Source organism: Chiloscyllium punctatum, chromosome 40, assembly GCF_047496795.1.
Source record: "Chiloscyllium punctatum isolate Juve2018m chromosome 40, sChiPun1.3, whole genome shotgun sequence".
NCBI lineage: Eukaryota > Metazoa > Chordata > Chondrichthyes > Orectolobiformes > Hemiscylliidae > Chiloscyllium > Chiloscyllium punctatum.
The window spans coordinates 40,461,054-40,597,639 of NC_092778.1; the positions used below are offsets into that span (position 1 = coordinate 40,461,054).

At 40.3% G+C, this 136,586-nt stretch overlaps 2 protein-coding genes across 2 annotated transcripts; both read left to right on the forward strand.

Annotated features, from left to right (window-relative positions):
* The first annotated feature begins 22,498 nt into the window (after positions 1 to 22,498).
* On the forward strand, positions 22,499 to 81,677 carry arhgdig (Rho GDP dissociation inhibitor (GDI) gamma). The gene is made up of 6 exons (XM_072559613.1): positions 22,499 to 22,853; positions 33,188 to 33,364; positions 44,452 to 44,535; positions 76,759 to 76,835; positions 77,936 to 77,999; positions 79,976 to 81,677. The coding sequence occupies exons 1-6, from the start codon at positions 22,781 to 22,783 to the stop codon at positions 80,173 to 80,175; spliced, it is 675 nt and encodes a 224-aa protein (XP_072415714.1). The 5' UTR covers positions 22,499 to 22,780; the 3' UTR covers positions 80,176 to 81,677.
* An 18,514-nt stretch (positions 81,678 to 100,191) lies between these two features.
* LOC140464797 (protein disulfide-isomerase A2-like) lies at positions 100,192 to 130,438 on the forward strand. Its single transcript, XM_072560283.1, has 11 exons — positions 100,192 to 100,396; positions 102,057 to 102,263; positions 110,416 to 110,549; positions 110,679 to 110,816; positions 115,939 to 116,055; positions 118,543 to 118,668; positions 119,203 to 119,397; positions 119,725 to 119,845; positions 128,476 to 128,657; positions 130,131 to 130,235; positions 130,340 to 130,438. Exons 1-11 carry the CDS (start codon positions 100,192 to 100,194, stop codon positions 130,436 to 130,438), a joined length of 1,629 nt encoding a protein of 542 aa, XP_072416384.1.
* The last annotated feature ends 6,148 nt before the right edge of the window (positions 130,439 to 136,586 follow it).

Genomic DNA, 136,586 nt, shown 5'->3' on the forward strand with positions numbered 1-136,586 from the left:
CCACCTGCCAGCACCCGGCCCATATCCCTCCAAACCCTTCCTATTCATATACCCATCCAAATGCCTCTTAAATGTTGCAATTGTACCAGCCTCCACCACATCCTCTGGCAGCTCATTCCACACACGTACCACCCTCTGCGTGAAAATGTTGCCTCTTAGGTCTTTTTTATATCGTTTCCCTCTTACCCTAAACCTATGCCCTCTAGTTCTGGACTTCCCGACCCCAGGGAACAGACTTTGTCTATTTATCCTATCCATGTCCCTCATAATTTTGTAAACCTCTATAAGGTCACCCCTCAGCCTCCGACACTCCAGGGAAAACAGCCTCAGTCTGTTCAGCCTCTCCCTGTAGCTCAGATCCTCCAACCCTGGCAACATCCTTGTAAATCTTTTCTGAACCCTTTCAAGTTTCACAACATCTTTCTGATAGGAAGGAGACCAAAATTGCACGCAATATTCCAATAGTGGCCTAACCAATGTCCTGTACAGCTGCAACATGTCCTCCCAACTCCTGTACTCAATACTCTGACCAATAAAGGAAAGCATACCAAATGCCTTCTTCACTATCCTATCTACCTGTGACTCCACTTTCAAGGAGCTATGAACCTGCACTCCAAGGTCTCTTTGTTCAGCAACACTCCCTAGGACCTTACCATTAAGTGTATAAGTCCTGCTAAGATTTGCTTTCCCAAAATGCAGCACCTCACATTTATCTGAATTAAACTCCATCTGCCACTTCTCAGCCCATTGGCCCATCTGGTCCAGATCCTGTTGTAATCTGAGGTGGCCCTTTTCGTTGTCCACTACACCTCCAATTTTGGTGTTATCTGCAAACTTACTAACTGTACCTCTTATGCTCGTATCAAATCATTTATGTAAATGACAAAAAGTAGAGGGCCCAGCACCGATCCTTGTGGCACTCCACTGGTCACAGGCCTCCAGTCTGAAAAACAACCCTCCACCACCATCCTCTGTCTTCTACCTTTGAGCCAGTTCTGTATCCAATTGGCTAGTTCTCCCTTTTTTCCATGAGATCTAACCTTGCTAATCAGTCTCCCATGGGGAACCTTGTCGAATGCCTTACTGAAGTCCATATAGATCACATCTACTGCTCTGCCCTCATCAATCTTCTTTGTTACTTCTTCACAAAACTCAATCAAGTTTGTGAGACATGATTTCCCACGCACAAAGCCATGTTGATTTCCTCCATAATAATTCTGATTTGTGTCTAAATCACTTCCTAACAATGTGAATTTCTATGTAGTTTTCTGTCAATAAAACAAAACAGTATAGCATCATTGGAAACAGATGTCTCTGAGAGAATGGCTATGTTAACTTGAAAGGCCCTGGTTGGATAACATGGTATGGAACATTTATAATAGATGGATACTGTGGTAGCTGGAACTCAGGACCAGGGCTATATCACCATATACCTCAACCATTGTGTAATGTGCATTGGACCAGTGGCTGCCAGCTGTTCATACACATTAACACAAGAGGTACAAACTTCGATTGGCATTTTATTTTGTATCGTCTTATTTCTTGCAATAGATCTTATTTCTTTTCTCTAGGTGTACAACAGTGGCAATCTCAGCAGGCCGCAGTAACAAAAATTAACTGCATCATTAACTACCTTCTAATCTGTGTCTATAGACAGCGGCAATCAAATCTCAATTTGTTTGAACATTAGTGCCTCAGGAAGCAATGTTTCATCAGAGCGGTCGTGGCCAAGTTTTACTTGATGCTTCAAGTAAGCTTCCAGTCATGCTTACCATAGTAATAGCATTGCCAAGAGCAAGAATAACAAACAGCAGGGCAACTTTGATCTTGGGTTTCAGTTCCCTACTTGAGTAATTAAAAATACTGCAGATTTTTCACTTCACTCCAGTTTCTCTATTTAAGTACTTGTTTGTAATGGTCAGATTATATGGTCCCATAGTGGCAGGTTCGAGGATTGAGCAGGGAGCATAAAATCCAACCAGCACTATGCTAACTACCTGCTTTATGCTACGCTTTATACAAACCCTGCTGTGAGCCAGTCTTAGAAAGTTCTCCTTTGTATACTTGGGCTCTGGGTGTCTATGTACACACTCTTATAGGCTACTCTATTTTAATATGTTACTACAATCCTTGGTCTCTCACATTTCTAGTTTGTCCCCATCCTAGGCTGCTGCCTTTCATCTTCTTGTCTCTTGTCCAGGCTTTCTGATTTGGTGTCAAAATTGACCGTGTGTCAAGTTCTGTTGCTTACTTCTATAGCATGGTGTTTTTCCGTCTTAACCTTCTTATGCTCCAGAGACATTATGTTTGGCGTAAAATTGTACCTTAAGAAAAGTATTTCTGTTTTTCATGTAGTTCCCCTGGTGAATATTCATTGTTTAATAGTGTCGATCTGTAGCTGAGTAGTACCAATTCCTAGTCTCGTTCTTAGAAATTAATAGCTTTCTGATTTTCACTGCCCTCTCTGCTTCTCCATTTGACTAAGGAAGAAGTGAGTAAAATTACAAAGGGATATTAATCGATAAAGTGAATGGGCAAAATTGTGGCAGATGGAGCTTAATGTAAGTAAGTGTGAGGTTATCCATTCTGGGCTGCAAAAGGATAGATCAGGGTCCTCTTTCAATGGTATGAAGTTCAATGCAGTGATGTCCAAAGAGACTTGGAGATTCAAGTACATAGATCTTTAACATGTCATGAACAGGTGCAGAAAATAATCAAAATGAGCTAATGGAGTGTTGGTCTTCATATCTAGAGGATTGGAGTACAATGATCCAGAACATATTCTGCAGTTGTACAAAACTCTGGTTAGACACCACTTGGAGTACTATGAGCAGATCTGGGGACCACACCTCAGGAAAGATATATTGACCTAAGAGGTACAACATAGGTTTACAAGAATGACACACAAACAGAAATTGCTGGAGAAATTCAGCAGCCCTGGCAGAATCTGTGGGATTCTGTAAAGTTAAAATTTTGAGTCCAGTGACTCTTAAACAGACCTGATACCTGGACTTCAGATTATGAGGAGAGATTATGCAAATTAGGCATGTTTTCTCTGGGGTGATCTGATTAAACTATTCAAGGTAGTAACAGGAAAAGACAGGACAGATAAAGATAAATCATTTCCTCTGGTTGGGGATTCCAGAACTAGGGGACATAATCTGGTGAGTTAGGGCCAGACAATTCAGGAGATATGTTCAGAAGCATTTCTACACTCAGAGGGTGTTTGAAACTCTGTTCCACCGATGACAGTGGATGCATGATCAGTTGTTAATTTTAAATCTGAGATAGATAAACTTTTCTTATGTAAAGGTGTTAAGGAATATGGGCCCTATATGGTGTTAGGCCACAGAACAACCATGATCGCATTGAATGGTGGAACAGGCTTAGACCATAAGACCATAAGATATAGGAGTGGAAGTAAGGCCATTCGGCCCATCGAGTCCACTCTGCCATTCAATCATGGCCAATGGGCATTTCAACTCCACTTACCCGCATTCTCCCTGTAGCCCTTAATTCCTTGTGACATCAAGAATTTATCAATCTCTGCCTTGAAGACATTTAGCGTCCCGGCCTCCACTGCACTCTGCGGCAATGAATTCCACAGGCCCACCACTCTCTGGCTGAAGAAATGTCTCCGCATTTCTGTTCTGAATTGACCCCCACTAATTCTAAGGCTGTGTCCACGGGTCCTAGTCTCCTCGCCTAACGGAAACAATTTCCTAGCGTCCACCCTTTCCAAGCCATGTATTATCTTGTAAGTTTCTATTAGATCTCCCCTTAATCTTCTAAACTGCAATGAATACAATCCTAGGATCCTCAGCCGTTCCTCGTATGTTAGACCTACCATTCCAGGGATCATCTGTGTGAATCTCCGCTGGACATGCTCCAGTGCCAGTATGTCCTTCCTGAGGTGTGGGGACCAAAACTGGACACAGTACTCCAAATGGGGCCTAACCGGAGCTTTATAAAGTCTCAGTAGCACAACGGTGCTTTTATATTCCTCTTGAGATAAATGACAACATTGCATTCATTTTCTTAATCACGGATTCAAGCTGCATGTTTACCTTTAGAGAATCCTCGACTAGCACTCCCAGATCCCTTTGTACTTTGGCTTTATGAATTTTCTCACCATTTAGAAAGTAGTCCATGCTTGTATTCTTTTTTCCAAAGTGCAAGACCTCTCATTTGCTCACATTGAATTCCATCAGCCATTTCCTGGACCACTCTCCCAAACTGTCTAGATCCTTTTGCAGCCTCCCCACTTCCTCAGTACTACCTGCCTGTCCACCTAACTTCATATCATCGGCAAACTTCACTAGAATGCCCCCAGTCTCTTCATCCAGATCATTAATATATAATGTGAACAGCTGCGGCCCCGACACTGAACCCTGTGGGACACCGCTTGTCACCGGCTGCCATTCCGAGAAAGAACCTTTTATCCCAACTCTCTGCCTTCTGTCAGACAGCCAATCCTCAATCCATACTAGTAGCTCACCTCGAATCCCATGGGCCCTCACCTTGCTCAACAGCCTGCCGTGTGGTACCTTATCAAAGGCCTTTTGGAAGTCTAGATAGACCACATCCATTGGGTTTCCCTGGTCTAACCTACTTGTCACCTATTCAAAGAATTCCAACAGGTTTGTCAGGCACGACCTCCCCTTACTAAATCCATGTTGACTTGTTCTAATCTGACCCTGCTCTTCCAAGAATTTAGAAACCTCATCCTTAATGATGGATTCTAGAATTTTACCAACAACTGAGGTTAGGCTAATTGGCCTATAATTTTCCATCTTTTGTCTTGATCCTTTCTTGAACAAGGGGGTTACAAAGTGATCTTCCAATCATCCAGGACATTCCCTGACTCCAGTGACTTTTGAAAAATCTTTAACCAACGCCTCCACTATTTCCTCAACCACCTCCCTCAGAACTCTAGGATGTAGCCCATCGGGACCAGGAGATTTATCAATTTTAAGACCTTTTAGCTTTTCGAGCACTATCTCTTTTGTAATGGCAACCATACTCAACTCAGCCCCCTGACTCCCTTTAATTGTTGGGATATTACTCATGTCTTCCACTGTGAAGACTGATGCAAAGTACTTATTAAGTTCTCCAGCGATTTCCTTATCTCCCATCACTCGGCTTCCAGCATCAGTTTGAAGTGGCCCAATGTCTACTTTTGCCTGTCATTTGTTTCTTATGTATTGAAAGAAACTTTTACTATAATTTCTAATATTACTGGCTAGACTACCTTCATATTTGAGCCTCTCCTTTCTTATTTCTCCCTTTGTTATCCTCTGTTTGTTTTTGTAGCCTTCCCAATCTTCTGATTTCCCAGTGCTCTTGGCCACTTTATAGGATCTCTCTTTTTCTTTAATACATTTCCTGACTTCCTTTGTCAGCCATGGCTGTCTAATCCCTCCCTGGATAATCTTTCTTTTCTTAGGGATGAACCTCTGTACAGTGTCTTCAATTATACCCACAAACTCCTGCCATTTTTGCTCTACTGTCTTCTCCGCTAGGCTCTGCTTCCAGTCTATTTTCGTCAGTTCCTCTCTCATGCCCTCATAATTACCTTTATTTAACTGTAACACCATTACATCTGAGGGCTTGAGGAGCTGAATGGCCTACTCCTGTTCCTATGTTGTCACCGGATTGATACTTGTGTCTACTGTGATACTTGTGTCTACTGTGAATTTCTTAAAATTCTCATTCACAAACTGAGGTTTGTTATTCTTGTGTTGCAAGAACTTGCTTCAATGCATTAATCACTGGCTCTGCTGCAATTGTATAAGATCTTGAAACTCGATTCCTTTGTCATGTATAGTGGTCTACCAGGATTAAATAAGCCTTCCCTCTGATGTTGAACAGAGGGAATCTAATGCTAGCCTCTCCCAGCCTTTTCTCGAAATGTTGACACCATCAATGACTCTGCTGGCACTTTCCTGTTGATGGCACAAGTCATCAAGATAACATTTTTTATTTCCTTTGAAATACAGGCATTTTTTGTTCATTAATGGAATGTGGGTATCACTAGATAGGTGAGGATGCTGCCTGAACTGCTGTGCTCTTCCAGCACCACTAATCCAGTAGGTGAGGATTTATTGCCCATCCCCAGTTGCTCAGAGGTGCAGTTAAGAATCAATTACATTGCTACAGATCTGGAGTCACATGTAGATCAGGTAAGGATGGCAGATTTTCTTCCCGAAAAGGCATGAGTGATCAAGTAAGGTTTTTACAGCAACTGAAAATAGTTTCATGGCTGCCTCTGCCATTTCATGACTGACAATAAGCTGTTTTTATTCCAGTTTTGTTTTATTGAACTCAAATTTCACCAGCTGCCATGATGGTAGTGTGAATTATAGGGGTTTCCTTGTTCCATCATTTTGCATCTCAATGAGAACTGCTCCTAGTCCCATCAACCTTCCTGCCATACTTAACATTTTAAGTAATTCTGGGTTTTAGTAAGCAAATGCATTTGAAGAGAATTGCTTCTACTTAGTTTGCAGCTTTTCAGAAGAACGTTTCATGACTCCAATATAGTTGCTGGCCTTTCTTCAAAAGCTCCCTATGGGTTGAGTAAGACTGTGTAAATTAGTGGTGGACCTTCCCACTTGGTGCATAACGTCTAAAGATTGTACTCTGGTGCTCGGTGTTCATTTATGGCACTTATTTTTCTGAAATCCACAGTGATACCTTATTATTGCTTTGCATGGTCTAAACGTACATGGTTGTTATCCCTTGAGAATTAATATTTCTTGTTGCGTGTAAAGGCTGCATTCTGTAATGCTCTGAGCAGCATTTTGATTCTGCGTTAGTGTTTCTTTTTTGTCTAATCATGCACGAGGATATCATCCATGTGATAAATAGTTCCTTGCTTTCTTACAAGAATTCTTGACGTTGCTCACTAAAAGATTTCAGGTGCTGACAAAATTCTGAAAGGAGACTGATTAAAATCAAATTGTTCGCATGATACGACGCTGTCAGCAATCTTGACTTGCAGCGGTGGGATATCTACTAAAATCTACTGTTTGCATCTTATTTAGTAAAAATAAGATTCTTCTGATTAACTTGACAAAGCTGTCATAGACTGATGAAATTATGTGGTCTTCTGTTTGTACTTCTTTCTTCAACAGAGTGACTACTTTCTTCCAAGCTTTGTCTTATGAGAACGTCATCTGATATAGGCCCTGCAGTGTATAAAGATGAGCCATTCCTCCACATGCAGGTTCTGTTGTGCTGTTACTGCTGATTCCAAAGCCCCCCTTTCTGGTCTCATTGTGAGCTTTCCATGTTTTGAATTTCAGTGACAATGGTAATATTGCTACTGGAGCTGCCATCCTTCTGGATGACTGCATCACACTGACATACGTGAGTACCTGAAATTTTACTTTCTTCACTCAAAGTCTTCCAGTTAACTGGGGTCTTTCTGATGTGCTGTTTTGATTTCAAAGTTTTCCGAGGCTATCTCCTGCCTTTCAGAATATTTATGCAATGTTTTTTGTGAACTCTGCTGCTTGCCTAGTCAGATGTTTCTCCATTGTATCTCTCGATGTGGCAGCCTGCATATACTCTCTTAGGGGTTGCTGACTTTATCAGGTTAAAACTGTTTTTGATCTCAAGCATCTTCAGTTCATCCTTATCCTTGTTCTAGCATAAGGTTTTCCACTCTCTTCAATACTGCCACACTGTTTATTTACATATATCCATTACAGCTTACTGAATAATTTCTGTACTATCAAATCTGAGAATACTTTCTCTTTGCATCTTCTTATCTCTCTGTTTTGCTCTGTTTGTTGATGTCAGAGTAATATCATCAGTTACATTATCATTGTTTGATATAACATTATATTGACCATCCTCCCAACTACCTTGTTCCCAATTATGCAGGGGATGGGGCTTGAACAGCATCGGTAGCCTGGCCACTATTGGACCTACTGAGGATCCTACATTACAAATCAATTGCTAAAGGGGCTTAATTCACCACTCCAGGTATTATTATAAATGAGGCATAGAGGGGGGTCTATTCTAGCCAAGAAGTTCAACAGCTTTAATGGCATGTACTATAATCAGGAGGGGACTTCCATTGTGGGACACTGGGCCCATCAGAAGTGCCCTCTATCCCAGCTCATCCCCTGCTTGTTTGTGGGGTCCTTACAGCTTGAAATGATCTCTTGTTAAGTAAACAATATGAGATTATTGCATTACTACAACTAATTCCAGGTTGTAAGAAAATGACCTCCAGATACTGTAAGAAGCTGCATGTGTCTCGAACAAATGCTACCCTTCCTCTGATCAAGTTCCCATGAATCCATCAGTGAGTAATTCTCACTGCATTTACTTAAATATTAACTGTTTCAGACTCATACATCACCCTCATTTAACCTTTCTCCTTTCAGTCTCTTGAACCCATCTATCAAACCCCTTGTTGGGGCCTACCAACCAGACCTAAGTAGACTCTAGATTTATCTGTTAGTCCATGCTCCTCAGCAGGCTGGTTTGTCTGTAGATCCATTTCAACAGAATTTTATCAATATACATTATCTTTGTATGCGTTGAACAGTCTAGTAACTTCTTTCTTGCTTCTGTAACAGTTAATTGCCTCTGTTGTAACATGTGCCAGTAAAATTCACTAATCTCATGAACTACTTTGCTGGTAACAGCATATATAAGGTTCCAAGTTTCAAAATATTAGATTAGATTAGATTCCCTACAGTGTGGAAACAGGCCCTTCGGCCCAACAACCACACGAACCCTCCGAAGAATAACCTATGGAGTCATAGGTTTGCTTGTGGAATTTTGTTTTACAAATAAAACAGAGTTAAAAAAGATTTGAATTCTATCAGCAGCTTTAATCAGCATTGCGGGGTGGGGTCGTGAGGGTGGAAATGGCCTAATGGTATTATCACTGATCTGTTAGTCTAGAGATCTAGATAATGTTTCTGGGACCCATATTCAAATCCTACCATAGCAGAAGGTGGAATTTGAAGTTCAATAAAAATAAATCTGGAACAAAATATCTAATGATTACCATGAATCCATTCTAAATTGTTAGAAAAACCCATCTGGTAAACTACGCCCTTTAGGGAAGGAAACTGCCAGCCTTACCTGGTCTGGCCTATATCTGACTCCAGACTCACAGCAATATGGTTGACTCTTAACTGCTCACAAGGAAATTAGAAATGGGCAATAAATGCTGTATTGCCATTGAATAAGTGAAAAAAAAATTAGTTTTGATATAAAATCCCAACTAGTTAAATTTTCTGGTCCCTACTAATTTATAAATGACATACACATAGTCAACTATTAATATCAAAAATTGCAATTTCTTTAGTTTAGATTATTTTGTTGAACTTTGATAGACAGTTGAATCCATTTGTATAAGTTTCCAATAAAAATGTGTTGCATTCAATTCAAAATGTGTGGAACTTGGAAACCCTCTGCCTCATTCATTCAAGCCTCACTTAGTGTGACTTGGGAGGTAGGAACTCTGTGATTACGGCAAACAGGGCATCAATCAGATTGAAGGATTCTCCTTGATGCACATGGAGTCAAAATCAGGAAGTAAGTTAAATAATTAATGAAATTTAAAGTTATACGCAGAGAGCACATTAAGGAGAGGGGAAGTAGGATGGGATTAAGATAAAGATAAAATAAGCAAAAAATGTGAAGAAAAGTACTTTAGTTTTTAGTTTTCGGTAAAACCTCCAAACATGATTAAAGTTGAAGGAATTAAAGTCCAGAGAGGTTGTTTGATTATGGTCAAAGCTACACCATTAAAATGAGCATATACTTGAATGAGCCAGGCCTAACATAATTATATGTGTTTCAATGCCAAATGTCTTGCTAAGTTACAAGTGTGGAGAGGGTTCTGCAAGGGCAGGGCAACTTGTACAGCAAATTCCTAATATGTGTGTTTCATTGCACATGTATGGATGCACCAAGTTGCTTCAGCCACAAAATCAAAGAGCTAAATCATTTTTTTTAACTAAAACCATTTTGCATCAAGTATTTTGGAGGGTTTTCCACAGCAATGTTTGGTCAGTTCTCTCACAGTATCTTACCAAACATTGGCACATTAACTACCTATCCTTGTGGTCTTCCTCTCATCTGGCCCCATCATACCATGAAACATTCCCAGAATAACTCGTCACTCAGCAGATATCTGCCAAAAAACTAGCACCCTTACACTTTAAGAAGCTGCCGTACTCCTGAAGGAGCACTGGGATTCTGAAGCTGCCCTGCTCTGTCATTCTGAACATTCCAGACAAGGGGAAGATAGCATTATGATTCTCCAGCAGGTACCTGAATGTCCTCATGGATAGAGTGTTGCCACCACAGCTAGGCAGACTGGACCATGGTCACCAACCAGATCAGTGCAGTAACCATAGTCTGGAGGAGTGGCCAACAGTGCCTTAAGAAGGTCAATGATCTTCTCTGGTGCACCAAGGTAAGTGCTAAAGTCTACTTCACCAACTCATATTCACTGTATCTCTGCTATGCACCCACCTCTGACCCTGCTCTGCCACTCACATTATTGCCTACAACATCTGCCCTTACTCACTCTTAATTGCCCCCCTTCCCCACTTCCACAACTCCTACAACCCTGCAAACTCACTGTGCTGCCTCCTCACAACTTCAGAACACCTCCATACCTTTCTCCCACCTGCACCATCGCTAACAGCTGTTTGATCCACTTTTATCTCACTCAATTCCTTCCTTTCTCTCATTCCAGGAGAAGACAGCCCATTATAAGCCAGAGACAGCCCTTAGGGTCTAACAGTGCTGTATGTTAGGCCCTCACCCTATAAGGTGAAGAAACAGGGATTGCTTTTGCGGGGATGCTACTTCATTCTGCTACTCTCACATTAACCCCACTGTCTGTGTCATCTATTACACACTGCATCTAACCACTGGCTGTGACACCTTCTCTCTTTTATCTTGCAGGTTAAGCCAATATATTTACCACCATCATGGCAAATATAAAGACTGGAACATTCTGTTCTCACATGGACATTTTCTTGGGAAATCCTCTGTGAAAAATGGAAAAACATGCAATAGAGTTATAAACCAAGGGAATCCTCTATTACAACCATAAAATTGTGGGCATCTTACATTAAATCCACCAAGACAGAGAAAACCCTTAAACAGCGCAGCATAGCATAAGAGAACTGACATGACAGTCAAATAAAATCCTTAAAGAGGAAATGTCTAATCACATTCGGAAGTCATAACATCAGCATTGATATTGCTAGGAAGGTTTAGTTTTAGAGATGAACCAAATAGAACACAAAATCGGACATCCCAGAGAAAATAATTCTTGAGATATAGAACACATTTTCAAATGGATCCTATATATATATATAAAATGACAGTATAGGAGATGTTATTGCTCACCAAGGTGTAAAGGAAGAAACAAATGCGTTTGAAGGGGCACCAAAAATCTTTGGCAATTATGTCAGCTTTAGAACTAATATATTTCTTGAAAAAGCAAGATTAAACTGAAGAATACACATCCAGGGGAACTCATAGTCTATCTCATCAATGATATCTACAGTCTCGGGGAGAGATGTGACTATGATGTCTTGAAATCAGAATTCAAATGAAATCGAATTATTGTAAATATTACAGATGCATCTTTGTCAAATTTATTATAGTTCAAAGAATCGCTCGAGAGAAAGCTATTCAGATGGGGGAGTGAAGCAAAGGGTCAGAAGCAACACATTCAATCCAAAAGGGTGAAGATCAAACTTATATCAAAACGTCATATGAATACATTCAGTTCTACGGTGCATAAAAATTATTTAACTACAAAAGACATATGTAATAAGACAATGCAATGCTAAGGACATGCATCAGACACTAAAAGTCCTTGCCAATAGTGTGGAGCAAAGAAATTCACAGACACAAACAATGGTCAACTTTTGAAATGGAATGCCTTTATTGTGTAACATTCAATCACTTGCAGAAAATGTGCTGAAGCATGATCTAGCTGCAGACAAGCAAAAGATCAAAGAACTATCTCTTTGAAGTAAATGAACTAGAACAGTTCAACAATAGAAGGTAAATGCAAGATTTTCTAAGATAAATCAGTGGTCCAGGTAGAATATTTTGGAAAGCTGATGTTTACCAATGGACATCTCATGCATTTCAATTAATGTGAGAGCAAGCATCGCAGTATTATTGGATATCAAATCTTGGTTGACAAATTACTGTTCATAGGAGAAAGTGAGGACTGCAGATGCTGGAGATCAGAGCTTAAAAATGTGTTGCTGGAAAAGCGCAGCAGGTCAGGCAGCATCAAAGAATCAGGAGAATCGACATTTCGGGCATAAGCCCTTCTTCAGGAATGAGGAGGGTGTGCCAAGCAGGCTAAGATAAAAGGTAGGGAGGAGGGACTTGGGGGAGGGGTGTTGGGAATACGATAAATGGAAGGAGGTTAAGATGAGGGTGATATACCGGAGAGGGGGTGGGGGCGGAGAGGTCGGGAAGAAGATTGCAGGTTAAGAAGGCGGTGCTGAGTCTGAGGGTTGGGACTGAGATAAAGTAGGGGGAGGGGAAATGAGAAAGCTGGAGAAATCTGCATTCATCCCTTGTGATTGGTGGGTTCCTAGGCAGAAGATGAGGCGCTCTTCCTCCAGGCATCGTGTTGCCATGGTCTGACGATGGAGGAGGCCAAAGACCTGCATATCCTTGGCAGAATGGGAGGGGGAGTTAGTGTTCAGCCACGGGGCGGTTGGGTTGGTTGGTGCGGGTGTCCCAGAGGTGTTCTCTGAAACGTTCCGCAAGTAGGCGGCCTGTCTCCCCAATGTAGAGGAGGCCACATCGGGTGCAGCGGATGCAGTAAATGATGTGCGTGGAGGTGCAGGTGAATTTGTGGTGGATATGGAAGGATCCCTTGGGGCCTTGGAGGGAAGTGACGGGGGAGGTGTGGGCGCAAGTTTTGCATTTCTTGCGGTTGCAAGGGAAGGTGCCGGGAGTGGAGGTTGGGTTGTTGGGGGGTGTGGATCTGACGAGGGAGTCGTGGAGGGAGTATTCCCAATTCCCAATTCCTTCTCCTTCGCCTTCGCCGCATCTGCTCCCAGGAGGACCAATTCCAATACTGAACAACCCAGATGGCCTCCTTCTTCAAAGTCCGCAATTTCACCTCAAACGTGTTTGACGATGCTCTCCACTGCATCTCCTCTACTTCTTGCTCCTCCGCTCTTGAACCCCGCCCCTCCAATCACCACCAGGACAGAACCCCACTGGTCCTCACCTACCACCCCACCAACCTCCAGATATACTGTATCATCCTTCGTCATTTCCGTCACCTCCAAACAGACCCCATCACCAAGGATATATTTCCCTCCCCGCCCCTATCAGCGTTCCAGAAAGACCACTCCCTCTGCAACTCCCTTGTCAGATACACACCCCCCAACAACCCAACCTCCACTCCCGGCACCTTCCCTTGCAACTGCAAGAAATGCAAAACTTGCGCCCACACCTCCCCCCTCACTTCCCTCCAAGGCCCCAAGGGATCCTTCCATATCCGCCACAAATTCACCTGCACCTCCACACACATCATTTACTGCATCCGCTGCACCCGATGTGGCCTCCTATACATTGGGGAGACAGGCTGCCTACTTGCGGAATGTTTCAGAGAACGCCTCTGGGACACCCGCACCAACCAACCCAACCGCCTCGTGGCTGAACACTAACTCCCCCTTCCATTCTGCCAAGGATATGCAGGTCTTTGGCCTCCTCCATCGTCAGACCATGGCAACACGACGCCTGGAGGAAGAGCGCCTCATCTTCTGCCTAGGAACCCTCCAATCACAAGGGATGAATGCAGATTTCTCCAGCTTTCTCATTTCCCCTCCCCCTACCTTTTCTCAGTCCCAACCCTCAGACTCAGCACCGCCTTCTTGACCTGCAATCTTCTTCCCGACCTTTCCGCCTCCACCCCCTCTCCGGCCTATCACCCTCACCTTAATCTCCTTCCATCTATCGTATTCCCAACACCCCTCCCCCAAGTCCCTCCCTCCCTGCATGGCACACTCTCCTCATTCCTGAAGAAGGGCTTATGCCCAAAACGTCGATTTTCCTGTTCCTTTGATGCTGCCTGCCTTGCTGCGCTTTTCCAGCAACACATTTTTAAGCAAATTACTGTTCATAGACAAGTGATGTTTAATTATATGGCTCAGGGATAATTGCATGTAATACTAAAGATAAGCAACAAGCAACTCTCCAATATAGGGTACACCAAACATTAGGATAGCTATATGTACTTCATAACCAGTAATTTACAATTGAAAGTTACATACTGACCTTAATCATATTCAAAAGCTGGAAAGGGTTTAACAAAAAAGAATTTCAAGGAACAATTGACAGATGATTTTATAGGGTGGTGTAAGCTCATGATGGAATCTAATGAAAATGCAAAATCCTCTGAGATTAATTGCATTGAAATGGGAAATTTGTTGAATGCTATGAATGAGTTGGAAAGCTGTAACCATACTCGTTTGGCAGAAATGTTTTCCATTGCTATGAGAACTGAAGAGAATTCTGATTTTAAGTGCCAAGAAACTTCAAAAAGAAAAGGAAGCAAACAGGCAGCAACAGAACAGTATGTCCCACTCAAAGCAACTGAAGAATCGACAACTGAATTGAGTCAGATTACAGCATAGCACGGTGAACAAATAAGCATTATGATTCTGAGTTGACTGGGAAGAGATAAGTTCAGGTCGAATATCCGAGGTCCTTACTTTCCAAGGCAGAATCCTCCCTGCATTGGATTTCATGTCAAGCAAGAAGGAATCTTCAGTTAATGCAATTTAAGAACCGAACAAATTAGTTTCGCCAATAGTTCAAGCACAGTAGCTGAACAAGGAAGTCCAAACTAATCAATCAGTTGAAGAACAATGTCGACTGACTTCTGCACTGATCTGTAGGCCAGTTTGGAGCAAAACTCCACTCATACAAATTGAATATGTAGAATCATGAGGTGGAAAAAAAACACTAACAAGAGAGGAGCAATGTCTAAAGATTCAAGATACTAGAAAGAAATATACCTGCTGTAACAGGGCTGGCATCCTCCATGAAAGAAATATGAGAGACTAAATGTCCACCAGTTCAAAAGAAGACATTAGATTTCAAACGACAATAAAGACGATCCCAAGACAATGATTTTCTACCCAAAAAATTAACATTTTCCAAGTCTGAAGAGAAGTCCAGGAGGAATAGTAAAATCTCTGGATCATTTGTATTTATAAAGTCAAAGACTTGGGAGGATGTGGAGTAGTGGTAAATGTGATTATATTTAAAAAGGTATAACAATAATAGTTAACTGAAAAGGTTTGGGCAGAGAAGTTGTGTATGGGTCTGGAAGTTTTAATTCATGATCAGATGTATTCATTACCATCCTCTGATGACATAATGAGGACTTGGTGAAATAGTAAAGTAGGTCTTATGCGAGAGAGATTTAAACTTTCTTTCTTTCACCAGCCTTTGTAGTAATGTAGGTCCTTTTCTTACAACATGCAAATATTTCCAGAGATACAATTAACTCCATAGAACATAGAACATAGAAGAATACAGCGCAGTACAGGCCCTTCGGCCCTCGATGTTGCACCGATCAAAGCCCACCTAACCTACACTAACCCACTATCCTCCATATACCTATCCAATGCCCGCTTAAATACCCATAAAGAGGGAGAGTCCACTACTGCTACTGGCAGGGCATTCCATGAAATTACGACTCGCTGAGTGAAGAACCTACCCCTAACATCAGTCCTATATCTACCCCCCCTTAATTTAAAGCTATGCCCCCTTGTAACATCTTCTTCACTACACGAGATTATTATTGTTAGACCAGAAAGTGGTTATTGCTAGACCATCTCGTGCACTCTAGACTGTGTAAGACACTACAGAAGCACATGTTTAGAAGATATGGATAGCTGCACACAAAAAAATGGAGTAATCTTTCTCCTTGACGTTTGTCCTGCAAGTCTGCTCCGTGATGCTCCAGCTCAGTTCTTCACTGACAAGTGTTCCCTACTTGGCAACTATTCCAATCATTGTGCATACTGTTATGATCCCAACTGATGTCATTACCATCCAAGTCAGATCCTAGACAGAAACCTGGCTTAATAGAGTGTGTTTCGATTTATTTTGGTTTTAACTTAGTGGTCTCTCACTGAAACATAAGCACACAATGCAGACCAGGCAATATTTCTTCTGGCTTATGGATGTGGTGTATTTCAAAACTAATGAATTGTTACAATAAATAAAGAACTATGGATGCTGGAAATCAGAAACAAGAACAGAAAAAAACTGGAGAAACTCAGCAGGTCAGAACTGAAGAAAGTTCCCTGCACGTGAAATGTTGACTCTGCTTCCTCTCCACAGATGATGCAGACCTGCTGAGTTTTTCAAACTATTTCTGAATTGTTACAATGCTGGTTTTAAAGATTGGCCAAGCATTGTATGCAATGATTAAAATGAGCACACGTTATAATATTTATTGCATTACAGTTTAATGACAACAGCGCAACTGTTTGAGCAACTAGAGTTTAGACATAATAAGATTAGCTGTTTTGGAAGTATATTCACTCCTTTAAAGCAGAAAGTGTTCCTAATGATTAGAGCCTGATTTTGATGGCAAAATGCACGGAACAATTTGCAATAATTACAAGAAATCTACTTATTGGTGTGCCTTAGTCTAGATTTACACTCTTTAGGTCTTTCAGGCTGTTTTGAGTTAGTTTCCTAGAGGAGGTTCCTCACTTTACGTCTTTAGTTGTGAGTTAGACTGTCAGTTTACATTCATTCCCATCCAAAACCGTCTTGCATTGACACAAAAATGGTTATACAAATACAGCATTAGTGACACAATGTTGAATTATTTATTTCACTTATTTTAAGCTGTCTTTCCTTTCAGATTCCTTTGCATTGTACAGATGACAAGCTCCCATGAGTCTGCCAATTCCAATAGAGAACTGGTTACTGCGAATTGTGAATTTGCTTTCCATTCTTCTCTCTTCATTATCTTCCACTCTTGATATAGTTTGCAGGTGGTGGGGTGATGGGAGAAGGTTGATTGTGGGTACAGAGAGCCAATTTGTAGTGAAACATGCCAATGATCCAAAGGCGATTGGCTGCAACTTATAAAAATAACTTAGTCTTAAAAGAGGTTTCATTTTTGAAAAATTTGTTCTGTAACACTGAATATTGTGAGACTTTGGAAAATTAACCCAAACAAACTTTGAAAAATCAAAGTAGTAGCCATTTCATAAAACGGAGGAAGTGCTTGTTCAGAAGGGTCTCAGTTTAGAGGCTGGGCACAAGTGACAAAGTCGGTGCCAGGTTTGGTTTTAATGAAGGACGAAGCTTGCTGACCTGGCCAAAGTTGCTAATATAAGACTCCCAACTCTTTATTCTGTTACTCTCCTGGGTCCTGTCACCTATAGCCCCACTCCTTTCAAAACATGCCTCTCCACTTGGCCTTCACTCTCCTCCTATCACTGTAACATATTTCACTCCACCTCTTTTTATTCTGTACTGGTTACCACCCTCATGATTACTGTATTTATTTTGTCACAGCTCTCCCACATTTATCTTGACATGCAAGTCCTCAAAACACTAAAACAGTCCTTATTATCTTATAGGAGAAGATACTGCAAGGAGTAGATACAGCGGAGTAGAGAGGTACACATGAGGACAGACCGCATACTTCCATGTTTTTTTCGCAAAAAGAGGAGGAGACATTAGGCATTGCAAATAGGGGTCAGATCAGGTCCAGGACAGCTAGCAAAGCTGAATGATGATTCCTGCCATCTTTCCCTCAATGTCACTGAGTCAAAATCCTGGACTCCCCTTCCCAAAGGCACTGATCCCTAGTCCAGATAAACTGCAGCAGTTTGAGAAGGCAGCTCAACTTTATCTTCTCAAGGGCAGTTAACAATGTGATGTCAGTGATACTCACACATCATGAAAAAAGTGAAAATGGCGAAGATCAGAGTGCATTAATGTGTTGGGATGTAAGGACCTTGAAGGGAGGAGTTTATTTTGGCTCATTTGAAAGTGGAAGGATGATGTAAGTAAATTTCTGCTTGATGATTTTTCTGCCTTACATCTAGTGTGTTTGCTGTCATCCTGATCTTCTTGTTTTTCTACACCAGGTATATGTCTTAGGACTGATCACTTTCTCGGGTAAAGGGTTAACAAGCAACTTGGTATGGACCTGGATTGGAAGACATCTCCAGATTGTCAAGATGCTTAAGTCACCTGTACAAACTAAGAGCCTTTGGTCTAGGATTAAGGGCTGTATCATCACCTTAATTGTTTAGAACCCTGATGCAGACTCCAGTTGATCCTGCAACATGGAAGAGAGCTCATTGGTTATCACCATTATGAAGGAGATGTGTCTCTAGTACACCTACTCAGACTTATAACGAATTCCAGTTCCTGAATATATGCATTATGAGGCATTTCCTTTTTTTTTAATCCTTTCATGTAACATCTCCATGTCTTTTCCTTTCTGGTGCTACTCTGGTTAATTTTATTCTCCAGTAGCAGACCCAGCAATACACTGTGTTTAAAAACAATCATCCTGAGGAATCTCAGATACCTTGAGAAAGTTTTAAGAGTCAAAGGAGACAAAAAGACTCAAAGGCCCACTAGCCACATCTGACCAGAAACTGAACATAATTGTTGTTTCTATAGCCTGTTTCTACCTCATATGATGGGTAGACTTTAGAATTAGACAACTTGACATGGAACCAAATTGCGAAAGGGTTGATACCTATTTTGCACTGAAGAGTGGTTGCAACAAGATTGAATTTCACCCCTATTAACTTTGAAGTTCCGTTTACTATATTGTCTTTATATAAGTCACAAGGTGTTTGCCATTTTAACATTGGTGTGATTGGATATGCATACATTCCAATAGCTACAGCTGCCAAATTCATTAATTCACTGTAAACAAAATACCTGCATTCCATCAGCAAATACAGTACGGTGAACCTTTCTGCCAATGTCAAACTTAATAATTGTGATTTTTTATGCTATCATAATGGAGAACTTAATGTAAAATGATAAGTAACCATTTAAAATATTGATTATAATTTATGGTATCATTTCAATGTCAGCATTTATATAGTTGTTAACAAGTAGACCTGTTTAGATCAAGCATGTCACATGTCATGGTGAAATACTGGGCAGAAAATAAATATTAGCTAGTACGGTCAATATTATTAACATGGTAATCAGGAAAGGAAGCTGTGTGAACCAGTGTTGAATGGGGAGGAAATCCAGAAAGGAAGTATGAGAGAAGTCTCATTGATGAGTTGAGCTTGAAGTGGATAGGGAGGGGAAGATGATTGAGAAATTTCAGAAGAAGGGTCTGTGTTTAAATTGTTAGGGAATTCATTGTTGGGTGAAGAGGGGATGGGAAACTGGAGACTGGGGTCAAAGGACAGAGAGGGAACAATGCAATACATGGGGGTTCTGACATAGTAGGGAAACTATGGGTAAAATCAGAAATGCTGAAGAACCACCTGAGGCTGAGAATGCAGATTTCCAATTAAACTTGAAGCTGCGGCCTCAATATTTTTTGTCCCATTCTTGTTGATCAGTCATCCACATTGATAGCTTGTCTGATGCAAGGGATGGAAATTAATAACAGGAGGCCATAACGGGCAGCACGGTGGCACAGTGGTTAGCACTGCTGCCTCACAGCGCCAGAGACCTGGGTTCAATTCCCGCCTCAGGCGACTGACTGTGTGGAGTTTGCACATTCTCCCCGTGTCTGCGTGGGTTTCCTCCGGGTGCTCCAGTTTCCGCCCACAGTCCAAAGATGTGCAGGTCAGGTGAATTGGCCATGCTAAATTGCCCGTAGTGTTAGGTAAGGGGTAGATGTAGGGGTATGGGTGGGTTGCGCTTCGGTGGGGCAGTGTGGACTTGTTGGGCCGAAGAGCCTGTTTCCACACTGTAAGTAATCTAATCTAATCTAATATAACTAGGAGACTTGACGATGATTCCCCAACAATGACAATGGATTTTTGGGAGAGGTTGGCAAATGATGTTTGAGGAGGAGGCTGAAATGGAAGGGGAGGAGGGAGGTTGTGATTTGAAGGGAAGATGACAAAAGTTGGCCATCAGAAGTGGAGAATTTGAAAGTTTTCTTCAAAGCCAGTGGGACCATTCTTATTGACCTTGATTCATAGAAGCAGAGGCAAAGATATGAGAGTGTTATGGTGCATTTCTTTCAAGATCAAGCCTGTTCTGTGATGCTGGCTGCTCCTCCATCCCTTTCACTGCTGAGATTCCTGACCCCTGAAAGAAGCTTCTCTAATAACAGTGAATTTTAAGTCAAGCTCCTGATTACAGTACGTCAGCACAAGTTAAATATGTTAATGAAGTGACTTGCCCCATTTCAAGAGAGTAATAGTTGTTTGGTCTCTTAGGCGAGTATGTATATTCAGACTTTGGTGAGAGATCAAACACCACTACTCTCTTGAAAAACCTGAGGCCCTGCTTGATAGACAACTCTGACTCTCTGGCCTTTGCTAATAATTTTATAATTTTTAAAAAAGCATTTGTGCCAAGTCAGCTATTGAAAGTTTAAAGGGTTTGGATGATCAACACTTTTATTATCTTATATTAAGAAGGAGTTCCTTTTAAAACATAATAGAGAGTCATCAATAATTTATTAAAAGAGTTTCAAAATGAATTTAACTGTCAATATGGGGCTGTTTAATGATATAAAGTGTATTATGGATGAATAGATGTAAATTTCCTGGCCTGGCACAGGAGATGTCAGGGTTATGGGAAATGATTGGAAGGGCAAGGCTAGATAGGGGGTCATGAGGCATCATAGATAGGGTGAGTGATGGGCATAGCCTGATAAAACAGGCCATGGAGCTTGTTTGCAGGACATACATTTTACACAGGAAGTTTGATGGACTATGTAAATTATGAGGAGAGCAGGAGGTGGGATGGATGGGTTTTGTGGAGAGCTTAGGGGCTAAGGGTGCTGAATGAGTGCATGGGATGGATTCTACAAGGCCCTTCTGTTTTTATTGTTAATGTGAGGAAGTTGAACTAGTTTAGCCTTTTAAATATCTGCCCTTGATTGTCTCTGAACCTGATTGCAGCCAGCAGTAACTCCTCAGTGATGAAAGTCTCGCCTTGCCTGAATTAGGCAGGCTGACCCAGGAATACCCAACTGCCACTACTTGTCTCGAGGGTGAAATTTGGACCTTAAATCTTTAGTCCTGTTCACTGACTCTCTCTCTCACACCCATCAGTGGGAGGCAGGGATGTTAACTAGTGAAGGTAATATCAAAGCCTGGGAGGGAGCCTGTTGTATTGCTGGATGAATGGGGACATGTTTGATTCTGCTCAGTTCTGTGAACAAAATGTGTGCACCTCACTATATAACACATGTAAATCGTCCATTTTCACAGAACCTTCTCAATTGAGAGGGCCAACTGCTTAGAAACTGCTACAAAACTGCCAGTAGTCTGCTTCTGATTAGCAAGAAGAAATACATTAGGAGCAGAATGATGTCACTTTTTCCGTCCTGTGAGATGGAAATCCCAGCCCTCACATCCTACTTCATCAAGTGGCTCGAAAGAGCTCTGATTAGAAACCAAACCGAAGCAAGTGAGCTTGAATGATCGATAGCCATAATCATGCAATTTTCAACCTTGTTGAGCCCAGGCTTGTGTGTAACTGCTTAAGTCATGTTGCTGATGTAGTCCACAAAAAAGCTGCTGGTATTGTAATTATAATGTAAAGAAATCATCATTGACATGTGCATAATGCGATGTCCGCTCGCTGGGAGAAGCTAATTCAAAATGTTCTGCATTCTTGTTTATGGTTGAGCCTATAAATTATGCAGAATATACTTTCAAATATCATTTCACTTGTAGCAGATTTGTCATGCTTAGAGGGGCTTTAATACATCTGGCAGCAAAATGCTTACAATAGTATTTTGGTGCATGAAAATTTAATGTGGTTTTTAAAAGTGTATGCATTACTATTTTTAATCGTATGCAGTTGTGACCAGGTGATGCATTGTAATGGAGAGGGGAGATAATGAGAAAATGAAAACAATGGTCTCAGTATATTTGTAAGGATTGACTTTGGCATAAACAAGAGCAAGTTATCCTTAGTTTCATTAAATCACCCTAATAACAATTTTACACTTACTTTTTATGTGAAAGATTAAAATATAAGGCAGAGTTCAGGAAATGGGGGAGCATAGATTAAAGACATAAGATTTCTTAATTTTTCTGTGGGGAGAGGACTATTGCATTGCTCCTTTAACACTGCTGGAGCGGATATATTATTGTTTTCTCCCAGGTAGCGTAGCAGGGTTGTACAAACCTCAGGATTACAAACACCAGTCAGTGAATTGGGAGCATTACATATTCTCTCTACATGGGGAAGCATTGTGTTTGTATTCAAGTGTGCGCTGCATGTGGTGGGAGGGAGATGAGATCATAGACATCTGCGAGATAATGACTGATGGGAGTTGAGAGCAGCATAGCATTAGGGCAGCTAGCAAATCAATAGCGTCTGCAGACGAATAGGATTTTTACATTACAGTTCCATTGCAGTCAATGTGTAGCATGTGAAATTTCTCATATCCAGGATTACTTTTCTTTTTAGATATTTTTCTCTTCATATACTTTATGGGGGCAGTGTAAAAAACATTTTGCTCTGGTTGTTTTTTTTTATTGTGTCCGTTTTTGAGTGAGACAGCATCCACACTGCTTGGAGACAGATTACCATGCTGGGTTTGGATGTATGTGAGTTTGGCAGCCAGCTCCTGGAACTTATGTGGTTGACAGTATGCTACAAAGGTGAGGCAAGAGTTTTTAAATTACTGTTCTGTGCTGTTAAAATTTCAAACCCAGAAGCCCATCCTTTGTTTGAAGAGCTATACCGTGGATTTCCTGTAAGAGCAAAGCCTGCACTCTTCACTGCTGACTGAGCAGATTCTCCTTAATGTCTCTGTTAAATATTCCAGTTCTTTTCACATTTCTGATCAGATGGCTTATTAATTTAGCCCTTGGCGTAAAGTTGTATTATACCAATGTTACTTTGTGATGTAATGTGCTATATATATGTGTAAATTAACATTGGTAAACCACACCCATATGCATCTTGCAGAGGAGAAATAACTTTCTGTTTCTCAGCATTACATCCAATATTTGAGATAATGTATTGAATAAGGCTCAAGAAATATATCTGGTGACCAGCTACAGTCATGTGATGGGCTACTATGATGACAGCTCAAGAATTATGCTTAATCCCAATTCCATTTACTTTAGTAAAGCTCAATATTTCTAACTCTGTGTGTATCTGTGAAAACAAAACTACTGAATTTTATGAGAGTCCTTTTTTCTTAGCAGTTTGAAATCTGATCCATTTAGAACCTTGTTTAACCTATCAGATTCATTTAAGACAAAAAAGCTATGTTTTGAAACCTAATGATAATCTTGAATACTGAAAATTCTTATGTCATGGCTTTCTCCAAATGAACCAAGCTGATTGGCGATTGCACTCACATTACCTGGGGCATGTGAAGTCTCTGGAACATAAAATATCACCATGATGCAGTTGTAATGAAGTAGTTTAACAATGAGAAGTATTTTTCATCAGTAATGTAGATTTATACTTAAAGGTGATAATGTTTGTTGTAAGCTACCAAAGAAAATGATGCAACAAGACATTTGAGGTACAACATTATAGCTGCATGTCCCTCCAAAAGTGTCTATTCTGATTAACATATGGTGCAGTTTAAGGCAGGGCTATCACATGTGTAGCTACAGGCTTTCAGTGTGTCGATTTCATGGTTGGAACAATGAGGGTTAAATCACAGGAACACAAAATTGTCACAGTGCAAAAGAAGACTATTCAGCCCATCATTTTGAGGATTCAATAGGAAAATTAATCTGCAAGTTAACTCCTCAAAATTATTCTTCCTAGACTGAGAATTCTGCACCATTTTGTTTTCTAACTGTTCAGTTATAAGAATACGGTTGTCTTAAAAGTGATGCCCCATTTGCTGCTGTTGATTCTGAGGCACTATACACTTTGACTGTTTCAAATCAGAATCTAAGTTAGAATTTAAACATTGTAACACTCTGTTTATCCTGCTTAGCTGAAATCTTAGTATTGCACCCGATAAGAGATATCTCTGCTCACACGGCCTGGGTAAAGCTTCTCCCAATGTTTGAATTATCTGAGTATTTCAGCTAATTGTAGGTGAATTTAAAATGTCTATCAGAGATCTACGTAGACCCTTGATCAGCTGGCTGCAGTGAATGTGTTGAACTAATGCTTCATGTGTGGTCTGAAACTTGCCCCCTCACATTTTGTTTCACACTGGATTCAAGTCTTTACTGTGGCTGCTTTACTCTGCTCCTCAAATTGTAGGCAAAATTAAATCTGTTTTAAAGTCTGAGGGAGCAATACACTTTTCAGTGTTTTCCACATCTCAGGATTTTGATAACAATGACATCTCTCCGGGAAAATAATCAATGCTTTTACAAAGGAAAGATAATTGGGAATGCCATCACTGGGATTATTCCCTGCAGAGACACAGAGAAGAAAGAGAACACTCAAAGAGAGATTTAATTACCCTCCTTATAACTCCTCTTATGTTAGAATTATGCAGTACATAAGTTGATTTGACAGAAGAAAATACTTGCATTTATATAGTACCTTTCAAAACGACCATGTGTCCCAAAGGACTTTGCAGCTATGAAGTAATCTTTTGTGAAGTGTAATTACATTGTAATATAGGAAATACAAAATGTCGAATTGTGTACAGCAAGGTCCTGTCATGAACAGAACTGATATCTTCCTTGGGCATGATTAGTATGTTTGTATGTAAGAAGGGTTTTCTTACTATCAGAGTGTGGATCCCAATTAAAATCATTATAATTTTAACAATTGTAATTAGCTCAGTCTCTTTTGTTACAGACCTATAGTTTCTTAGATGGTTTTGAAGCTTGACAGATGAAGTCAGGGCCTTAAAAGATTCCCACCAGGTTCCCAGATGTTTTATAGTCAGGAGAGATTGAGGAGAGTAAATGAAAACAGTTGACCCAGTTCAACTAATTTCTCCTCATAGGACAGTCCTGCCATCCCCTGCATCAACTCAGTGAACCTCTGTTGTACTCTCCCTAAGACAAGTAAATCCTTTCTTAGGAAGACTGAAACTCCTTGAAATATTTTAGATGTGGTCTCACCAAGGTCCTACATAATTGCAGTAAGACATTCCTTCTGAACTCAAATCCTCTTGCAATGAAAGCCAATATATCATCTTCCTTTTTAATTGTTGACTGCACATACCTGTTCATTTTCATTGCCTGGTGTACAAGGACACCCAGATCCCTTAGTATATCCACATCTTTCAATATACCACCATTTAAATAATACCCTTAAATAAAATACAAGCTACTGCTTTTCACACTGAAGTAAATAACTTCACAATTACTTGCATTATACTGCCTTTGCCATGTGCTTGCCCACTCACTCAACTTGGCTGAATCACCTTGAAGCCCTTTGCATCCTTCTCACAACTCACATCAAACCATAGCCCCCCCGCCCCCCCAACCCCCAAGCCTTGTGTCATCAGCAAACTTGGAGATGTTGCATTTTGTTTCCACATCCAGGTCATTTAACAAGCATGAATATCCAAACACTGATCCTTGCACCATCCCACTAGTCATTGGCTGCCACTCAGAAAAAGATCCATTTGTTCACAATCTCCATTTCCTGTCTGTTAACCAATTCTTGATCTATCCCAGTTTATTCTACGCAATCCTATGACCTTTAATTTTGCCCACAAATCTCTTATGAAGGACCATATTAAAAACTTTCTGAAAATCCAAATACACCCCATCCACTGGTTCTCGGTGATCTATTCTGCTAGTTACATTCTCAAAAAAAACCTCTAGTAGATTTGTTAAGCATGATTTCTCTTTCATAAGCCCTTACTAACTTTTTCTCATCCCATTAATGTTTTCCAAATTTTCTGTTGTTATGTCTTTTATAATAGATTGTGGCTTTTCCACTACATGTTGTGCTAACTGATCTGCAATGTCTGTGTGTTTTCTCTTTCCCATTTTAAATAGTGGATTTACATTTGCCATTCTCCAATCTGTATGACCTGAACAATCCTCCTTTGTCCTACTGCCTTTATTATAGACTGGATGATGCCCATTGACCCATTGACTGGTTCCCCATTGTCTATCCCTTCCCCTCAGCTATCCTGAAACAGACAGGTGCTTAAATCTTTACTCCTTTAAATATTCCACCTCTCCCTTAACACATATAATTGGCCCAATGTAGAGGAGGATGTGACTCCAGCCCTCTCTACCCTGCTCTAGTACACCAGAATTGACACACCATCTGATGTTGTCATTTTCAGGCCCCCACCACCACCTCAATATGCATCTTTCAGGGGAGGGAGCACAAAGAAATTTGACCCTAGTTAACTAACATGATGCAATAAGCAAATTCGGATTCCCATGGGTGCTGTCTGAAGTATCAGGTCTGTCAAGGGAATGGAAACACATCTGGTTTTCTCTTTTGTGAAGTGCAAATTAACAGCAACTGCCTGGGTTTTCTCTGTAGTCAGTGACAGAGACATCAGAGGAGGCAAAATTACTTGTAAAAAGAGTCATTAATGACATTTTATTTAAATAAAATAAAAGGATTTGATAATCGATGACCCATAATATTGCAAGAAACAAATTCATGGTAGGCATAATTATTTCTGTTCCTAACAGTGCATCACTGACTTAAAATGAACTTGTATTTTATGCTGCATTGTTGTTTTCTCAGTTAGGGACACTCTATTTAAGAAATATAAATTTGTTCAACTAGAAAATGGTATTCTCCAAAGCAAAGAGACCATTAGTAACAGTTTTGATTGCTTTGCATTGCATCGCTGGAACCTTGCAATGGCTATAATGGTGTTATAGAAATGTTAAGTTGGTAATGATGTAAAGCTGAAATCATCACTTAAAAATCTGAAGCATCTGCCTAATGTAACAGGACGACATAGAGACAGATTTCTGGTGTTTTTTTAAAATTACTGTTTATGTTTCTGTCCATTAATAAGATATATAACTTTCACACCATTGATTAACATTAGTTTCCTCAAACATCTATCCTCACACTTTCCTGGGAGTGTGATTCTGTTGTTCCAATATTGTTAAATGTCAAACATGTTATCAATGGGGTGCAGCCCAAAACAAGAAATAGTCCCTTTTACACTTTGTAAATCAAGGCAGCAAAGTGCTATTTCTCATGTTTTGCTTCCCCAAGATGAATTTTACCTGCAATCAATTGTATTTAATTGCATTCTTCAGTTTTCAGAGCTTGCATCATTGAATATTAGGTCTTAGTGAGTGATACAGCATACAGAGTATATCTAAATCACCTAAACATTATGCACCCATTCATCCAATGCTCTATTGAACATCTTTCGGCCCACAAAAATGGCCACACCTGCAACACTCATAAGCAAATATCCTCAAATTAGGCTTATTTGGAAGATATCTTATGTGACCAGAGTTCTAGACACAGAGGGAAGAAAGCTTTTTTTATGGTGTTTTGCAGCAAAATTTGTTTTTTTTTTCTTTTTTGCTTCATTTAATGCATGTTTATGGCCTAAGTATGATTCATGTTAAAAATTGAAAAGTCTCCCAGATGACCAGGTCCTAAATATGCTGTGCCGAATGTGAATACTTAGAGGATGTGGTACCTTGCTAGTCTTTGATTGTTGCTGTTAAGATATGAGACCATTAGATATAGGAGCAGAAGTAGACCATTCAGTCTATCAAGTCTACTTTGCCATTCAATGAGATCATGGCTGGGTGGACAAAACCTCACTTTCCTGACCTTTCCACATAATTCTTGATTCTCTTAGGGATTAAACAGCAACTTTTAATGTAGCTGTATTTTAATAAAGTTGTGATGATACGTGGTCATAAACTCAAAAGAAATGCATTATGGGCTCATTTTATAATTTAACTCTGGGGTGCATCCACTGAAGAAGGTCCAGTCCGTTTTGCTATTCATGTCACACGCAAATGTACAATTGCAACACTTAAAAGGCATCTGGATGGGTATATGAATAGGAAGGGTTTGGAAGGATATGGGCCAGGTGCTGGCAGGTGGGATTATATTGGGTTGGAATATCTGGTCAGCATGGACGAGTTGGACTGAAGGATCTGTTTCCTGTTGTACATCTCTATGACTCAGTGACTCTCTAAAGGTATTTCTCTGCAACTCTGCACCAAATTGTATTTGCAAACAAAATAATTTGTCAAATATTCCTAGGAACATGAATAAAAATACTTCAGCATGATTTGTTACTTTAATGTATTACAACGCTTGGCCTACTTTTTGTACTTCCTGCTTTTAATGTGTCGCTGAGCCATCGAGACATTTGTGCTAATGTAGGACACAGGATCAATTGTAGGATCTCCATTCAGAAATCAAACCTCCATTAGCATAAGCTGCACCCAGAGTCTGGTTTAAGGAAGCTGAATCAACACAATTGCAGCAAATTACTACTGATAGTCAGACTTGGAAACATTAAGTAATTACAATGTTGAGTGAGCAGTCAACCAAATATGGAAAGTTCAGACTTTCTTTTGGAGAAAATGTGATGTAAGAAATTAATTTAAGTAAAAAAAATACAGGCCAACACAGCGCATTTCATGACCTCAGGATGTAATGCTTTGCAGACAATGATGTACCTTTGAAGTCATAGCCACCTTGTAATGTGGGAAACATGGTGCTTAATGCCCACAAAGTGTGGTGAATAAATGGCCACATCATCTGCTATAGGCACTAGTTGAGAGAGAGAATTGTTGGCCAGAATGCCTGGCAAAGCTTATGCTCTTCTTCCATTCACGATGAGGGATATTTTGTGTGTACCTGAGAAAGGGGATAGAAACTTATAACATTTCACCTGAACCACAGCAGTGCTGTATTTGTGCAGAACTGCACCAAAGTGCTAGCCTGAATTACGGATTTGTACCCAAAATATTACAATCTCCTACCTGTGAGTTTGAAGGCTGGGGAGTTTGTAAAATGCAATGTCTGGCCTGCATGAGATCTATTTGCCCTATCCAGTCTCCTATATAGCTGCGGTTGTGTTGGGCAGAAAATCCATCCTTGTACTTGTTAAAGTCCTTAAGTGGCCAGTTAATTATCATTTAAGTGCCTAATCTTGCCCTCTGTCACTCTATGACCCAGGACTAGTAAAGGCCAGCTATTGATGGGTAGCCTGGCAGCTTTCACTGCACAGAATGGCATTGGGCAGGAGAGCAGACCAGCTTTAGGGATCCTCTGTGCCCATCCTACAAGGTCATACCTCCTCTTTCATTTTCCTCCGATCTCTTAAATCTGGCCTCCCACTTCATCCACCCCACCTCATTGGTACTGACACTCAGGACTTGCTAATATGCCAGATTTACCTAAAAATCCAGGATCCATAACTCCCTCTTCTTATTGTCCCAGCATAGGTCACTGCTTGTAACTCTCATGCTGGGACTACAGAGCTGCTGGCCAATTGGATTGTCTGTCAGCTCTCTCTAAGGGAGAATGCCCTCCCCATAAAGTAGAGAAGGGGAGGAATGTTTAAGCCTTAGGCAAAGAATGTCCCATTGAGTGTTAAATGGCTGAGGAGCAGTTACATTCAGTGGGGATGTGTTCTTCATCAACTCTTCGAGGGATATGAAACTAAGCCATCAGAAAAAAACAGCCCATGCCGGGAGTGAAACTTGAACACAACAATATTTGACTCCAAAGCTAGAGTGGCGACAGAGAGCCAAAATAAACACCTGAAGGGCACTTCCAACATGGGCAAGCAGATTGGATGGTGTGAGGGTGAGGACAATGCTGTGCTTCAATGTCCAACCTCATTCCCACATCCCAAGATTACCAACTGAATATGGGGCAGACTGTAAGGTGAAGCCAGACCTTTGCAGATACCTGAACCTCTGCTTCAATCTTTCTGTGGCATGATCCAGAATCTTCCTGATGGTTCCTTCGTTTTGAGATAACCTGCATCACTTGGGTGCAGTGAGGTTGTAGACAGATGTTATAAGTCACTTATGATGGCTGCAAAATCAGCTTGTAACAGATAATAACTTAGATAAGCTAATCAGTAGTCAAACCAATGTTTCATAAATTGACATTTCTTGGCATCAAAGCATTACATAATATAGAACATAAGATTAGTTAATTTTACAGAATTATTTACTTTTGTGTGTCTTTCATGCGTGAGTGCTGATGAAATGCAGTTTCAGGACTCTGATGAGGTCAGTTGAGATCATCCTGTTGCACTTGGTCTAATGGCTGAACAATAGCTGCCTGTCAGGAAAGGCAAAATCTGCGACAAATCCTATACATCACATTGTCTTTTGCCACTAAGGAAGGCTGACATCTGGTCACAATTAGCGTTGCCATTGACTTCAGTTCTCAGTTAGATTTTCCCACTTGTTGTAATTGATATTGAGGGCTTTCATATCATTATTTGACAGCATTCTTGAAGCAGAGCCTTCAGCCCCTGCAGAGTCTCTTGCCATAGGCTACCTTCTTATTTGGAGTTATAGAGATATACAGCACAGAAACAGACCCTTCACTCCAACTCATCCATGTTGACCAGAAATCCTAAATAAATGTAGTCCCATTTGCCAGCACTTGGCTTATATCCCTCTTAACCCTTCCTATTCATGTACCCACACTACAGAATCCCTGCAATATTGGTGTTTGGGTTTCGGGATAAATGCAGTCTATCAGAAAGGGATATGATTTGCAGTTTCAGGGTGCATTTAATACAATGCTGTGAAATTTGATGGAGGGGACAAGTGATGCTGACTGCACAATCATAAAATAAGAAGTTACTTGCATAAGAAAAACAGCATGAATGTTATGAAACTTATGTTTATTAATATGAACTAAGTTTGCACTCTGCTGTATTGATTTGATACTAAAGTGTTTGGATTTGTTTGTTGAATGGTGCTGAGAGAAATATTGCACTTTTAGAGGTTACATTAGCACGTTATAGAATCAAACAGAGAAATGTCGTAATTGTACCAGCCTCAACCACTTCCTCTGGCAGCTCATTCCATACATGCACCACCCTCTGTGTGAAAAGTTGCCCTTTAGGTCCTTTTAGATCTTGCCCCTCTCAACCTAAACCTATGTTGTATAGTTTTTGACTCCCCCCACCCCAGGGAAAATACCCTATCCATGCCCCTCACGATTTTATAAACCACTAAAAGGTCACCCTTCAGCCTCTGATCCTCCAGGAAACATAGCCTCCAGTCTATTCAACCTCTCCCTGTAGCTCAAACCCTCTAACCTTAGCAACATCCTAGTAAACCATTTCTGAACCCTTTCATAACTCTTTATAATGTATCTGTGGTGATATAGCCATCTTCTGCCCTGTGCACATTCTCAAGTCAACAAAGCCTTCTTTGCTTGATGAATATTAGCATGCCTGTTTGTACTAGAAAGGGCTAGTTCATTGGTGAGTCCAGTATGATATCAATGATGTGTGGTAGGTACTAGAGATAGAAGTCAATGAGCTTTTGCTTTTTGGTAGCTATAAGCTGCTACTCAGAGACAAAAATATTCTCTGTTTGATTCTATAATGTGCTAATGTAACCTCTAAAAGTGCAATATTTCTCTCAGCACCATTCAACAAACAAATCCAAACACTTTAGTATCAAATCAATACAGCAGAGTGCAAACTTAGTTCATATTAATAAACATAAGTTTCATAACATTCATGCTGTTTTTCTTATGCAAGTAACTTCTTATTTTATGACTGTGCAGTTAGCATCACTTGTCCCCTCCATCAAATTTCACAGCATTGTATTAAATGCACCCTGAAACTGCAAATCATATCCCTTTCTGATAGACTGCATTTATCCCGAAACCCAAACACCAAGATTGCAGGGATTCTGTAGTGTGGGTACAGCAGTCGAAAAAGATGTTGTGAAACTTGAAAGGGTTCAGAAAAGATTTACAAGGGTTGGAGGATCTGAGCTACAGGGAGAGGCTGAACAGGCTGGGGCTGTTTTCCTTGGAGCGTCAGAGGCTGAGGGGTGACCTTATAGAGGTTTACAAAATTATGAGGGGCATGAATAGGATAATTAGACAAAGTCTTTTCCTTGGGGTCAGGGAGTCCAGAACTAGAGGGCATAGGTTTAGGGTGAGAGGGGAAAGATATAAAAGAGACCTAAGGGGCAACTTTTTCACGCAGAGGGTAGTACGTATATGGAATGAGCTGCCAGAGGATGTGGTGGAGGCTGGTACAATTGCAACATTTAAGAGGCATTTGGATGTGTATATGAATAGGAAGGGTTTGGAGGGATATGGGCCGGGTGCTGGCAGGTGGGACTAGATTGAGTTGGGATATCTGGTCGGCATGGACAGGTTGGACTGAAGGGTCTGTTTCCATGCTGTACATCTCTATGACTCTAATTGATTTTATAGGAACATTACACATTACAGACTTACACTTCCACATAGTTTGCACTTGCACCTAATTATTTTCTACCATGCTTCACCAGTGGTTCTGGCACTCAGTCCAAGCATTAACCATCGTGCCAAGGTCGGAAATACATGATTGGATCCTGGCAGTGATAGATAGCTTCCTGCTACCACACCATCAATACCTTCTGAAACCCAACTATTAAACTAATCGCAGACATTGGTGGGAGAGTGATTGAGACTAATGAATTCTACCTTACCCCGATTCTTATCATAAGGGGGAGATTAAAATAACTGTCTGATCATTTGAGAATTTGCACCTTTGTGCAAAAAGGGCTATTTTACCATTTTGCAGAGTTAAAGTAGAATTAATTTGCCTCTTATCACTTTTTATGTTCCTTTAGTTTGGAGATCTGCACTGATCTGCAATGATGTAACCTATGTCTAACCTCAAACTAGTAAAGTGCTTGAGATAACATAAACCCAATTGTTCATGAGGATTAAGGTATTCTCAACTATTTGCACGCAATTATATGATAAAATTAAAGTTTCTTACAGATGATATTGACATTATGTATTTGGAATTTTCAATTCAGTTGATAAAATCCAACTACAGAACTGAAAGCTAACTAACAATAAATCGATGTGCTTTTTCTCTAAGATATTTTGGCGGAAAAGGATCCAGAGCTGTATCCTGTCGAAGAGGATACCTCGGTTGACTCAAGCTACAGAGCACCAGCACAGAAAACACTGAAAGAAATTCAGGAGATGGACAATGATGATGAGAGTTTGAATAAGTACAAACAGACTCTTCTTGGCCGTGGCCCTCTAGATATAGGTTAGTGTCTGGTTGATATTTGTGTACTCAGTTATATGACAGTCAAAGGGACAACACTCCTATTTCCTATCTATGAATAATAATTGAAGTAATAGTTTGAATTCTTTCTAAATCTTTAATTAATTTCTTGAAATGCTAATTACACTGTTATGCAAATTAAATGCTTAGACGAGTTGCCTCCCAATTAGCAAAAGTAATGGGGTGCTTGCATTAAAAGATATGGAGCAGACAGGAAAAGGAAACATGAAGTAAACTGAATGAACTAATTAAAATAATACATACACTCAGATAAAAATATAACTAGAAACTTGGATTTAATTGCAGAAATTGCTGGAAATATAAGATCTGAAAAGAGAAAAGATTGCTTCTGCTGTTTTCAATGGTTTGATTAATCTGTGTTTAATTGTTGTTATGCTCCTAGCTGATGTTTGTAATTGTTAATTGCCTGTCTGATCTGTGTACCTGTACTTGATTGATTGAACCTATGGGTGAAACAAGAGAGCTAATTATGCAGGGAAGCTTCCATTGAAAGATCTGAGTTCTGGATGAGATCATGTGTATAGGAAATCATATAATTTCTGAGATGCTAAAAGTATTCGAAATAAATCTGTTCTGATCCAGACCTGGAATCTTCACAGCATTAATCTTACATCTAAGATTTAAGGCAACCTGGTGAATAGGTAACAGCTCCATATTTTTGCTGGATTCATTTCATTTGGAATTATCAAAAGTATCTGAATGTCAGGGATCCTTCCTGCCAATCTGCAGACCTTCTCCCCACATACAGTGTCTCCCAAATGTCTGGGTTAATCTTCAGTTGAAAATTTGTTGGATTGTTACTTTTTCTTTTTACTGTAGCCGGGTCATCTGTGTCTAATGAATTGGGATGGACAGTGGTGGTGAAGGGCTATCAAGACCAATTTTAAGATTTTGAGTGGAAAGTTTGGGGAAGGGTAAGAGAGCAGGGAGAGGGGTATAGGGACCATGATTCATGATAAGAAAAAAGAAACCAGAAGCTATGTACAGCCTTCCATCCTACCTCTTCCCACCTCCTCAGTTGTCATAACTGAGTTGCAGGAAGAATGGGAAAGAATTGAACAGCCTCCGTAACTTTGGTGGAAGATTCATGAAAATCCTAAATCTGGCCCCATGATTTCTTTTGGCAGTTTGGAGAACAATGGGAAAAATTCATTCCATGAAGTGGTTAATTACTGTTAAATACAGAAAGCCTTTTGTGACATTTGTCCAGACTTTGAAGGTGTTTGTTTCAGATCTCCCACTGCTGACAGTTGTAGTTGTATCATCACAATGGCCCCCCCTCACACCCATGCCTAAATGGGGTGCAGGATGATATATTCCCCCATTAATTGGTGGCCCCTGCCCCTAGAGGGAATTGAAAGTCAGCCCAATGATCAGGTTTTGTATGTCATAATGAGACTTGTACAGCAATTTGCTGCATCTCTATTGATTGTCATGGCTGTTTGTTACAATTAATCAATGAAGGAAATTGAAGTGTGTTTCTGAAGGTGTTTGGACATGTATGTGACACGGTGGCTCAATTGTTAACACTGCTGCCTCACAGTGCCAAGGACCTGAGTTCAATTTCACCCTTGGGTGATTGTCCGTGTGGAGTTTGCACATCCCTCCATTTCTGCGTGCTTTTCCTTCGGGTGCTCTGGCTTCTTCTCACAGTCCAAAGATGTGCAGGTTGGATGGATTGGCTCTGGGAAATTACCTGTAGCATCCAGAGATGTGAAAGCTATGGTAAATGTAGGGTTATGGGGCAGGATAGGGGGTTGAGTTGGGGTGGGATACTCTTCAGAGGGTGGGTGTGGACTCAATGGACTAAATAGCCTGCTTCCACATGGTAAGGATTCTGTGATTATGACGTGGGTAGATGAGGGAGCCCACTGAGAACTATACAACAATTAACGTGCAAATTAATTTGAAATTTCTTCCCAAGTTGCCAAGTATGAAATAACCTCTATCCAGTTTGGAGATCACAAGATGAAACTTTCACAATGCGAAATCTCCCCAGGCCTTGAATGAGGTGGGCTATGGCAAGAAATTTAATAGTATTGTATAAGATGGCAAGAGAGAAATCAACAAGTCACATTTTCGAATTAAATCCCAGATATTGAGACTCACAAGTGAGCGACGAGAATCCTATTAAATGAGATTATCACTTATCATCACCCTCATTACCACCTAAGGCTCATCTCTTTAATATGCAGGCTCTCATTTCTCCAGCTGCCAGATAAGAAAAAGATGCCAAGTGTTCCTGCCAATGAAGGCCAGAGTGGGTAGCTAACAACTCCAGCTCTTGCTTCTCTGGACCTTTAGCTTGGATACACGACACCAACATCGTCGAGCCCAGATTATTGGCAGAGACCTCACACACACCTTACATCTATGGATGCTGGAAACTGACACAAGCCATTACAATATGTTTCTGTCATTCGCTATGCACTTCAGAGCACAAGGACACCTCTCATTGAAATACACTTATACAGACAATACAGAGGGACAGGCACACAGCTCATGAATCGAACTCACCTCAGGCAGCTTGCTTGCTCTTCATGCTCACTCTTTTGCACCTACCAGGTTGCTCATGACACCCCTGCCTTGTGTTGTATTTCAATGCTTCCTCCCTTGGCTGCACTTTAAAGGCTCACAATATTTCTGACATACCGTGCAGTTTAGTGCAGATACAAGATGGGAAGGTAGAGCATGGGAGGGGAAGGGATCATGTGAGAGTGTCATCCACTGTAGGCAGTAAGCACCCGAGCTTCTATGGGAAGACTGTGCATGATATCTTTTTTTTGCTATGCCTGGAGCTTGAGGTATGAAGTGGGCAAATGCAAACTTAGATAGACTTCTTTGGTGGTGACTTGGGGAAGTGTAAAGCCAATAGACTTGATGGAAAGGCCACCAAGAAAGCGATATTTACACTTGGGGATTCACAAGGCAGAGACATGGAGCATGAGACTCACTGTTTGAAGAGGGACCACTGCTGCCTTCCATTGTGCTTCAAGTACCAAGGGCACAATGAAGATATAAATGGCAGCAACTGCACATGGAGTGGATGGGCAAAGTACTTTATTCCGTGACGGAGGGGACTTTAGCTTCAAGCAAAGTGAGTCCCTTCAAAGGGCAACACATCTGCCTTACACTGAAGCTGAAAGACACTTGCAGCTGAGTTGCCAAAGTAGGAATCAACTGCCGTTTACCCATTGTCTGCACATGGAGCAGCAACTGCTGTCATCCCAACTGGGAGCACTGACTAACATGTAGCACTGACTAACAGGTAGACTAACATACAGCATGTAACATGCTGTAATCATGGCTAGACAGGGACTCACAAACACAGTTGGAGGTGGAAAGTGAGCATACATTTACAAAAGTGGAAACTTATTTACATTGATGTCTCTCAGGTGTGACCTCAGAAGGTTTTCTTTCTTTCCCTCCGACCATGTCTCAGTGCATTCCCGTGTTCTGTAGCGAGGGTGGAGGGAGACTGATCTACAGTGAAGTACATTTACTTTGGAGATTTGGTGATCCTATGGGTGTTTTTGTTTAATGTGCTGAGTGTCTCCTGTCCCTGTCCTAGACCTGAAGCCCCATCAGAGCTGTTGGTGGCAGGCAGGGAGAGGTGGAGGGACTTCCAGTGTGTCTGGGAGGAGGTGTCTGGGCGTGGGGCTGGTGTTAGCGCTGTGAATGGTTCCTTCTCTGGCTCGATGCCTGCTGTCCTATTTGTGGGGAAAAAGCACCAGTTGTGAAGTCCTGGTCTCTCATCCCCTCATTGCCTTGCTGTTAGTGCTGAGCACTAATGGCTGCATGTGTATCTATCATTCTCTGAGATTTCTGGACCTGGCTTCCATGCAGTTGCCAACCTTTAGATGGAGGAAGCGGACGGCCTCATGCCTGAGGCAGTGGGATCCCAATAACAATGCTATAGCCTTTGTGTCAGTTTGCCCAGTGTCTCTGACAAACCTGCCCGTTTTTCCTGTGCCTGACTATGTAACTGTATGAAGTCCTTGGTAAACCAACACTATGAGGTCGTGCCCTACTAATGACTGAACAGGTCTCTGGTCTCCAGCAGTCTTCTGAGTGCCAGTGACCTGGGTCTTTTCTCCTTCCAACTGCAGTCATGGCAGTCAATGCTCGCCAGCATGTTGTCTTGACTCTAATCTAGAAAAGATACTCACCGAGCTGTCAGTATCTGAGCTGATGAAGGATGGTGAAGACAGCTTTGCTAGTACTTCCTCTGAGGCCTCTCTGTTCTCTTAGAGGTAGATAAGGGAAATCCTGCAGGGGTCCTCTTGTCTCCAGCCAAACTGCTGTCAAAAGAGCAAAAGCACCATGACCAGGGATTATACATCTTGGCATGTTAATAAGAAATTTACAGTAGGCAATAGTGGGAGAATGGTACAACAATGACCAATTCTTCTTTCTTGATTTCTGAAACATGGATGTGTTTGCATCTCAATGGGACTGGTCTTGATCTTTACCTCCAGGGCCAAACTCTCCTTGTAATGGGTGAAGAGACGAATTTTTCGCCCCTCCTCACCCGTTCTGGCTTTCCCTCCACCATTATGGGCCATTTTCTCCTGCAGTGAGAGAAAGGAAAGGACTGAGTGAAGTGAAAGTGGATGGCATTCCTAGTGCTGATGCAGCTCGTAGAAGGGTGGGGAGCTGTTTGGGTAAGTGAGTAGGCAGCACAGAGTCCCTGCAGGGTTGGTGGTATCAGGGTTGAGGAGAGTGTCAGCGAGTGAGGAAAGCTGCTGCAGGCAATAGTAAGAGTGGTAGAGCATGAATGTAAGTGGGAAAGGAGTAAACAAAGAGAAAGGAAGTATTGCATAGCACAGAGAAGAGTGTAGCACCTAGCCAGTGGAGCAGTGAAGGTTATTGACTTACATCCTACACTGGTAGATATTTTTCCAGATGGTTGTGACCATACTGACCTGGGTGCCAACTTTAGATCAGATTGGCAATCCTTGGCCTTCACTGCCAGTCCTGGGGAAGAGGCCAGCCCTTCTCTGTACCACTTTATCACCAGGATGTCGAGGTGTCTGACAACAACATGTGTGACACTCTTCAGGATAATTCACAGGGACTGTGCAGGGTAGATCTGGACTGATTTTATGGCACTGGCACCAGGGATGCTGGAATATCCTAGCAGCACCAAGTACTTCTGGCTATATTTTGTGGGAGAATTAGGCTAATGTCGGACAGGAGGAGAACCATAGGGACCTGGTATATGCGGGTCATTCTGTTATAACGTGCATTTTGTCAATGCAAATTCGGTGTAATGCGATTGATGAATTGGGGATGCAGTTTCTACACTAGGCTTCATACTGAGAAATGGTACATTAAACTCAACAAAAATGACACAACCAGAATATTGGAAGATTCAACCCTTTGTTTCGTTCTTTTATTAAGGTTTTACTCACTGATTTCTCTATATATTGTCAGTTTTTCTATAACACGATGGTGCAATCTCATGTTATAGAAAAAACGTGCTTTAGAAACAGCACTTAAAGTGTTGGTGATGTAATTGTGTTACAGCCAACACGTTTTAAAAGTTTGCCCTTTAGAAACAATGTCCCCAACTTGTCAATCGCGTTATAGCGCATTAATGTTAACGTAACACATGTTATAGCGTTACGTTAACAAATTTCATTTGCTTCTTTTGATCTACCATACCAGGTTTCATTGTGGGATCTGATTAGTCCAATATTACTATCAGCTGGGATCTTAACACTATTACTTTATCCTCTTCCTCCACTGTGAAAATATGTAGAAGTGTTTCTGTAACAAATCTTCCATATTACAGTCTCACCTGCACTCATCTTTAATAGGCCACATTGTCCTTCTCAATATATTTCAAATGTATACTACTCTTTCTCAACATATTACTTTAACTTTTGATGGTAAATCTGTCTTTTTAAGAATACTTCTAGTACTTCTTATTTGTTTATATTCCTTTATTGCTTTTTATAGCCTTTCTAACTCTGCTGGATTTGCACTTTCATAACCTTGACGTTTGTGTAATATTCCTGAGTACTTTTAACGGTAAAGAACCTTTAAGCCAGTGAAGCCTGCCTTTAGTTCAAGATGGCAACTTGATTAAAGATTTAAAGTGTGCACTAGAAATGGTAGCCCTAAGGATCAAGTCTCCCATTGACAAACCACCTTGCATTAAAGATTGTGAATATTGTTCTGTTATCTATGACATCAGTTAACAACCCTTTCATTGAAACGTAGCAGATACGAACAGGAATAGGCTGTTCAACTCCTTGACCCTGCTCTACCATTCAATATGATCATAGCTGATCATTGAATTCAATAACCTAATTCCACTGTCCTCCCATAGCCCTCAATCCATTTAGCCACAAGTAATATAGTATGCTTGCCTTCAATGGATGGGGTATTGAGTATAAGAGCTGGCAAGTCATGTTAAAATTGTACAAGACATTGGTTCAGCTGCATTTAGAATGCTGTGTACAGTTCTGGTCGCCACATTACCAAAAGGATGTGGATGCTTTAGAGAAGGTACAGAGAAAGTTTACAAAGTTGTTGCCTGGTGTGGAAGGTGCCAGCTGTGAAGAGAGATTGAGTAGGTTAGGTTTATTTTCATTTGAAAAAAGGAGATTGAGGGGGGACCCGATTGAGGTTTACAAAATCATGAAGGGTATAGACAGGGTGAATAGAAACAAGCTTTTTCCCAGGGTGAAGGACTCAATAATGAGAGGTCACACTTTCAAGGTGAGATGTGGAAAGTTTAAGGGGGATACACGTATCAAGTACTTCACACAGAGGGTGGTGGGCATTTGAAACGTGTTGCCAGCAGAGGTGGTAGAGGCAGGCACGGTAGATTCATTTAAGATGCGTCTGGAAAGATGCATGAGTAAGTGGGGAACAGAGGGATACAGATGCTTAGGAATTGGGCGACAGGTTTAGACAATAGATTTGGATTGGCTCAGGCTGGAAGGGCCTAAGGGCCTGTTCCTGGGCTGTAAATGTTCTTTGTTCTTTGTACCTCCTTCTTGAAAACACATAATGGTTTGGCTTCAATCACTCTCTGTGGTAATGATTTCCAAAGGCTTCCAACTCTCTAGGAGAAGAGGTTTCTCCTCATCTCAATCCTAAGAGTCTTCCCATTTATCCTTAAACAATTATCCCTGATTTTGGATTCCCTTATTATAGGAAACATCTTTCCCTCATGAAACCTATCTAGTCCTGTTATAATTTTATAGGTTTCTATGCAATCCAGTGAATACAATCCTAACCAACACATTCTCTCCTCATATGTCAGTCCGACCCATCCCGGGAATCAATCTGGTAAACTTTTGCTGCATTTCCTCCAAAGTAAGAACATCTTTCCTCAGGATCCCCTCCAATGTTAGTACATTCTTCCTTAGATATCAGACCCAAACCTGCTCACAATATTCCAAGTGCAGTCTAACCAGATTCTCAGCAGTACATTGCTGCTCCTGTATTCTAGTGCATTTAAATCGCATGCAAATATTGCATTAGCCTTCCTAATTGCCAACTGAACGTACATGCTAACTTTAAAAGAATCTTGAACTAGGACTTCCAAATCCCTTTGTGTTTCCTATTTCTGAAATCTTTCCTCACTTAAAAAATAGTCCAAGTCTCTACTCTTCTGACCAAAGTGCATAACGTCACCCTTTCCCATATTAAATTCCATCTGCCACTTCTTAGCCCACTCTCCTAGCATGTCCAAGTCATTTTGTAGTATCCCCACTTCCACACCATTACTTGTTCCTTCACCTATCTTTGTGTCATCTGTAAATTTAACAACAATGCCCTCAGTTCCTTTGTCCAGATCATTAATGTGTAATGTGAATAGTTGTGGCACCAGCACTGACCCCTGTGCAATTCCACTTGTTACCAGTTGCCATCCTGAAAAAAAACCCTTAATCTCTACTTTCTGTCTTCAGACAGTCAGCTAAACCTTTATCCATGCCAGTGCCTTGTCTCTAGCACCATGGGCTTTTATCTTATTTAGCAGCCTCCTGTGTGGCACCTTGTCAACGGTCTTTGAGGAATCCAAATAGATTACATCTACTGTCTCTCTTTTGTCTAACTTGCTAGTTACCTCCACAACAAACTCTAACAGATTTGATAGGTGTAGCTGAGGGTTACGTTTTCACACAGAGCTGCCAGAGGAAGTGGTGGAGGGGGCAGTATAATTAAAAGGCTTCTAGATGGATATATAAATATGAAAGGTTTAGAGGGATATGGGCCATATGCTGAAAAATGGGCCCAGGTCAGATTAGAATGGGACTATGTCGGCATGGATGAGTTGAACCGAAGGATCTGTTGCATGCTGTGTGACTCTATAAGGAGAAACCAAAACTGTACAAAATATTCCAGGTGTAGCTTCACCAATGTCTTGTATAATTGCAGCATGACATACTTGTTAATGTATTTGAATCCTCTCGCTATGAAGGCCAGCATACAGTTTGCATTCTTTACTGCCTGCTGCACTGACATGCTTACTTTCAGTGAATGCTGCATGAGGACACACATGTTTCATTGAACATTTCACTCTCTCAACTTTCAAATAATAATCTGCCTTCTTATTTTCGCAACCAAAGTGGATAACTTTGCATGTATCCACATGATGCTGCATCTGCCATGCATTTGGCTACTCACTCAACCTGTCCAAATCATGAACCTTCCTCACAGTTCACCCTTTCATGCAGCTCTGTGCCATCTGCAAAATTTTTTGATATTACATCCAGTTCTCTCATCTAAATCATGAACATATATTGTGAATAGCTGGGATCCCAGAACCAAGCCTGTTGTATCTCTCTAATGACTTCTTGCCATTCAGAAAAAGACCAATTTATTCCTACTGTTTGTTTCCTGCCTGCTACTAACATTCTATTCATCTCAATACATTACCCCAACATATCTGCTTTAATTTTCCACATTAATCTCTTACTTTGGACTTTGTGAAAGTCTTCTGAAAGCGTAAATAAAGTTCATAATAAAGCAGTTACTAGTGGTGTGCCCTAGGGATCACAATTATTTATAATTCATATCGATGATTTGGAGTTGGGGCCCATGTGTATGGTGTCAAAATTTACTGATGACATTAAGATGAATGGCAGAACAAAGTTTGCAGAAGACTGAGTAACTTTGCAGAGGAACATAGATACATTGAGTGAGTGGGCAAAGGTCTGGCAGATGGAACACAATGTTAGTAAATGTGAACTCATACATTTTGGTAGGAGTAACAGCAAAATGGATTATTACTTGAATGGTAAAAAGTTGCAGTATGCTGATTTGCACAGGGACCTGGGTATCCTTGTGCATGAATCACAGAAGGTTAGTCTGCAGGTACAACAAGTAATTAGGAAGGCAAATGGAATTTTGTCCTTTATTGTTAAAGGGATTGAGTTTAAAAGTAAAGAAGTAATGCTACAGATGTACAAGGTGCTGGTCAGGCCATACCTGGAGTTCTGCGTACAGATTTGGTCTCCTTACTTAAGAAAGGATATACTGACACTGGAGGGGGCGCAGAAGAGGTTGATTCCAGAGTTGAGGGGGTTTGCTATGAGGAGAGGCTGAGTAGATTCGGATTATATTCATTTGAATTCAGAAGAATGAGGGGAATCTTATAGAAACATGTAAAATTATGAAGGGAATCGATAAAATAGAAATAGATAGGATGTTTCCACCAGGACAAGAGGACATGGCCTCAAGATTAGAGGAAGCAGGTTTAGAACTGAACTGAGAAGGAACTTCTTCACCCAGAGGGTTGTTATTCTTTGGAATTCCCTGCCCAGGGAAGTAGTTGATGCTACTACAGTAATCACTTTTAAAGCTGAGGTAAATTTTTTTGAAACATAGAGGAATTAAAATAAATGGTGAAAAAGCAGGTAAGTGGAGCCAAGTCCACAAAAAGATTAGCCATGATCTTATTGAATGGCGGAGCAGGCTTGAAGGGCCAGCCAGCCTACTCAAGCTCCTAGTTCTTATATTCTGCTCCAGATCAACTCCACTAGTTACATCCTTGAAGAATTCCAGTAAATATATCAAGCATGATTTCCCTTTTGTAATTCCTGCTGACTATGTCTAATTCTAACACTGTTTTCAAAATGGTCTGAAATAAAATCCTTGATCATGGAGACCAGCATGCTCTCCACTATAAACATCAGACTCACTAGTCCATAATTCCCTGATTTCTCTCTACCTCTGTTTTTAATTAGTGGGGTTAAATAAGCTAGCCTTCAATCTCTAGGAACTATTCCAGAGTCTAATGAATCTTGGAAGATGACTGCCAATGCACTCACTCGTTCTAGGACCACCTCCTTTAGTGCTCTGGGATATAGCTGGTCAGGCCCTGAGATTTATTAGCATTCAATCCCATCAATTTCTCCATTACCATTTCTCTACTAATACAGATTTGCTTCAGTTTCTTCCTTTGTCTGAGCCTGACATTCCCACCATGTCCAGTTCATTATTCATGTCCTCCTTTGTGAACGCAGAGGCAAAGTATGAATTCAGTTTGTCAACCATTTCTTTGTTCCTCTTTATAAATTCCCCAGTTTCTGACTGTAAGAGGTCGACATTAGTTTTCATCAATCTTTTCTGTTTACATACCTATAGAAAGTATTACAGTCACTGCAAACTTACTCTTATGGTCACTGCAAACTTACTCTCCCCTTCTTTAACAATCCTGTGATTCTTCTTTTCTGACTTCCAAACTGCTTCCAATCCTCAGATGTATTGTTATTTTCTTGCCAATTTGTATGCCTCTGTTCTACATCTAATACGATCTCTAGCTTCCCTCATAAGCCATGCTTTGGCTACTGTTTTCTTTGTACTCTTCCAGCAGATAGAAATAAACAATGTTTTTAGCTCACCCATTCACTCTTTGAATGTTTGCCATTGCCTGTCCACTGTCAATCCTCCCTGTAACATTTTCTAATCCACCATGGTCAACTCATGTCTCGAACCATTGTGATTCCACTTTTAAGGTTCAGTACTCAGCTGCATGCAAAGACCACTGACTTAAGCCTGTTCTGATGAATGTTTACCTCTTGCAGATCCCAAAACTCCCAATGTTCAAGTAACAAGTTTGATCTTGGTCTGTCCTACTGCACCTGAGCCCATTTTCATGGATCTAACAGGTAAAAATTTTTAGTTAAACTATGGACTTTGTATTCCACTAAGTGTTAGATTGACAACTGTTGAATTTAATATTGACATAAACAGTATTAATTTATAACAATGCAGCATGTTGTATATCCCTTATCCTTATTTCATTGGCCATCGTGTAACGTGAATGTCAGAGTTAAATTACAGGTTAATCCTCGTGTTCATCCTTTTGACTCAATGAAATTATCATTATAATATGAAGATTCAAAAGACACCTTCTTGAATTTTCTGATGAGTAAAGGTACTTTTAAAATTTGGAGCTCATAAGTGCACACCCCAATTTGATGCCAGATTGAATGGGTTGCAAAACCAACAAAAAATCCATGAAGACAGCGAAACATTTTGCTTATGAAATCAAATGTTCTTCATTCAGAAGATTGTGAATCTTCGGAATTGTCTACCCCAGAGAATTGTGGTTGCTCCAGCTTTTAATATATTTATGACTGGAATAAATAGATTTTAATGTATTTATGGCTGGGATAAATAGAGTTTTTTTAGTCTTTTAGGGAATGAAGAGATATAGCGAATAGGCAGGTAAGTGGAGTTGACGCTGAAGATCAGTCATGATTGCATTGAATGAAGGAATGAAAACAATTCTCATCAACTCACTCTTCAAAGATTGCCTGTTATCTTGAGACAATGTCCCCACGTTCTAAATTTCCCAGTGGAATAAACAATCTCGTAGAGTCTACTCTTCAGGCTCCTTCAAAATGTTGCATGTCACAATTAAAGATCATCAATCAAAACCCTTATTTCCCACATGACTCTCTGAGTCACGTGTTTAATTCCCTGATTCACTTGACCCTGTGCCAACTGGAGCATGGTTTAGGTAAAAAGAAAGATCACCTTTGAGGTTCTGTGCTTTAATTTGAACCTCATGTCCTCAAACATACTCAGCAAAATATAATTTCTAGTTTGACCTATGCTGTTTGTTCCTTTGTGAACCATGACTGATGGATCCTTATCCTCAAAATCTGTATTTGGTTCCAATCATAAAAACATCTGCCCCAAATTTGTCAATTAGTTATTAATTTAGTTTGTTAATATGAGAGAATGTTATAGTCTCCAAGCCTGTATACAAAAGTACACTCAACAGCTACTACAGGTTAGAAAAAGATAGAAAAAGTAGCACCTTCTTCCTCCTCTGAACCAAAATTTGTGACTTAGCACTCCATTCACAGGTATTTTAACTCTCCATCACTCTGTACTTCCTCACTTGCAATAAAAACTGTCTACTGTTATAGAGAGCTGATGTCTCACACCCAAGCTGCAACTTCTAAATTTATTTTCTGCAACAACAATTATGGGTGGCATGGTGGCTCAGTGGTCAGCACTGCTATCTCACAGTGCCAGGGTCCCAGGTTTAATTCTAGCCTTGGGTGGCTGTCTGTGCGGAGTTTGCAGGTTCTCCCGTGTCTGTGTGAGAGCACCCTCTGGGTGCTCCAGTTTCCTCTCTCAGTCCAAAGATGTGCAGGCCAGGTGAACTGGCCATGCTAAATTGTCCATGGTGTAAGGGGCATTATTCAGAGGGGGATGGGTTACTCTTCAGAGGGTTGGTGTGGACTTGTTGGGCCGAAGGGCCTGTTTCCACACTGTAGGGATTCTAATCTAATATCTATTTTAGCAACCACTTGCAGCTGATTGACAGATAACCATCACTGCCACCAACTCAGTTTCTTATGAACTTGCTCATTCTGAGTTCTAAATTGGAGTCTGGTTGTTAATCCAAATTACAGCTGGAGAAATACTTACCAGAGAGACCCCACCCACAACAATATTCTGATTTAGCACTCATTCATAAAGCATTTTCTCCTCGGATCACCTCGTGCTTCCTCACTCTTCTAAGCATCTAAAGTGTTGTATTTAAGTTAATGACTGAATGTTCTCATTGGAAAAAGGCTGTTACTGTAGGAAAATTCCCTACTTTAAGAATGTAACAATTCAGAGGCTTGATCACAAAATCTAGATTGAAGCTGCAGTGCATTGTCATTCAAATGAGCCTTTAAATTGACCCTCAATCCAGCCTTTTGATGGATTTAAAAGATCCCATGGTATTATATTTAAGATAAGCAGGAAGTTCTCTCAAACCACCTGGTCAATATTTATTCTGGAATCAACATCACTAAAACAGATTAGCTGATCATTACCATATTACTGGTTATGCAAAAATCAGTTGCTATCTTTCCAGCAACAGTGACCGCACTTCAGGAGTAATTAGTTGGTTGTAAAGCACTTTGAGCTATTCTGATGGTTGTGCAAAACACTATTTAAATAAAAATTTATCATCTTTCTTTACAGTCTCTGACTTGGAACTTGCTTAGTCGCTAGCAAAATTAATAAGAGCCCACGGGTTGAAAGAAAGATGATGTAATCTGTGCATGAAACTAGAACTGTCAGATTAAATGGCAATGAAGTGAACCTAGAGGTACAATGAATTTATGTTTCATTGGAGTTGGCAGCTGATGTAGCTGTGAATGATGGTTTCCAGTAATTGCTTATTTTCTTATTTGGTATCTGACAAGAGCAAGTGTGATGCCGAAACAGATCATTATAAAAAGGTCGTCTGAGTTGTTAGAAATTCAACTTCATATACAGAGGAACCATGATTATCCAAACGAGATGGGTGGGCACTATTTTGTTTGGACAATTGATTATTCAGATAATCAATTTTACCTTAAACAAGGGAAACCATGGTGATCTAATGCTGTGCTCTACTGGAGAATTTATTTAAATCTATAATTTTAATGTGTTGAGCGCAAGAGGAAACGTATTTCACATGATGAACAAAATAAAGTAATGATAACATGAGACAACGTTTTTAAAAATGCAGCAGTAGTTAGCATTTGGCAAAGAGTGGTGAAGACAGCATTAAACAAGGTCCTGGACAGCTTCGATAATCGCAACAACTTTTGTCAGTTTCCGGGAACTCAGTCCTGCGATAGAAAGACAGAAGCATCACCTCGTGCATATGTTTACATTCTCGGCCTTTTTGTTCAATGAACAGCCCAGTAAAGTGATGGGAATACTGTAAAACACTTACCTTTGCAAAGGCTGTGTAACAACCTTTACCAAAAAAATATCCAGTCGCTGATGTTTGAGCTGCTCGTGTTTCTTTGTTCTTGCCAGCGTTTTCACATGTTCTTCAGTATAGGTAAATCAAATACACTTACCTCTTTCATATCACGTTTTTGCAGGACCTTGAAATCTTCTTTGGATAATCCGAAATTCGGATAATCGATAATCAGATAATCGAAGTTCCTGTTTAAAATATGTCTTCTAGCAATGACAATTTCAGAGAATGAACTGTTTTCCATAGGTAATCAATCACTAGTTGATCATTTTAAAATGGATTTGTGGCAAATCAACTACAATTTCACATAATCTGGAAACATCCCGCCTAGTAGGTGTGCAAAGTATTTTTGCCTCTGACTTTACATTGATGCCATAGAGGAGGGACAACACTTATTCCTGGTAATGTTTGCATGTGCACTTATTGCAAATCAAAATGTATCCTTGCCCTGCCTTGATAGAGTTATGGCTGTCGAATTATCTCTGACAGCACTGCTCCAAGCATAAGGCTCAAAGTTGTATGGTTTTACTTGACCAAGTTCAGAAAGTTTTCATACGGACAAACATTGCTTTAGGGGAATGGTGTGTAGTCATAGACCAATGTACTTGTAACTTAGCAAATGAACAGAAAGCTATGCAAATAAAAAGCAGATTTGTCAGTGTGTTTAAAGAGAAAAGATAAATTTGTATTATATAGTCAAAGAGTCATAGAGATGCACAGCACTGAAACAGACCCTTTGGTCCCACCCGTCCATGCTGACCAGATATCCCAAACTAATCTAGTTCCAATTGCCAGCACTTGGCCGATATCCCTCCAAACCCTCCCTATTCATATATCCATTTAGATGCCTTTTAAATGTTGCAATTGTACCAGCCTCCACCACTTCTTCGGCAGCTCATTCCATACACGCACCACCATCTGCGTGAAAAAGTTGCCCCTTATGTCTCTTTTGTATCTTTCCTCTCTCACCCTAAACCTATGCCTTATAGTTCTGGACTCCCCAACCCCAGGAAAAACACTTGATCTATTTATCCTATCTATGCCCCTCATGCTTTTATAAACTTCTCTAAGGCCACCCCTCAGCCTCCGACGCTCCAGGGAAAACAGACCCAGCCTATTCAACCTCTCCATGTGGCTCAAATCCTCCAACCCTGGCAACGTTCTTATACATCTCTTCTGAACTCTTTCAAGTTTCACAACATCCTTCCAATAGGAAGGATACCAGAATTGCATGCAATATTCCAAAAGTGGCCTAACCAACGTCCTGTACAGCTGCAACATGACCTCCCAAATCCTATACTCAATACTCTCTCCAATAAAGGATAGCATACCAAATGCCTTCTTCACAATCCTATCTACCTGTGACACTACTTTCAAGGAACTATGAACCTGCACTCCAAGGTCTCATTTGTTCAGCAACACTATCTCTAAAAAAAAGTCAGTAGTTTTGAAAAAGAAATCTGCTTCACTAATGTCCTTTAGGGAAGGAAATCTATATTTACCTGCCCTGGCCTATCTGTGACTCCAGGCCCACAGCAATGTGGATGACTCTAAGCAATTAGTGACAAGTAATAAATGCCAGTGATATCCACATCCCATGAATGAATTTATTCAAAAAGTAGTTGAAGGGAGTGATCTGAAGTATTACTATGAGTACTTTTAATCAGAAAATGTGCATATTTGTTATAGAATAAAATTGTATTACTATATTTATTTTAAATTAAGCAAAATGTGAAAGAAAGGACAGTGAGATAGAATCTCAAGTTATTTTGACTTCCTTTCTTGTCCATCTGAATAGTACAATTTAAAAGTGGGGAGGACAAGAATCAAGTGTTGATTGTAGTGAGAATGACCAATGAACATTGAAATGCCTTCATTTGACTTTAAGACTAGAGACATTGTCGACTAAAAATAGATTTATAAAGGACAAATGCTGACCTAAACAGCTGCTGTGATCACCTGCCTAAGTTGAACCAAACTCATGAACCCATCAATAAACAAGGTTTAGTCTGAGCTGAAATTAACATTTATGGAAGGATACTGAAACTTCATCCTGTATTTCATGGTTGAAATACAGCTTCCTGTAGGTTAAACAGTACATATGCAGAAATGGATGAAATAGCAGCAGAAATAGGTAATTAAGCGCATCAAGCCTACTCTACTATTCAACAAGATCATGGCTGATCTGTTGTATTTCGAATTCCATATTACCGTCTACCTTCAATAACTTTTGATTTCCTTGTCTCATAAAATTCTACCTACTCTGCCTTAAAGAAAATTGCACCACCTCCACCTCCTTCTAAGACGGATAATCACACAAAAGGAATTACATTCTCCTGAACTCTGTCCTAAAAGGGCATCTGAGAATATTAAAACAGTGCCCCTAATTCTAGACTGATCCACAAGTGGAGACATCCTTTCCACATCCTTCTTAACACCTTTCAGGATCTTATACACTTCAATAAAATCAGCACTCATTCTTCTAAACTCCAATGAAAGCAAGCCCCGTGTATCCAATACATCCTCAAAAGAAAACCCAGTCATTCCAGGTCTCAATTAACAACCCTTCACAGAACTATCTTCAATACATTTACATCCTTCTTTAAGTAAGGAGAACAAAACTGCACACAATAATCAAGATGTGGTCACATTCATGTCCTGAATAATTGAAACATGACATCTTACTTTTACATTCAATTCCTGTCATGATAAAGGACAGCAACTCAGAATGAAACTTTGAGGAGCTAACTCATTGATCACCTTTTTAAGATCCTCGGGTGAAGTCCATCTTGACCAAGAGTCTTGTCAGCCCACAGATCCATCAGTTTATTTAGTAACACTTCCTTCATGATTGTAATTTCACTGTGTTCCGCTTTCCCTTCCACCTCTTGATTTACAACTTTCATAGAACTTTTTTGTATCTCCTGTGAAGACAGAAAAGAAAGTGTTAATTTCAACTACTATTTCTTGATTATCTACAAGTAACTCCCCATTCTCACTCTTTAGAGAACCAACACCCACTTTCCTGACTGCTTTCCTTTTTAAAAATCTGTAAAACACTTGCAACTGCTTTTATATATTGTTAGCTAGATTCCTCTGAAATGCTGTATTTGTCCTTCTGATTAACCTTTCAATCATTCTCTGCCGCTCTGTACATTCTGACCAATCGGCTAATCTCCCACACATTTTTGCACAGTCATATGCTTTATTCCTTAAGTTTGAGGCTTTTCCAACTTCTTCAGTTAGCCATGGATGGTGGGTTGTCACAATGCTGGTCTGGCACAAGGCTGCTTTACCCTTGAGTTTTTTTTCAGCGAAGCGATAATTGGCCTGGCTCCATCATGTCTAAAGTTTGAATGGTTCATTGGGGCCTTGTTGTTTATCAGAACAGATAGTGCTTCAGGCCAAAAGTTTGAAGGGTCTTTTGAAAAATCTGGTATAGCTAAGGGGGCATGGCAAGCTCTCTAGCTGTGCAGTTCATTTTAGTTTGGAAGGAAGTTGAGTAAGAGTCACGGGGCAAACTGGAAGCCTTCTATTTCTCCTTCTGCCCTTATCGTTTGAAACTGGAAGTTGCCTGTGCCATTGTTTACTGTTTGTACTAAGGGATGTGTGTATTGGAACTGTTGCAAGTACTTTTGGAACAGCATCAGTAAGTCGGGTTTAGATAGGATAAGTTAACCGGTATTCTGTTCTTTGTGTTTCATTCCATAATTTTGTAATTACATTTTGTTTGTTTAAAACTTGGCAGTCAAACTAGCTCATTTACTCCAGGAATATCTACTATACACCTAGCTAAACAAATAGCAAAGCTACGGTCTGGGCTACCTGCTTAAAAATGTTTTGAGGGGTCTGGCCTAGTCCATAACAGGGTTCTCTACTCAGAATTTCCATTTATAGTTGGCATGTACTTACTCCGAGTATTCTGAAATATTCCCTTAAATACATGCCAATGTGTCTCTATTGGTCTGTCCCCAGTCCTATGTGCTAAAACAGTTCAGTTAGCTCAGCTTTCATGCCTATATAGTCAGTCCTATTTAAGTTTAACACAACAGTCTTAGACCCAGTCTTCTCCCTTTCAAACTGAATGTAAATTTAATCATAGTGTGGTTGCTCCAATCTAGGGATACTATTACTCTGAAGCCATTAATTAATCCTGTCATAATATTCATAAAATCTGTGTAATTTTACTTTATCTGTATTTTCAATTTTGGACTAAAATAGATTGGATTAAGTGGATTTATTGCTGCACTTTTGAAAACGAATCTCTGAAACTCATTGTGTGCAGTATTCACTTTGCTGCTTTGTTCTAGCAATGGGGGAGAACGTCTCTGGATAGAATGGCACTGGGATGTGTGTCCAGGTGCAATTTGGCTGGCAACAGGTAGCTGATTGATTTTGTGCAATTGTGGCCAATCCTGGGTGCCAAGGCTTGTCTGTTTGGCAACAGGTCTTTCAACCGTTAGCTGAATAACTTGTGGATGTGAACGATACTGAAAAAAATTCTCAGACTGCTGGAAGGGTAGGTTTTGTGTGCGTCACTCTCTGCAGTAAAACTGAAACATGAAGAAAACCAATTACTTTCTCAACCCATTGTTTTGCATCTGACCAGTGACTAAGAGACTTTGTAATTACTGTACCAATTGCCCTGTGGCTACTGCAGGAAGTGAAAGAAAATGGAGAAAGCAGATTGAAGAATAGAAAGTCCTAGCAACCAAAAGGAATGATTACTGGGGTTTGGTGCTATTGAACTGTGGTATCCAGTTTTTTTTTTCCTTCCACCCATAAACCCATTTTTTGTTTTGTTTATCTCTGTCTGTTTATGTGTATGTATACATGTTTTAAGAAGGTGATTCAAGTTTTTTTTAGTAAACCGTATGTTGATAGTTAATAGCTGTTTAATTGTGATTAGAATTTACTTATTTGTGATAGAGTTCTTGTTAAGTGTGGGAAACTGCTTCGTATTTTCTGTGGACTTGATTCTAGCAGGCACATAAATTAAGAACTTTGTGAACTTTGATTAAAACATAACTTTGTGGTGACCCTGGGTGTAGTGGTGTTTGAGATTCAATGCACTTTCCCAAGTGAGTCATAACATTATGCAATACCAAATCTAATAGAACCTGCTCTCTGGTCTGTTCCAGAATGATCTGGCCTAAGAAACTATCTTGAATGCATTCTGTGAACTCATCATCCAGGCTATTACTGTCAATCTGTTTCTCCCAGTTAATGTCCAAATTGAAGTTACTCATGATTACTGCTGTTCCCTTATTACAAGTACTCAATATTTTTTCTTATATATTGTCCTATATTGTGGATACTGTTAGGGGGTCTGTAGACCACTCCCACTTAAGACTTCTTTCATCTGAAGTTTTCTTATCTCCACCTGAACTGATTCGACATCCTAATGTGCGGAACCAGTGTAATCTCTAACTATTACAAAAACGTCATGCTTGATTAACAGTGCTACCCCTCCATTTTATCTAGTTTCCTATTCTTCTTGAATGCCATGTGTTTCTCATAATCCAGAACTCAGTCCTTATTATCTTGCAGCCATGTCTACATCCTGGCTATCAGATCATATTTATTTATTTCAAAGTGTTTTATCAATTCATTTACTTTGTCCATCATAATGTAGTTTTGTCTTTTTGTTACCATTGTAACATCTAGTCTTGACTACTTGTGGATTTCTAAGAACTTTTTTCTCTCTATCACTTCCTGCCATTCTGTGACCCTCATTTTCCACATGACTATTGTCCTCTCTTATCTTGTGTCTATACTGTCTAGAAGAAAGTGAGGACTGCAGATGCTGGAGATCAGAGCTGAAAATATGTTGCTGGAAAAGCGCAGCAGGTCAGGCATCATCCAAGGAGCAGGAGAATCGATGTTTCAGGCTCAGACTTCTCCAGTTTCCTCATTTCCCCTCCCCCAACCTTGTCTCAGTTCCAACCCTCGAACTCAGCACCACCTTTCTAATCTGCAATCTTCTTCCTGACCTCTCCGCCCCCACCCCCACTCCGGCCTATCACCCTCACATTATCACGCTCACCTTAACCTCCTTCCACCTATCGCATTCCCAACGCCCCCCCCCCAAGTCCCTCCTCCCTACCTTTTATCTTAGCCTGCTGGGCACACTTTCCTCATTCCTGAAAAAGGGCTCAGGCCCAAAACGTCGATTGTCCTGCTCCTTGGGTACTGCCTGACCTGCTGCGCTTTTCTAGCAACACATTTTCAGCTCTATACTGTCTAAGCTGCATCACTCCACATTGAGCTGAAAGGCTGTCTGCAGAATATTGAGCTTGGGAAAATAATAAGCAGACTCAGGGATATAATGGATAAACATTTATCAACAATTGCTTCTGAGCAGCAGAGACATGGAAAAATGGATTAGTGAGCAAGACCTGGATGAATCTCTCTCTCAATTTCAACCTCAAGCCTTACAAAGAAGCAAGGGCATTGAAAATGCATTGAAGCACCTCAGAGAGGAACATGGTGTACAGAAAATAATTTTATATCTATTGAAGTTTCTGTAACTTCTATTCTGCAACATTTTTTGTGCTTTCTGCTGTATTCCTGTCATGGAATGTGTTGGTAAGTAATAAGTCTGTAACCATCATAATGAGTGTCACATACATGTTGAATTATATTGCAAATTATGTGAACATTTGAATTGAAATGAATTTTTACAGTACATTTTTGGAAGAAAAGAGATTCTCTCAATCTCAACGTTAAGCTCAAAGAGTGTTCACTGCAAAAGCAAATAGAAATAACAATCCTTCACTGAGTTGTCAAGGATCTCTTGTCAGCTTCAGCACTCAAGAGGAAATATAACAATAGCTAAACCACTGGGACTCAGTTTCACTCTTGCAACTCAAATACAGTACTCCAAAAAAACCCCCACTACATTTCAACCGCCTTCTCCTTCCTATCTATATCAGATACTTCTCTTCATTTCCCTTTATCTGTGTGTTTTTGTTGTCACATCTTCTTTGGAGCAATAAAGCTCCACTTTCTCGCAGTTGAGAAAACTTTGGGATTTGAACTCCTTAACTCTTGCTCTGGTTAATGAAGTTTATTTGGAATGTGATAGTGACATGCTCAAAAAGGAAAGCAAAATTATGACATTTATTGAAAAGGACCGGAAGGAGATTTTAAAAAATACAGCTGAGACATGTCCCCTCCTCATCTGGTTGCAACACAGGCAAAATAAAATCGTATTTTTGTAGCACAAGAACGTAACTTCTTAGAGAGAGAAAATTAAAGGGAAGGGCAATGAATAAAAATGAAGGCAAAGAAATTGATCTTAGGATTCAGCTTTTTAATTTGTTAGAAGTGAAGGTCTCAGGACAATCTAACAAAATGAACTGATATGTCGACAAGGAATCAAGGCTAATTTCAAACAGATCCTGATTGTTTTTCATAAATTATAGACTATGACTCGGAGGGCCATACCATTGTTGGTGCTAGAGAAATGGAAGCTGTGAAACAATACAGTGGAGAGGGTCACCCTACTGGCCATTTCCTGTTTGTCCCATGTTGTAAACATATTTCATGAACTCGATCTGTGCAGGTTCAATAAACACATGCACTGATACTCTCAACTACACCAGTGTTCAACAACAGAAGCAATCTGATTGTTGAGGTGCTTTTGACTTACCTCTTTTGTATTGAGAAAGTTTGTGCAAGTGCAGTGGTTTGTTTTTTGAAGGTTTAGTGATTAGCTGCTATCTGTATTTGGAAAGACCAGCTGATCTGCTGTCCCATCTCTACCTGAGGTGGGGCTCATAGTGCTTTTGGGTCTGCAACATGATCGAGAAAATGTGAAAAGGCTCCAGAGACAGGAGAATCCATGAGAATTACATCCAGCAAAGATTTCTTGAAAGCCTCCACCTAACCCAGGAGCAGCGCATGTAGTGACAGAATGACTATGACTATCTTCAGAACTGTGTTACACAACCTGGAAACTTGCACATGACTTACACATTTTTAGGTTTGGGGTGGGGTTTCAGTAATAGAGGAAATTAGAAAACTTGAATTAAAAGAGGTGGTAAGAGTGCAGAACTCAGGAGAGTTTATTAAAATCTCCAGCACAGACACAAATAGGACAGAGTGTATTGAAAGGGTAAGCAATCAAACTTCAAGCACACTGGACAAACAAATGACATGGAGAGGAGGGATGGTTAATGCAGGACTGAAAGTGTTACATCTGAATGTATGTTGTATAAGGAATAAGGTAAATGAGCTTGTGGCGCAAATTGAAATTGGCAGGTATGACGTGGTGGGCATCACAGAGACATGGCTGCAAGGGGATCAGGATTGTCAGCTGAATATTCAAGGAGATACACCCTATCAAGAAGATAGGTAGAATGGGGGGAATGGTTGCCTTATTAGTAAGAGTGAAAATAAATCAATCGCAAGAATTCTGGTCTCCTTGCTATTAGAAGGATGTTGTGAAACTTGGAAGGGTTCAGAAAAAGTTTTCAAGGATGTCGCCAGGATTGGAGGGTTTGAGCTATAGGGAGAAGCTGAATATGCTGGGGCTGTCTTTCCTGGAGCATCAGAGGCTGAAGGGTGACTGTATAAAGATTTAGAATATCACGAGGGGCATGCATGAGATAATTAGACAAAGTTTTTTTCCTGGGGTGGGGGAGAACTAGAGGGCATAGGTTTAGGGTGAGAGGGCAAAGATTTAAAAGGGACCAAAGGGGCAAGTTTTTACACACAGAGGGTGGTCCGTGTATGGAAACAGCTGTGAGAGGAAGTGGTGAACGCTGGTCCCATTCCAACACTTAAAAGGCAAAGGAAGGGTATAAAGGATATAGGTCAAGTGCTGGCATTGGGTCTAGAATGGGTTGGGATATCTGGTCAGCATGGATGGATTGGACCAAAGGGTCAGTTTCTGTGCTGAAAATCTCTATGACTCTATGATTCTATGACTCTATGACTTCCCCCTTACAGACAAGAACAGCAACATATCCTGAATCTCCCATTATACCATCCCTTGATGAATTTGGGAGGTGACTGCAGTCATAGAGTCATAGAGATGTACAGCACGGAAACAAACCCTTTGGTCTAACGCGTCCATGCCAATCAGATATCCCAACCCAATCTAGTCCCACCTGCCAGCATCCGGCCCAGATCCCTCCAAACCCTTCGTATTCATATACCCATCCAAATACATTTTAAATGTTGCAATTGTACAAGTCTCCACCACAACCTCTGGCAGCTCATTCCACACACGTACCACTTTCTCTGCGAAAACGTTGCCCCTTAGGTCTCTTTTATATCTTTCCCTTCTCACCCTAAATCTATACCCTCTAGTTCCCTAACTCCAGGGAAAAGACTTTGTTTATTTATCCTATCCATGCCCCTTATGATTTTGTAAACCTCTAAAAGGTCACTCCTCAGCCTCCGACACTCCAGGGAAAACAGCCCCAGCCTATTCAGCCTCTCCCTATAGCTCAATTCCTCCAACCCTGGCAACATCTTTGTAAATCTTTCTGAACCTGTTCAAGTTTCACAGCATCTTTCTGATAGGAAGGAGACCAGAATTGCATGCAATATTCTAACAGTGGCCTAACCAATGTCCTGTACAGCCGCAACCTGACCTCCCAACTCCTGTACTCAATACTCTGACCAATAAGAGAAAGCACCTTCTTCACTATCCTATCTACCTGCAACTCCACTTTCAAGGAGCTATGAACGTGCACTCCAAGGTCTCTTTGTTCAGCAAAACTCCCTAGGACCTTACCATTAAGTGTATAAGTCCTGCTAAGATTTGCTTTCCCAAAATGCAGCACCTCGCATTTATCTGAATTAAATTCCATCTGCCACTTCTCTGCCCATTGGCCCATCTGGTCAAGATCCTGTTGTAATCTGAGGTAACCCTCTTTGCTGTCCACTACACCTCCAATGTTGGTGTCATCTGCAAACATACTAACTGTACCTCTTATACTCACATCCAAATCATTTATATAGATGACAAAAAGTAGAGGACCCAGCACTGATCCTTGGCACTCCACTGGTCACAGGCCTCCAGTCTGGAAAACAACCCTCCACCACCACCCTCTGTCTTCTACCTTTGAGCCAGTTCTGTATCCAAATGGCTAGTTCTCTCTGTATTCCATGAGATCTAATCTTGCTAACCAGTCTCCCTTGGGGAACGCCTTACTGAAGTCCATCTAGATCACATCTACGCTCTGCGCTTACCAATACTCTTTGTTACTTCTTCAAAAAACTCAATCAAGTTTGTGAGATATGATTTCCCACGCACAAAGTCATGTTGACTATCCCGAATCAGTCCTTGCCTTTCCAAATACATGTACATCCTGTCCCTCAGGATTCCCTCCAACAACTTGCCCACCACCGACATCAGGTTCACTGGTCTATAGTTCCCTGGCTTGACCTTACCACCCTTCTTAAACAGCGCCACCACATTAGCCAACCTCTAGTCTTCCGGCACCTTACCTGTGACTATCAATGATACAAATATCTCAGCAAGAGGCCCAGCAATCACTTCCCTAGCTTCCCACAGAGTTCTAGGGTACACCTGGTCAGATCCTGGGGATTTATCCACCTTTATGTGTTTCAAGACATCCAGCACTTCCTCCTCTGTAATCTGGACATTTTGCAAGATTATTTCCTTACATTCTATATCTTTCATATCTTTTTCCACGGTAATCATTTGCATTATGAGCTATTTCTACCTCAGCAGAGAGAAGCAGGATTAAAGGACATTTGTTTGTCAGGCTACTCAATAGTACCGGTCATCAACAACAGCACATACATGATTCTACACTCCTCCTTGTATACCTGAGGTACAAGACCTCAAGGGCTACCACTTAATTACTAACCACTTGGTATGCAGCCATTCACAACACAGCATATTGTTGGGTGCCCACTATCCTTGCAGAAGCCAAGATGTCAACATTCCCACTATCTTGATGTCTTTACAGATTACCAGAAAATAGCTGTTGTACTAAATGACTCACATTTGCCACCTCACTATAAGATTCTTGGGACTGAGGGACAGGTATTGGCAAATCAGAATATAGAAGTGCATTAGCTACAACAATGGCTGCCTTTATTCAAAGGGATTTTCTGTGCCTCAACATTCCTGCAACCCTGTCTAATGGTGTTATTCTTAATGGTAGCTTTAAAAGAAAATTTTATACATATATGTCTTTCAAAACACTACAACACATGATGACATGTAGAATAAAAACACATCACTAGATTAAAGCAAAGTTTCTGACACCTGGATCACTTAAGGAAGCCATTCAATTCATTCATGAGTTGGTGTCCTGTTTCATGGTAGCTTACTGTTTGCTTCCGGGAATCCAGTGGTCACCTCGGCAGGAGATAAATTAGGAAGCAAGCAGGACCTCTTCAGACAGACTGAGAAAAATCTTCTGCTCAAACTTCAGTTTCCATCAGACAAATTCCCTTATTTGCAATAGCATGCTCCTGAGGCACACTCCGTACCAAATCCCATTTGTTAAAATCCCACAATAAATATCAGCAATGAACTCCAGTACATTGATGATTGTGTTGCATTGTGCTCCAGTGATACGCCTGCCTTGGCTTAGTAGTTGCAAGTATGTGGAGACAGCAAGAGATGAGGTTAGCATCACGTGAGGCTGAGGTGGAATATCTGAATGTTTGGGGTGAGTGCTGATTGCTAGGCACTGCTGCTGGATGACTGATGGGAATGTGACAGTGTGAGAGGTGATGGTGAGGTTGGTATGGGATGCCATGTGCTCATACATTCACTGACCTTGACGATCTGTGCAAAGTTTTTCTTTTTAATTCATTTGTGGGATGTGGGCATTGCTGGCTGGCCAGCTTTTAATGGTTGCCCTAGTTGCCCTTGAGGAGGTGGTGGTGAGCTCCCTTCTTGAACCTCTGGGCATCACTGAGCAGATTGTTGCTGAGCAGATGCTGTTTGACAGCACTGTTGATGACCCCTTCCATCACTTTACTGATGATTGAGAGTAGATTGATGGGGCAGTAATTGGCAGAGTTTGATTTGTTCTGCTTTTTATGTACAGGACATACTTGAGTAATTTTTCACAAATAAACCAGTGTTGTAACTGTATTGGAACAACTTGGCTAGTGGAGTAGTAAGTTCTGGAGCACAAGTCTTCAGTATTATTGCTGGAATGTTGTCAAAGCCCATAGTTTTTGTAGTGTCCAGTGTCTCCAACCATTTCTTGATATCACATGGAGTGAAACGAAATGGCTGAAGACTGATACCTGTAATGCTGGGGACCACTGGAGGAGGCCGAGATGGATCATCCACTCGGCGTGTCAGGTTGAAGATTGCTGTGAAAGCTTTAGCCATACCTTTTGCACTGATGTGCTGGGATGTTGCATTATTGAAGCTGGGAACATTTGTGGAGCCTCCTCCTCCAGTGAGTTGTTTAATTGTCTACCAATATTCATGACTGGATGCAGCAGGATTGCAGAGCTTAGATCTGATCCATTGGTTGTGGGATTGCTTAGCTCTATCACTTGCTGCCTATGCTGTTTGGCATGGAAGTAATCCTGTTTGATGGTTTCACCAGGTTGACACCTCATTTTCAGGTATGCCTGGTGCTGATCCTGGCATGCCCTCCTGCACTTTCCATTGAACCAGGGTTCAATCCCCTGGCTTGACGATAATGGTTGAGTGAGAGATATGCCCGGCCATGAGGCTACAAATTATGCAGAAGTTCAATCCTGCTGCTGTTGATGGCCCACAACGTCTCATGGGTGCCCAGTCTTAAGTTGCTAGATCTGTTCGAAGTCTGTCCCATTTAGCACGGTGTTAGTGCAACACAACATGATGGAGATTATTTTCAATGTGAAGGCGGAAATTCATCTCCACTAGGAATGTGAAGTAGTCGCTCTTACTGATACTGTCATGGGCAAATGCATCTGCAGTTGGCAGATTGGTAAAGGATGTGGTGAAGTATGTTTTTCCCTCTTGGTTCCCTCACTACCTGTCGGAGACCCAGTCTAGCAGCTATGTCCTTTAGGATCTGTAGTGCTGCTACTGACCCACTCTTAGTGGTAGATATTGAGATCCCCACCCAGAGTATTTTATGCCCATGCCACCCTCAGTCCTTTCTCTAAGTGTTGTTCAACGTACGGTTTCATCAGCCGAGGGAGGATTGTCCGTGGTATTCAGCAGGACCATTCTTTGCCTATGTTTTACCTAAAGACATGAGACTTCGTGGAGTTCAGAGTCAAAGTTGAGGACTCCCAGAGCAATTCCCTCCCAACTGTGTACCACTGTGCCACCAACTCTGACAGGTCTGTCCTGCCAGTGGACCAGGACATATCCAGGGATGGTGATGGTGATGGTATAGAATCACACCATTGTCTATAAGGTATGATTCTGTGAGTATGACTGTGTCGGATTGTTCTTTAACTAGTCTACGATATGGTTCTCTCAACATTGGCACTAACCCCCAGATGTTAGTAAGGAGGACTTTGCAGCATTAATAAGGCCGTTTCTGCCATTGTCTTCTGGTGCCTAGGTCGATGCCAGGTGATGCATCCGGTTTCATTTCTTTGAGGCTTTTGTAGTGATTGGTACAACTGAATGGCTTGTTAGGCCATTTCAGAGGGCAATTGAGAGTCAACCACATTGCTGTGGGTCTGAATTCACATATAGGCCAGTCCAGGTGAGGATGGCAGATTTCCTTCCCTGAAGAATATTAGTGGACCAGCTGGGTTTTTTCAACAACCAGCAATGGTTTCATGGTCATCAGTAGACTCTTAATTCCAGATTATTTTTAACATCTTCTGCCACTGCTTCCATCTTGTTGGTGACAGACATCAAAAGTTGGCATCTCTGGCCATCTGTCCCGTTCCCTTTGAAAGATGGTCCTCAAAGTCCTTCTGTGCACCTAACAGTCCCTGACAGAAATATGGTATCCACCATTGTATTCTCCTTCTTGACCATTGCATCCAATACCTTACCTGTGAACTGCAGGGACTTGTGTTTTCCCTTTTCCTCTTCTCCAATTGCAGCATTTACAGCCAGTAGCAATCCCCTTCCATTCAAGAGGGTCTGACTGCCTTTACGAACTGCAGGCTAGTTGTAATACATGCATATTGCTAACCCCTTGAAATGTGTGCAGCGAGCTGGTAGGATTGGTTGTGCTGGACTGCGCATAGAAATCATGAAGGTAAGGAGGTCCTGACTCCACAGGGACAGCCATTAGGAGATTATGTTTCCAAACCTTGTGCTTCAAAATAGCCCTCATCAAAATTTTCTCCCTCAAGTTTAAGAACTGTAATTATACAAAATTAGAATACTTTCTTATCTGATACGTGAACCCTTGGATCAAGTTTAATGTGTAAAAAAGTGTTGTATCATGCTGCACATGTTGAATTTAATCCACAACTCAAGCATTAGGGAATTGGTTTGTCCGTTTCATGCATCAGCTTTCTATCCACTGCAATTGCCTCCCAGTGTTTTTATGTAAATTAGTGGATTAGAGCCTCAAGAGAAGGCTGATGTATCAGTTGAATCATTTAAGGGAAATTGTATCTCAAGGTCTATAAACTATATATGCAACACTTTTCTATTTCTTTTTCTGGGCTGTTTAGGTTTTCACATAGTCTGATGTGATAATGGTCTGTATTAAAAGAGGATTAAAGCGTAAGCATAAAAATGTCCTACTGCACTTATATACAGACTTAGTGAGGCCACAATTTGAGAAGTGTATTGTGTGCAATTTTGGCCTTTTTAGCCAAGGTAAATTCTTTTGAGGGAATGCAATGAAGAATCACTAGATTAATTCCTGGGATGGTAAAATCATCCTCTGAAGAAAGATTAAATATACTTGGGCCTACATTGTCTGCAGGTTAGAAGAAGGAGAAGTAATCTCATTCAAAAGTAGAAAATTCTTACAGGGATTGATGGGATAGACACAGGAATGATTTCTCCATTAGCATTGTGGAGTGAGCTGGTTGTTGGGGGATGGGTGTTGGGGATGGGGTTGGAGGGAGGTGAACGAAAGGAGGGATTGTGATGAAGTGGTCTAGAACCAGGAGACATAGCTTCAGCGTAAGGGGCAGGCAACTTTGGAATGACATGAGGAAGAATATCTTCAGTTCGAGGGTGGGTAATCTTTGGAGTTCTCTGTCCCAGAGAACAATGGAGGATTAATTGCTACGTTCAAGACTGTGATTGATATATTTTCTACATATTGAAAATATCAAGGAGCACAGGGATGATGCATGAAAATGGCACTCATGATCTCAACAAATGGGGAATGAGGCTCAAAGGGCTGAATGGTCTATCCCAGTCCTATTTCTTACATTCCTAATGGCAAGTAAATTTTCTAATTTCCAAATAATTATCAGGTGAATTTCCCCTGGGATAGTCCTGCCCGCACTCTCTAAATTCAAATCCCTAAAACGTATATTGGCAAGATATTCCAGGTCAACATGTTTATATAATTGCTGATAATTGCTATGATTATTTGAACAGAGGTACATTTGGCAAGTTATTTTTCTGATGTTTGTCTCAGTTAAGAAATCACATTTTGAATGGGCACTTTTACTTATTTTAAGTGACCAGCTAACTGACTTACAGCAGTACATTAAAACTAGGTCCCAAAGGAAGAAGAGCAAACGTGTAATGCATTGTGTCATATAGTGTCTCCTATTTATACATTTAGTGAACCTGGTATATAGTTTGTCATTTTAGTGATCTCTTTACGAAGTATGTCATCGTCTGAAATGAGGTTGTTGCTGTCAAGGGACATGCCTGCATTTAATCTCTCTGAAAATGAAAAGCTTTTACTGTACAGTTCAGCGAATCAATTGTTAGTAATAAAAACATGTCTTCCTGCACTCAAATCCAACTGATTCAATATAATTGTTTTTCTTTTATTAACTGAATACAAACTGTTTTAAAATTTATCCTGTGCAATGTTAAACTCAGCCAAATTAAGCTGTCAGGTTTTATTTTGGATTTTGTCAAAAATTAACTGAATGCAATGCCAGCTCTATTAAATGTTCTGTACTAAAATGGATTAAGCTTTGAACTGTCTCTTAAATAGAGCAGTGTTTTTATCTCTCTATATAATGACAAAATATTTATTTTCGACCTGAGGTCTTAAAAATCTTTGTATGATTGTTATCTGTTTAGTTGGTGGATACATTGTCTATTTTTATCAACAGCTGTCATTTTGAATTGCTGATTCACCTTCCCCTGCCTTCTAACAATATATTCCTATATCTTTGCTTTTTTTTTCTACCTCTGTCCTTTTCTATTTAAGGTATTATTTGCTTTCTTGCTTTAAAACCACTAGTTTCTTCCTTTTTGTCAGGTGTGCGTTCTCCTTTTTGTACGCTCTCCAGCTCATTGATGGGAAGCAGGAGAGAGGAGGGCTGAGGGAGTGAAGAGCACTTTAGCAAAAAGCCAAACAGAGTTCTGGGAGAGAGGTGGGATTGGGAAGGTGTGAGGTCTAAAGCAGGAGGCCAGGATTGAGTGGGTAAGGCACATACAGCAATAGAGGCTATAAGGTTAAAGAGTAAATTAATATGAATGCAAAGTATTATGGTTTCTGGAAATCTGAAATAAAAGTGAAAAATGGTGAAAATTCTCAGCAGGTTTGAGAGAGAGAAACAGAGTTAACTTTTCAGACTGATTAATTTGTTAGAAGTAGTTGACCTGAAACCTTAACTCGGCTTCACACTTCACAGACACTCCTGAGTATTTCCAGCATGTTTCATTTTTATTTAAGAACTAATCAATAGCTGACTGAGGAAGTGAGAGGTTAGCAAATAGCATAGGGGAATGGATGGACACAGTGCTACCCAGCTTTAAAAGGACTAGAAAAGAAATGTCCTTGTAAATAGACTACATTACAGTTTAGTACTAATTCATAGATGTGACACCTGTGTTTCATGGAAATAACAAAGTATGATGTGGGATGACGCATATCATACAGATGTATGTGAGGGAAAGATAAATTAACTGATTATCACAATATAGACAGTGCTGTAGAATTATGGCTCACAACACTATTCAGAAGGCTGCTATACAGGTTCAATGTTGTTTATATGCAGGTTTCATTTTTCTCGAAATTTAATACAACTTCAGAAACAAGATCATTCCTGATATAGAAACATGCATTTGTTTATCTATGCTTATCATTCCTTCCAGTTAGAGTTATTACACTCAAACATGCATAATTCTGTTTACCTTAAATTATGAAAGTAACAAATACCAGATTAACATCAGAGCTGGTGTAAGCCACTTAACCCCTCATGCCTGTTCTATTGTTCAATGAGATTGTGCCTTGTTAAGGTTTTGTGTTTACTCACAAAAATTTGCCAGTCATATACCTGGACTGGTAAATGGACATTGACTATGGTTATAGAGTCATAAAGACATTAAGATTATACACAGAAACAGGTCTCTGGTCCAACTTGTCCATGCCAACTAGATATCCTAAATAAAATTAATCCCATTTGCCAGCATTTGGGCCATATCCCTCTAAATCCTTCCTATTCATATACCCATCTAGATGCCTTTTAAATGTTGTAATTGTACCAGCCTCCAGTATTTCCTCTGGCAGCTCATACCATACACACACCATCCTCTGCGTGGAAACCATTGCTCCTTAGATCCCTCTTAAATCTTTCCCCTGTCATCTTAAAACTATGCCGTCTAGTTCTGGATTCCCTCACCTCAGGGAAAAGACCATGTCTATTTACCCTATCCATGTCCTTCATGATTTTACAAACCTCTATAAGGTCACCACTCAGCCTTGACGCTCTAGAGAAGATAGCCCCAATCTATTCAGTCTCTCCCTATATCTCAGTTCCTCCAACCCTGGCAACATCCTTGTAAATCCTTTCTGAACCTTTTCAAGTTGCACAAAATTCTTCCTATTGTAGGGAGATCAGAATTGCATGTAGTATTCCATCAGTAGCCTATCCAATGTCCTGTACAGCTGCAACATGACCGCCCAACTCCTACACTCAATGCACTGACTCATAAAGACAAGCATACCAAACACCAATACCCTGTTGACTTGTGACTCCACTTTTAAGGAACAATGAACCTGCACTCCAAGATCTCTTTGTTCAGCAACACTCCTCGGGACCTTACAATTAAGTATAGCAGATTTTCCTCCCTAAAGGACCTGATTTGCATTTCCAAAATGACACCAAAATAGGAGGTGTAGTGGACAGTGAAGAAGGCAACCTCAGAGTACAACGGGATATTGATCAAATGGGACAATGGGCAGAGAAGAGGTAGATGGAGTTTAATTTAGAAAAATGTGAGGTGCTGCGTTTTGGAAAGGCAAATCCGGGCACGATTTGTACACTTACCGATAAGGTCCTGGGGAATGTTATTGAACAAAGAGATATTGTGAAGATCTGATACAGGACTTCTCAGAGACTACTTGACTACGTTCACCACACAATATGCTGCAAGCTAGACTGACAACAACGTACTTTCTATGTCTTCATTATTTGCTTACTTACACAGTCCCTTTTAAAGTGTTATCACTACAGTGGCTGATATATGATCTAACTCCATTTTCCTGCTTTTTATCCCTTATTCCTAGATAGCTCTGACTGACAAGAATCTATCAACCTCAGTTTGAAGATTAAAAATTTATCAAGTATTGATTACTCTTTGAAGTTGAGAGTTCCAATCTTCAAACACCTTTCAAGAAAATAAGTGCTTATAACTTTTACAACCAAAAGATCTGGCTCTGAGGTTTAGTTGATGAAATCACATCCTTGATTCTCTAATGAGTGGTTATAGTTTCTCTCAATCTACCCTGTCTGTTCCACATAGTATCTTGAAAGCTTCACTTAAAATTACCTCTTAACCTCCTAAACTATGGTAAATGCCAACCTAATTTGTTTAGTCTCTTTTCATACTTTAATATACATTATAATAAATGTATGCTGCACTCCTTCCATAGCTACTATACCTGAGGTGGTGGTATAGTAGTATTATGACTGAACTAGTAATGCAAAGGCCCAGGATAATGCTCTGGGGATATGATTTCAATTCTCACGATGGCAGCTGATGGATTTTTAATTCAATTAATTTGTCTAAAACATAAAGCTATTCTTTGTAATGATGACTTTAATAAACCAGCAAGATTGTCATAATGTCCTCTAGGGAGGGAAATCTGCCATACTTGCTGATGTGTCCTACATATGGCTCCAGACCTACAATGAAATGTTGTAGTTAGGGGTGGACAATAAATTATGGCCTTGTCAGTGACACCCAGGTGAACTGATCAGAGTTTTGTAGACCTGAGGCTTAGTTTCTATCCCTTCGCATTCTACTCAACAAGTTTATTGATTCTCAAACCTTTTCGACCATGGACTACCTTAGTTGGGACATAAGATCTTATGGTCTACCTTTACATCCTACACAATCCACTTTTGCAACCACAATACATTTTATCAGAATCAATGGGAAGAATGGTTCTGCTTTTGATAAATATTAATGAGTGGCTCCAACAGGGAGAGCTTCTGTGTTCAAAGTTTGTGAGGCTCCCAAGCACTGAGGATGTCACCTAGACAGGGGACGAAACGTCTGCAACACAAATTCCCAGCTTGGTGAACAGAACTACAACAACAGAGCTTCGGTGTTACTGCAAGCTTCACTTTTCAGTGGTTCCATATTTGTTTTCAGCCGGCTGTATTGAAAATCCTATCACACTGCTGTATATTTTTACTGTAATATCAAACTTTGCTGATAAACCTGTTTTGCATTTATTGTAACTCATTCCACTGACACGGTGACTGTTTGGTTCGGGAGCATCAATTGAGTGGTGAAGATAAGGTTCTATATCATATGGCCATGGCTAAGGCCATGTCGGTGACTGACGTAAACCGAGCCATGGACCATCTAGATGACCCTTGAAGACAACATTTTATGAACCATTGCTCCACATATGATGAGTAAAGATTTACAAGGGTGTTGCCAGGGTTGGAGAATTTGAGATACACGGAGAGGCTGAATAGGCTGGGGCTGTTTTCCCTGGAGCATCAGAGGCTGAGGGGTGGCCTTATAGAGGTTTATAAAATCATGAGGAGCATGGATAGGGTAAATAGACAAGATCTTTTCCCTGTGGTGGGGGAGTCCAGAACTAAGAGGCATAGGTTTAGCGTGAGATGGGAAAGGTTTAAAAAGGACCTAAAGGGCAATCTTTTTTCACACAGAGAGTAGTGTGTATGGAATGAGCTGTCAGAGGAAATGGTGGAGGATGGTACAATTATCACATTGGAAAGGTCTCTGGATGGGTATATGAGGAGGAAAGATTTAGAGGGATATGGGCCAAGTGCTGGCAAATGGGAATAGATTAGGTTAGAATATCTGGTCGACATGGATGAGTTGGACTGAAGGGTCTGTTTCCTTGTTGTACAGGTATACAATTCTTTATCCGAAACGTTCAGGACCAGCTGGTTTTCGGAATTTGGAATTTTTCGAATTTTGGAATAAGTGACAGTTTGACGGTGAAATTAAAAGGATATCTTACCAAACAGCAGACTCCCTGAGTACTAGGGGCCCTGAGGCAGAATTGAGGCCTGCCAGTGCTGGGCCACGCCCCTTCCACATCACATCTGAGTGACATGCATCAAGTGGGTATGGAATTGGGTCAACTGTTTGCACGCCAAACTACCTTGTTAATGAGAAAAAAAACTTCAGGAGAAAACCTTCGGATTTCAGAGCTTTTCGGATTTTGGGATTTCGGTTAAAGGGTTGTCTACCTGTACAGCTTTATGACTCTATGACTCTATAAGAAATGAAAAGCGTTGAAGTGAAAACAAAGTGCTGGAAATATTTAGCAGGTCTAGCTGTATAGATGAGAAACAGAGTCAAAGGAGTAAATCCTACCTCTTGTGGGCTGAGCCCTCGGTTGTGTTAAGGTTTTGGAGAACTTTCTGCCTTGAAGCTGAGCACATTCTCTCACTGTTTCTGACACATTTGCCTCATTTACAACTGACCATGCTTTAATGGTGCTCCTCATGTCTGATTCCAGCCCCATCTTACCACATGCCATTCTCAAAATAACTGATAACTCAGAGAATTTCCCAGAATTACCAGCAATTCTAGCGCCATGCCATTTTTAAAAACTTGCTGTGCTCCCAGACAAGTAATACTGGTGGGCAGCTTCTGACATTTGCTCAGAGAAGGTAGACAGCTGGAAATCGGCTTGCTGCTGTGCAGGCCTAGAGATCTGGAGGTCCTGCTGGATGGCTGGTGGATGGCTCTTCCTCCTCCAGGACACGCCACGCAGGTATGACACAAGACGATTTCAGCTTGGTCCAAGGTTGCCACTCAGTGTGGTTCAGTTTCAGCCTTCTAGAAGAATGCCCCAATTTTAGTTGCTGGTGCATCTTGAGGTGCAGCAGTGAACTGCAGAAGCAGCCTGTATGTTTATGTATGTACCAGGAAGACGCTGACAGATTGGAATATATCGAATGCCAATGGCTGTGGCTGTGGATGTGGGGTGCAAATGGCAGGTGCCCTTGGAGCATGTCCTGAGATATTGGCACCCAGTGTCTAACATGGAATTCATTCAGAGCATTCTTTGTTGAGTTTGCTCAATGTCGAGCTTGTTTGGCAATTAAAAGCTGAATATTAATGAGGTTAGTTGCGCCATCCTCAAGATGGTTAATGAACTCTTAACTGGCATCTTGCTGCTGCCTAGTGAGAAATTCATGCCTCTGTGAAAAACATAAAATATGGAGCAAGATGCTGCCTACATCAAAATGGACCTTGCCAGCTGGATCTTCTCATCCAATTCTGCCACAAATCTCAACATAACCCATATCACTCTTTTCTTCCAATCTCCAGCATCCACAGTATTATGCTTTTTATTGTAACAGAGGAAGTTGAGCTGATAGAGTAACACAAGTTGATTTCATGAAGTGACAATGAAATGATGATGCAGTTGATATTTCTTATATGAATTTTAAGAAAGCATTTGACAAAGTACAGTGTAAAAGCTGGTTAACATAATTGTGACTTATGGAAAAAGGTCAGTGTCTTAGAAAAGGTTTAGATAAAACATTGAGTTAAAGGATGGAAACAGCAGATCATGGAAAATAATCATTTTTCAGATTGGAGGATGGTCGACCTTCTTGTTCTCCAAGAGAACATTAGCATATTTTATATTTTGATATGATTTTGATGTATATTAGTGACTTGGATATTAGAATTTAGAAGAATGTTTCAAAAAATGTGGAGGGATGGCAAAAAGTAACAATGATGCAAATTTGTTGCAAAAGCCACAGATGGGTGAACGTATTGGGCTGATTAGCGGCAAATGGAATTTAATACACAGTAATATGAGGCAGTGCATTTTGGCAGAAGGAACTGTGGGAAAGGCAACAAAGAATTAATGGCACCATTCAGAGATTTGCTTTGGGCGGAGGGATCTGGAGGTGCATCAATCTAAGAATATGGAAGGACATATTAGGAGAGTTGTTAGTAAAGTAGTTGTGATTATGGGCTTCACAGAGGTACTAGCCTGGATATTCTGCATGTTTTGAGCAAATACCTCAGAAAAATGTTTCTCAATATTCTTGCTGGGGGCGATTGTGGAATGGAGTTGGATCCGTACCCCTCAATGCTATTTGGAGGTGGCCATTGAGGTGGCTGAGTACCAAGTCAGATTGCTTAAAAGGCCAGCCTTGGTTCTCTGGAACCTTCTCCCAGTATTTTCTTAAACACTCAGCTGTAGCTGTCTGGACATCAACTCTCACAATCCTTCACCCAACCTGTTCACTCCCTTTGTCCACTAATGTCAACTGATGTCCACTCATAATCTCTCATTCACCTATGGCCCCTTATGACTCTAAGTTTACTCAGTGCCAACTCATGCACTCCATTCCTCATCCTTTGCCCTGATACCTTCCAAGTCAACTCATCCAGTATCTAACAGGCACTCAGGATCTATACTAAGATGAAAATAAATAAAGTTCTGAATATCTAGCTTAAAAAAAACTTATTTGTGTAAACCCAAACATTACATTTAAATCTCTTTCAGTAATTAATCCATTATAAAATAAAACATATATATTCATTACCCTACATCAAAAACAGCTAATCTTTTACTAATGTCTTGAAGTAGTCATTCCCTCCCTAGTAAAAGTGAAAGTCTGTGGAAAACAGTCAAGCAGCTCGAATGCTATAAGAATAACAGTTAAGATTACATCACCAAGCAACAACTATAACAGCTAAAAAAAACATTATTTTCAACTCAGACAGAGGCTGGAAGGATTGCTTTGTCATTTTTTTTTAAACAGGTGAGCCACTTAAATAATTTACCAGCTACATTCATGAAAATGTACAGCTTCTGTAAAGATCTGAATTGCCCTTACTCTGGGATAAGGCCTTTGCTGCAGTAAGACTGTGGTCTGTTTGAACTCTGCACTGGGTTCGAGTGGCCCTGCAAACTTTGAATTTCCCACATGGGGGTGTCCATAAAACTTCCTCTCAACTTTCTTTGCCCTATCCGTCACTGCTGGTGAAAATGGGATCTGCCAGAAACAGGAGCAGAATGTCCAGGTCTGGAGTCTATCATTTTGGAGCCTGCACAACTCCAGGCCAATGAACCCAAAAGCAGGTAAATGGAGTGTTTTTAAAAGCTCTAGTTCGGTCACAACTGGAGTATTCTTTCGACTTTCAGAATGATGTGAGGATTTTTGATATGGAGTGCAAAAGATTTACCAGAATGGTTCCAAAGCCATGGGGATTTTAACTCCAAGGTTAGTTTGGAGAAACTGGGCTTGTTCTCCTTGGGGCAAAGAAAGTTGAGAGGAGATTTCATGGAAATGTACAGAATAATGAGAACTTTGGATAACACAGTATAAGCTTATGTTCCCATAAGCAATTGGTGCAAGAACAGTTTTAAACCTTTGGGTAAGAGATAAAGAGGTTAAAGTAGGAGAATCTCTTTCATATAGGGAAGGCTAATGACTGAAGTGTGCTGCCATGAGGGGTGTGGAAACAGAGACAATCAATAATTTCAACAGAAAATTGGATGGGGATTTGAAGCAAATAAACTCACACAGCTACAAGGACATAGCAGGGAAATGGGACCGACTGTTTTCTTCTATTGAGAGCTGGTGTGGGCTCAATTAGCTAAGTGCTCTTCTCATGTGTCCTAAAGGACTGTATATATATGTATATATTCCATTGGTCTCTGATCGATTTCTGTGCCTGTTCATAATCAGTGTATCTGAACCTTCAATTCTCTTTGACCCTCTATGATTCGTAGCTTTTCCCCACCTTGATCTTTCGCCGATCAAAGTGACTTTTGGCCAGTTAGAGTGCTATGAATTCCCCAGACATTAAGAAGTTGTGGAGTTCAGTTTTATACCTGTGTGTATGTTTTAAAACACTTACAGCTTTCCTGACATTTCTGCTGTACTAGGCTTTTTCTCCAGGCTGTAAATTTACATTGGATTACTGCAAGCCCTTCATTGCTACAATGTTGGCGAAATTAAGTGCCTATCTGTTCAGATGCATGATATTCAAACATTTTGGCACTATTATGAAAATAAGGTACTCTTCAAACATTTATTATATATTCTTAAATGCAATGACAAATTAGTTTGTAGAAATAGATGCATTTAAATTCACAATTTATTCTGAATGTACAAAGTAGAGTTTTGAATTTGAGAACTTCACTTCTGATATGATTTGGACTGGGGGGTACAAAGTTAAAAATCACACAACACTAGATTATAGTCCAACAGGTTTAATTGGAAACATTAGCTTTCGGGGCACCGCTCCTTCATCAGGTGATTGTGGCACAACCCATAATCACCTGATGAAGGAGCGACGCTCCGAAAGCTAGTGTGCTTCCAATTAAACCTGTTGGACTATAACCTGGTGTTGTGTGATTTTTAACTCACTTCTGATAGTTTTATTCATCAGTTTGCACCCAACCGGGGATATATAACAGGGATATAATTTTCCTACATCAATACTTATCATGCCAAAAACTGTTGGTCACATCTGCATACCATAGTGTGTTTTTTATTCACTCAATTGTATTTTTGGATTTGGCCTTTTCCATTTAGTTTCTTCTTTTCCATGAAATAGTTGGGATGATTTTGTAATTTGCTGTTTTAGTGAGGAAGATACACTCTCACAGGATGCATTAATTGAGGAAATATCACAACATTAGCCACGTCCTGTGCTCCCAGCCTTTTCTGCTGGGAGCACACTATTCTTTTATTTTCATTTGAAATACATTGGCAGCAGATGGACAGTAAGTTAATACAGCATTCTCATAAACTGCTGTTCTAGGCTGAGTTTGTGTTATACCAGTTCCACAACCTCACAGTACCCAGATCTTACCATTTTCTTCAAATGGCTACTGATTTGGTGAAAAGAAAATAAACTTTAAATTAATTGAAAAATGTTTACACTTCTACTTCTGAATAGTTTACTGTGTTTTTATATTAATGTGAACTAAAATATTTATTAATTATCAGTTCCAGGATGTTAAAAATGTAAAACTGTTAGAAGGTAAGGTACAGTGCAGTTTTCTGTCTCTGATTGTGCTGATGAATGTCTTCCCAGCTGATCGATTGAGCAGTTATGTAGTTTAAAAATAATATGTAAGATTTGTATGAAGAGGTCATTGCTGCTGGTGTACACAATGTCTGTCTTGGATAGACAGATGAACAATATCATTGTGTAGAATTACATGGAGCATGCTGAATCAAGACTTTTGATCCGACCAGTCCATTCTGGTGTTTCATTTCTTCCTACTCTTCCTCATCTAGCTATAACAGTATAACCCTTCATTTCTTTCTATCTCATATGCATATTTACCCTTACAACGAGTGCATCTGCATCTTCAGTTCTGAAGAAGGTTCATTGGACTGGATATATTAACTCTCTTTTATTTCCTCACGCTGCCAGATCTGTTGAGTTTCTCCAGCAATGCTTTTTGCAATGCATCTGCGTTACTAAGTTCTGTCCACATTCTCACCACTCTCTCAATCAAAGAGTATCTTCTCAATTCCCTCTTTGAATTCTTGGTGATTCTCTTATATCATCGGCTTTTTGTTTTACTCTTCTTCAAAGTAGAAACTCTGCCCTGAAGTTGAAATGGGAGGTGTAATCTGTACAGGGCTGTGCTGTTCATAGTCCATATCGATGATTTGGATGAGAGGATCAAATATAATATTTCTGGTTAACTGATGATACAAAGTTAGATGGGAAAATTAGTTGTTAGGATGATGCAAAGTGACTTCATGGGACTTAGACAACCTTAATAAATGGGCAAGAACATAGGTGGGGAAATATAATGTGGAAAAGTAGGAAAACATAATTGCAGAGCATTTCTTAACAGAAAAGAGACTGGGGAGTGTTGATGTCAAAAGTGGCTTCGTATCCTTTTTCATGAGTCAGTGAAAATAAACATCCAGGTATATCAAGCAATTTGGGAGGCACAAAGTGCATTAACCTTTTTTACGGGACGATTTGCAAACAGGCGTAAGGATGTATTGGTGCAATTGCACAGAGACTTAGTGGAACCTGGGGTATTGTGTGCAGATTTGGTTTCCTTACCAAAGGAAAGATACTGTATATTTGCCATATACGAGTGTAATGAGGATTCACTAGATTTCTGCATCAGCAGAATTGCCTTATTAGGAGGGAGTAAGGAGACTGAGCCTGTATTCTCTAGAGTTTAGAACAATGAAGGGTAATCTCATTGTGACACAATTTCTTTTACAGGGCTTGACAGAGTACAGGCAACTAGGATATTTCTCCTGGTTTGGGGCAGGGGGTCTAGAACTAGGAAACACGGTATCAGAATATGGGACAAGCATTTAAGACTGGAATGGGGGTGGCTCAGAGTGTAGTGAATTCTTGGAATTGTCCACCACAGAAGATCATGGTGGCTTAGTTGCTGAGTATTTTGAAACCAGAGATTGAAGATTTCAATAAATATTAAAGAATTCATCAACATGATCTAATTGTATCATAGAGCAACATCGAAGAGCTGAACATCTTACTGATACTCCTAGTCCATACATACTAATGATGTAAGGTCAGGAAAACTGGGAAGAATGGGTCTCCTGAATGCTAAACAGCACTTGATTTGTTAGAATCCTTGTGAAGACTACTAATTTTCAAAACACTGTCCATTAAGTTCTCCCTGAACTGATCCATAAGTATTGTCTGCTTCCAATGATCAGTTTCCACTTTCCTTCCCCTGTCCAGTAAATTCTAATCCAGAACTCACTTTTATTGTAAGCGTTACACCAGAAACTCCACCCAAGGTTCCTCATAATGAACAGCCGAATAACTAGTTTCTCTGCAGCAGATGCAAACCCACTGCCTTTATTTCCTGCTATCTCTCTGAGATTATTTCAGACTCATATGGGTTTGTGTAGTTCAATGATAGCTTTGGAAACTATTTAATCAATATTTCATTGCTTGCTATAAGCTATAATCTTATCAATGTTCAACTTCACTGTAAAATGAATCACATGGGCCTTACATCCAGGTAGAAATGTCAACAAGCTACCCTTCAGACCTTCAACTCTATTTGAGATGAAAATTAAATATATAATTTAAAGTAAGTGTCTCCAAACAAAGCTAGCAAGGATGCTTTTGTCATTTTGCAAAAGTGTGAATGCCTTGCACCTTCTCAGCAAGTCTCGTAACTTGGATTCTTCTTGTTTTCATAACTTGTTATAACATAAAGCTTGTTGCAGATAGAATTTGGATAGATCATATGATCTCATATGATCTCCTTCATCCCTGCATTTTACTTAAATTAAAGAGACAATCTCAAACAGCATAATTTTCTTATAGATTTCATATTTGTGAGAACTGCAGGGTGCCTTTAAGTCAGATTCCCATGAAAGGCTGGAAACCTTTTTGGAAAAGAGTCTTGTTTTATGGGCTGAGGAGTACAAGAAATTATTGGGAGAGTGAAAGAGATCCTGGAAAGTTGTCCTAATCACAAGACAGAGATTGGGGTCTGATATTACCAGGGTTTGTGCAGGCAGTATGGTTTGGAGTCCAGGGGTAACTAAGCTGGCAGACACATCATGAAGGTATGTTTACTGAGTAGCTTGTTGCACCTGATGGAAATATTCCTGCTCCTTCTGGCACACATTAGTGCCACAAAGATGTCTGGCACATGCAGCCAATCTAATCTCATTTTAGCAATCAAATTTCCCAAGAACTCAAGAAATCTGATTGGGACATAATTAAAAATAGGAACACTGTTAAGCAGCCTCATTACAATATTTAAATGCCCAATTGTCTTCCCATAAACCGATTGGTTATGCACCCCACATCTCATTACCATTAAAACTGCAAGTTAAAGGTTGAGCTATATTAAGTTGCTTTTTAAATTTTCTTACATTTTAACCATGATCCCAACCCACTCTTTCAGCCAGCTTAATGGACTGTGGCAAATTCTTTCACAATTTTAAAGACCAGTATTAGGTTATCCAACAGACTTGGCTTTACATCCTTTCCTTAGAGGTGTAACCTTATATTTCTGGTAGCATTGTTTTATTTTGTTTTCCCTACCCTCTCCAGTACCTCTCATACCCTTTTCTGTTATACAATGGTCAGAATTGTATACAGTGCCTCAAATGAGATCTACCAAGTATTTAGCATAAATTTTCAGTGTTATCCCACTATAAAACTCTCGTACTTTGTTCCTTTTACAACCGTATTAGCCTCCATCACTAAATACGTGATTTTTTGCATTCTTACTCCACAATCCTTTTCTCTTCTACCTCTTTCAGGTTTGCATTTTCTAACAAATAAGTTTATTAAGAGACCTCCTTGTTTTCTTATCAGTCTCACCCTTATCTAAGTTGCCAGGTCCTTGGGAGTGTGGCACATATTTGAGTCCATCTTGTACTTAGCCTGTGCATTAAACTCCTGATTTCAACCACATCATTCTGTGTAAATGGAAGCTAAGTGCCTTATTGGAGGTTGGTGAGAAACATAAAGAACCAATTATATGACCACTTTCCATGTTTATTATTGTTTTCTTGTAATTTGCCTTGCCTGTTTCATATTGAGTATTTTCCCCATTAAAAGGATTAGATTATGAGCTGGTTTGTTATACCATGTGTTTTGCAGGTGACCTGGCAGCTCTAAAGAAGAAGACCTTTGTGTTGAAGGAAGGTACAGAATACAGATTGAAAATTAACTTTAAAGTAAGAAATGTTTTAATGCCATCCTGTGCATTATGTTTAAAGTGTATTTAATGCCTTCCTCTCATATTTTGTGTAGAGAATTACAATTACAGAACAGCAATCTAATGATGGCTCTGTGCTAGTCATTTGAACATTGGTTACATTACTGCTTTAATATTGTTTCCTGGTATTTTAATAGAATATTTGATCATTATTTTATGTATGGCCTTATTATTCAATTCAATTTTGTGACACTTGGTGCTGAATATCAAACTATTTGTGCACCGCATGTGCTTGATACTTACTGATCACCCCAACAAAAGATTAATGACTTTGAAATTGTCTTTCTACATAGTATAAAACAGAGTGATTCATTGTTGCCTTTATTGTGCTACTTCTGAAAACTGATTTCACATCAATGATTCTGACATTACTTCAGAGATTGAACATTTTGTATAAGAACATTATTTCTACAGTATATTTATTCTATAAAACCTTAGGAATACATCTCTATGTAAGGTATATTTTTGCATTTGATACATTTAACAAATTCATATGCCTATACATCAATTCATTCTTTTCTCCATTATTGGTTCACTATGTTGTTTTATGTTTGTACTAATGCATGTTTGTCCATATAATATATATTGTAAACATTGTTAGTTTTCTTGAGCAATTCTGTCTGTATAGTAATTTCTATGTTAGGTTTCATGAAAGCAATGTTACTAACTATTTGACAAAGGCCACAATACCAGATATGCTTTACTTAAGGATTATACTCTGGCATGCCAAACATTTTACAGCAATGTTTTGCAAACTCCTTTGTGAATGGGTAGCACATATTTGTGTCCATCTTGAACTGAACTTGCAGACTTTGAACCAAATCACTCCAAGTGAATGGAAGCAAAATAGCTTACCACAGGATGTGAGTAGTGACATATGGAGCTGCAAATCTATGGAGAATTGAAATGAGATGCATTGGTATTGAACTGAAGCCATATTATGAATGTAACTGTATAAATGTATTGAGTTTAAGACATTGTTGTAAAATGTAATCAATTTTAATGCATTGATAATGTTGAAACTTAAGATTCAAATGACTTATTGATTTATTTTTTTAGGTTAACAGAGAAATTGTTTCAGGCTTAAAGTATGTCCATTTTACATGCAAGGGCCGTTTACAGGGTGAGTTGCATGTTATGATGTGCCTAGGTAGTTCTCCTACAACACAATAGTTGCACTCCCATGCGATGTTGTGTTATAGAAAATCGTGCAATAAAAATAATGGGGTCTATGGGGAAAAACAGGGTTTGGGGTGAACCACCAAAAAATATCAGTAAAAACCAAAACAAAAATAGTCGTTAGCTTAACACAAATGATAGCACAGTCTAAGTAAATTTTTGAATCCTATATTTCAATGAAATAATATTTAACACTTGGAGGGATTTCTGAATTAAATAACGTCCCATCTAAAATTTGCAGGTGTTCACCGGGTTGCCGAATTCAATGCTACTTAAATGCTATTGCAGCTTCTAATTTTCATTTCCAGCTAAGAAGTCACTTCATAAAGTGGGTAAAGAATTCAATCAATGGGATTTTACCCCAACAAATTTATTCCTAAAAGCATTTCCAAAGGGGAAGAAAGAAAAACAGGAAGTTTGCTTTTGGCGCAAGTAAAATCTCCTTTTTTTTTTGAGGGTGTGGGTAAAGCGCTGGGATGCTCTGAGCAGTTGGAGATTTTGATGGGTCTCAGGTTCCAGAGAGAATGAGCGGCTGAGACTCTTAAATTCTCTCCCTTCTCCCTTTCAAACGGAGACTGGGTGAACTTGGATTAGGCATAATTTGGGAATGGGTGGGATGGGGAGAGATGAGGGTCGCCAGTGGTGCTTCCTTAGTTTGACGCATTCCCCCTTCCACACATACACGCTTCTCTTGTCAAGTCAGCATGTGTTGAAGCTTCAGATAACCAGCAACTGAGCCTGTGCTTGACAAAAGGCCCTGCTTACTCTCCAACATCTGCTGGAACCAGTGTGTTTGCACCTTCTTTCGCTCCCCAGCTCTCTCTCTTTTTGCTCCTCACACCCCCACCCCACCAACTCCATGCACGATCCCAATAAGCATTCCAGAGTGGTGTGGTATTATCCCCAAAATGAGTGAACTGTTAGCTCTGCGAGCAGATTCTGTGTTTTTGAAGCAAAAAAATAATACACACACGCAGATGAAAACCTGTTGCAATAGATATGCTAACAGAATAAATCACAGCTGGCTGGTAGAACTGGGGATGGAATTGCACAATAACCATTGAGAGTTTGCTTTATAAAAAAAAGTCCGCAATTCACAAATCGCACTGCAGCCAAATTGCATTTACAAAACGTGTGTTATAGGAGAACGACCTGTATAATATTTTAAATTGTTAGTCTAAAATGATACATATCTTTGTTCCACCGTAAGGGGAGATAGATGAGTTTGCCTATGCCACATATTCATGTATTGTACTTGGAACTTCTTCTGTTATGAGATTTAGGCTATTATGGCTTCAAGTTGTACCTTAGTATTTCTGCTACCAGGCAAGAAATAAAAAGCTCGTGTTTTTCATTGTTCTTGAAAGGTTCATTGCACTGTCATGCCTAATTTTCATTTTACGTGAGGTAATTAGCATGCTTTTCATAAGGTTAACATGAACACAACATAGTTTTCCCATCAAAAGCTCAGACCCTTCAGTGAACAATCTCAGGATAGATACTTCCAGAATCAAATTAGTAGTTCTCGTTAACAATGATTAATATTAAGAGCAAGCACTTAATCTTTGCTTATTGATGATCTTTTTCATGGACAATAATCCAACTGCAACAAAAAAATCCTTTATGATTCTGTAGTGATTTTATTTGCATATGTTAGAATTCTAGCTTCTGCAAGTGAAGTGGATGTAATTCACATCCAGTTGTTTGAAAATTGTGTCCACAAATAGAGTAAGCCCTGAAGGCAGCCATGTAACTCATTATACCTTTCCAGTACCATTTAATAGTCAGAAATGCTTTTAGTCAGATAGTTACGGCAGCATTTTCTGATAGGATTGTTATTAAGGGACTGTTTGAGTTGGTTGAGGTTGCAAGGTGTACTTCCTAAATCTTTTAATTGTCTTAATTCTTTATTCCAAACAGCAAGTAAGGACACCTATATGGTTGGCAGCTATGGCCCTAGAGCAGATGAGTATGAGTTTATAAGTCCACTTGAAGAAGCACCCAAAGGAATGATGGTGAGGGGCATGTACACCATGAAATCCCATATCACAGATGATGACAAAAGTGACCACCTGCACTGGGAATGGAAGCTCAATATAAAGAAAGATTGGAAGGACTAATACCTGCTCACTTTGAAATGAGTAACCAGGATTATTGTCCTTTGGTACCAAAGTTACTTTAAGGCTTTTTAATTACTGTTCCTAATTGTGTACATCATTATATGTGCAAAAGTAACTATTTGTCTGCAAACCTGTTGTTTTTAGTACAAGTGCTTTCGGTAGTTATGTGTGTTCTGGTGTTTATAATGGTGATATGAAGATCTATATCAAAATACTGACTATTCAAAAATGGTTACATGTAAACATGGATATGAGAATGATTAACTTGTTCTGAGCGGCTAACAATATAAGATGGAATAACATTCACAATGTCAATAGTGAATAAATGAATAATGCATTCAGTAGAACACTGGATATGTCTCTAAGCTTTGCACTCAGTCCCAAGTTCTATAATGCATTCTGCTTCTTCATAAAATATTAGCAGATGTAAACTTGAAATAAAAACAAAAAATGATGGAAGTGTGCATTAAGTTGATTGGCATCTTAAAAAAAAGAAGACATTTCAAGATGCAACACTTTGTCAGAACTGCAGATAAGTGCTCTGAATTCTCTTATTTTCTGCAATAGTTGAAGTTTATTTCCATGGTGTAAAAGCACCTGATATGTAGTTAAAAATAATATTTTAAACTTTAAATGGCAAAAACAAATATCTGATGAATTATCAAAGTAAACAAGTTAAATAATCAAATTGAATAGTCACTTTACAACTTTACAACTGACACCTTTACTATTAACTACAGTAATTACACTTGAAAAGTACTTCAGTGGCTGTGAAGCATATTGGGATGCCCTGAGGTTGTGAAAGGCACTATGTAAATGCTTCTTTCTGTCTTTTAAATTTTTTTTTGAGACTTTCACATCAAAGCTGTATTTATCATGTAATATCCCTAGTATTGAATATAGAATTATTTGTTAATGTCAGACATTCTTCATATATAGAACTTTAGAGTTTTGTACTATCAAAACATATGTTCCTTTTCTCTGTGCACACAAATAACTTCTGCTTAAGGTACAAAATTGGAGAAACTGAAATGTTATTGCCTCGTTGTGATTTTTTTTTCTTGATTTTGCCTTCCACAAAGTCTAATTCATTCAGATAGCTCTTTTGTGGTTATTGTGGTTAAGGCAGCATGTTAAATAGTATGAAAATGTATGTTAAAGTGCAGAGGAGTGTAACACAATGGAGCTAATGCAATTCACTTTCCAGCTTTCGCTGTTGTGTCTATCTCTGAGGATCAAGTACGTGCTTACAAATTCACCTTCCTATTGACCTCTTTTTAATTTCAGAGCTCTTTGGGGTATTGCAGTAAGGTTCTGAAAATGTTATAAGATTCAAATCTGAAAAACATAGTGCCCTTGCTAACTGCAATCAAGGTTTCATTGTGTGATCAACCTGTTCTACTCAGTTATAAACATTCGGTCGTCTTGTGGGATTATTATTTTTTTCTGTGACCTGTATCTAAAGGGATGATGCTTCAAATAAAGGCTGGGCATGAACAGGACTCAAAGCTGATCCTTTTGTTTTTTTTTTGTTTGATCACAATGAATGGCATATTTACATCTGTTTTTAAAAAAGTACATCTTTGGCAAAGCTAATCTGAAGAAATCTTCTGTAATTTTTAGCTTAGCAAAGTGTGTTGGACACATGTGACTCAATTATTGTCCCTCCGAATACTTTGCATTGGAGGGTAGATTGCTCTTCTCTTATGAATTGTCTCATTTGTTTCTATTAGCTTCACCATAATTGTTTTAATGCATGCAGGATGAAACCTTGGGCTGAATTTAGTAGCGCCTGCCAGAATGGACCTGATGAGACTGGATATGATGATTGGGGGTGGGCAGATCAGGGTGGGAATACGCTCCCACTGATTCCTGGCAGCAGGAAAACTGGCCCTAATCAAATTGTGGATGGGCAAGGCTCGATATAGGAATCCTGCCTACTGATTGTGGAATGTCAGTATGGCTCACAAAAGATCAATTTAAAAGCAATTAACTTTGAGGCCACTGTAACTCACTGGTGGGACAGGAATTTAACAGGATTTGCACATGTCTCCCATGGTTTTCAGTGGTGGCCCTGCGAACTCTATCAGGTTTCCCTGTGATCATGGAGTGTGAGTCTCTCTTGTTGACAGCTGCAGCAAAGGGGAGAGTGTATAAATGCAATTCACTGCCTCTAAAGCCTCCCCCTCCCTCTCCCCTACTTTGTCTTTCATAGCATCAACTGTTCCTAACTCTAGTCTATGGCATCTCTCTGATTCAAGCATCATTCTACCCCCCACTGTACCACTCGCCTTTACTGAGATATCCCACAATGGACTGACAGCCCTTCTGACATCTTTAAAAGCCTGTTTTGCTCTTGGACAAGCACTGTCAGTCAGTAGTTATCCTGTGCAGTTTCCTGACGTTTGCCCCAGCCATGGCAGACAGGGAAAAATTGGTTCCCTGTTTTGTGTGCAGGGAACTGGAAGTCCTGGTGGACAGGGTGGTACAGGGGCAGGGTGTCCAATACCCCCAGAATCAGTGCAGAAGATCACAAAGCCAAGCCATGTCAGCCTGGTCTGATATTGCCACCTGGGTCAGCACAAGCTCAGCTTTATGAAGGAATGCCCAGCAATGTAGGAAGACTGTTAATGACCTTCCCCAATCCACGAGTGTAAGTGTCACCATCATCTCTCCAATATCTCTCACTCTCTCTCTCTCTAGGGCTGTACCACTCTCATTATTGCCTGCAACATCTTGCCTCAGTCACTGCTACCCCCCTGAACTCCTGACACCAATGACCCTGCATGCCCTACCCACTCATTTGCTCAGACCTTTTGTCTACCTGCACTTGCCTGTCTCTCCTCCCAGGAGGATATTATGCCACAACACAGCAGAAAGACCCAAGATGTGTGGTGGGCTGCCCAGTATTCAGCTCTTCACTCCCTATATGGACAGCATCCTGATTCAGGTTGCCCCGAGCAGCTGACTAACCATGTCCAAGCCCCTGGACTGGTGTCAGAGAATGCCCTTGACATGTTGTGCTGGAACCTTCTGTCTGAAGACTTGACTGAGACTTGCTCATGACCTTGACTTCCTAATTTTGTGCCTGTGCTAAACAATGTGGCAATAGAGCTGTAGTGTGGGCTTGGTTGCTCCAGCTGAGAGGCAAGACAAGGATGCTGTGACCATCCAGAAAGGCTCAGAGTGAACCCTATGATAGTGAGTGAAGAGTCCAGAGATGCAGCCTGGTCGAGTTCAAGAGATGGGTGTGTCCCTGAGTGCACAATATCCTTGCAGTTGCATTACAATGATGGTTAGTGGAGAAGTTGCAGCATTAAAGTGCAGAAGCATCCTGGAAGTGACAAATTACCATGAAGGGTCTTTGAGGCCGATACATTGCAGATGCCAATGTCCCTGTTTGTTCAGTGCATGTGGTCAGTCCCATGAAGCATGGCCAGAAATGTTGGTGTTAGGTGTCTAATATGGAGGTTCTTTGGAGCAAGTGGTGTGCTGGAGTTGGCAGGTACCTGCTCTGACTTTAATGTCAAGATTTCTCAGCTTGTAATTTGCTCATGGAAAGCTGCAGATTAATTATGTGAAATGTGCAGTTAATAAGGCTGTTAATGAGTAATAATCCCTCTCAATAGGCAACTTGCTGCTGCCTCGTAAGAATCTTGCCTTGACGCCCCAGAATTTAGCTAAAAAATGCAGCAAGATGTTCTTATCATCCGAATAGGCCTCAATGGATTTCTCACCCAATCTTGCCACATTTCCAGCAACAGCCCACATCAATCAGGCTCCTGTAGGATTCGGTCCCTGGTTAAGCTGATCACTGGTAAAGCTCAAATTTGTGCTATGTTCTGAGCTTGGATATTTCAGATAATGTATGTGAGTTTCAATGCAAATTTATCGTCGTGGAATAAAACTGAAATATCATGAGTTTACAGATTCTAATACATGTGTGGATGCTGTAACAGATGGTGCCCTGTCATAGAATGACCTGGAAGCATGGCAAAGTGTGAACATGTGAGGCATAGACACTAATGTCACCATTTTGCAGACTATAGACAATAGACAACAGACAATAGGTGCAGGAGCAGGCCATTCTGCCCTTCGAGCCTGCACCACCATTCAATAAGATCATGGCTGGGCATCCTTAATCAGTATCCTGTTCCTGCCTTATTTCCATAACCCTTGATTCCACTATCCTTGAGAGCTCTATCCAACTCTTTCTTAAATGAATCCAGAGACTGGGCCTCCACTGCCCTCTGGGGTAGAGCATCCCACACAGCCACCACTCTATGGGTGAAGAAGTTTCTCCTCATCTCAGTCCTAAATGGTCTACCCCATATTTTTAAGCTGTGTCCTCTGGTTCGGCACTCACCCATCAGCAGAAACATGTTTCCTGCCTCCAGAGTGTCCAATCCTTTAATAATCTTATATGTCTCAATCAGTTCCCCTCTCAGTCTTCTAAACTCAAGGGTATACAAGCCCAGTTGCTCCAGTCTTTCAGTGTAAGGTAGTCCTGCCATTCCAGGGATTGACCTCGTGAACCTACGCTGCACTCCCTCAACAGCCAGAATGTCTTTCCTCAAATTTGGAGACCAGAACTGCACACAATATTCCAGGTGTGGTCTCACCAGGGTCCTGTACAGCTGCAGAAGAACCTCTTTGCTTCTATACTCAATCCCTCTTGTGATGAAGGCCAGCATGCTATTAGCCTTCTTCACTACCTGCTGTACCTGCATGCTTACCTTCATTGACTGGTGTACAAGAACACCCAGATCTCTCTGTACTGCCCCTTTACCTAAATTGATTCCATTTAGATAGTAATCTGCCTTCCTGTTCTTGCCACCAAAGTGGATAACCATGCATTTATCCACATTAAACTGCATCTGCCATGCATCTGACTACTCACCTAACCTGTCCAGGTCACCCTGTAATCTCCTAACATCCTCCTCACATTTCACCCTGCCACCCAGCTTAGTATCATCAGCAAATTTGCTAATGTTATTACTAATTCCATCTTCTATATCATTAATATATATTGTGAAAAGCTGCGGTCCCAGCACTGATCCCTGCGGTACCCGACTGGTCACTGCCTGCCATTCCGAAATGGAGCCGTTTATCACTACGCTTTGTTTCCTGTCAGCCAACCAACTTTCAATCCAAGTTAGTACTTGGCCCCCAATACCATGCGCCCTAATTTTGCTCACTAACCTCCTATATGGGACTTTATCAAAAGCTTTCTGAAAGTCCAGGTACCCTACATCTACTGGTTCTCCCTCGTCCATCTTCACAGTTACATCCTCAAAAAATTCCAGAAGATTAGTCAAGCATGATTTCCCCTTCATAAATCCATGCTGACTCTGACCTATCCTGTTACTACTATCCAGATGTGTCGTAATTTCATCCTTTATAATAGACTCCAGCATCTTTCCCAACACTGAGATCAGACTAACTGATCTATAATTTCCTGCTTTCTCTCTCCCACCTTTCTTAGTTTTTGATTCTCTTGTAGTAGAGGCAGAGACTTTGTAAATGGCTGCCTCCTGTAGTCAGGTGGCCAGCATCAGAATGTCTACTGCTTAAGAGCTACAAGCATGCTGGGAATTTTGTTCAAGCTGGTTGAAACTCTGACCTCAGTTAAACTGCAGCCAGGACATGTTGTGACCTGTACTTTCCTGTGTTGACCAAATAAGGCAAGTGTTATGGTGAGACATGATGGAACTACTACAATCTTATACGGAGTATGGAGCTTGCTGTAAACATTTGGGAGTTGTATTCCAGTAAATTTCATTGGCTGGGATTGAACAATTTGATCAGGCTTTGCTCAATTCATTGGTTGAGTGCCAGAGATCTTTCTGGAACTGGAGCACATTTTCAGGTAAGTTCACAGAACAAAGGAATTTTCTCAAAGGACAAGAAGCCTCCCAGACGACATATCGGAAGCATGTGCCCTGAAGGAAATTTTCAGAGAAGACAAAGAACCATGAGGTGGTATCTCCACAGAGAACAAAGTTGGCCAGCATCTTTCCCATCACTCAAATCAGTTTCAAGGCAAACTTACAGAATTGAAGTAAAAGAGTTAGGCATAAAAGTGGATTAAATTAAAGTAAGGTAATGTGAAGTTAAATGAAGTGAATTAAAGTTGAAGTTAAATGAAATAAGAAGTAAATGTTGCAATGAGTGTGCAATGTTTTACATGGTGCATTGGTATTTAAAGATTAAAATATACAAGGGTCTGTTTAGTGAAGCTCTGAGTCAGTTCCCTGCCTTTTGTCTGTCACAAAAGAAGAATACCTGGGGAAAAGGTTTGGATACTCATTTTCAGGCAACACTACAGACACAAAAAACAGAGAAAGATAGTTGTTACTGATCATTGGCTAGTTGATAAATTGCCACATAGTAGACTTGTCAGCAAAATTAATGTCTTTAGGATTAAAGCAGTAATGGCAACATGGATATGAAATTGGTGAGAGAGTAGAGAACAATGGGCAACAATTGTATTTCAGACTGCATAATGATGTCTTCAGAGGTCCCTATTAGATCCATTGCTTTTTTAATTTACATTTTAATGAACTGGACTTCGGTACAGGAGGCAAAATTTCAAAGTTTGCTGATGATGCAGACCTTGGAAATGTAATTAACAGGAAGGAGGGTTGGAACAAATCTCAGGAAAACAGAGGCAGACTTGTGAAATGGGTAAATGCATGGGGAATGAAATTAAATGCAGATAAGTGTGAAGTCATATATTTTAGGAGGAAGAATGAGGAGAGGCAATGAAAACTAACAGTTACTCTTTGAGGGATGAGGTTAGGAGCAGAGAGACCTAGGATTTTGCGTACATGACTCCCTTACATGGCAGAAGAAGTTGATAAAGCGATTTAAAACAGCATAAAGGATCCCTGGCATTATAAATAGTAGCATACAGCCTGATTTTCACAAAGAAGTGGGCAAGTTGTAGTAGAGAAGATTCCAGACTAGGTAAACCCATCTCATGTAAAAATGACCCTGTTGACCTTACTTTGCTCCAGGGAGACTGGGTTTTGTGAATTGGTGTTTAAGTGAACATCAGACTCTCAAACCCTCATTCTTCCCTCACTTCTCCACCGCCTGCCTCATGTGCTCCTCATATCCACTCATAGACCCTCATACCTTATACCTTCAATACTGTTAAGAAACAAGCTCCAAGATTTTGACTCAGTGGCAGTTATGGGATGATGATATGTTTTCTAGTCAGGATGGTGAGTGACATGGAGGAGAATTTGCAGGAGGTGATGTTAAAATGCATCTGCAGCCTCTGTGCTTTCAAATGATAGAGGTTGAAGGAGCTGAGCCTGTTGTTCAGCTTCTAGGTTTAACTCTTTGAAAATTCATTTGGTGGGGTGTGAGAGAGACAAGTGAAATTTGACCATAAAAAATAAATGTAGAGAACGCGAATGAAAATCAAACATCATTAAATCTCAACAGAATAAGATTCATATAAATCAACAGTTAATTAACACCTTGGATCCCTACATGAGTTTAAACCAGCCCGAGCATGGATTCAAATGGCAGTTACAAAATATTTGTAGGTGTAGGATTACAGGTTTTGTGTTAAAATTGTTTTTTCAAGCTTAGTCCTCTTGCAGTCTAGGAAGTTTGGAACATTGTATCAAACTCATTTGAAGATACAAGTAATGGAAGACTTTGTTTGTAAAAGTCTTTCTGGTGCATTCTCCAAAGTTCAACTACTTATCAGTACAAACAATCACCACAAGCAGACAAATCCCCAACAATGATTCCAGGGAGAGTCTAACACTGGACATGGTAGCTGCCAAACTGAGTAAATTGCAAAGTGGTCAGCTTTATTTAGCCATTAATTCATGAACCCCTTTCATACAGTCTGGTTCTTCAGAGCTCAATAGACTACAATAATTCAATAATTCACTACAGTAAAGAACAAAAGCAAGTTAAGTGTAAATGTGGGGAAAGGTTCTTGAAATTTTATTGTTAAAAGCTCTATTTCAGTGGTTTTACTGAGCTGACCTGTTATCATTCCTGTAATTGCTAGATCTTGCCTCTATCTGAATAGGCTGGGAAGTGGCAACTTTGCTATCATTAGGCGAAGTAGCAGATTTGAAAGGCTCTGAAAGACAGGAGAATGCATCATAGCTGGCATGGAAATCAGGAAACAAGCAACTGTCTATTCTGTTCTTGTTTTCCAATAGGATGATAATCTGTACTTCCCTGGAATTGGAGGAATCAATAGCATCCCTCTTATGGTGGAGCATGCCACACATGCCAATGAAGCTGTCACACATTCCATTCACTTCTGTAGCAAAGCCAAAGATTCCCTGATAGCTAATCTCAGTCCTTCCAAAGAAGAATGATTTCTTGAAACATTCTTTTCATGTATGCACTCGTAAGATCTGAAGATAAATCCCCACTATTCCCCACTCCTTTGTCTATCCCATACTCTGGGAAATCATCTGGTGCTACTTCCTTAGTAAGGAGAAAGTGAGGACTGCAGATGTGGGAGATCAGAGTGGAAGATTATGCTGCTGGAAAAGCACAGCTGGTCAGGCAGCATCCAAGCAGCAGGAGAATTCTTGATGAAGGGCTTATGCCCAAAAGATTGACTTCCCTGCTCCTTGGATGCTGTCTGACAGGCTGTGCTTTTCCAGTACCACACTCTTCAACTACTTCCCTAGTAACACTAATTTTCCATGATGGATGGATCTGAAATTGCACTTGAAATGGACAGGAAAGTGATATTAGTGGTAAGTTCATTAAATTCAATAGTTTACAATGGATGGTCAACTTAGGATCAACTCATAAATGATCACTTTCCTTTGTATCATCCCCCTCCTTGTCTTCATCATCATCACACCAGTTCTAAAAGAAACTATTCTGACTTCTACATACCAGACATGGTGAGAATGGTGGAAATTAGAGGGGGTGAGTCAAGGAGCAGAGAGGGAGTCACAGGCCTGGTTATAGAGGTGGAGGCCTTGATGAGGAAAGTGGAGGATGGGATGGAAATAGGAAGTCTTAGGATAGGCATCAAAGGTTTAGGGAAAGACTCTGATGACAAGGAGGTAGACCAGATGTGTCTGGGAGAGAATTGATGTCAAAGGGATTGAGGTCAGAGAATTAGAGAGTTTGGGAGAGTTGATTCCCAATGCGGTTGTAGTCTCATTATCATATTTAGGTGCAATCCATGTCCATGGAGCAGATATGCCAGCAGCTCACCATCCTATTACAGTTAAAGTCAGAAATAATTGGGTTTGGAGTGGGAACTACGTTTCAATACTTTAATGCTACCTCAACATCCTAACCCAAGTGTACCTTTTTGGGGGCTAAAATTGTCCCACTGTTAAAGTGGAGGAGAGCAATTTAAGGTTAAAAATGCAAAGAATTGCTGCTAAGCAGATAGCATAACCATAGCATAGGATCCTAAATTGATGGCTCCCTTAACCAGGCTATAATGTGAAGGGTTAGATGCACTGCTGTTACGTCTAAAAGACGAGGAGTGTGTTGCGCCCTGAGAATAAAAGGAAGAAAGAGGAAGTTATTTTATTTGGCTGATCTGGTCAACGTCTTTCAGCTTTTATTTCAGCTGTGGGGAGAACTGGAACTTCGCACTAGTGTCACTTCTCTGCATTTGACATTTTTGCTAATTTTCCTACCCAAAACACACAACACTGCCATCTGTTCTGCTTATTTTAATTCAGCAGGACTTGCAGAGTAGACTCTATGAATAGTAAAATCTTCCTTTCTGTCTCAGCTGCCTTCTTAGCCTATTTCTGCCAGTCATACACATGTTAGACATTCTGGTATAATGGCACAAAACAATCATGAGACAGCCAGTCAAGATAGCTGACAATCAAACTATTGAGCCAAATACTTTGCCCTGATTGGTCCCCCAAGACAATTTCTAAAACCTTCAACCAAGACTGTGCTTTTTAAAGAAAGTTCTGAAACCTCCATGCATCCTAGCCTATTGATCAGTTTGGCTTTCCTGCAGGATTTATGTTACTGACATTACAATGAGCAAATTTACTCCAAATGGTGAGACAGAAGGATTCCATTGGTCCCCGTGTTTGAGCCAACTCTCTGAATGAGGTTCGCAACTAATGCCATCCTGCTTCTCCCTGTAACCTGACATTGATCCTTTTCAAATAATCATTTAATTCCCTTTTGAATCACGACAGATAACACATTTCTATTTGACATAATTACGATGCAATCTTGGCAGTTTTATATAATCTAATATTTATGACTGGCTGAGTACTTTAGCATGAATCAAATTTTTCTCTTCAATTTGTAGAACACATAAGAGAGGGAAAGAGTACTGTGTTTATATCGAGTCTGAGAGATAACTATAATAGTTAATGCAACTTTTTGTTTTATTTACTCTTTAATGGGATATGGGAACCACCGACAAGGCCAACAATTATTGCCTTTTCCCAAATGCCATTGAACTGAGTGACTTGCTGGACCATCTCAGAGGACAGTTGTACCTAGACCAGAGAAGGACAGCAAATTTCCATCCTTAAAGAGCATTGATGAACTAAATGGGTTTCATAGTCATCATTATGGAAGCTAGCTTTCAATTCCACATTGTATGAATTGAATTCAAATCCCACCAGTTGCTGTAGCGGGATTTGAAACTATGTACCCAGAGCTTAATGTTCCAGGATACAAATGCTACAGGAAGGATAGAAAGGGAGGCAAGAGAGGAGGAGGAGCGGTGTTTTTTGATAAGGGATAGCAATACAGCTGTACTGAGGGAAGATATTCCTGGAAGTTATTTGGGTGGAGCTGAGAAATAAGAAAGGGATGATCACTTTATTGGGATTGTATTATAGACTCCCTAATAGTCATAGGGAAATTGAGAAACAAACTTGTAAGGAGATCTCAGCTGTCTGTAAGAATAATAGGGTGGTTATGACAGGGGATTTTAACTTTCCAGACATAGACAGGGACTTCCATAGTGTTATGAGTTTAGATGGAGAGGAATTTGTTAAGTGTGAATATAAAATTTTCTGATTCAGTATGTTGGTGTACCTACTAGAGAAGGTGCAAAACTTGGCCTACTCTTGGGAAATAAGGCAAGGCAGATTGCTGAGGTGTCAGTGGGGGAGCATTTTGGGGCCAGCAACCATAATTCTATTAGATTTAAAATAGTGATGGAAAAAGGTAGACCAGATCTAAAAGTTGAAGTTCTAAATTGGGGAAAGGCCAATTTTGACGGTATTAGGCAAGAACTTTCAAAAGCTGCTTGGGTGCAAATGTTCGCAGGCAAAGGGACAGCTAGAAAATGGGAAGCCTTCAGAAATGAGATAACGAGAATCCAGAGAAAGTATATTCTTGTTTGGATGAAAGGAAAGGCTGGTAAGTATAGGGAATGCTGGATGACTAAAGAAATTGAGGGTTTGGTTAAGAAAAAGAAGGAAGCATATGTAAGGTATTGACAGGATAGATCGAGTGAATCCTTAGAAGAGTATAAAGGCAGTAGGAGTATACTTAAGAGGGAAATCAGGAGGGCACAAAGGGGACATGAAATAGCTTTGGCAAATAGAATTAAGGAGAATCCAAAGGGTTTTTCCAAATACATTAAGGACAAAAGGGTAACTAGGGAGAGAATAGGACCTCTCAAAGATCAGCAAGGCGGCCTTTGTGTGGAGCTGTAGAAAATGGGGGAGAAACTAAATGAGTATTTTGCATCAGTGTTTACTGTGGAAAAGCACATGGAAGATATAGACTGTAAGAAAATAGATAGTGACATCTTGAAAAATGTCCTTATTACAGAGGAGGAAGTGCTGGATGTCTTGAAACGCATAAAAGTGGATAAATCTCCAGGACCTGATCAGGTGTACCCTAGAACTCTGTGGGAAGCTAGAGAAGTTTTTTCTGGGCCTCTTGCTGAGTTATTTGTATCATCGATAGTCACAGGTGAGGTGCCGGAAGACTGGAGGTTGGCTAATGTGGTGCGACTGTTTAAGAAGGGTGGTAAGGACAAGCCAGGGAACTATAGACCAGTGAGCCTGATGTCGATGGTGGGCAAGTTGTTGGAGGGAATCCTGAAGGATAGGATGTACATGTATTTGAAAGGCAAGGACTGATTAGGGATAGTCAACATGGCTTTGTGCGTGGGAAATCATGTCTCACAAACTTGATTGAGTTTTTTGAAGAAGTAACAAAGAGGATTGATGAGGGCAGAGCAGTAGATGTGATGTTTATGGACTTCAGTAAGGTGTTCGACAAGGTTCCCCATGTTAGACTGGTCAGCAAGGTTAGATCTCACGGAATACAGGGAGAACTAGCCATTTGGATACAGAACTGGCTCAAAGGTAGAAGACAGAGGGTGATGGTGGAAAGTTGTTTTTCAGACTGGAGGCCTGTGACCAGTGGAGTGTCACAAGGATCAGTACTGGGTCCTCTACTTTTCATCATTTATATAAATAATTTGGATGTGAGCATAAGAAGTATAGTTAGTGAGTTTGCAGATGACACCAAAATTAGAGGTGTAGTGGACATCAAAGAAGGTTACCTCAGATTACAATGGGATCTTGATCAGATGGGCCAATGAGCTGAGAAGTGGCAGATGGGGTTTAATTCAAATAAATGCGAGATACTGCATTTTGGGAAAGCAAATCTTAGCAGGACTTATAAACTTAATGGTAAGATCCTAGGGAGTGTTGCTGAACAAAGAGACCTTGGAGTGCACGTTCATAGCTCCTTGAAAGTGGAGTTGCAGGTAGATAGGATAGTGAAGAAGGTGTTTAGTATGCTTTCTTTTATTGGTCAGAGTATTGAGTACAGGAGTTGAGAGGTCATGTTGCAGCTGTACAGAACATTGGTTAGGCCATTGTTGGAATGTTGCATGCAATTCTGGTCTCCTTCTTATCGTAAAGATGTTGTGAACCTTGAAAGGGTTCAGAAAAGATTTACAAGGATGTTGCCAGGGTTGGAGGATTTGAGCTATAGGGAGAGGCTGAACAGGCTGGTGCTGTTTTCCCTGGAGTGTCGGAGGCAGAGGGGTGACCTTATAGAGGTTTACAAAATTATGAGGGGCATGGATAGGATAAATAGACAAAGTCTTTTCCCTGGGCTTGGGGAGTCCAGAACTAGAAGGCATAGGTTTAGGGTGAGAAGGGAAAGATATAAAAGAGACCTAAGGGGCAACATTTTCACGCAGAGGGTGGTACATGTATGGAATGATCTGCCAGAGGAAGTGGTGGAGGCTGGTACAATTGCAACATTTAAAAGGCATTTGAATGGTTATATGAATAGGAAGGGTTTGAAGAGATATGGGCCGGGTGCTGGTAGGTGGGACTAGATTTGGGTTGGGATATCTAGTTGGCATGGATGGGTTGGACCAAAGTTTCTGTTTCCATGCTGTACATCTCAATAACTCTATGACTCTATGATTAGCCTGGGCCTCTGGATCACTGGCCCAGCGAGATTGCCATGATGTCACTATTTCCTAAATTATTAAATGTCAGCTTGTGGCAGTTTTAAATTGATAAATGTTTAACCAGCTAAGAGGAACATTGTTTACAGAATGAAGAAAAGATTCCCTGAAGTTGCTGATAATTTTACTTGAGCTACTTTTCCATTGCTTGGTATCTCTCATGCTTGAGGAAAATCTGTTGCACTGTCAGTTTCACTGTTGTAATGAGAAAAAAAAATTCAGTGGTGTGGAAGAAAATTGAATATATAATTTTACTATATCCCTGTTCGTTGAATGGATATTTGTCTTAATTTTGGCATGCAATATTTTACACTTATTAGCCAGATGCTGTGAGCTATATTGACTGTCAAAGGTCAAGTGCTTCATTTCCAGTTGCTTAGCTGCAACATTTGCTTTATGATGTTACATTATATTGAAGCATCATTTTCATCTCACTAAATTGCAGTGGAGTAAAATTTTTAAAATGACAATGATGGCCATTGAAATAGAATTTCTTCTTTTGCATGTGAAAATAAAGATTCATAATCTTACTGAAATAAACCTCTTGAAAGCAGCTGAGCTTACATCTGCACCATATTTGAATGCCATTCTCCCACTGTTAAGGTCAATAATTTAAAAAAAAATCTGTCAATGGGTAATGACAAATATTTTTGTGCAGAAGTAATTGCCATAGATTGCCTTTTTGGGATGCGAAAACTATAAAAAAATGTTTTAAGAAGCTCTTTGCAAACTGAAGGTCAGTTTAACAGTTTATAACAGTATAACAATGTGGCTGGACAGAAAATGAATACATTTCCAGCTTTCAAAACTAAAACAAAATCACATTAAACTAAACACATTATAATGTAAAACTTAAAACAACAAAAATACTAAATGATGATTGAATGAATTAACCTAATATGCTGTTTGATTTGCTTGTTTGAACATTCATTCTGATCAGTTATAGTGATAACCATTATGAGACTTAAAAGTCTGTAACTGTTTAACCAACATTTTAGTATCTGCATTCCTGACCTGGTTCAACATTTGGCAATATCGCTAAGAATGTTTCTATGACTCCAATGACTGCAGAATCAGCAAACAGTTTGGATGTATTGAATTTATTAATAATTTCCACATGAAGCATTGCAACTGTTGAACAGTTAAAATTTCCCATGGTTTGTTTGCTATACATTGAAGTGTACAAACAATCCAAATCCTGCATTGCACATATGGATAAAGTTGTTAGATTCTCACACCTATGCAAGGGTCTGATTACACACTGGATATAATTTCATCACAGCGACTCACTCATAACAAAATCAAATATTGTTTAATTTAAAGTCAATGTCATTTAAACCTATGAAGCGAATGTTGAAATGTGAACAGGAGAATTAGGATGAGGAGTGAGCTGCTGTAGCCTGCTTCGCCATTCAACAAGATCATGGCTGATCTGACTATTCCACATCCCCACTTACCTCCAAATAAATTTCACTCCCTTTATAATCAAGAATCTATCAGTATCTGCCTTAAATGTATGTGAAAATTCTGCTTCTATCATCTTCTAAGGGACAGTGCTCCAAACTCTCACAACCTTCTATGAGAAAAATAATTCTAATCTTGAATAAGCAACAGTTTATCTTTAAACAGTGGCTCTGAGTCCCCCATAAGAGGGAACATCTTTCCATACCCACTTTGTCAAGATGCCATATATAATTATATATATATTACATTCAATCAAATTGCCTCTCAGACTTCTAAAGTCCTGTGGATACAAGCTCAGTTTGTCCAAACTTTTCTGATAAGGCAACTTTCCTATTGTAGTCCAGTAATCCTCCTCTGAACTGCTCCCAAATATATACATCCTTTCTTAAAAATGAAGACAAATATGGCACTTAGTATTGCAGATGTTGTCTCGGTCCTGATAAAGGCTCCTGCCCAAAGCATTGACTGTCATGCTGTTCTGATGCTCCTTGATCCACATTTTACCAACTCTGACTTTCCAGCATTTGCAGTCCTCACTATCTCCCAGATGTTGTTTCATCAAAGACCTCTATGACTGAAGCATAACTTCCTTAATTTTATATTCAATTCTCCTTGCAATAAATGACAACATTCTATTAGCTTTCCTAAGCTGTAGCCAATAGGTTCATATGAATGGAGATTCAGTCAGCAGCAAGTATCTGCGCACCAACCTTTTGTGACTCTTGCAGTAGTTAACATACATCCCTATACATCCCAGAGCTCTGCAATTTCTCACTACTTAAGATCAACATAATTCTATTTTTATTCTACCTGCCAAAATGAACACCTTCACATTAACCCACATTATTTTCAGTTTTCTGGACCTAAGTCCACTCCGTTAACCTATCTGTATTTTTTTTGCAGCTCCTTTTTATCCTCTTCGTAACTTATCTTTCTTATCTATGTTTCTGTTAGCTAGCTAATCTTCTATCCATGCCAATATTTCATCCCCTACAACATTAGTTTTTACTTTCCTGCAATAACCTTTGATATGGCACCTTATTGAATGCCCTCTGGAAATATAAATACATGTATGAAATCTCTTCCCCAGCACGTGTTACTTCTTCAAAGAACTTCAATAACTGTAACATGATTTCCTTTTGACGAAATCATCTTAAATCTGCTGATTACCTTGATATTTTCTTATTCCCCTGCCATAGTGTCTTTAATAATTGTTCTAATATTTTCCCTATTATGGACATTAAGCTAACTGGACTGTAGTGTCCTTTTTTTTGCTCTCTCTCTCTCTCTCTCTCTCTGTCTCCCCCTTTTTGAATGAAATGCTAGAATCACAATTTTCCATTCCATTAGAGCCTTCCTAAAATCTCAGGAATTTTGGGAAATTAAAAACCAACACATCAAGTAATCTCACTAGCCACTTTTTATAAGATCCTAGGATGAAAAGTCCATCAAGAATCAGGAACTTGTCAGTTGCAGCTCTATCAATTTGCTCAAGAACATTTCCCTTGTAATTGTAATATTCCTGAATTCCTTCCATTTCCTGGTTTACAGCTACTTTGGGATTTTGCTTGTATGCTCTACAGTGAAGACTGAAATAAATACTTGTTTAATTCATCTTCATATTTTCAATGACTAATTCATCAGACTCACTTTCTGTAAAACCAGTATTCACCTTGTGGGGTTATATTTGTGACTTTCCAATCTGCAGGCACCTTGCAGTATTCATGTAATTTTGAAATATAGTCACAGATGCATCAACTCACTCTATAGCACCTCTTTCAATTCTCAAGGGGGTTCATCATCAGCTCATTGTGTTTAGTCAGCTTTCAGTCTTATTAATCTCTCCAATACTGTTTTAGTGATAACCATTATGAGATTTAAAAGTCTGTAACAGTTTGACCAACATTTTAGTATCGACATTCCTGACTTGGTTCAACATTTGGCAATATCACTAAGAATGATTCCAATGACCGCAGAGTCAGCAAATAGATTTGATTAATAACTTCCACATGAAGCATTGCAACTGTTGAAGAGTTAAAATTTCCCATGATTTGTTTGCTATATGTTGAAGTGTACAAACAATCCAATTCAATTCTACGCTTTCCTTAAATCTTTGGATCTTCACTATTTCAGAACAATGTCTTGTGTTTTCCCGTGAAGGCAGGCACAAAGTACTTTATTTATTCCATTGTCATTCAGTATTTCCTATTAGAAATATTCATGTATCTACGTAATGGATGCACATTTGTTTTTGCTATTTTTATTACATGCTTACAGAAACTTCTGCAATTCTTTTATAGAATTTTTGTTAGTTTACATTAATATTCTATTCTCTCTTTCCTTTTCAGTTTCTTGGTGTCCTTTAACTGAATTATAAAATTCTTCCAATCCTCAGGCTTACAACTGTTTTTGGCAGCTTTATAAGCCTCCTCCTTTAAACTAATATTCTCTTTAACTTCTCTTGGGTCTCTTGTGTTTTTCTGTGAGTATTTTTGCCTTAAAAGAATCTATGTTTATTTTAAAAGCCAAACATTCATTCCTTAAATAGTAGTTATTGCCTACCTATTGTCAAACCTTTTAATATATCTTTTCCAATCTATCACAGCCAACTTCCTCTCCATAGCTTCATAATTGCCTTTAGTTTTGGATTTGAAATCCTAGTTTCAGATTGAGTTACATCTTTCTAAGCTTAATGGAAAATTATATTACCTTCTGGTCTACTCTCAAAAAGTTATTTTGCAACTAGATTATTAACTAAGCTTTTTGTGCTGTATAATACTAGATCTTAAATAGTCTGTGCCCTTATTGGTTTCTCAATATATTGCTCCAGAAATGCCAGGGACTCTTCCTTCACAGCATTGCTGTCCATTAGATTTATCCATCTATATGTAGATTGAAGTAATCCATTATTACAGCATTCTTCTTGCTACTTTCATCTTAAATGTCCTGATTTATACCATGTTTTAGGTTACCACTATTGATTGGTGATCTCTAAACCACTAATACCATTTTTGCTACCTTTTGTTGTTTCTTAGCTCCACCCAAAAAGTTTCTACATCATATTCTTCTAATCAGAGATCCTCTCCTATGAATATATAATCTTTACATATCTATACTCTCCAATATGTGGCAATGGGAACAGTCCTGAGATTACTTGCTTAAACGTCCTGCTTTTCAGTCTGTTACCTCGCTTCCTAACTTCTTCTTTCAGAACTGTCTGATCTGCTATCCATCTTTGCACAATAATAAAATCATTTTATTTATATATAGGATAGGTCTCAACTTAGAACGTCTCTTTCTCATTGGAATGTGTCAATTCTGTATGTTCTAGAGTATCCCCTTAAATATCTGGCACTGCATCGCTATTGACCTGTTCCTGAACCTAATTAGCTACCTCTGCTTTTATGACCTTATAACTGCTCCACCTAAGATCAAAATACTAATCTTGGGTCCGCTCTTCCTTCTCTCAAACTGAATGTAAAATTCTATCATATTATGATCACTATCACCTAGGGATACCTTCACTGAGAGGTTAATTTTTAATTGCACAATATCAGGTCTTGTACAGCTTGCTGTCTGGTTGCTTCCATAATTTTGATATACTAAGAAACTATCCTTAAACTATTCTAATGAAATCCCATTTTGAACAACTTTGCCCATCTAATTTCTCCAGTCTACATACTGAGTAAAACCCCATTATTATTGGCCTGCCTTTCTGACAAGCTCTTATTCTTTCTCAACAAAACTGAATGCTGGAGATCTGATATAAATGTAGCAATTAGTAGAGAAAGTGAGAAGATCTGGCAGCTTCTCCAGAAAGAGAAGCAGAGTTAATGTGCACTTTGCGGCCTTCAGGAGTTAACATTGAGTGCAACAACTTCCGATCATGAACTCTATCCTCCATTTTGATCAGAGCTAAGCTATTTTCTGCAACTCACATCAATGTTTCATTTATATTTTGGGTCTACTACCATTAGCAGCCTATTGGCCTTTTGCTCTGGGAACTACCCATCTGTTACACTCACTCCTTCCCATTTTTTCAACAGCATAAAAACTATCATTTATCAGCCCCCTTTTCAAAGAAGAGTCAAATTTGATTCAAAATATTAACACAGTTTCTCTGTCCACAGATCTCCCAGTATTTCTTCCATAATACTCCATTCTACCATGCAGCTACGCTTATTAGGCTGTACACCACTCACCAAGGGACGTCTTGCCTTTATTATTTCTCATCCCTACCTAAACTGCTTTTACATTCTAATTCTTGAACTTGAATCATCCCTCTCTATGTGCTGTAAGTATCATCAATTAATAAAACCAGCTGCAAACATTTTCCAGCTTCCTGCATTTCCTAAATGTCATATACCCTTCAACATGCAGCTTCCAATTTATGTCACCCTGCAATCATATCTCCATGATGACTACCAGCTTGCACTTGCTTATTTCTACCTTTTTCTATCAGTTAATTTGTTCTGTTCTGGACACTAAGTGCTGTCAGATACAGAGCTTTTAGCTTTGTCACTTTATTATTTTTGTAACCTCTAGCCAAAATATGCTGACTTATTGTTAGATTGCTATGGTCTATCTCTTCTGTCACAAGCTGTCACTTTCCACATTGCATGTTTACATTACTCGTAATACATGAAGTCAAATTATTAAGGGCTGCAAACAACAAGTGCTGATCTGCTCAGAATTATTGGCGATTACATGTAGTAAATGATATGTCAGTTTACTTGCAAATAAATTTTAAATGATTTAAAATAGTGACTAAGTTATGATGAATACGATAAAATACTAACACATTATAAACACACAAGGACAATGTCTTATTAATGGGATCATTTCAGCAGTACAACACTGATAAAATCACTAACTAACTGAGATGAACTTTTGACAGTACAATTTTGCCATTATTCTGAGCTGTGATCCTACAATGTAGAGTCAACGTATTGTAACTCCGCAGGTCAATGGTAAGCCACTGGTAGGTAGCTTGGTTATAAGTACAACCAGTAGTAATAGTCCACGAGGTGTTCTCAGGCAGGCGTCACCCTGGCCTTGGCTTTATCAGCGCTGTTTCCAGACAGCATGCAGTCCTTCTGAACAACATGATGAAGTGCCGTGTCCTTATGTTAGTCCTCGCCTTCCTTTCTACTGTGAAGGCTGAGGAAACGGAGGTAGAGGAAGAACCAAAGCAAGATGCTGAAGAAGTCTTTTCAGATGAGATTACTGAAGACCAGGACGTTTTAGTACTTAATGAGCACAACTTCCAGAGAGCACTAAAAGAGAACAAATACCTCCTGGTGGAATTTTGTAAGTAGGCAATTTCATTCTTTTGCTTGAACGTTAAAACTAAAAAAAACTTTCTTGTCAAGCCATGTACTTGCAAATATCAATACAAAGTTGAACAACAAAATGTGCCAGCTCATACTTCCAAACTTTACTTATTTTAGTCAATCTGTCATGCTCTGATATGTGATAATGCACTGCAGTAGCAGGTGGGACTTAAATGCAGACATTTTGGACACTATCACAGTGCCACAACACCTTATTTCCGAACTCCATATTTAATTGTGTGTTTAGCCAATTAATGAAAGCAAAATTATCACTATCTGAAAATAGTGGTGATGGAACCACATATATTGCTGATTAATTATAAATGGAATCTAAAACTTTTACTTTATCTCTGCAAATTTATAATTGGAGTCATTTTGCACCCTTGAGGACAAGGCCAAAGTTTCCAGAGTTCCTTGGAGGTATCATTATTTTCTTAAATAATAATAACTGTAATAATATACAGTGCATGTTCTAGAAGCTTCTGAAAAATTCTGCTTTGTTATTATATTTTAAAGGTAAGAATCTGAGCCACCACAACCGCAATTCAGTGCTACTGCCATGATTGAAATCCATTACATTTAGAAGCAGACTCATCCATGGTGGTACTACAATATCTTATTTTGCATTACAAACACTTGCATTGCCTGATTAGTATGAATCCATAATGCAGAATGCAAAACTCTCATGCAAAATGTTTCTAATTGCAAGCGCTAGAAATTCAGCAGAAGAGTTCACAGCCAGCTATTGTTTCTTACTTTGTCACAATTGGCCTACCAGACAAAGTAATGCATAAAATAATTCTGAGAAAACAAAAAAAAATTATTCTCGAGCCAAGCTACATTACTTTTTAAAGAAAAGATAATAATTGGGCTATATTTAATTCTTACAGTAGGAGGGGAAGCACGTAGCTCAGTGGTTAGCACTGCTGACTCACAGTGCCAGGGACCCGAGTTCAATTCCAGCCTCAGGCAACTGTCTGTGTGGAGTTTGCGCAAAACCTCCTCCACCTGCCCTCAGTCTGCGTGGGCTTCCTGCAGGTGCCACCATTTCCTCCCACAGTCCAAAGATGTGCAGGTTAAGTGAATTGGAGATGTAGTGGACAGCAAAGTTCAATGAGATCAGAGGGGCTGAGGAGTGGCAGATGAGTTTAATTTGTGGGGGGCACGGTGGCACAGCAGTTAGCACTGCTGCCTCACAGTGCCAGAGACCCAGGTTCCCGCCTCAGGCGACTGACTGTGTGGAGTTTGCACATTCTCCCTGTGTCTGCATAGGTTTCCTCTGAGTGCTCCGGTTTCCTCCCACAGTCCAAAAGTGTGCAGGTTAGGTGAATTGGCCATGCTAAATTGCCCGTAGTGTTAGGTGAAGGGGTAAATGTAGGGGAATGGGTTGCGCTTCGGCGGGTCAGTGTGGACTTGTTGGGCCGAAGGGCCTGTTTCCACACTGTAAGTAATCTAAACAAATGTTTTACGTTGTTGTGTTTGCCCTGTTTGTTTTCTGTGCTAGAGTATTCAACTGGGAAAAGAAAAAGAAACAAGTTACAAACTTTTTTTGAAGGCTGAAAGTTTATTAGCTGATATATAACATTTTAGTTAACTGTTTATCTTAAGGTTAATATTTCTACATCTCCTTTCAAAAGATGCCCCTTGGTGTGGACACTGTAAGAATTTGGCGCCGGAATATGCCAGTGCTGCAGGACAGCTGAAGAATGAGTCCTCTGAATTAAAACTTGCCAAGGTTGATGTCATAAAAGAGAAGGAGCTTGGTTCAGAATTTGGGATCAATAGCTATCCAACATTAAAGTTTTTTAAGGACAGTGACAGAAAAACTCCCATTGACTATACAGGTAATGCCATGTCCTTACTGGTATACTTACTGACAGACAATGAGAATGTGAAATGTAAAGACAGTTATAGCTAAAGAGAGCACCACAACAGATAAAGTGAATGGAGGGCATGTACTAAATGAATGTTTTATTTTATTTTACCCTTAACCTAATTGCTCTATGATTGGAATCAGGATTTCTGTGTTTACGTTGATTGTTTTTAGCAGCGGATGATAAAAAAATCACAATATTCAGGAAGAACTACCCCAAATCTTGCATTACACCACTTATTTGACTTGGAATATGTGAACCTTTAAGTGCCCCTTTTTTTTATTGGAAGAAGTGACCTCTTTCACATGTCCTTGAGTTAGCTATTATCAGTTTCAATTCATTGATAATTATGACTATTTTGACTGGTCACTTTAACATACTCAACTCCCTTTTAAGACTCTGACTGAGACTGCCCTGCATTGTGATTAACCAGTCTTATTTTATTTAGTTCTCATCCATACGTCCTAATCATCTAACATCATTCAATGCTTCCATGATAATCTATATGACTGTGTTAAGAAAAGATACACTGTCCTTAGTCAAAGCAAAAGTGATTGCTATAGTCATGGAGATTCTTCCAGGAATACCATTGACATTTTACAAATATAGGAGAAAGTGAGGACTGCAGAAGCTGGAAAGCCAGAGTCGAAAAGTGTGGTGCTGCAAAGGCACAGCAGGTCAGACAGCAAAGGACTGCACTTTGCAAGGTTAAGAGGTTGGATTGGGTAAGAGGGGTGGACAGGTTGAGGCGATCATTGTCATGGCGGCAGTTGGACATAAAGAGGTTGAGAGGAGGTAAGAGACCAGGATGGGTGTCCAAGATGCTGGAGAATATTAGAAACAGGAGAAGGGGTCTCAGAGGGTTGGTGGGAGTCAGAACTGAAAAGGCAAGCATGGAGACAGAGGCGGCAGAAGAAAAATTTGATGTTGCAACGCAAATGGAATTTGTAGTGGTATGAAGGTGAGATCTTTACTGAGGATTGATCATTCATCCTCAGTGAAGGAGAGATCAGGGGCATGGTAAAAACTTGGCAGAGCTGGGGCTTGGGGCTTGGTGTAGAGGTGGAGTTGGGAGTTGGGAGAGGAGATTTTTCTTGGAGTGGAGGTGATTGATGATTGATGATATTATGGGTGATGTCACTGGAGGAAGTGGCATAAACAGAGGTGGTTGGGGCAGAGGGGTGCGAAAGTGGTATGCTCAGTGGCATTCACAGTGGGGAAAGAGAGATTCTGGGTGGCATTGGCGGAAGCGATGTCTTCGGTGGCAGGGTTCTTGGTGGTGGTTGTGGAGACAACATGGTTAGCAGAGCCTCCCAACACTATCACATTCCACAGAGACCACTCCCTCCATGACTCCCACCACCTACCCACCCTCCATACCCGGCACCTTCCCATGCTGCCTCAGGAGGTGTAAGACTTTCGCCAACATCTCCCACCTCACCTCTATCCAAGGCCCCAAACGATCTTTTCACATCCAGCAGAGATTTTCCTACACATCCACTCACGTCATCTAATGTGTCCATTGTAGTTGATGTGGTCTCCTGTACATCGGGAAGACATGACACCAACTCGCAGAATGTTTCATGGAACATCTCTGGGACACACACACCAAACACCCCACCATCCTGTGGCTGAACACTTCAACTCCCCCTCCCACTCCTCCAAGAATATGTAAGTCCTGGGCTACCTCCACCAACAAATCCAAGCCACTCGACAGCTGGAGGAAGAATGCCTCATCTTCCACCTTGGGAACCTTCAACCACACGGCATCAACATCGACTTCACTAGTTTCCACATCTCCCCTCCCCTCACCTCATTCCAGATCCAACCCTCCAACTCAGCACCGCCCTCTTGAACTATCCTACCTGTCCATCTTCCTTCCCACCTATCCACTCCATCCTCCCCTCCGATCTATCACTATTACGCCCAACCTCATCCACCTACCACCTTCCCATCTACCTTCCCTCCAGACCCACCCCCATCCCCCATTCATCTCTCAGCCCTCTTTCCCCTTCACATTCTTGATGCAGGGTTTATGCTCGAAAGATCGACCCTCCAGCTCCTCGAATGCTGCCTGACCTGCTCTGCTTTTCGACTTTGATCTCCAGCATCTGCAGTCCTCTCTCTCTCTCTCTCTCTCTCTCTCTCTCACATACACACACACATACACACACTCACAAGAACAGCCCATGGGCAAAGCCTTCATAGCTTAAGTGGAAGTTCAAGTGAATGCTAAGCAGAGTGTGGGTTCAAAGTATCAGTATCATCAGTTGTGCTCTTCAGCAACCTGGGAAAAGCCTGTTGTGAGTATGCTAAGGGCACTGGTAATGTTTCCTCTAGCTGTGGCACTGCACTCTAAGGTTTTGGCTTGTGGGTGATTAAGAGTACCCCAGAAAGTATGGCTGACTGACCTGCTGTGCTTTTCAGCGCCACACTTTTCAACTTTACAAATAAAGGTTAGAGTAGACCAGGAACAGCATCCTGGATTATCCTGGATAACCTATTATTTATTTTATAGTATGGGCAGTCTGGGAAACAGTGGTGTTTGAGGGCTACCCAACTGTGGCTCAACTGAATTGTGCAGACCTTGCCTGCTCACTTAGACAGCACCATAACATAGGGTAAGATCGTTTCCACTATGTACAATGGATCACCAACCTACATTTAGTATTATTTTCTCAGATATCATGTTTGTGTTAATCTCCTTTTTTAAAGCCCTTAAAGTGAAGAATGTAAGAGCAGCAAGTTGGCATTGGGATTCCATTCCAGCCTTGGGTCAGGTTAGGAACAGAGAAATATCCATCCACTCTGTTCTTGACTTTGTCTCTGCTTCCAGCCTAAATTATTATGGGAGATTTAACAGAGAGATTTTTATTGGAATTAGGAGCAAATTACCAAAACATGTCAGGAAATTATCTGTAAGACATTGACTTCTGCCTTTTACTCAGGTGAGATGAATGGCCGGTGTCCAACCAACTCTCAGGAGGCAAATTACATTTGAAATAGATGAATGAGGGTGGAGCTTCAAATTTAATCTATTTTGCGTGTTTAAGTGAGACTGGCTGGTTTTCCATGACACCTACACCAAGGTCGTGGAGCTCACTTTGTGTGGGTCGAGAGGAGCAGGGATGTTTCTTCCCACCTCTCCAAGCTCTTCTTCCAAGAACTAGGATAATCACCATTCAAAGCCATCCCCACAATTGGACCTTAAGGTTATGGCCCTCTCCTAGGATTTTACACCCTTGGCCATCATGAATCAGACCATTCCTCCCATGGTCAGAGCTGCTGATTGTTCTGACACTGCAGTCCCTTCCTGAAAACCACCCAGCAAAGGGGGAAATGACACCTGCACGAGGAGGATACAGGCAGCTCTTCAGATGGTGAGGACGGGCGTAAGGAGGTCATCACCAGAGGAAGAGACAGAGCGTCGCAGGGAGAAAGGAGGGCAGCACCCCCCAAACAGGAAATGACGAACCCTCTGAGGGGACTGGTAAAGACCACCCCCTCACCCGGTGAGAACCAGGAGGTACCCACCACCCCACAGCTTCAGGTAATTGGGAGCAGCGATCTTCTGACAGCCCCGCTGTCAGACAGAGAACGGGACTGTGCAAACCCTGGTCCCGACCTGAAGACACCAGAGCGGGGAAATGCCTGCAGCGTGGAGCCGGACAGCTACCTCAGCCCTGGGAGGGTCCAGCAGTTCACGTTCACCACAGGAATGCAGATAGCGACCCCAGAGAGGCAGGGCCAACAGCAAGTGGACACTGGTAACCTCACAAACTGTTAAAATGGTGATAAAAATTGCCAGTATTAATGTGCGTAGCATTAAATCTGCTACGCAAGGTGTCTCTATGTTGGCCTTCCTGGCCAACGTTAAAGCTGATGTCCTGTTTCTGCAGGAGTGTGGGATACCGCACCTCAGCAGCTACAGGAGATGGTCAAGCTCATGGGCCCATGGGCTATCAGTTTGGTTGGGGGCAATGACAGCTGCGCCTCAGGCCTGGGTATCCTGTTGTGAGGAGGCAACTTCAGCATCTCCGAGGTTAAGGAGGTGGTGGGTGGGTGGGTGCCTCCTCGTCACTGATATCATGTATAGAAACGTTCACCTGAGACTGATTTATGTGTACGCCCCAACGGGTAAGAGTGAATGCTTGGCCGTCCTGCAGCAGCTTCCACTGTTGCTGGCTACGTCCAGGCCATTCTGGCCGGAGACTTCAACTATATCATTGTTGCAGATGGACGATCCGGCGGGGGGGGACAGTAAACTGGACGCCATGTCCAGAGCCCTGATGGACACGGTAAAAGATGCCAAGCTGCACAACATCTTCAGCACCCCTGCAGATGGAGCTCAGCAGAGATACACCTGGTCACGGGCAGACGGGTCTATCCGCTCAATGATAGATTGCCTGTTTGTGTCTCGAATGTTCTCAGTTAGATCCACAGACGTCAAGCTGGTGTTCTTCTCTGCTGGCTGACTGTCACCTGTAGGATGAGCAGTGGCTGGTAAGGGAACGTGGAAGCTGAACACCAAGCTGCTGACCCCGGGAAACATTGAGGAGCTCAAGAGGGACTACGCAGGTTGGAGAACCGTGAAGCCCCTCTTTGAGTCTCCAGTGGACTGGTGGGAAACAGTAAAAGGGAACATCAAGAGGTTCTTCATCCTCAAAGGTGTTCATGAGGCGAGAGAGAGGTGGGGAAAACTGTCCCAACTCCAGGAAAGTATGCAGAACCTGCTCCTGCTGCAGACGATGGGGGTGGATGTCACGGAGGACTTCCAGGAGGTGAAGGGCCAGCAAGCCTTGCTCTTTGCCTCGGAGGCCTCCAGGATAATCTTCCGGTCCAGGGTCCGCTCGGTGGAGCAGGACGAGACGTGCTCATGTTTCTTCTTCCAGAAGATGCACAAAGAGAACTCTGTGCTCAGCAGCCTGAAGAAAGAAGATGGCTCGATAACATCATCTCGGGCTGACATCATGAGGATCAGTAAATCCTTCTATGCCAGTCTGTATGACGCGAAGCCAACCAACAGAGCGGCCTCCCAGTCTTTCCTGTCCTCTATCACGGAGGTCTTAGACGACAGAACATGGAAGAAGCTGGACTAGCCGCTATCTCTGGACGAGCTGACCAAGGCCCTCGAGTCCTTCGAAAAGAATAAAACTCCCAGAAGCGACAGCTTACCGGTCGAGCTCTCTTCTGCTCTGTGGGACTTGATTGGCCAGGACCTGCTGGAGGTGTATGTCAGTATGCTTCAGGCAGGTACCATGAGTGAATCCATGAGGAAAGGCATCATCACCCTCATCTACAAATGGAAGGGGGAGAGGGAGGAAACCAGAAAATGGAGACCAATCTAACTATTGAATGCAGATTACAAAATCTTGTCAAAGGTCATTGCCAACTGGATCAGGTCTGCTCTGGGATCGGTGATCCACCCGGACCAAATCTGTGCTGTACCGGGCAGGAAGATCGCTGAGAGTCTCGCACTCCTCAGGCATACGATCCCCTACATGCAGGACAGGGGGTTGGACACCGGCCTCATCAGCCTGGACCAGGAGAAAGCCTTTGACAAGATATCACATATGTATATGAGAGCTGTTCTCTCCAAAATAGGCTTGGGGAAGGGAATCTGCAATTGGATCAGACTGCTCTACACCAACATTATCAGTGCAGTCTCAATCAATTGGTGGGAATCAGATTGCTTCCCAGTCAGATCTGGAGTCAGGCAGGGCTGCCCTCTCTCTCCTGCCTTGTTGGTTTGCTGCATAGAGCCATTTGCCGAGTCCACCAGGCAGGATGCGAGCCTGAGAGGAGTGACTATTCCTGGCAGTGGGGGCCTGCAGGTTAAGGCCTCCCTGTACATGGATGACGTCGCCGTTTTCTGCTCAGATCCAATGTCCGTGCACCGACTCATGTGCATATGTGACCAGTTCAAGCGGGCCTCGGGGGCCAAGGTCAACCGAGGCAAGAGCGAGGCCATGATCTTCGGGAACTGGGCTGACCAATCCTTCATCCCCTTCACTGTCAGGACTGACCACCTGAAAGTGATGGGTATTTGGTTTGGAGGGCTGGGGTGTGCTCCAAGTCTTGGGAGGAGTGTATCAAGAAAGTGATTCTGGATTAGTGGTGCTGGAAAAGCACAGCAGTTCAGGCAGCATCCGAGGAGCAGGAAAATCGATGTTTTGGGCAGAAGCCCTTTATCTACCTATCAAGAAAGTGAGGCAGAAACTGGGCATGTGAAAGCTATGGGTGCTCTCCATCCCGGGAAAAAACCTGGTCATCAGGTGCGAGGCACTGCCAGTGTTGTTATACATGGCACAGGTCTGGCCTATTCCCAGAACCTGTGCCGCTGCAGTCACCTGGGCCATCTTCCATTTTATATGGATACCAAAGATGGCCAGGGTCCGAAGGGACTTGATGTATAAAAATCTGGGCAACGGGGTAAAAAACACACCCAATGCCACCCTCTCCCTGATGGCCACCTTTGTGTGTGGCTGCATCAAGCTGTGCGTGGATCCCCGGTACGCAAACATCAAGTGTCACTATGTACTGAGGTTCTACCTGTTCCCGGTGTTGCGAAGGATGGGCCTGGCCTCGCTGCGCGGAACACTCCAAGTTGGGCCGTTCCATATCACCTGCCCTTTTTGGATAAATTTATGAAGAAAAACACCTTTGACCACAAGTCCATCAGGAAGTGGTCAGCACATAGTATCCTTGAGACCCTTCAGGAAAAGGAGAGGGCGGATCCTGTCGAGTGGTTCCCTGAGCAGACTGTCAAAGCCATTTGGCAGAATGCTTCATTGCCAGAACTTTCCAACAAGCACCAAGACATGACTTGGTTGGTCATGAGATGGGCTCTGCCTGTGAGATCCTTTATGAACGCCTGGACTCTCAGCCACACCGCACACTGCCCTCAAAGTGGCTGCAGGGGAGACAAGACTGTCACACACCTCCTTCTGGAAGGTGCCTATGCAAAGGAAGTCTGGAGAGGAATGCAGTGGTGTTTGTCGAGGTTCGTCCCGAGCAGCTCTGTGACGTAGGACTCCGTGCTCTACGGTCTGTTCCCCCGGACTCACACCGAGATGAACATCAACTGTGCCTGGAGGATCATCAACTCGGTCAAAGACATGCTTTAGTCTGTCCGAAACCTGTTGATCTTCCAGCTGAAGGAGCTGACCCCGACTGAGTGTTGCAGACTGGCACATTCCAAGGTCCTGGACTACGTGTTGAGGGACGCGCTGAAGCTTGTGGCAGCTGCCGCCAAGGCACAGTGGGGAAAGACCACCGTGTAACGTCTGCCTGCCAAAGAAGAACAGGGGGCCCACTCAGTAAGTGGACTCTGCTGAAGCCTCAGCTAAATATATGGATGGTAAACGTACAGATCTGTGTATACGAATGATTAATTCCGATCTCTGTATGTGAAGAAATAGAATGTAAACATATGTATGGCACCACCAATTGTACAGATCATCAAAATATTTTATGAATAAAGTATATTTTTGAAATTAAAACAAGACACTGCAGTCTCTTCCTGAGTATACAGTTGAAACTCTAACCTGCAGGATTCCTGGTCACCCTTCTCCTGGTATCAGAAAGCTTCAATTCTTTCTCCTGACAATTGAATCTGTCAATCCTATCCTCAGAAGAGTATCACCATTTCATTTCAGAGATATGGATTAACTTTGTTGACAATACACTCATCCAGTTTACGTGGCTCTTTAGAAGGCAATCTCCATTTCTTTATCCATTGAGCTTTTCCACCAGCAGTAGATTTTCTAAATCATAAGTCTTTGTGACGTGTCTAAGAAATTCCAACCGTCCTTTCCCAGTCTTGGGTGTTCTTTTTTCAACTAAGTCTTTGCTAGCAGCTCTTCACTGGTAGTGCAACTTTCCCAAGAAATCATACCTCAACATGTCACTTTATCCATCTGCAGTAAAGACTGACTTGTCACATAGTTGGTTTCTTCCAAATTATTTTTCAGAAATTCAATTCTGTTCAGAGTAATCAGTAGGACAAGTCATGTTATTTAAGAGGCTTAAAATACAATATTAGAGCAAATGTTGACCATAGATACATGAATTACTTGTATAAGATATATCGATACTCAGCTGATGCTTTATCTTCTTCCAGGAAAAAGAAATGCCAAAGGCATTATTAGCTGGCTAAAGAGAAGAATTGGTTCCAGCTATACATTCCTGGACAGTATATCTGAAGTTGAAAAGTACATTGGCTCAGCTGAGGTTGTCATTGTTGGCTTTTTCAAGGTAATTGTTTTATTTATTGGCACAAAAATCTTGTACAGTACATGTATAGTTATTCAGACTTGTTCATTTTACATCGTTCTTCATATGCTGGAATATTTTACAGAACTGACTTTGCATTTCTTTATTGAGGACCTTGAAAGTGATGATGTGAAAACACTTTCAGAGACAGCAAATGATATGGTCGAAATACCATTTGCTATCACCAATGATCCAGAGACTTTAGAAAGCTATGGCATATCAAAGAATACCATAACGTTGTTCAAAAAGGTAAGTTAAGCAAACTTTATCTAATACGGCTGTCTTATTTGGAAAAACAATTATGATTTAACAAATGCATCCTTGATCCAGTTATAGACTGCCTATTTACTTTTTTTTATAAACAGACAGAAACGCAGAAAAAACGATCATAACAAGCAATAAAGAAAACCAAAAATCAAAAAAGGTCTACCTGAAACAAGGGGGAGAGACCAAAAAAACTCTCCTCCTTAGTAGGAAAACCAACAGCAGTCATGAATAGCCTGACTGTGTGGTCCAGGCAGTTCAGAGGTCAGTTCCCTCCCTTAACACAAAATGGAGAGTTCTTCACCACTGATCCAGCTCCCTCAGAGCCATGTCTCAGAGTGAACAGGATGTCTGACACTCCTGTTCTTTTTTAAAAGTTTTTTCTTTTTTTTCCCAAAGAGTGTCCATTTATTAGTCTCTTCCCAATTAAACTAATCACAACATCAGTTAACAAACCATATATCTTTCCTATCTTGCACAGTCTCTGAAGCAGTTCTCCCAGCTTTTGGTCAGTGTGCAAAATAATTAGTAATGTTGTTGAAGTGCATTAATAAGGATGTAAGCCATCTAATGTGTGGAATTCTGTCTTCTTTTCAGTCATGCTTCTAAGTGACTTTTTGAAAGGAGCCATAACTCCAAAATTTGTAGATTAAAATCACATTGCGGAATCGTGAGCAAAGCATAATACTACCCTAAACTAATTTTATTCAGAAGTAGATGTAAATCACAGAGTGGAGGGGATTACGGTCTGGTCTGTTGCCCATCACAGTGGATTGTGAGATCTCAGTCGAAAGTGTGGCGTTGGAAAAGCAGGTCACGCAGCATCTGAGGAGCAGGCGAGTCGACATCAATTCTCCTGCTCCTCAGATGCTGCCTGACCTGCTGTGCTTTTCCAGTGCCACACTTTTCGACTCTGATCTCCAGCATCTGCAGCCTCCACTTTCTCCACTGTAAGATCTCAGTCTTGGTTGCAGAGGAGTGACTTTTGCAGGGAAGGGAGCTGGATTAAACTTTTCCATAAAGGAAGGGAGGTTTTGCATCGAGCACTTTCAAAAGTAAAATAACATGGTTCTTTACCTAACTTTGTAGAGAATTTCCCTTCTGTAGAACAAAATGGAATTCAAAAATGCCCTCTTCGAAGCAATGGATAAGGTAATTCAGTCTCAATTTGCACAGTTTCAAACTACAGAATCAGTCTTCGTAAGGTGATCACTAATCTGTTGTAACCCTTACTCTTCTCTAAATGTTTGAAAGTGTATCAAATTTGGAAAGGTAGAGGAAGTGATGAGGTCAAGGAAAAAGGACAGAATTATTTTTAATGCTAATATCAGTTGAAATAAAAATACCTAATGAAACAATGCATCTTAACTGTTCAATTAATATGTAAAAAATAAATTGTGTAAAACTGTAACTTATTATTTCTGTGTTTTTGATTGTGGACTGAAATGAGACAAGCCTTTTTAAACATTAAGAATTCTCAAAAGGATTGTTTAACTTTTTCAAAGCAAGTCACCTGACCCTCATTATAAGTGCTGTTTACACTGCTGTTTGTTCAAGCAGTGGGGTAAGTTGAGGTGAACTGTAGCCAAGGTGTTCACACGAATGGAGTTTCAGTCAGCAGCAAGTAGTAAATTGGCCCCTGGACTAATGACCAGTTGGTGATGACAAAGATCTTCTGCCTGCCAACAATGATACGATTGGCTCCCAGGTAACTGAACAGCCTGTGGGTATGAATATTTCATGAGAAACTATTGGAGCTCCAACAAGGAAGGAACTGTCCTTTGCTCTACAGTAAAAAAACCCACACCATAGTAGGCCATTTTATCTTCCTTCATCAGTTGCTATAAGCTGTGGCTCTTATCCAATTATAAATATGAACTAGTCACCTAATGCCCCCTGCAAGCAAGTGAAAGAAACTGGAGAAGAAAGAACAAGGAGCAGCAGGATCTGACTGGAGTTGATTGAATCAAATGATCAATCCAGTGACCCCTGTGGACAGGGACTATTGAACCATCTTTGCAGTTTTCCCTTTCATTCATAACACCATTTTTAATTTTTCTGGCAGTGTTTATAGGGGGAGTTTTAGAAAGGGTTTAGAGTTTTAACCATTGGAATTATCTACCAGCAGTTCATAATTGTTTACCTGGAGCTGGAATCTATTTAATTGCAATAAACACACATCATTATTAAGTATAGAAACCAGCCCCACACTTTCTGTCAACTTGTGTCGAAAGGACAGGTAAATTGGGGCATTTTGTCAACTTTTATATAATCTTTTAATTTTGTGACAATTCTACAACGGCAGCATTTTATTCTCTGTGTGCTACTCTATTAAGGCATAATAATTGATAATTATTGGATGGATCTGTATGTAAAAGGTTGAAAAATAGAAAAGCAGTTTGTCTAATTAGATTTCTTTAAAAAAAAACAAGTTTTGAATTTTGAAAGCAAACAAGCAATATAGATGGGAAGAGAGGGTGGGAGAAAAACTGAGGAGTAAGGAAACAAATTGCTACTGAGAATGTTTCTGTCCTTTAAAGATTATGAGTGGAGATAGGCAGAGTGGAGGGAGGATGAAGGATAAAAATGAGTAATAGCGAAATAAGGATAAGGGCAGAACATGTGGCTGACTTGACTGTGTTATTCAAAGCGATAGAGAATCACTATGTCTGTGAAGGCTGGAATGCAGCTTCAGCAACACTCAAGAAGCTTGACAACATCCAGGAGAAAGCTGGCCATTTGACTGACACCCCATCCAGCACCTTCAGCCTTCAATTTCCACCACTGAACAAAGCAACATCAATGTGTACTATCTGTAAGATGCATTGCAAAAGCTTACTTGTGAGAAGTCTGTCTTCACAGCACTTTCCAAACTTGTAACATCTCCCAGCTAAACAGAAAAGGACAGCTGATGTTTTGGAACACCATCACAATTACCACATTTAAAAGGCATCTGGATGGGTATAGGAATAGGAAGGGTTTAGAGGGATATAGGCCAAATGCTGGCAAGTGGGACGAGATGAGGTTAGAATATCTGGTCGGCATGGATGAGTTGGACTGCAGGTCTGTTTCTGTGCTGTACATCTCTATGACTCCCACCTGAATGTTGCACTCCAAGCCACACAATATTCTGACTTGGAACAATATCATTGCTGCTTCATTACTGCTAGGTCAAAATCCCAGAAAGATAGAAAATAGGAATAAGAGTAGGCCAGTCAGCCTTTTCAGAAGCTTCACTATTTAATATGATCATGGTTGATCATCCAATTCAGTTCAATATTACTGCTTCCTCCCTAAACGCTTTCATCCCTTTAGCATGAAGAACTGAATCTAACTCCTTTTTGGAAACATCAATGTTCAGACATTCAGATAAGGAGACTAAAACTGCACCCTCCAAATGTGCTCTCACCACGGCACTGTCTCATTGCAACAAGAAACCCCTGCTCCTGTGCTCGGATCTCTCACTGTGAAGATCAACATATCACCAACTTCTGCAACTGCATCTTTACTTACAGAGATTAGTGTACAAGGACACTTTATCTTGTTGCACCTTCCCTTTTTCCAATCTGTTGCCATTCAGATGATAATCTGTTTTCCTGTTTTTGCTACTATAATGGACAACCTTACAAGTAATCTCATTGTACTCCACCTGCCATGCATTGTCCACACACTCAACTTGTCCAAAGCACACTGGAGCATCACTGCATCCTCCACACAGTACCCATTTTCACCTAGCTTTGTGTTATTTATAAACTTGGAGATATTACCTTTATTTCCCTTATCCAAATTGTTAATACGTAACTAGGGTCCAAACACTGATCCCTGTAGTCACTGTCTGCCATTCAGAAAAAGACCCGCTTATTCCTAATCTTTATTTCTGCCTGTTACCAATTCTCTATCCTAGTCAATACACTAACTCTAATCCATCCTGGTAGCACTTTCTCCATGATGATTATGTATGGACAATAAATGCTAGTTTAGATATGTCTCATGACTGAATATAAAGAATATTTCTTCATTTGGCTGGTTGGCGAATTTTATTTGATAATTGCTTCTGTGAAGTATCTTGGGACATCTTACAACATTAAAGGTGTAATATATATGTGAATTGTTTAAATTCAATAACACATTCTGATTGAATTTAACTTCGCCCTGACTTTCATTTGGTAAACTGACAGGATGTCAATTTGTAGTCAATTTATGTCAAATTTATTTAAATATTCTGAAATAAAGCATGGCTGCATTTGAAAAAAAACCCTCAAAGAACTGCAGATGCTGGAAATCAGAAACAAAAACAAAAATTGCTGGAAAAGCTCAGCAAGTCTGACCACATCAGTGGTGAGAAAGCAGAGCTAATGTTTCAGGTCCAGTGACACTTCTTCAGAACTGTTTATAGCTGTGACAATTTGGTATATATGCTGAAAAAGAGGTGGGAGATGGAGGGGGGGAGGAGTAAACAGTAGGTACGCCCACATTGAAGACGTCTCTTACAGGATTTCTGTTTCAATCTTTTATCTTGTTCACCTTCATTACTGTTGTTGTTGTTCTGGGCTCTATCTCCACTTATCGTTTACTCCTTTCTCCTTCCCTTACCTTTTCTCTAGCATATATACCAATGTTTTCACAGCTACAGTTCAGAAAAAGTGTCACTGGACCCGAAACATTAACTCTGCCTTCTCTCCACAGATGCTGCTGTGTCTTTGCAGCAATTTCAAATTTTGTTCATAGCTGTATTTGATTGAATATGTCATACCCTCATCTGCTGTTTTTTTTCAATAGTGGCTGTTAAAACTGCACCCAAAACTGAAAAATACGATGGCTTGATATTTGTTGCTCTTCTGATCCCAGTTATGATGTCATGGTCTAAGTTATTTAACCTGATCTGGCACCTTTACCTTTATCTGCATGTTTATCTTCAAGCTGTGGCACTGTTTTGTGAATGCACTTTGGACTTAAGGTGATGTAATCTAGAAACAGTGGAGGTTCTAAACAGGTAGAAATACAACTACCAGAAAATTAAAGAACTGTTCTTTATGTATGAGATTATATTAGATCAATAGTGATTGCTATGACTGAATCAAACTTTAACATCTTGTTGTGCCTGCAGTTTGATGATCAACGCACTGATTTTGAAATTGAGGCTGAAACTGGTTTGACTAAGGAGGACCTCAGTAAATTTATCAGAGTTAATGAAATGCACCTTGTAACTGAATTTACCAAAGAGGTATGTGGTATAAAGCTTTAGTTATTTTGTTTCTGAAATAAAGGATTGTATTTAGACTACAAAAACAGATGCTAAAAATCTGGAATAAAACAGAAAATGCTGAAAATCTCCAGTAGAATGCCCAGGGTCAGTATAAAGATGAAGATAATTGACATTTCAGTTCATTGGAACTTATTTGTTCTAATGTTCCTGATTTACAATTTAAGTTTGTCAATTATAACAAATTAGGAAAAATAAGTGATTTAGGCAGACAAGAGTAGCAGCCAGCCCAGACTACCCTATGAGAGTGACCTCTCTGCTGGTTTTGGGTGTGTAGAGTAGTGTGAAGTGTTGAGTTGCCTTGCTCTGCCTCAGTTTAGCCCAATGAAAGCCAGTCTCCAGTCCAAGCCTTTGATACCCACTCCACAATCCTTCCTCACCTAACCTTGACTGCTACTCCAGGATTTCAGAGTTGCTAAACAGCCAATAGCCTTCACTTCTGTGGCAGTGCAGCTGCTCACAATGACTACTGGGGGCTTCAGCTGGGAAGGACACCGCTGTCGCAGGAAATGATGTACCTGGTGATCACTTCGAGGCTTGATGGCTATATAAGCTGTTGATGGTAGTGTGGGTCATCCATACATTATAACATGGAGCACAAAACTTTGAATAAAATATTAGAAAGTCTAAGCCACTCAGTGCTTAGTGTGCAAAGTGTCGAACCTGCAGAAGACAATAGATACACTCCTGTGAGACATCAGTGGAGGCAGAAACAGAGATGAAATTGTAGATTGGTGAGCATTCATCAGAACAGGGAAAACATTGTAAATATGATAGATTTTAATCAGATGAAAAGATGGAAAAATAACAAAGAGTAGGTCTGTGGTAAAATGGAGGTGAGACTGATTATTTACCAAAACAGCTGGTGGTGCAACATTGAAAGGAAAAGTAATTGGACTGTCATAAACTGAAACCAACTTTACTGAATGACCCCTCAAATTAAAGATAAAATCCACTTTATGGAAGCCAATGTAAAATAAATAGGAATTATCAAGCAACTGGGAATTCAAATGAAAAGGTACATTTTCATTTCAAATAGTTGATGCATCAAAAATATGTCAATACAACCATAAGTATCCCCATCATTCCCTGCAGACATGTGGTACCACTTGCAGTTTCAAAATTTTCCAGCAAACCCCAGAACATAAGGACTCATACTTTCTTATTTAGTTGATTGGGCCATGAGCCCCTTTTTACTGGCAACTAGGTTCTATTGATGGTTATCACTTGAATGGCTCACCCCTGCAAAATCTCCAGATAGATAAATTTAATGTCACAGATCACCCTACAGATTCTTTTATTCTACCAATAAATTTTACTGAATGGATTGCTTTGATCTGGCAAATCTTCAGTGACAGTGGTAAATTTATAATCTCTGCCTAACTGCATCTTTGGCTTTTTGTCCTATTTTAATATAACAATAACAAAAACACGTATATGTCATCTTGAAAATGGTTGCTATTTGTTTCCTCCTTTGTCAGCTGATTTCCGTTATATCTGCATAGTTTCCTGTCTAACTTCCTTTCTGTTGGTACTGCTTGCAGGTTAAGGATCATCAGATCACATGGATTTTTTTTTATTACCAAAGGAAAATTGCAGTTTACCTTTTCACAATTGATGTAAACTAAAATCACTTTCAAACATTCTTGTAAACAATTACAGATTTCAATCCATTTTTAATGAAATCATTTCCTATACTGTTTCTGGGTCAAAGGACATTATTAAACAAGTAAGGAAACAAAAGATGTGTCCAGTGACGCTGCGAATGGTAGAATACTGAACAGTTGTTCTGGGAAAGAGATAGAAAAGAAACTGAAACATGTAAAGAAAGGGAAAAAAATTACGATCAGCATTTCCAGTTTAAAATGGTTGAACTCAGTGTTGAATTTGGATGACTAGAAAGTGCCGTCCCAAAATTATAGGAGATTCAATACTGACCCTTTTGCCTCCTCTCTCCTCATCATCCAAGGTTCCAGACAACACTTCAAGGTGAAATTGTGATTTCCTTGTCCTCTTCCAATTTAGTACTCACTGTTCTCAATGAAGTCTGCTGTCTATTGGCGAGATCAAGTCAGATTACATAATTGCTTTGTTACAAACATGACATTGAACGTTTGATGGTCCATATTGCATTCGCTCTGACCTCTGTCTGTCCTCAGCCTACAGTGATTGTCCAATTAATCACAATGCAAACTTGAGGAATAGTATTTCATCCTTTGAATGGACAACGTATTTTTTGCTTTTTTGTAAGATTTAGCATTATGAAGAATTGGGGAGGGTGATACTTTAATGTGCACCTTTGAATGGTAGATTGAATATTGAAGGATCTTTTGTTGTACATGCTTTTCTATTAATATTGATTGTCTTTTCACTAGAAAGAACTTAATATTGCATCGTACAGTTAATATTTCATCAAACTGTCATTCTCTCACAATGCTTAATTTACAGAATAATGCTAAAATATTTGATGCTCAAATTGACAACCATATCCTGTTGTTCATCAACAAAACAATTGCAGAGCATAACCAACTCCTGAAGAACTTTAGAGATGCTGCAGCTTCCTTCAGAGGCAAGGTATAGAACCCTATCATTCAGACCTCACAACTATTTTCCAATAGACCATTTACAAATGTTTAAAGAGGGAACAGAAAGGATTTTTTAAAAACTCTTTCCCCTCATCTGAAGCACTTATAACTCCATAAAGCATTTGCTGAATTTAAAATCAAGCCATTTCAAAATGTATTTTTGGATCTTGATCTATGTTCATACAAGTGGGAGCAAGGGGAGGGCGTGTCTGCATCAAGCATGGTGATGTTGGGTCTTTCTGATTGATATGTTTATATGGTCAGATTTTTTATCTTGTTTATTGCATGATCTTGTGAACTGTAGTAGTGTTTAAATCACCCAGCATGTCAGACACAAACTTTTATTCAATTCAAGCCATCAACATTTCTTAGTTTGCTCAACAAGAGAAGACAATAAAGATAAAAGTGAAAGCAAGAAGGGTAATTGTTTCCTCAAGCTGTGATTCAGAAGAAACATCATGCTAACAACCAGTCCTTCAAAGACTAGTCTCAATCCCAAGCCTTTCTTTTCTCTTTTTCTCAGATCCTATTTGTTTATATTGAAATGAATGGTGACATTGAACATGTGCTGGGGTACTTCTCTGTGAAGAACGAGGATGCACCCACAATACGATTAATTAACATCAGCAGTGTTAAGAAATACAAGTTTCCATTTGATGGTATTACCACAGAAAATGTGAAAACCTTCTGTCAGGATAGTCTTGATGGAAAACTTGAGGTACTCTCTCTTATTAGATTTCTATATAATATTTCACTTTTGACAGAAATTGAGAAATTAAGTAGTTCTGCCCAGAATATTGCAATATGTTAACTTCCATACTTATTCTTCCTTTTGTATAATTTGAAGATTTTGTTCATAAGTTACATTTCATTTAATAATTTTGAATTTCATTAGTAAATGATTACATCTCCAGCAGTAAGTTGATGAAATTAGCGCATGCTGCAGTAGCTGAATTAGTCAAACATTAACTAACATTGGTTATCATCAGTTCAAAATCTATTTCCTCTTCATCTTTTGTACTAAAAGTTTCCTTCATCATTTTAGCCTTACCTAAAGAGTGAAGACGTTCCAGAGGACTGGGACAAAAATCCAGTCAAAGTTCTGGTTGGAAAGAACTTTGAAAAAGTTGCATTTGATGAGACTAAGAACGTGCTTGTTGAGTTCTGTAAGTACTATTCATGCATATGCAGATATACTTTTGGATCACAAATTCTACCTGCTTGAAAGGTAGAATGGCTATTGTATGTAGAATATCATGAACAGTGCCCTAAATTTATCTAAAATCATTGCTTTTCCAAAAGAATGATGTGTTCTTTTATTGGAACTTGTATTTTGTTTGAATATAGCCTTACCATGGCTACATGTACCTAGTGTATTCTAAACAAATACAGTGGTAAAAATATGGATTAAAGCTTGTTAAATACTGCCTCACAGAGGCATTCCTATTTTACAACTGTTGTACATCTTTAGTGTTTCCTCATAGGGGGTAGACTGCAGCTCGAATTTCATTGGTTGGTCTAAATGTGAAATATGACACAATATCATGTTCAGTTTGAAAAGGGAAGGGGGAGTTCATGATAAGTATTTTAAACCTAAATACAGGTAACTATGAGGGTATGAAAGCAGAGCTGGATAAATTGAATGAACTGAGAGACTAACTTAAAAGGTAGGTCATTAGAGTGGCAGTGACAGACTTTTAAGGTGGTATTTAATAACAATCAGCAATGATTTATCCCTGTCAGAAAGAAAGACTTTTGCAGAAGGATGCACTATCTGTAGCCATATTAGGAAGTTAAGGAATGTGTTTAATTGAACCACTGTACAAACTTGCAAAGATAAGTGATAGGTTAGAGGATTAGGCAGATTTTAAGAAGTGGTAAAGAATGAGGTAATTAAAAAAAGTAAGAAATAAATGCTTGGTAGTTCAAAACATAAACATTGCTAAAAGGAGACCAGAAGTTGAAGTTTTTTGCCTTCCACTCATCAGAACTAGGACAGAAAAAACAGATGAAATAAAGAGACATCATTTGATACAGAATGAGAAGAGGGTGTTGCCATAATTAGCACGGCGATACACCAGAGTATTAAGATTGATGGCTATCTGGTCTTGCTTCATTTCCTTGCCAAGTGTAACCTGACCAATGAGCATAATTTTCTCATGTGCAACAATTGCCTTTAACCCCTCCTCCTTGCCTATAGTCACAGATTGGCATCAGATATGTGCCAACCTCGTTAATTCATCATGGTATATTTCAGACTAACTTGGAATACAATTCTCCACTTCAACATTGTACGTTTGAGTCCCTGACACCTTAAGTTATAATGTTGCTGCCAGGCTACTTTGTGTGCCGATTCAGTCTCCCATCTCATACATTGCAGCAAGGTGCATGTCTGAGCTCTTCCTTCTTAGCATTCACAGCAGCTCTGCTTTGCCTTATATTATCTTGCTTTTTAATGCTATATTGCCTTTTACAGAATTTACAGCCTCAGTGCACCTGTATTGCCTTGCTGTTTAACACAGACACAAAACTTAGCAGCTTGTCATTGTCGCTAGCAGTGATTAATCAATGGAATGGGACATGTTGCTGCATGGCACCTACAGCATGCATAGGCATCTTGTATAGAAAACACTGCATATGCTTCATCCACAAGCATGTCTCAAAGCTAAAGGGGAGTAGTCCACAGTAATGTCTAGCAGACCTGTCACCACAGTTAGTCAAGAATAGCACACAATCTCAGTCCAGGAGCTTGGAGATGGTCAGTCAGCTGCTTGGAGCAGTCAGGAGTTCCTTATAATTGCAAACCAGGGAATGAACCACAATTAGTCTTGTAGGCTCAGTGCAACCAGTTCAAGGTTTCAGAGTAAGTCAGTTTGGGTGCTGCACAGAGATCAGTCAGGGATGTGGTCACTCATTAGCTGGAGTATCCTTCAAAGTCATTCAGGGAGTTGGGCCCTGATCAGTCTGATGATCTGCTGACTGAAAGTGAAAGGGGGCTTATCAGGGCCTGTGATAGGAAGGTTAGGAAATCATTAAAAGAATCCCAGCAGTCTGGGATTCATGGGAATAATTATGAAGGGAATCAATTCCACATATAAGGGTAGAAGACAATAGTACATTGGAGGACATAGCTTATTCCAGTAGGGAGATTTCATCACCACTCTGATGGGGGCTCAGTGCAGCATGGTAATTAACATGGCTAAAGTGTAGGGCTGAGGAGCAGAGGATAAGGTTGGGAGATGTTGTGGGAATAACAGAGGCATGGCCCCAGGAAGTAAAGGCCTGAGTTTTAAATATTGCTTGGTATAACGTGTTCAGAAAAGACAGGGAAGGAATTAAAGAAGGATTGGTGGCTGCATTGCAGTGGTGGAGAAAGAGGACATTTGGAATAAAAAGGGTACAGTCACATTCCTCAGTGTAATCTATAATCATAAATGGAAAGGATTGCAGAGTAACAAATCTACAGGGAAATTACAGGATGTACAAACATCATAAAGTAGTTATAATAGGGTACTTCAAATACCCAAATTTCGACTGGAATAGTGGTCATGTTAAGGACAAAGATGTGTAATCATTCCTAGATTATGTTCTTGCAGTCACATGTGTCCAGTCCAACAGGAAAAGAGACAGTGCCAGGCCTGGTTCTTTGGAATGAGGTGGACCAAGTAGATCAAATGTCAGATGGGTCACATTAATTGGACAGAGATCAGTGCACCATTAAATTTTAGAATGATGGTGGAAATGATAATGATCAATCCAGAGTAATTAACCTGAGGTCAGTTAGCTCAGTTTGGCTGGATAACTGATTTGCAGTGCAGAGCAATATCAACAGTATGGGTTCAATTCTTGCACTACTGTGGTAACTATGAAAAGACTCTCCTCTTCAATCTCTTCTGCACCCCCTCAGGTTAAGCTACCACCAGTACCTCTCTGTAATGAGAGAGCAACTCTATTGTCTGATAGGTCATTATTTTTATTTTTCAGGCTAGAGGAATCTTTGTAGTGGTATTCTGCTGGGGTTGATCCTGGGATGTTTGCTTTTCCTGATTTTTACAGGATCTTGGTGTGCAGGGAACAATTTCGAAGATGACACAAAATTGGGAGTATTACAAGCTGTGAGTGTGACATTTCAGAATTCCAAAAGGACATTAACAAGTTGTTCAAAGCAGAGAAATGTGAGGTGATATACTTTACTACAAAGGATATGGAGATACTTTATACAATAAAGGGTATGATTCTAAAGGTTGTGCTGGAGTAGAGACTGCATTATTACACTTAAAGGTGGCTGGACAGGTAGGAGAGCTGTTAATGAAGCATACAGAAGTCTAGACTTCAGTACTAGGTGCATAAAATACAGGAGCAATGAGGTTAGGCTGAAGTTATATTCAGACACTGTTAGACCTCAGCTGGAGTGTTATGTTCTGCACACTACATTTCAGGAAGGAAATGAGCTTAGAGGGGAGTGCAGAAGAGCTTTCTCAAGAATAGTTCAAAGGATAAAAAACTTCAGCCATGAAGATTGATTGGAGAAGTTGGGATTATTTTCCATGGAGAGAGAAAAGCCAAGAGGAAATTTGATAGAAATTTTCAAAAATATGACGATCTCATCATAGGGATAGGGAAAAACTGTTCCCACTCATAAAAGGATCAAGAACCAGAAGGCACACATTTAAAGTGCTTTGCCAAAAAAGTAAGTGAAAGGTGATCATAAAACCTTTTTAGACTGCATGCAGCTAGGCGATGGATTGCAATGCCTGGGAATGTGGTGGAGGCTGGTTTGATTGAGACATTCAAGAGGACATTAGATGATCTTAGCGAGTTTTGAGAAGATTTATAGCTCAGATTGAGGTTCTGGATGTAGGTTTGCTCGCTGATCTGGAAGGTTCATTTCCGTGTTTCGTCACCCTACTTCAGCTGGCCTGAGGCAAAGCACTGCTGATAGTTCCTGCTTTCTATTTATATCAACAAACACATCGGGTTAGACCCCATCTATCACCCACTGAGAAAAAGAACAGGATGGGAATTTGCCACAGGAAATGACATAATCACAGGAAATGACATCACCAACCCAAACAAAACCCAAACATATAAATAGAAAGCAGGAACTATCAGCAGTGCTTCACCCAAGGTCCACTGAAGATATTACCTAGTAGAGTGACAAAACGTCTGGAAATGAAACTTCCAGATCAGCAAGCAAACCTACATCCAGAACATTAGATGATCACTGAAATAGAAATCTAATCAGGGTTTCAGGGAAAAGTAAGATGGGCAATAAACCAAAATGTTGAGAAAGCCAGTGCAGATAAGGCTTGCCAAATAGATTCCAGCTTGATAACAAGAATTTGATTCTGTGACTCAATAAAAGAATTGGTTGGGAACACATGGAATTTCAAAACCTTTGGCGTTGTGAGAGAGTGTAGATAGGGCAGAAAGGAACACAAAGGTCTGGCCGGGGGCCCTAGCTTAACAGGCTGATCCTGAGCCTCACTTTGTGAAGCACGATCTCAGGTGCTTTCCATCCTCATCCAAATTTCAAAGGTGCATTGGAAATGGACAATGGCTACCTCTACACCTTGAGTGGGTGGATTATGTAGATTTTTTCTGCCTGAGCACATAATCTCTATTTGTGAACAATGTGATGCCCTTCAAAGGGTAATTGCATCAATCAGGCACTTTCAATGTACAGGTTGAAATATTTGTAATTGTAGCATCCTGTATGTAAAATGCATGCAGTGTTCAATTGTGTGGGATGCAAATCCCGTTCCACAAGTTATCTTGACTTTGTCATCACAAATTAATCATAGTCAAAATTAATCATAGTCATTTCTGTGAAGCATAAATAATCACAGGCAACCTTAGAAATGCCATCTATAAGGCCACAATTCACAAAGACAATCCACAGTCTCGTTGGTTACACAAGGGCAGGAGCTGATTTTCTCTCATCTTGAACTGTAAGTATTTACCAACAAGTTTGTATGTGCAATGTTGTCAGCATGTGATGCTCCCAGATAAACCATTGCCTTAGATAGGGTTCTAATGGGGCTGAGGATGGGTAAAAAAAGGAGAATCGATCAGTCAGGTGATGATGGAAAGTGGTATTGTCTTTACAATTGTGGGATTCTATTTGCGATCAAAGGCAATCTGTGCTAACAATGCCCTCAGAAACTTTTCTTTATCATTTCCCTCCCAATATATATACTATGAAGGGCTGTTTGAGGCTGGCAGCAATTGATTTGATGCAGAGCTGGGGCTTTAAATAAAGCATGGGTGGTGGGTATCCCTGAGGTCTCAGCAGCAGGGAGCACACGATATTGTGAATGTGGGCTGTCAGGGTGTGGTGCATACATAATGAGGTGAACAGTATAAAACTATGTGCTACAACTCTCCAAAAGGTCATGGATAGAAACTGTCCATGAACCTTCCTGAAATTGACTCTTAGCTGAGTTTTGGTAAAATTCAGCCTGAGGTCTACTTTTCCAAGGAGCATTTTTTTCTCTTTCAGAGGATTGATAAGGAATGGAATCGTCTTCCTCAGAAGGTCGTGAGGATTGCGTCTTTACATTCATTGAAGGCTGAGTTAGATAAGTCCTCCTAAGGCAAGGAAGATGAGGGTTATGAAAGGCAAAGTGGAGATGAAACCACAACATGGTCTTATTGAATGGTGATTTAAACTTGAAAGACGAGATGCTCTACTCCTGTTCCTTAGTACAATGTTCCTTATGCCAGCTTTTCATTTCTCAACCTTTTACTATCATATATTTTACAGACTACAAACTAGCACACAGTAATACAAAATGGTAAATTTAGAACAGCACGCTGTTTTAAACATCCATATCCTGCACCGTTGAAGCACTGTGACTGCAGTGTATCTACCTTCATGATGCACAGGAGGAGCATTTTGCTCAGGCTTCTTCTAAACTTTTCGCCTCTTCCCAATTGAATGGCAAAGGCTGCAAGTGCATGGGAGCTCCAACACATCTACGTTCCCCTCTATGTCTCGCACCATCCTGATTTGAACATCTATCTGCACTGTCACTGGCTCAAGATTCCAGGAATTCCTGACCTAAGACTATGGGAGTACATGTGTACTTGTTCTCTAGCAGTTGAAAATTACCACTTTCTCAAAGTCAGTTAGGGATTGACAATAAAGGTTGGTCTTGCTAGCAACACCCAGATCCCCAATAATAATAAATACAAATGTACTTTAGAAAAGGAATAGCAATCCAAAAGATGTTTCTTTTTTTTTCGAGTTAAAGTTGGAAATTCCAGTTAGTTTTAAATAAATAATTCTATCTTTTCCTACAAAATCTGTAATTTCACTTGCCCCATCCTGTGCAATGGCTGGAAAAGAAATTCCTTTTTGGACTTCAGTCTTTTCAGTTCCCCATAAACTTTAAGTGTTCCAGCACCTGGTGTTGCTGAGTAAGGCATTGAATTTATGTCTCTGTGCTGTGAATTAAGTGGAGCTGTAATTTCATTAGTCTGCATCATTGGAGCCTGTTCACTTAGTTGGTTTATTACTTCGGTATCACTGCAATACCATGAATCGAACAATTCAGTTTCGAACGTCATGCATAATTCCATAATTTGCTTTGAAAGTCGCCCATTTAATTATCAGAAGATGTCCACCATTCCACTGATTCTTAGAAGAATGACAGTTTGCATACAAAACAAACGTAGGGACAACCAAAATAACACCTTTGTGTAACAAAAACCTTGCAGAAACATTTCTCAGGTAAGGATCTGTTGAGACAATGCACTTTATCCAACAATCTACCAAGATTCCTGTTATTTTGCACTTTACTGTTGGTTAGGCAATAAACCTTACTCATCTGTACTCAATGGAGTTGATTTTTATGGCATTTTCTCGATTTTCTCATGGGACATGCCAGTTGCTGCAATGATCAGCTTTTGTTGCTCATCCTAAGGGATAGATGTTTGATTACTCTAGGTCATGTCGGCATTAGGAAGGAGGGAGTGCTGAGACAAGACAATGCTGTGCTCATTGAGTTACTCAAGTAAGAATCCACCACCTCAGCTTTTGGAAGACACAAGTTCAACTGATAGGCCACTCTGCAGCAGAGGTCTTCAGTGGCCATCTTCTGGCATTCAACTTTTTTCACTTGCAGACAGAGGTGCAAACACTTCACTCTAGCAAGTAAACACAAAATGTAAAGACGTCCTTCACTATGGAAGCCTATAACAACAGACATAATTGCAGAGATACAATGTGTCAACAATTGCTGACCTTTGTTTTAATTCGTCCATGGGATGTGGGCACCATTGTTTAGGCCAGTATTTTATGGCTCATCCTTAACAGCCCAAAAGGGTACTATACTTCTGTTGGGTCTGGAGTCACATGTAGGCCAGACTAAGTAAGATTGGCAGTTTCCCTCCCTAAAGCACATTATTGAATGAGATGAGTTTTGACAACAAATGACAATGGATTCATGGTCAAAATTAGACTCTCAATTCCAGATTTATTATTGAATTCAAATTCCATTATTTGCCATGTCAGGATTTGTACACAGGTCACCAAACAACTCCCTGGCCTCTGAATCAGTGGTTTAACAATAATACCACTAGGCCATTGCCTCCCCATTTCTAGATTATTATTATTATTCAGTTCTGTGCCAGTCATATTTCTCAAATTTAAAGCAGTACAGCAGGCAAGAGTGGTCAATAGGCTGATTGGCCACACCTACCAAGGTGCTAGCAATTGTTAACAGGTTAACAAAGAAATAGCTACAGAGCTGTACCATCTGCTGGAAGAACACATCGTTAAAATGTGCATTGGACTTACATAACCAATGCTAGTGCCAGTCAGTGGTAGCCTCAAGCCTGCATTTAGCACTCCTCAGGCATGCTGCACAGGGATGACGCCATGAGGTAACAAACAGAAACACCTGATTGTACCACCTCTACACCAGCAGACCCCAAACCGATGGTCACATGTTAGACTCCCCCACCATGTGCCTACAGACTCATGTCTGCACGTTTCTTTTCATTTTTGTCTCTCATTTCAAAGTGTTGATTCCATTCAACCCTGAAATGAAGCCTTTAAATGGGCAATTAATGTGTAATTAAGAACTTCATCCACCTCTCCCACATATCAGTTGGCAGCAAAGGTCTACATCCAACTATGGTCTGGCAGGTCAAACCCTCTGGGATTGCTGCTTAGAGAAAGTTGGAGGAGGAGATGTTTCCTTCCTGGGCACCTGGTGCTTTTGGGCTCCCCCACCCAACCCCCAATACATGTGCCTTCCTGCATCTATCCTTCTCCATTCCAGTTTAACATGCTCCTCTCACTTCAGTGTCTCCTGCCAATCCCTCCCCAGTGAGATACTGGACTTACTTGGGTGTGATGGCATTCCATGGTTATCCAGTGCCTCCTGCAACACTAGCACTGATTGCTGATTGTGCCTGCTGGCCCACAATTGATCAGCAACTCTCTGAGGCAGGACTTGCTTCCAGAAACAGACTGAGATCTCTCTTCATGTAAATTAAACAGCTAATGCCTGAGAAAGCAAACGTGAGGAGAGGTGGTCAAGTGAGAAGCAAGCTCTGCCCCAAATTGATGCTGGTTTTGGGGAATCACCCTCCATGTATAATCCAGCCCATGATGACTGGATACGAATAGCCATTATTGAAGAATAGTTGCTAATTAACTAAGACACTTTGTCACACTGGTTTCATTCCTATGTAATAGGTCTCACCATTTCATACAACATGATCAGTGCAGTATGATGAAGAGAGCACAGTTGTTGACAATTGGTATTTTAATTTTACCTTACAGATGCTCCCTGGTGTGGCCATTGTAAAGAATTGGCTCCCATCTGGGACCAACTAGGCGAGAAGTACAAGGATCATGAAAATGTTTTAATTGCTAAAATGGATGCCACGCTTAATGAAGTTGAATCTGTTAAAGTCCAAGGATTTCCAACCATAAAATATTTCCCTGCTGGATCAGGGAAAAAGGTCTGTTCATTTTCCCATTCTATCGATAACTGTGGGTAACTATTTTGACTGCCTCCTGCCGGTCAGCAGCACATAGTGGCAACATAGCTAATTTGTATGAGTCTCCAACTGCTCACTTTAATGGTCGAACAATCTTGTCCTGTGATTACTTTGTTGAGAAAGAATGGAAAATTATCTCTTACATATGCCAAATCATTTTTGTTAGTTATTTCTTTAATAAAATTATTGTGGCAAAAACAAATCATACACTGCTGAAATAATGCATGAGAAAAAGGTAGTGTCAGGAAGATATTAGCAAATTCAAGGCATTAAACATTGATACATTGGCAACTGCACCCAGAGAATCTCCAGGAAATACACACTGGAATCAGTACTTAAAGGTGGTTATGACAGCTTCTTAAGATAAGATAAACTGATCTCTCAATTGTGTGTCTCTGGAAAAATTGGCATCTGGTTTCCATAGGAAAAGCTACAAAGAAAACTCATCAAGGATCAAAGAACAGACTTTAATACTTTGATTTTGTTAATATCTCCCTGAGACTGTGATGGATTTTGCATTCCCCTAAGAGCAATTTGTTTGTCTTTGTGCCTACACCTTGTAAGATGGTTTATCATTTTTAAGCAGTTTGTCTAGTTTGAGTCCAATGTCCAACTGCTCCAACCAGCTGAAAGTTTTAGAAATTATATCTTCAAAAATAATGGGGTACAGCCCCATGACAAAAATTCGTAATGAACTTGTTATCTTTTTCTATGGAATAGAAATGGGACATTTGCCACTCAAAATTGACCTGCATTAGATTTGTTTTGCCAGTATTGGCCAATGAGGTCTTTCCCCAGCCTAATTGCTTGCCATCTGAAATACTTAACCTGAGTCAGGTAGAGGCCCAATGCAAAATATCAATATTATCCTGATTGCTGTGTTCATATGTGAATCAGGGGAGTGTGCATTATGAATGATTTGACAAGTATCAGCTGACAGCTGGTTGGTGAATAGCCCAGCAGCCATGTTTACATTTATTGCCATGGGGTGAAGAGAAGCCAGAGTCCACCTTCATAAGACCCCTCCACTCCTGAGAATAGATGCCCCATCCCACTGACCCATTTTACTGACCTGGATGTTGAACCAGTTGTTAAATATTACAGTAAACTGGAGGGGTTCAATTGTTAACAGTCTTCAAAATGGACTAGGCTTCTCACTGGAATTATATGAATAAGATGTGATGAAGCTCTGCCCTCATAATAAGAAAGTCCCTCTGGGAATAAACATATCGAACAGCACAATCAACAGTATCAGATGGTGTTAGGATTCGCTTCTTATTGGAGACCTTAGTACAATTTGTCGACCTTAGAAAAATTTGTCGAATAAGATTAATTCATATTTTCATATTAATTATAAAATGCTACATGGTCATCTCTTTCATATTTTAGTATTTTGTAATAAATTCCAAAAATTGCATGTTGTTTATTTTGCAGATGATCGACTATGAAGGAGCAAGGGATCTGGAAACATTTTCAAAGTTTTTGGACAATGGTAGCCAATTACCTCAAGAAGATGATACAGATGAAAATGATGAACTGGTCAGTATATTCTATATTCAATCAGCTGTGATTTTCTTAAGGCCTGTTTTGTCTCTCAAAGATTCACTGTTTCAATGATTAATATTTTCTTCTAAATATTGTAGGATATTGATGATATTCTTAATGGAAAGACCAACAAAACAACAGTACACCATACCACAGGCGAGGACACTGCTAGTGACGTTAAGAAGGAAGAATTGTAGTTTCTCTTCATCAAGATTCAGTTGTATATCTTAATAATATAACTAGGCACAAAACAGTATCATGCCTTTGATAATGTCAAAGATTTCATGAAGGTTGACAATATCCCATTAAAAGTATAACATTTTTAGTTGAGAAACTATTATTTTAGTAAATTGGTTGTTCGTAGTATAATGCATTGTCCCATTAAAAGCATCACATCTCTAGTTGGAAAACTATTATTTTAATAAAGCAGTTGTTGATAGCACAGTGCATTGTAACACAATGAAAGAATTGGGAAAAAAGGACTTTTTTTTTACCATTAACATGAAACAAAGCCTTTTCTAAATAATAAACAATTTACTCTCTAAGACCATAGACTTGGTTTTCATGTCCATATGTTTGAATGCACTGCATCTACTGGTTTAGTTGAACAGAAGAAAATTAAATACAAAGAATGTATGGTAGAGAAGCAGGAGGCTGGAAGAACACAGCAAGCCAGGCAGCAGCAGGAGGTGGACAAGTCAACTTTTCGGGTGTAATCCTTCTTCAGGATTGGGGGTGACCCAGTTGACTTCTCCACTTCCTGATGCGGCCCAGCTTGCTGTGTTTTTCCAGCCTCCTGCTTGTCTACCTTGGATTCCAGCGCAAGCAGTTTTTTTGTCTCTAAAGGAATGTATGGCAACCTAACAAGCTCTCCACACATTTTAATTATAGGATCGGATTTTAAATGTGAGTTGTTATAGACACTCCAGACACTATCAGATTTTTCTCACTCTCTAAGCCCAGGCAATCTTCTTTATATCATCACCTAACTGATTGATTATCATAGTAGCTGCAGATACAGGAATGAAGCGACTTTGCCCTAAGCCTATACCATGTTAGAACTCATGTCTGAAGAAGTGCTTCTCTTGTCCCAGTGCACAGCTTCATTGTCAAATGTGGGAGCACAAGATGTTGGAAAACCTCAAACAGTGGGTAATGTTCATTTCTACTGAACAAAAGGAAAGGTGCAGGAACAAAAACAAACAGATGCTTCATTTGCTTCTTGGAATAAATAATGACTCCTTTATATTTGAGCAATAAATTTGCAGTCAATGACTTGATATCCTTACACAGCTATTATGAATCCAGTAAGTATTATTATCAGGCAAGTTAAATCCCAGTATGAAATCTGGCTTCATAGATCAGATTTGGTTTTGGTTTTATTTAACAAGGTGGTTTTTCATAGAAACATGGAGCACAAAATGCTGCAGCTTTGATTTTAATAATAAAACAGAAGTTTATTCCACAAAAGGAATTAAGATAATTAGAATAAACCAAGTTAAATGCATTTAACACAATCTGAAGGATTTCAAAATACACAGTAAAATGTATTCTATCCCAACACCATCACTTTACCATGCTTAAATGCCAGAGAGAATCCCCTTCTCTATCACTCCTGTGGGTTTGACTGAACCTTTTCATTCAGTCTGAGGTTTTGAAAGTTTAATGGTCTCTTCCTTGATTCATTGCACAACTGAGCTTAGACTTTCTCAGTTTCAAGTAACTCTTCAGGGTAACAAACAAACACTTCTGATCTGGAACTTTCCAACAAAAACCCTTAAACTGGGGTAACTTATTTCCTAATTGTTCTGAACTGCCTCCCTTCTTCATGTGAAACTCTGTTCTTACATTTAACTCCAACCAGGACTTCTACAAACTGACATGAAAGCTTTCCAAGCTATGAGTCTTTTATCTAAGCAAAACAAAAATGTTCATTCTTCTGATCTGAAAGCTGGATAATCACGAAACCATGCAAATAAATTCCCATCCACACCAGAAACTATCTCACTCATATGAGTGTAACAAAAAAAGGCTCCAGAAATACTAACAAGTTAATGTTTAAACCTCCTCACAACACAGATTGAAATCCACATGCCATTAACACAAATAACTAAAATAAGTGATATTCAAATGCATATAAATCAGACATTTTGCATCACACAGCTCACACCTATTGGAATTGTGAGCCAAGAATTCCTAATTGTTATGACCAATGCTGCACTGCTGTAATAAGCTGAAGTTGATATTCCTTGTTCTCAATAGCATCATCTTCAACTTTGGAAAACTGCTGCTTCTTTGCCAGCTCTTTGGCATCCATCAGATCCACTCTTTGCCTGCTCTAGTTGCACAGAAACAACAAGGATTAAGTAGCACACTCTGCCTAGACTGTACTGCACACCAATCCAAGAATTAGAACCTCAAGCTCAGAAGGCATATTGTCTTGTCTTGTTAAAAGAATGGGCTGCATTCGATCTACATTAAGTCTCCATCAGGGGTTTATATAACAGAGTCATTAGCCATGATTGCACAAGGTAATCCTTGACTCCCAGCAGCCACCCTTCTAAGACTTCTAATCTTTGAAATGAAGCAGGAACATGCAAGTTCCCAAGGATATAGGCATCATGGCAACTTCCAGTGTATTTGATGCAGACCTCTAAGATGGTGGTGGGAATGATCAGAGATGACTTGTACATGCAGGGAATCTAGTTATTTTGGTAAAGCCTATGGCCCGGGCGGCGGCATTATCTTATGCAAGAAGGATGAAGCATGTGATCTGACACAAATTGCATTGGTAACAGCCTTGATACACCTGTGGGTTAAAGAGTGAGACATTCTGCACAGTTCCCCAATGGATCCTGGGAAGCAGCAGTAACATAACAATTTTACACAGCAGACACCTTGCTGACCATTGGGATATTCAATGCTTCAGATCCCAGGTCCTGCTCCAGGAGATGGCACAGTTCTGTGATGGTGTTCCAGGATATCCTTAGTCTACAGAGACAGTGCATCTGGTTCATCTGGAGGGAATAGCACTGAGAACAATGAACCCTGTGCCTCCTGTACTTCCTGCACATCCTGAGGGGTCCAATAGCTATGATCTCTTCAAGTGGAGGCTGTTCAACAGTTGCTGGTGATTGCTGCTGGTGCTGGGTTTGCTGGTGCACTCTGTTCCTCCTCAATGTCTTGACACCTTTGTTGTATCGTGGCAACAGCAAGGATTACCCCAGCTGTAGCTTGGCCACACTTCCAATTTATCTATGTGGGGAACATCAGAAACATAACGGGCCTTTAGTGACAGTTTGGTGATTTACTGATACAGTGGAACATCTGTATTCTCAAAAGGAGGACAATGGGATGCCTCTACATAGAGCTCTAACATATTGTAATGCATGCAGCACAAGTTGTAAATGCTGTATGAATACTGAAAGCTTGTCCTCTCACGTTTCCTCGAAAGGCAGCCCTACATACAACAGCATGTTGTCAAATATTTATAGTCCAAAGTCATAGGAAATCAGATCTGTGCCCTTGTGCAGCTAATGAAATCTTGGACTGTCTTTGTGAATTTTAGCCCACAGGTGACATTTGTAAGATCACCTCTGATTACTGCTGCTTCACAGAAATGGCTATGATCAATTCTTAATGATTAATGATGTGGTCAAAGATTGCTTGTGACCAGGATTTGTATTCCACGTAAGAACTGAAAAAAAACTGTGGATGCTGTAAATCAGAAACAAAAACAGAAATTGCTGGAAAAACTCAGCAGGTCTGATAGCATCTGTGCAGAGAAATCAGAGTTAGTGTTTCAGGTTGAGTCACCCTTCCTCAGAATTTCTAGCAATTTCTGTTTTTGTTTGCATTCCACATAGTTGGCCACAGCAGACATGTCACATGCAGAATTCAATGATTACAAATATCTTAAACCTCTACATTGTGTTAGTGCCTAATTAAGGTAATTGCTCCTTGAAGGGCTTACATCACTTAAAAGTAGAGCCTGCTTTTGCAGGCCAAAAAATACCTCTTACTCTGCCTTGCCTGAGTGTGATACCAGCTGTGTTTTATTTCCATTGTGCATTTGCAATTCAGGTGAAGATGGGAAGCAGCACAGGCCATACTTGACAAGGTATGTCACAGACTGAGCCTGTTAAACTAAATGATCGACACACTCCAAACCTTCACATTCCTTTCTTTGTTACACTCCGTGCAACTCAATTCAGAGCTTCCTTACATTCCCACCAATTCTTTGATTTAAATCTTTATCTCCCACAATACCCACTGATTCCCACAACATGCAGCTTAGCCATGCCAACTATCATGAGGTGCTGTCCCCACCCCTCTGATGCCAGGGTGGTGTTGAATATCAATGATCTCACCACCCTCTCAGTGGTACCTGACTTCCTCTGAAGCACTATCATCTCCCAGACATCTTGAGTTGGCTCCTGTCACAATCGTTGTCCCTTCAGGATAAAAGCATGCTGCCTCAAATCCCCACAACTAATTTCCTCAACTTGCTCATCACAGCAGTGGCCCCTAGTAATCCCTTCTCTCTTGACTTTTAGTGAGCAGACTCCCAGGACTGATCATGTCCAAGCCCCTGGACTGTTATAACAGGGAATCTCTGATGTTGAGCTCTGCAAGTTGCTGACTGACCATGTCCAAGCCCCTGGACTGAGATCAGGTGATATAGTAGACTGACTGTCATGCAGACCCCTGACTGATAACAGAACCCTTGACTAAGGACTGGTAGAACATAGAACAATACAGTGCAGAACAGGCCCTTCGGCCCTTGATGTTGCGCCGACCTGTGAACTATTCTCAGCTCGTCCCCCTACACTATCCCAAAATCATCCATGTGCTTATCTAAGGATTGTTTAAATCTCCCTAATGTGGCTGACTTGACTACATTAGCAGGTAGGGCATTCCATGCTCTTACCACTCTCTGTGTAAAGAACCTGCCTCTGACATCTGTCTTAAATCTATCACCTCTCAATTTGTAGTTATGCCCTCTCGTACAAGCTGACGTCATCATCCTTGGAAAAAGTCTTTCACTGTCTACCCTATCTAATCCTCTGATCACCTTGTATGTCTCTATCAAATCCCCCCTTTAGCCTTCTTCTTTCCAATGAGAACAGAACTGGTCCTCTTAGATTTTGAGACCTGGCCATTTTCTCTGAGTCTGTTCAGTGTGTTTGCGGTGAATGCAGTTGGCACATCCTGTAAATACGATACTACTGTAGCATGGTGCCACAGAACAATCTTTCTGACCCCTTGACTAATCATTGCTGGCGGCCTGGCATTAAGTTTGCAAGGCAAAGCAAGACTAACGTGCTATGAACTTGTAAATTCTGAATGAGGCAGCATAGCAGAAAAAGGCATGACGAGGCAAGGCAGAAATATAGTGAGCATCTATGTAAGCTCAAACTGAGTGAGTGCTAAGAAAGCTGAGAGCCCTGAGATGTGCCTTGTTCTGTGAGATGGGTGGTTGCCCCTGTGTACAGGGTGATCTGGCTGCAGAATTACAATGAAAGGTGTTAGTGAGCTACAAAATGCGGTATACTAGTGGTGAGTTATTTCATACTCAGGTCAGAGATGCACCATGAGGATGTGGTAAGGTTGCAACGTGTTCAATCTTCGTGAAGTGAGTGCTGGTGGTTGCTGCTTATGAAGTGTGTCCTGAGATGTTGGGGACTGCAGGTCAAGATGGAGGTGAAGAGGTGGAAGCAGAAAACTGGAGACACTCAATCTTTCCAATCGATAATTGTCATTGTTTAGTTTCTCTCCACTGCCTGGTAAAATAACAATGTTCATACAAAAACATATGAGGCAAGAATAAATAATTATAGAATGCAAATGTAGGTAAATAGGTCTCCCACTGCTCACCAGCAACTTCCTCCTCTCACCATTAAAATCTTGGGTGGAAAATCTCAATATTGAGAACCAAATGTTTGAAATCCCAGAATTCTTAATGGTAGTTAGTATCTATTTTATAATTTTATGATACTGTAACTCATACTTCTTTATCCTTGTGTTTTAAGTAAAGAATATGATAAAAAGGAATGCAGATTAAGTAAGTTGGATTTTTCATGGTTTAGAAACAGTCTGTAAGCCACTTTCACATTCATGGGCCAGGATTCCAAGGCTTTTGTCCAGTGGGAGTGGAGTGTGGGATGTGTTACAATGTGAAAATTATAATAACCTACATGTATTGGGCATGCTCCTGGCCACTACAATTTTTATGACAATGTATCATGCCAATTAAGACTGATAAAATATTACAAAACAATATTTACTTCAAATCAGATGAGGCAGCAATCACTGGGAAAGATCTCAACTTATCAGAAAAGGGAA

Excerpts from the sequence above, each read along its gene's own strand:
- arhgdig (XM_072559613.1), top strand. The coding sequence starts at position 22,781 with ATGCTGGGTTTGGATGTATGTGAGTTTGGCAGCCAGCTCCTGGAACTT. Across the intron at positions 22,854-33,187 it reads GTTGACAGTATGCTACAAAG|ATATTTTGGCGGAAAAGGAT; the intron begins GTGAGGCAAGAG and ends TTTTTCTCTAAG. Across the intron at positions 44,536-76,758 it reads CATTTTCATGGATCTAACAG|GTGACCTGGCAGCTCTAAAG; the intron begins GTAAAAATTTTT and ends TGTGTTTTGCAG.
- LOC140464797 (XM_072560283.1), top strand. The coding sequence starts at position 100,192 with ATGATGAAGTGCCGTGTCCTTATGTTAGTCCTCGCCTTCCTTTCTACT. Across the intron at positions 102,264-110,415 it reads AACTCCCATTGACTATACAG|GAAAAAGAAATGCCAAAGGC; the intron begins GTAATGCCATGT and ends ATCTTCTTCCAG. Across the intron at positions 128,658-130,130 it reads CTGCTGGATCAGGGAAAAAG|ATGATCGACTATGAAGGAGC; the intron begins GTCTGTTCATTT and ends TTTATTTTGCAG.